Source organism: Streptopelia decaocto, assembly GCF_964273445.1.
Source record: "Streptopelia decaocto genome assembly, chromosome: 12".
NCBI classification, from domain to species: Eukaryota; Metazoa; Chordata; class Aves; order Columbiformes; family Columbidae; genus Streptopelia; species Streptopelia decaocto.
In genome coordinates this window covers 2,018,173-2,140,185 of record NC_138667.1, presented here as the reverse complement: position 1 = coordinate 2,140,185, position 122,013 = coordinate 2,018,173, and the positions used below count along the sequence as shown (strand labels likewise).

The 122,013-nt window shown below is 57.9% G+C and overlaps 5 protein-coding genes and 1 long non-coding RNA gene across 18 annotated transcripts; 4 read left to right on the top strand and 2 right to left on the bottom strand.

Annotated features, from left to right (window-relative positions):
- Positions 1-3,920: 3,920 nt before the first annotated feature.
- LOC309445135 lies at positions 3,921-5,392 on the bottom strand. Its single transcript, XR_014185238.1, has 2 exons — positions 5,215-5,392; positions 3,921-4,044 (listed from the first exon to the last, which is right to left on the bottom strand). It is a non-coding gene; the product is annotated as an uncharacterized lncRNA (long non-coding RNA).
- A 5,225-nt stretch (positions 5,393-10,617) lies between these two features.
- Positions 10,618-62,094, top strand: ABLIM3 (actin binding LIM protein family member 3). Of its 11 annotated transcripts, none has more exons than XR_014185193.1 (22): positions 10,618-11,007; positions 40,236-40,373; positions 42,770-42,953; positions 43,366-43,478; positions 45,950-46,076; positions 46,161-46,254; positions 50,210-50,297; positions 51,488-51,546; positions 51,957-52,028; positions 52,423-52,578; positions 53,726-53,755; positions 54,281-54,410; positions 55,284-55,382; positions 56,762-56,812; positions 58,112-58,246; positions 58,492-58,556; positions 58,819-58,966; positions 59,603-59,632; positions 60,059-60,117; positions 60,592-60,652; positions 60,846-61,485; positions 61,928-62,094. XR_014185193.1 is itself a non-coding variant. In XM_082063415.1 (22 exons), the coding sequence occupies exons 1-22, from the start codon at positions 10,995-10,997 to the stop codon at positions 62,039-62,041; spliced, it is 2,055 nt and encodes a 684-aa protein (XP_081919541.1). In that variant the 5' UTR covers positions 10,618-10,994; the 3' UTR covers positions 62,042-62,094. The 11 variants fall into 11 exon arrangements, 1 of the variants encoding a protein (XP_081919541.1); XR_014185201.1 differs by having other exon boundaries at positions 40,233-40,373; positions 58,127-58,246; XR_014185202.1 differs by having other exon boundaries at positions 40,233-40,373.
- Positions 62,095-64,711: 2,617 nt separating this feature from the next.
- AFAP1L1 (actin filament associated protein 1 like 1) lies at positions 64,712-86,594 on the top strand. Of its 2 annotated transcripts, none has more exons than XM_082063739.1 (19): positions 64,712-64,787; positions 77,134-77,262; positions 77,822-77,905; positions 78,253-78,350; positions 78,512-78,623; positions 78,999-79,097; positions 79,785-79,996; positions 80,332-80,511; positions 81,117-81,203; positions 81,488-81,581; positions 81,699-81,851; positions 82,316-82,527; positions 82,947-83,092; positions 83,466-83,544; positions 83,674-83,788; positions 84,000-84,164; positions 84,422-84,600; positions 84,838-84,966; positions 85,363-86,594. In XM_082063739.1, the coding sequence occupies exons 1-19, from the start codon at positions 64,772-64,774 to the stop codon at positions 85,384-85,386; spliced, it is 2,313 nt and encodes a 770-aa protein (XP_081919865.1). In that variant the 5' UTR covers positions 64,712-64,771; the 3' UTR covers positions 85,387-86,594. The 2 variants fall into 2 exon arrangements, with proteins under 2 accessions (XP_081919865.1, XP_081919866.1); XM_082063740.1 differs by lacking the exon at positions 64,712-64,787 and adding an exon at positions 76,639-76,653.
- Positions 86,595-87,223: 629 nt separating this feature from the next.
- On the top strand, positions 87,224-99,165 carry GRPEL2 (GrpE like 2, mitochondrial). Its single transcript, XM_082063741.1, has 4 exons — positions 87,224-87,390; positions 92,359-92,527; positions 93,213-93,294; positions 94,934-99,165. The coding sequence occupies exons 1-4, from the start codon at positions 87,332-87,334 to the stop codon at positions 95,287-95,289; spliced, it is 666 nt and encodes a 221-aa protein (XP_081919867.1). The 5' UTR covers positions 87,224-87,331; the 3' UTR covers positions 95,290-99,165.
- A 1,756-nt stretch (positions 99,166-100,921) lies between these two features.
- PCYOX1L (prenylcysteine oxidase 1 like) lies at positions 100,922-104,107 on the top strand. Of its 2 annotated transcripts, none has more exons than XM_082063535.1 (6): positions 100,922-101,054; positions 101,480-101,618; positions 102,025-102,199; positions 102,287-102,498; positions 102,597-102,737; positions 103,297-104,107. In XM_082063535.1, the coding sequence occupies exons 2-6, from the start codon at positions 101,594-101,596 to the stop codon at positions 103,953-103,955; spliced, it is 1,212 nt and encodes a 403-aa protein (XP_081919661.1). In that variant the 5' UTR covers positions 100,922-101,054; positions 101,480-101,593; the 3' UTR covers positions 103,956-104,107. The 2 variants fall into 2 exon arrangements, with proteins under 2 accessions (XP_081919661.1, XP_081919660.1); XM_082063534.1 differs by having other exon boundaries at positions 100,925-101,054; positions 101,412-101,618.
- Positions 104,108-104,711: 604 nt separating this feature from the next.
- IL17B (interleukin 17B) lies at positions 104,712-105,904 on the bottom strand. Its single transcript, XM_082063671.1, has 2 exons — positions 105,663-105,904; positions 104,712-105,444 (listed from the first exon to the last, which is right to left on the bottom strand). Exons 1-2 carry the CDS (start codon positions 105,797-105,799, stop codon positions 105,186-105,188), a joined length of 396 nt encoding a protein of 131 aa, XP_081919797.1. The 5' UTR covers positions 105,800-105,904; the 3' UTR covers positions 104,712-105,185.
- Between the last annotated feature and the right edge of the window lie 16,109 nt (positions 105,905-122,013).

Sequence of the window (122,013 nt, the reverse complement as noted above, 5' to 3'; positions counted from 1 at the left end):
CTGACATGGGTGGGGGGGCCTGTTTTGGGGTCAGGTGGAGCAGTGCTGTCCTGCCCTCCTCTGAAAGCCCACCCAGCCCAAGCAGCGACTGCAGCCAGGGGAGCCGTGGCGACTTTGCCAAGAGTGGGGACTTTGGCAGCAGTGAGTGGGGCCAGCAGGGACATTTCCTCATTCCTGCACTCTTTGCTTTTGCTTTCGCCCTCTGCAAACGGGCTCAGAGCAGTGATAAGCACCTGCCCCTGCCATGCCCCCCCGTGATCCTCGGCCCTTCAGGCTGCCCTCCAGCGCCTGCCTGCTGGGGTGGGGGGACAGGGACCTGTCCCCACGTATCTCCACTCATACGTTGCATGCCCAAGGCTGGGTGGCGTTGGGACAGAGTCTTTCCTGGTGTGCCAGCAGCTGGGGGCAGCTCGGGAAGGAGGGGGTTGGTGAATGGCTGCGGGACATGGTTTTACAGCAAAACCAGCGTGGCAAGTCCCTGAAATCCGGACAGACAGACCTGCCTCTAAGACATTTCTTTTCACTAATGGACCTCACTCAAGGCTTTTCTTCCACCTCCAAGACCCTTCTTACTTTTCTCCGTCCTATGCAGGACACGGCAATCCAAAGCTGCTGCCTGCACTGGGAAATTTGCTCCATTCCGCAACTTTAGGGTTAAGCGGGCTCCGCGCCTGAACTAAGCTGAACTCAGCGCTTAATTTTCAGAAATGCTGAGGCCTGCTCCTCTCACATTGTTTTTAGCCAGAGGCAGAGGAAGTCAGTGCTCTTGGAAAACAGACCGTGTGTGTGTCGCTGTGCCCGGGTGGGTCAGGGGGCTGGGACCACCCTTCGGCACATCCAGCCCTGCGCTGGGGAGCTGAGCGGGAGCAGCTGGGGCAGCCCCTGGGGTGTCCTCCCCGGCACAGGGGTGTGAACCCCGAGCATCCTCCCTGTAGCTCTCCGAACGTGACCATCGCTTCAAAGGCAGCAGCGCGGCGTCACCACCCCGGGGAGCCTCCAGACTGCGCGGAGACAGAGCCAGGGAAGTGGAGGCCACAGATAAGGCATGGGAAGGAAGAAGGAAGGACGAGAGCCAGCAGCTGAGCTCCAGAGTTTGAAGATCACTTCAGCTTGTGCCCGGCACTGTGTTGCTGAAAGGAGCCTTCTACTTCACCCCCGTGCAAACGTTGTGGGTTTTTTTCCAGTTCAGCCTGCAAGAAGGTTTAGAGGCATCAGGGAAAGCCCACTGTAATACTCCACATGCAGGTGCCTCAGAGGCACCAGTTTTGCAATATAGAGCTTAATGACAAGGTGTAGGAGAGCAGCAAGGAATAGCAGTTGCAAACTTGCAGCCCCACGCATGGTGCTGCCTCTCAAAGCCTTTTTGAGCCCTTTTGATCATTGCATCCCACCCTCGGCCATCCTGCCCGCAGCAGCCGCTGCTCCAGCACGCTGCTTTGCTCGGGCACCCTCGCCCAGGCGCAGGCAGAGCTGCAGCACGTTCCAGCACCGCCACTGCTCTGGCAATGGTTGCAGGGGGGACAGCCACAACATCACACCTCACAGCAGCTTTTACACGAGGGACTGTCAGGGAAAATCTCCTTCTGCCTCTGGAACAGCTTCTTCCAAGGTCGCAGAGGTAGCCCAGACCTCGCAGCCTGTGCGAGATCTGAGCTAACAGCTCACGAAATCGCCGCGCGCCCTCAGGATGCTCCTCCCTGCTCCATGTGAGTCCTGTCAGGTCTCTCCTGCCTGCACCATGACAAGGTTGCAGGGATGAGGGGCCAGGTTCTGCCCCATGGCGACTCCATCCTGCACAAGAACACCTGCGCCCCAGCGGAGGGCACAAGGGGACACGAGGAGATGTGTCATGAGCTTCTGTCCTTCTCAGCTTGTCCCACATCCCCAGGCAGCCCAGTGCCAGACTGTGACTCTCCTTCCCACTGCCCCTCTAACCAATGCCTCCCCGGAGCTGCTGTGCCCCCTCTCATCCCCAGCACCACTTTCTCAGCTCTCCCACCACCAAGAAGCCTGGCCATGCCCTGTACACAGCCAAGGTGGCCACCCACCCCAGGAATCAGCCCCACAAGAACAGACTCACAGCTGGTGGCCAGATCCATCTGGTTTTAACAGCAGAATAGGATTTCCAGGTGATGAAAAGTGCCTCTTGGCCACCTGATCTCTTTCAGCTGATGGAAGAGCTGCTGCAAAGAGGTCTCTCAACTCCACCCTTCCTGCTGCCCCATCCAGTCACAGCTTTTCTCCTTGGCCTCTTGTTCCTGCTCTTCTCCCAGGCTGGAAGTACTGGCCAGCACATCAAATGGCCTTAACCCAATACATAATGCAGGAGAATTGATGGCAGGCATCTTGTAGACGGCTGTGAGCCTCAGTGGAACACTGAGACCTCCCTGGGCATGGCCGGGCAGGACCTGGGGTGCAGATGGGCATCAACAGTCCGCATTGGGGTGGTGAGCTCAGGCAGGAGCCCCCCTGCCTTGCCCACCTCTCTGGACCTGGAGCAACCTGAAGGGGACCCAGTCTGCTGGTTGCTCACCAGCCAGAGGGACACAGGGAAAGCACTGGTTGGACACAGCTACATGCAAGCGGCCAATTCAGCCTTTGCACTGTGGCCCTTATGTGCTGGACAGGTTTTCCCACGGCCCAGGTAGTGCACAGCCACCGGGCAGTGCTGGGGACAGCAGAGAAAGGTGTCTCTGACATGTGCCCTGTGTATTCAGGAGCTGTTGCTACACACAGTGGTGGTGTTATTCCTGTCTAGTAAACCGCAAAAAGGTGGCACTGTGGCTTTCCTTGTGGAGGTGCTCAGCAAGCCATTGCATCAGGGCTACCTGCCCAAGAGAGGCGAACCTGAGCTGGTTTCCTGCAAGCTGCAGACTGGTCTGGCGGCTGCTGGCTGCGAGACACACGCTGTGCATGGCCCGTGCCAGGGCACTGCAGCCGGCACCGAGCCGCCCGTGTTGGCAGAGCGTGGACGTGTGAGTGCAGGGGGGTTCTGCCAGCTGGGGGTCCCTGGCTGGGGATCTGCCATCCAGGGACATGCAGTGCTGGGTACAGCTGGTGCTGGGGACACAGCGCTGCCTGGGACTCGCTGCACTGCCCAGCTCCCCGCGGCAAAAGGGCCAATTGGCTGAGGGGTGCTCTTGGCTGCTGGGAGACTCACATCACATCTCCCGAGGTGAGTTTGGGACACAGACCTTCAGCATGCAAATCCTGCTGCTTCCGTGAGTTTGGGGGTGGCAGGGTGTGACGGTGCGTTCGATTTCCCTCAGGAAGGGCAGAGCTGCAGGGACCAGCAAGCATCACCTCTAAGGACCTCGTCCTAGGCTTTGAAATAGGAATGCCCGACCCCTGCCTTCCCCTCTGTGCCCAGTGTCACCTTACGGGCCATTGCACTGCTTTTCAGGCTTGGCATCCCCCAAGCAGCCCTTCAGCCCCATAGCAGAGCTCATGAGCCGGGAGCTCCCCAGCTATGGAGGCGTATGGTGCGGCCGCATTCTCCCTGTCCTGCATATTAATTGTCAGAGCCATTAGATGGCAGCAATTACCGCACCACCAGCGCCCCGCTCACCGCTCAGTCCCAGCCTTGCAAGATCGGGTGTGGAGCCAGGTCCCAGTAACCAGCACCTGGTCCTCGGGATGGGGGGTGGTGGGGCGGGAAATAACCCCAGGATGAGGCAAATGCCATGGAAAACGAGGGAAGGCTCCAACACAGGGGACTGGCATCCCGAGCAGCAATGTTGAGCTGAGCAGGGACATGAGGGTGACCAGCTGGGCCCAGGGGACACCCCTCTCCGGAGAAGATGACTCTCTGGAGTTCATCTGCAAGGCACTGCTGTAAGCACACGGCTGGGAGCTTCTGGTTGCTGACTTGCAAAAGCCAGACTGTGCACCGTGCTAACGAGCCCGCAGGGAAGCCACAATCATTTCCAGCAGTGGTTTTATTGTCTCTGTGTTAAAGATGCCACGGGTCAGGTAACACGCTGGGCAAACCCCACCTGGGATGCACAGCCAAGTCTGTTCAGGTGCTGCATTGGACAGAGCCGACTGAAAATCAGAAGGAAAAATCAGTCAAAATGTTGAAGTTGTTCTCTTTGGAGAAGTTTCCAGAGGAAATGTATCTTATTTGGAAATATCTCTAGAAAATAAAACTCTCACAATATGTCACTTTAACTTCTCAGTTTCCCTGTATTTCTCCCATTTAGTCTCTCTTTTCTTCTATTATTATTCTGCCTCTGCCTTTACCCTGTTCCTATTTTGCCACTGAAACAGAAATGAGCCGGACCAGGAAGAACGAAAAATGACAAACTGAGCACAACCCCCTGGATCTCTCCAATTTTTCATTTTTCAATTTCACCCACAGTAGGAAAATGGTCACAAAAACCCATTTTGTTCATCTTTAGACTACGAAGATGTATAAAATCCCAACTTCCGTTGTATAACTTTTGCTCCAAACATCCACCATATGAGTTGCAAGGGGCTGAATAGCGTTTCCCGCACATACAGCACCAAAAAGCAAACCCAGTGCTGCCTTCCCTGCCACCAGCCCAGCAAGGATTGACACGGCCAGTGCCCACCAGAGAGCCTGAGCAAAGACGTGACTGGTATGAACCACCCCATCTAATGCAAACAGCTCAAGCTCAACCATACATACTTAAAGAAATCTTCATACAATTTGGAAAAAAAAAAAATAAATCAATATTTCTAGATTTTCCTCTGGAAGAAAAAAAGAAAAACTGATTAAGATATTAATTGCTTATGCTGATTTAGGATTTTTTTTGAAGCTCTTTATGATCCAAGCTGCTGGTAAAGGTGTTGGTCTTGATGCCATTTCCTTTTAGAAAGCAACAAAGCAGCTCAGCGAGGCTAAGCGTCTCGTTTTGATATTTTCAGGCTGGAACATTTCGATTTTTCAACTTACAAAGTGTTGCTGCTTTAATTTTTTTTTTTTTTTTTACATAAAGCCAAGGCTGAAATCAGAATGAAAGCTTTCAGTTTAAGCTAATTAATCCAAACACTTTGATTCCAACCCCGTTGTGTTTTCTCAGTTTTGTTCTCTGGGAATTTATTTTGAGTGTCTGCATTCCATTTTTAGACTGGGGAAAAAAATAAAAGGCAAGATTTCCTAGAAAAGAGATAACCCAATGCTTACCCAGGGCTAGCCACTCTGCAGTGTTTCATGTGCTTAGAAGTGTAAAAAGAATTGATCTTAATTACATTACTCAGTTTCCTTCTGAGCTGCATGGGCAGCGTGGTCTGGAGAGCCGGTCTGAGCTTTGCTGGCAGCCCCTGAGCAAGGGATGTCCTGCCTGAAGGTGCCCCAAATTCACCCTGATTCTCAGTTTCCTCATGAAGCAACATGAGGAACAAAAGGAAAAACAAGCTCTCATGATAACGCCGCAGCGTTTGCCAAGGCTAAATTGCTCTTTCTGAGAAGCTGTTGCTCCCCGAGGAGCGCGGGAAGGCGGGAGGTGGATTGGGCTGGATGATCTTTCGAGGTGCCTTCCAATCCCTAACATGCTGTGACTCTGTGAGGTGAGCCAGGCTGTGTCCACCCACCGGGAGGTCCGAGGGCTGGGCTGCTCACAGGCGGCTCGTGATGGGCAAGACCATCCATTAACAACACCTCGGGATCCTGACCTAGCAGCTGATGGGAGGGAAGACGTTTCTTCCTTCCACCAGTCCCTGCCGCTTCAGGGCAACTTAAAAGGGAAAACTAAAAATAAACCCAACTTCCTCTGACCTTTACTGGGTTGAACCATGGTTGGCAAAGGGAAAGCAGGTCAGGTACCTCAGGGGCCAGAGCTGCAGCTGGTATAAATCTCCCTTTGCATGGCTTTGCTGATGCTGCTCGGCAGGAGCTGCTGGCCAGGCTGTGTGGGGCGGCTGTCCCCGCTGGGTCCCTGCGGGTCCCCGCTCGCCCTGCTGCGGGGCCACGAGCAGGGGCTGCCCCAGCGTGGTGTCCTGAGCTCAGCTCCACGTGCAGAGGGGGGTACAACACGGTCCCGAGATGCCCAGCCTCAGGCAATAAGCCCCAATATTGCCTGGGAGCCCCAGACTTGGTGCCTGCCACAACCACGTGCTCCTTGGCTGTCGCGGCACGCTGCTGCGGCAGAGGTCTGCACAGGGACATCAGCTCTCCTGGAGGGACAGGGAGGGAAAGACTCTTGCAGGCTGTAGGACTAACACTGGTTTTCAATGCCCGAAAGCCTTTGCCATCACCCTTTCCTTTGGCAGATCACGCAGCACCTCTCCTGGTGTCCTGATCGTTCAGGAGGGGACATGAAGGTTACAGGTTACAGATGGGCTAAGGTGCACAGCAGCATGGCCTGGAGCAGATCCAGCTCAAACTGTTCTCCACTCTCTGGGTATTTTTTTTCCACTGAAACTATTTGCACGGCACTAAAATTAATGACTGAAAATGCAAGTTTGCTTTGAAATAATCTATCATTTGATTATCGCTTTAATGCAGGCAGCCTGGGGAACATCTGCCTCTGCCTGTCTCCTCCTGTCGACACGGGGAATTGCTGGGAAGGGCTGTTGTGCTGCCGTGTAAACTGGCAGAAAGCCAAACCACTGGCCAAAGACTTGGTGGCTGCTGTGACTGAGGAAGAGGAGTTGGGTCCTGTGCTGGATGAGGCACCAACGGTGCTGTCAGGTCCCACCATCGTCTCCCAGGGCCCCCTCTTAAAACACCCGCTGCCCAGTTCACTGCCTCTGGTCCCAGTTGCTCTGTTTTCCAGGGACTCCCAAAGTAAAATGCTGATCTCCATCATCTGGAAAATAATTTTGTCATCACGAGAAGAGTGAGTCTGGCTTTTCAATGGGGCAGTGGGCAGCAGCATCTGACCACTCCTGCCACCTCACAAGGGAAGCAGAAAAATGGGTGGGGAACTGCCCAGCGAGGCAGAATTTCCTCCATCCCATGACACAGACCATGTGCTGTGGTATAACGGGGTCTCCAGACCCCTTAGGCTTCTCTGCTGCCTCCTGGGAACACTACAGCCCTGGACTTACAGGCTTTTTTTGGAAAATGTCACCAGCTTCCGATGAGTCAGAGTCCTGCTCCTCTGCAGCCTGCCCAGCGCTTCGAACGAGGCGTCGGGCTGCGCTGTGCTGGGGTCCCCACAGGCATCTCGCTGCTGTTGTTTGGACTGAAGTCTTCTTGCTGAGGAAGGAGAGCCTTTCGCTGCCAGCGCACGGGCAGGCAGGTCTGCGGGAGCTGGGGCTGGCAGGGATGCGTTTGGGCAGCTGGTGGCCCTGGGACAGACAGACACGTTTGTGCTCCAGCCCCCTGCAGCCAGGGCTGCAGCTGGGATCTGTGGCCAAGGCGTTTCCACTCCTCCCGCAACTGTGATTCACAGGGCCCAGCAGTGAAGGTTGTTCACCAAGATGACTACCAGTTGAAGGAGAAAGAACATGAGTGGAAAGCTCCTACAGAGACCTCTGAAAGCTGTTCCGTGTGACTGCATGTGTGTTTGCAAACACATATGTATGCCTGTGTCTGTACCTAGGTGTGCTGAAAGGGATGCTATGGCTCCAAATTAACCAGAAATGCCAGAGCTGAGGCTGTTGCTGAGCCATCTCCCCATGCACTTTGAGGACTGAGATGCTTATGTGATCTTTTAACTCTGACCTCTCCTGACCGTCTCCCCTGGCCTTGGGATCTGCTATCTGATATTTCCCTTGTAGCCTCTCCATTCCGCACCTGGTCCCCAAGTCTCGCAGAAGTGAGGAGGGATCCCCTTCCCTGGGGCTTTCCCCAGGCATCCCGCTCTGGGGGACCCGAACAGGGGCTGCCCCTCCAGCCCTGGGGACCAACATCCCCTCCCAGGGCCAGCGGCTGAGCGCAGCCTCACGTGGAAACACGCGGTGGTGGCTCCCCAAGCCACCAGCAGCAGAGGCAGGGAGCCTGATTTCTCCAAGTTCCTGGTGTACAGCACAAGGCACATTTCAAGCCCAGCTCCCGGTAATTCCACATGCAGTTAGCAACTTCCAGCTCTCCCAGTAATCAACCAGCCAGTGCTCAAGTCAGGCATCAGGGAAAGAAGAAACACAGTTGTCGACTAAGTAGGCAAAGTCTGGTTCAGCATCTCACAAGGGTGCAGAGGTAGGGATTACAAACTCAGACTCCAGGGAAGCTGTCAGTAAAATTAAATGAAATTAGCACCTTTTTTACTTCATTTCTCTTACCGCCATCACTACTGTGTCCCTTTTCACTGAATGATGCACGGTCCTGCAGGCAGCAGCTTCCTCTGCACGGCCTGAGCTATGTGGTACATGCTGGGTACTGAACGAGGCAGGCGCCTTATGGGAAAAATACGCATCTAATAATTGCCGTGAAAGACTGTTGCAATGCACAGACACAAAGGGATGAAAGCAGGCGGCGTTAACATCCTGACATTTCCTCATTTCTGACTTCTTGTCTTAGGCATCCCTCACATCCTTTTACAGCAGCTTTTGCAGCCAGTTTCCTCAGTCAAAGAAAAGGAAATGGGATTTCCAAAACACGCTGGGCCGGCGCTGACGGTGAGGGGCTCCAGCCAGCGTCCTGCACCACGGGCCCCGCTGCAGCCCGGCTGGGGGCCAGGACCCCAGGTGACAAGGGTCAGAGCTCCCTGCTACCAGCTCAGCAGTGCCAAAACCCCAAAATCCCAGGGTGGGAGGCACCTGACATTCTGCCCGCCTGCCCCACTGGTGACACCTGCTCCCCTTCCCCACCGTGCAGCTGTGCAGTGCTGGGGCCACCCAGCTGGGAGGGGATGGGGCATAGGGCTGTGCTGGTGCCCCCCGAGCTCCACCGAAGCACCTCGTCCTCCTCCACAGCCCCCTGCAACCCCAGCCTGCCTGTGCTGGAAATTTCAAGTTGTTCTGAAGGCAGCAAGTTAACAAGATTTGGAAACCAGGTCAGCGGAAGAAGCTTAATTAGCTTGCTGAACCGTGGGGACCAGCTCATATCGTGTCTGCTTTATTGACTCCCGGAACGGACGTTATCGATACGATAAACATAAGCCTCACTGCAACAGGATCCTGTGCTCTTCCCTCGATGAGGGGACACGCTGGCGCTTGTCAAGCACAGGGAAACTTCACAAAGGGCCCCAGATCAGAGCGATGGGACAGCCCTAGCGATCCTGCATCAGCAGCGCTGCTTTCCCCTTGCCTGTTCCCCTCAGCCCTGCGGGGACTCCCAGATCCACCCCTGGTCCTGCTCTTCTCACCCACCCGATGCCTCTCAGGAGGGACGGAGCCGATGGGGACAGGCAGCAGGGCTTGCACAGAGCTGGCTGCGTCACCCGCAGCACAGGCGGAGCTCACACGACCTGCTACCTGTCTTGTCATGTCACCGCAAACATCTGCTGCCGTAAATAAAACAGAGAAAGAAAGGGAATGCAAAAGGCCCTCTCTGGGCTGCACTCCAGCCCCAGGAGCGGGAGAGGCGCAGCGCCTGTCACGCTGCACAAAAACCCCCTTTCATTAGCGGCAAGATCGTAGCTCGCAGCTTCTTGGGGGCTCCGCAGGCAGCGCGGGCACAGCCCTGTCTCTGCTCGCACCCTGGGAGCAGCTCTGCCGGGTAAGGTTTTATTCTGATAGATAGTGTCTCACAAACAAACAAGGAGCTAATGGCTTTGAAGCCCTTCCAGGAATCCTGATACGCTGCTGCCAGAGAAGGCTCCTTGCTGTTTGCAGGGGAAGAGCCCCGTCTCCATCCTGCAGCCAGGTGCTGTGCAGACACCCACAGCCCCGTCCCCGCTCCCACCATGGGACAGACACCCGGGCAGCCTTGCGTGGGGCTGCCAGGACAGCCGGGGGTGTCCAGCCAGGACAGCTGCCAGAGAGGAACTTTGGCACTTGAGGAAATGAAATTTTTCTGCCTAAATTGTACCCCCTCCCTGCACCTCTGTCCTGGGACAGCGTTGCTTTGCACACCCAGCCACCACAGGGCCAAGCCAGGGCTGGATGGGAGCAGTGCCAGGCTGGGTGGGAGCCCCGTGGTGTTTGTGTGTGGGGAGCCCTGTGGCAAGAGGGGCCCAGCCTGGGGACCCCTGGAGCTGCTTGCAGGTCACCAGGAGGGCAGGTTGCAGGACTGAAGACAGGGCAGCAGGAAGGGCAGGGTAGCGCAGCAGGAAAGGCCAGACTGCAGGGAGGACTGCAGGCAGGGCAGAACAGCAGGCAGGACTGCGGGCAGGACTGCGGGCAGGGCAGAGCAGCAGGCAGGGTTGCAGGCAGGGCAGAGCAGCAGGCAGGGTTGCAGGCAGGGCAGAGCAGCAGGCAGGGCTGCGGGCAGAGCAACCGGCAGGACTGCAGGCAGGGCAGAGCAACAGGCAGGACTGCGGGCAGGGCAGCAAGCAGGACAGAGCAGCAGGCAGGGCTGCGGGCAGGGCACGGCAGCAGGCAGGACCGCGGGCAGGCCGTGCCCAGCAGATGGCGGCGGTGCCGAAGCGGCGCGTTCCGCAGCCGCCCCCCGGGCCCGCGCCGCCGCCCCCCGCGCCCCCCGGCGCCACTTCGCGCCACTCGCTCCGCTCCCTCCGCTCCACTCCGCGCTGCCCCGCCCGGCGCGGTGTCCGCGGGCCGAGCCGCGGGGCCGGGGCGGGGCGGGCGGGGGGAGGCGCTGCGCGGCGCCCGCCGCGGCTCCACACCCCGCTATAAGAGGAGCGGCCGCGCTCCGCAGTGCATGGCAGCGCCTCGGACAGGGGCGCTGCCGCCGCCGGGACCCTCCTCCGGGCCGGTCCCGGGCGTCCCCCTTCCCGCCTCGCCCCTTCCCAGCAGCCGACACCCTTGACCTTGCCATCCGGCAGCGACAGCAGCGGCAGGCGGAGGATCGCTGTGCAGGGTTGCGGAGCTGCCTTGGGATGCGTTAGCCGGCAGATCGCACGTAAAAATTTCTACTAGAAAGGCGAGAGGCAACATCTTCCAATTGACGGGAGGCGGAAGAAAAAAGGATTTAAAGAGCATCTTTGCCCTCTTTGTTGAATGAGAAGGACGGGAGGACCAGCAAGATGAGCACTAGCAGTAAGTACGGCTTTCCCTTGCTTTTGCTGTGGGAGTGGGGCTGATACTGCACTGATGTAGCTGGAAGGAATTGGAAAGAAAATGTCACAAGAGGGTGGGCAAGCCTAATAGAATGGCTTTTTTATTATTATTTTCCTGCCTGCCTTTTGCTTTCTGACAGGGTCTGGTTTTGCTGGCCCTTCCTTCATATGGGCTAAGCTGTTGTGCTTATCTCCACTGAGTACTTGGGTTGTATTTCAGGGGTTTGGAGGGCGAATTGTGGACTAAAATGTCAATATGCAACATGGTGAGAGGGATCTGGGAGCACTCTGACAGGCAACAGTCTCACTTGCTGGTGCCACTGCCTACGTATAAATGGATATGGGGGAACAGGCAATGGGGAGGAGGAGCCGGGTAAGAAGAGACCCAGAAACCAGGGACCTGAGCAGAGCACAAGTGCAATACTGAAAAGCCTTCTGCAGCAGGGACGTGGGTGTTTCTATTGTGCGTATGTGAGATGGGGACAGAGGCACTCATGCACTATGTATGAATTTCTAAAGAAGCAGAGCTTAGAAATGTGCTGCATAAGATGAGAACTGGCACCTGGTTACTTCTGGTTCTCTGTCCTTGTTGTAAAGTCTGGAGAGACTGATCAGTGTTTGATCAAGTCACAATCAATTTCTTTTTCCTCACTGATGTGATGTGTGACAGCTGTACCCACCTCAAAAGCACAGCTTTGATCCATTCCTTTAAAAGCAGTGAGCCCCCAGCCAAAGATGTTGATGCTGATGGCCACCTGAGGGTCTTCCTCCTGGGATAACCAGCCCAAGAAAAGTGCTCTCCCTTCTGTGGGTCTTAGAGGCTTTGTGAAACAAGGAGGACTCCCCCAGGCAGAAACTGGCAGAGTAGTGACGTCTCCATCGCGTTGGCATGTTGAGGTTTCTCAATCCAAGGGCTTGGGGTGGTTCCCAAGCAAAACACCGTGAAAAATGCCTTGGCATGCTGCAAGGCAACAGAACAGGTGATTCCAGCTCTCTTGGGCTGTGTCAGAGGTGAGAAAACTTGCCAGGTGTACTCGGCACGAGCCACACCAGGGACAGGAGCTACTGTCCTTCCTGGGGGAGTGGGGCTGGTGGTGCGTGGGTAGGAAACAACATGGGCTGATTCTGGGCCTGCTGGATGGCTGATAACAAAGGGTCCTCCCTCTGCCTCTGGGGTGATGAGCTCAGGTCTGGTACAGCGGGCTGGGGTGGCACACAGTGTGTGCTGGGGTCAGTGGCTGCCGTGGTCAGGTGAGGCTGTCAAGCTTTCTCTAAGCCAATTTTGACAAATGTGCATTAGTTCTTTTTGGGATTCCTTTCCAGTTCTTAATAGCTAGCTTGGCTACCAATAGTGATAAGGGCTGCTTATGATGCTGCAGTGTTATAACTATCTAATTGTGTCGCAAAACTCCTTTACTGGGTCCTCCCCCACACAGAGAAAGGTGCCAGCAAACCCAAACTGTTGTGTTCCTGTTGCTCTGACATGATGTGTGGGAAGAGGCCACTGAGCAGGCAGCGAGCACAGGGCTGGGTGTCCCTTGGGAGGTGCTCCTCGTTCTGCCCCTGCCTTGCTCTTCGGCCTTGGGCACATCACTTGGCTGTGGCCCAGCCTCTGGTTTTGCCAGCAGCAGGTTCCCGCCATGGCTCCTGCCCAACCCTTTGGATGGCTTTGCAGTCTTTGCCTAAGTATTGTCATTACCTTTCTGAGCAGCCATATGTTTTAGTGAAGGTTTTGGAACTTTGTAATATCTGCTGGTCATTTCCTGTGCTGTGTGTTGATTACTTCTGGTCCCTTTGGAACCACACCTGGTACAAGGGCTGCGCAAGCCCTGCAAGGCAGAGGACTGCCCTGTCAGGCTTCCAGGCTTTTTTTCCCAGTAACCAAGGGGCTTGAAGCAGGGTTTGCCATGCCTAATTGCTGGCTTGTGTCCCTTCTTAGCAAAGGCACGATCCTCTCCTGTGAGCAAGGCATTAGGTGCAGGGCCACCACATCTGTCAGCTGTGTCTCCCCTCTCGCTGCTGTTTCACCCAGCTCTGGGCATCCCTGCCCAGCCTGCATCCCTCAGGGTGATGTACCTGCAAGGCAAAAAAGGAGCCCAGGAGCCTTGTGTCAGTGCACTCTGTGCCATCTCTGTTTCACCCCAATGATGTTAGCTGACAGTGACCTGCGATGACTTTTGCAGCCCTTTGCTAGTGGCCACTGGCTCAGGGGAGCTGAGTGCCACTTGTTGGTCAGAGGCTTCCCAGCCATGCTCTTGCAGCTCTGCCTCTCAGGCATGGCCAGCTCTGCTGCTCTCTGTGTTGTCTGGTTGGTTGGTTGGTTGTTTTTCCCGCAGCACCTGCAGTGAGTGAGGACTCAGCTGCAGTGGGGTCCAGCCAGCAGGCTCAGCTCTACTCCAGCCTCCCAAGTCTTGTCTCTCTCCTGCTGCATGGGACCCCACCTGTGCAGATGTGAGGAGAGATGGAGACACAGGTAGAGGTGATGAAGCCAGATTGTGCATGGGGTGATGACCTACAGGTGTACCTGTGGCTGCAGGACCAGAGTTTTGGAGCTGACAAATCAATGAGATGGTGACATTTTATCCTCATTTGTGCATCTGATCTGCGAATTCCCACACCGCTTTCCATTTTAACTGGTGCACTCCGATTATGCTTCTATCCTGCCTGAAGCTGACGTGAGGCAGGAAACCTGGGGCTGTGGGCCATGGCCTCCAGCCATGCTGTTGTGCAGAACTATGAGCGAGGCCTCCGGGGAGCTCTGTGCAGGATTCGCTGGGCTGAGCAGGTGCATCTCTGACCACACTTCATGCACAGAATGCAGGAGTCTCACCTGCCCTTGCCAAGGGGTCAGGGGTTTACTCTTTGCCCCAGTGTGGGTCTTGTGGTTGGAAGCCCAATGTCACCTCTACTCTGATGCAGGGAAGGCAAAGCCATATGGAAATGTTGCTTTTAAGGGGAAGAAGAAAAGGCCTTTGATCATCTTGTGTGTAAATTTGTATCCTGAGGCTGCAGAGCACATCAGGTAGCCCTGGGGGTGCAGGGGTTATGCTGGTTGGGGATGCAGCCTCTCCTCCAGGGCTCACCAGGTGTGCAGTGAGCTTTTGGAGGGCACAGTGTTGATATTTACATTAGCTATGCTATTTATACCTCCTACTCCAGTTAGCACTGCTAATTAGTTGCAAATAGATTCATACATTCATAAACAGGTCTATCAGTGCTGTGCTGTGTTTCCATTGAAGAAATGTCCTGTAGTACAAACCCTTGCCTGAGAGAACATCCCTTAAAACCACCCCCTTAAGTCCTCTAGGTTTTGAGTTCAACCTCTCACCAAGTGTCCTGGTGCAGGGAGGCTACTGTGGCCAGTGCTGGATTTGCACTCACTGGAAGGCAAAGGGCTGAAGCTCTCAGCTGCCCCAGGGTTTTAAGACACTGTGGTATGTGTGGATAATCCCATCTGCTGCTTTGAAGGCAGCCACAGGTGTGGGTGCTGCAGGTCCATGTAGCAAGTACAGCCTGTGAGTGGGGGTCACCCATGTGAGGTGGCATTTGCATGTTGTCTTTTCTGGTCCAGCTGTGTTGGGGTGGGAGGGGGGCTGCTGGAACTCTTGGCACTGGTCTTGTCAGCAGTGAGGTGCTGCTTGTTATGGGCCACCCTGGTCAAAGACACACGCAGCTCCTGGGAGAGCTTAAACCCTGGTGAACTCCTAGAGCAGATCTGGTTTGGCAGGATCTGGGTTGCAATGGGTGATTGAAACTGGTTCACAGAGATCCTCTAGATACCTTTCTGTCTCCAGCAAGCGTCCTGAAGATGGAAGCCAGGATCTGTCCCCATGCCAAGTTAATTCAGGGTGGGGGAACCAGTGCCATCTGTTGCCCATCCTTTTTCCTTTGTGCAGCTGGCAGCCTGTTGGAGCATGGCGGGGTCTTGCAGAGGGTTTGGTACTCAAGGTGGAAAGTTTCCCCAGACCATCCCGCTCCCTGGAACCTCTCAAATTCCTGCTTGGAGGCTCCACTAGGCTGAGAAAGCTGGGGAAGGAGCCGTGATGGAAGGCTGCCCAGCTAAGCATTTGAGCAGGAAGGCTTAACAGATACTGATGAATGCAGCATGTTTGCTTGGTTATTTTTGTCTGTCTTAAATCATGCTCCCTGTTACACCGTGCTCCACTAAGTACGATTACCCAGTAATCTCTAGGCACACATGGTTACAAGGTGTTTACCAGCAAACTCTAAGTCCCTGTGTAATTAAAGAGGAATCAGATGGTGCTGTATGTCTCCAGGAGCTCCAGCTCTGCCCTGTGCAGCTCATCTGGCAGGGTGGTTCACTGGGTCTCCCCACCCAGTGTGGTAGGACCTGCTGAGGAGAACGTGGTGTTGCTCCTGTGTTCAGAAGTGCAGTGAACCCAGAGGGATCAGCCCATCAGTATGATGAGCAGGGTTAGTCTTCCTCATAATGAAGCTCCAGTTTTTGTAGGGGTGACATGGGGAGTTTTGGTACAGATAGAACTTTTCTGTGGTTCCTGGTTGACACTGTTTCATCTTTGCAATATTGGAGGCTGCCACAGGCATGCAGCAAACTGGGGATGAAGCATAGCTCCAGTGAGGGAGGGTGCAGCAGGGTCAGATGTTGCCCCCATCAGTGGTGTTGCTGCCTAACCCCCAGGTGCTTGGTGAGCTGGCAGGAGATCAAGGCATGGGGACAGGTGGGACAGAGAAGAAAGGAAGGTCACAGATGCAAGACAGAGCCTTGCAAGAGGTGAAGAGCTGTCTTCCCAGTATGTTGTCTCCAAACTCAGTGACGAACGTTACCTAGTGTCTGTGCTCAAGTAGCCTGACTCTGATGCCACAAACAACCTGATTACAAGTTGTCCTCTGTGTTCTCCTGGGCAGCCTAGCAAAGGCACAGTCATGCATTGCATTTGCTTTAGTGCCAGAAAATTCAGAGCCCAGGCAGCTTCTCTCTGTCCTCAGGCTGGTGGATGGACTCTGTCCTCTCACTGAGCTCTGCTCAGGCTCTCCTGCAAACCATCTTCCTTGGCAGCTTGCCCTTTGGAGAGCAGAAGCCATGGAAAGTGGCCCTGCAGGCCAATGAAGTGCAGACTGTAAAGCCAATTGGATTATTTCAAGGGCCTGCCATGCTCTTATAAAATAAATAGCAAGTTTTCTAATGACGAAGTGACGATCACTTTAGCCAGATAATTGTATTTGATGTTAGCAGGCTGGACTAATGACAGACTGTCCTGTTATCAGCAAGGAGTCGCCATGGTGCTGCCTTTGCTCTCTGCAAAGGAGTGAGGGCAAACCCACCAAGTTCCTGCCAGGCCCTGCAGTCCTATCGTGATGGCGCCATAATGAAGTGGCTGGAACATCTAATTAGATATTTTTAGACTAAATATATCAGCGCCTCTCAGTTGTGAGTGCTGCAGCACCTCTGAAAAGCATCCTGGGGGTGGACTGGTGATGGCAAGGGCTCAGAGTGGTGGGGGAAGGAGTGGGGTTTGCAAGATGAAAAGGCATGAGGAGTGATCACAGTGGCCATAGGGCAGGCAGAGCCCAAGCCCAGATGTTTCAGGCTCAGAATTTGCTTGTGAGCAGCTCAGGGCAAGCATGGCAGGGTGACTGGCAACCTGCAGCAGAGAAGGTGTTTCTTGCTTGTAGAACAGACACTGTCCCATGTCCTCCTGTGCCCAGCCTTGCTGCCTTTTGAGGCTATAGGCTCAGTAAATCACTGGGGAGGTAGAAGAGCTTGAGTGTGCTGATGTGTGATGGTGGCTCATGTTTTTGGTACATGTAGTTTATACACACATTGCTCAGTTTGAGGATAGTTTGCTGGATGTTTTATCAATATCAGCTGTGAGTCCTGAGCTGGGAACTGATGTGCCTTCCTTGCTGCCTGGGGCAGAGATCTGAAAGAAAAAGGAATTGGTTTCCTTATGCAGCCTGTCTGACCTTCCTTCTCACCCTTTATTACCCTGGTGAAGTCCTTCCCTGAGCCCCAAGCATCACTTGTGTGTCTTGTTGGGGTTTTTTTGTGTGTTGTTTTTGTTTGTTTTTTCCTATTAATGGACATTTTATTCCCCTTTTGAATTCTCTTGTCTCTGAGACCTGGACAACTGGGAAAGTTAATCAGGGGAAGGTCTTTCTAAGGAACAGGACAGTGTAAGATGGGAGCATGTACTTGAGGTTTTGAAGCCATCCTGTTGGCTTCTGTGTTCCTTCTTGGCAACAAGTGGCCCATTTTGGAGAGCACCACACTGATGTGGGGCAAGAAAGGCTTTGGTGGTGCAATGCCAGCCCTGGAGCCCTTCCTCAGCCCAACTTGAGTCCATTGCCATCTGAATTTAAGTTTTAGGGTTTGACCTGTTTTCACAGTAGTGGATTGTGTGACTCTTTCTCAGATATGTGCAGCCAGGCTGCAGTTTGCTGCTGGAAGAGACAAGCATGACCTAGACCAGACTCGAAGCGTGAGCTCCCAAAGGGCACATGCCAGGCTCTGCAGTACAGCGCCCTTTACAAACGTGCTTGTGGCACATTGCAAAGCCCTGCCTGTCCTTCTCAGCACCTGAGTTTTGTAGTAGCTGACCCTAAAGTTCTTGCTGCTTTTCCCCTGTCAGCCCTGGGAACCCCTTTGCCTGGAGGTGTCTTGGGGAGGGCTGCCCAGCCCAGGGGCACTTGCTTGCAAAGGGGAGCTATTTTTAAAGCAGCTGGGAGACCAGGCAGGTTGGTCCCTGGCTCAGCAGGACTGCTGGGACATGTTGGATGCCGTGATGGGAACTCCCCATCGCAGCTGCTCCCCATCCCGGATTCTCCGTGGAGGTGGGGAGGGTCCCATTAGGATGGTCAGCCAAGGGCAGCTGTTTCTCACTCCCCAGCCAAGGGCTTTTTCCTGCTAAAAGCTTTAGAGGAGGAGGGAAGGAACCTGCATGTGAAACCCGTTTCTGTTGTGTGTCAGGAGTTGCAGCCCATCCAAGCCCCAGAGCTGTGGGAGGGGGCAGCTGCCTCCCCCAGCAGCCCCTTTCCAAACCAAGGGGCTTCCTTTCCTTGGCCATGAAGCAGGCTGGGTCGGGTCTGTCTCCTGCACTGAGGGCTCTTCCCAGGTGAAATAACCCCAGCTAGCTGGGCCACAGCCATGTCCGGCTGGGGCGGTGGGTGGTTTTCTCAGCAGGCTGGTGTGGCTGCGGGGTCTGCATTAGCTGGGTGCCTGTGTGTGATTACACAAGCAAACAGGTCTCTGTCCGGCCAGGAGGGACCTGTGGCATGTCCCTACAGCTCGTGCTTGCCCTGTAAACTGGGGATCAACAGTGAGGTGCAGAGTACAGCAAAAGCGTGGAAAGGCTCTTGTTGGCTGGCTGGGCAGGCAGAGGTCCCAGAGCCCCTCCGGAGGGGGTGCAGACCCCACTGGCTCTCAGCACCCAGGTTAAACGCAGCCCACGTAGGGCAGCTGCCCACACGGGGTACGGGAGCCAGGTGCAGACAGGGTGCTGTGCTCGGCACCGGCTTCTCCTGCCAGCCCAGCAGGCAGCTCTGCTCCGGATTTTCCCTCTCTCTGCCTGTATCGCGGCAGTCCTCAGAGTGCGAGCGCACAGGCTTCCCCCGGCTCTCTGTCTGCGCCGAGATCGCAGACCGCGCCGGTCCTGCAAACACCCCCCTCCCGCCGCATCGGCTGCCCCGGGGGTGTCCTCGCCCCGCTTCCCAATCACCTTGGCACCTTCTGCACCAGCTCCCGGTCCTCAGAGCATGAAGAAGGTGGAGCAAGGTAAGATGAGCTCCCTCCAACCTCCTGCGTGCTATAAATAGCCGCGTCACCCAAGCATTGTCTGAGAGTGATGTGACCGAGTTGGGGCTCCTGGAGACCTGCTGCCTCTGTCACAGACACACCCAACACTTGGTCGTCGGAGCCGATGGAAAAGGGCTCCCGCGGGTCCCGCTGGTGACACGGAGCGTGTCATCGCATTAGCGCACAGCGGGACACCTCTCAGGTTATGCACAGCCTAATCCCATCTGGCAGGCGGCGCGGCTGGGTCAGCCTGCCCGCCCCTCGCTGGCAGCAGCTGCCAGCCAGCAGAGATTTAGCGACCTGCCTTTGGCTCTTGCCGGGCTGTGCTGGGGTGCAGGTGGCACGGACGGGCCATGACAAGGGGATGTCTTTGATAAGCGTGTCAGGTCTCTGGCCAGACCTTTGGGAGGGAAGGGGAAGGCAGCTCTTCCACAGGGAATAACCAGATCAGGGGGAGAAAAAAGTGGGTTTTGTGATGCTGGTGCAGTGTCTGGGTGGTCCCTGAATGTTTCTTCATCCAGGCTGGGGTTGATCAGGAAAACCTTGGTCCTCCCTATCCAGGCTGTTGCCAAAGATTCAATTATTGGGGCAGGCTGTGCATTTGGAGGGAGTTTTGCTGGCATCACTTGCATATCCCTCACCTCTTGACCATCAACCAGCACGGGAACCAAGCGGTACAGCAGCTTACGTGTGCATGGGCATACAGGGAGAAACAACAGCCATCTTCTTAGCAAGGAAGCCCTCCTTCATCTGGCAGCAGATGCAGAGCATGAAGCTGGATGATCTGCAGCTCAGAGCCTTTTATTCAGTGAGCAAAACTATCCCTTCATACACCCACAGGTGCTACTTGAGAGGACTTGCACTGTTGCCCACCATCTGCCCCCATGGGAGAGGAGTGGGTTGGACCGGGTCCTTCCCATCCAGGGCAGGAGGTGCCTGGCGGTGCTGCCCTGGCTGAGCTGCCCAGGGGAAGCTCAGGGACCGAGCATGGGTGTTCTCCCCTCCCCTGCTTTTGACAAAAGTCAGTGCCTGCGTGGTGAGTTATGTGGTGATGATGGCTCATGATGGGTTACATATAAAATCCCTCGCATCCCTGAGGATGCCACCGGTTGAAAGCTTTTATGGCATTTTAAAAATAGCCACAGAGGGGGAGAGGATGAGAAAATGGATAGGTAGGTGGATCCCTAATAAGGAGAGAAGAGGAAACAGCTAGAGAGGGAATGGAAAGACTTTAGTGAACGGCATGTGAGTGATGACTGAGGGAGGGGGTGGTGTGGTCATACCAAGCCATGGAGCTGCGTGCCCAGCAGGAATGGGAAACCCTATAAAAAGCCTGGCTGTGAGATGTGTTCCTTGCACGTGCTGGGGAGAGGGATGGGGTGAGCATCAGCTCGGGCTGTCTCTCCTGTGGGCGCTCACGGTGTTCTACAAGTAGCTGTTAAAAATAATTTGTGACTTTTGGATGGCTGGGCTGGCTGCTGCTGCTCTTGTGTGATTCCCCAAACAGCTCCAGCCTCATTTGTGTTCCTTTCTCTGCCTCGAGGCTCAGGCTGACGGCCTCACCTGGGAGCTAATGGATGAAGTTGATCCTGATTCTGGCTTTCCCCAGGGTGGCCTTTCCCACCTGGGCTGTGCTCCAAGAAAGATGCTGGGAGCTGCCTCTCTGCTCTGTCTTCTGGCTTTCTGCTGCCTGACAGCTTGCAGCACCGGGGGGCCAGCTCTGGTGGTGGTGGGACTGGGTGAAGGTGCGGTTCCCCAGCGCCTGGGGGGAGCAGCAGTCGCAGAGCTGCCGGCAGGAGGTCCCTTCAGTGGGACAGACCCCTCTGCCTTGAGTCACTGTCAGCGCAGCATCTCCCTGGTCCTGGGAAGCAGCTCCAGGCCCTTCCCTGTGCTTGTGGCAGTGTTCCCCATCACTCAGGGAAGATTACACAGAGCGTCTCCAAGAAATGCTAATTGCTTTGGCTTGCGCTTGGTACAGCAGAGCCACTGGGCACTCAGAGCTCTTAGTCAGCTTAGAGATCTGCCAGATCCTTCTTCTCCTTCCCCTGGAGAGCTGGTGGAGGTCTGCTGTGGTCACTGCTGATCCCTACATCCCTGGGCCTCAGCTGAGCTGCAGGTTTGCTCCCAAGCTGCTCCAAATCTGCAGTTCCAAATACCCAGCAGAACAAGGCACAATGTGCTCTGAGTGTTGCAACCTTGGGGTGAAACACCACAAGCTCAGCCCCTGGCAGGCACAGCGTGGGGTCAGATGCACCCCTTGTGCTGGGGAGACAACAGGAGTTTCCCATCCTAGGGGATGAGGATGGAGCTTGTGCTGCTGCAGAAGCCGTCAGCGCTGCTCTGCCATCCGTCCTGCCGGACCCCTCGGCTGCTGCCCACCCCAGCGCTGCCACTGGCAATTAAAGCTCTGTGCAGCCGGGCTCTCTGGTGCAGGCTGCTGGGAAGCGTTCCTTGGCTTTGCCCCTGCTCAAGCTGCAGGGAAAGAAAACGCTGCTAACAAGACGCCTCTGTCGAAGTTGCCAGCCTGTCACATCCAGGCCATCTCCCTCTTGTGTGTGTTTTTCTCCTTCCTTATCAGCTAGGCAATACCCAGGGAAGCAGAGGCTGGTGATGGGCTAGCCCGGCCTGGTTTGGGGCTGGGGAATGGCTACCCAGTCCTCGCACTGGCCTGTTGAAAGGGTCACCACTCCTCTGTGTGCCAATGTTGCTGTATGTCTCAAGCCCAAAGCTTTTTTTCATGCTGTAGCACGGGAGCTGGAGTCCAACCCCAGCCTGAGTGGTGCTGAGGTCTCTATGCTGCCTCCTTCACCAAACCCCAGGGCAGCCCCCAGCCTGGGGAGGGTCAGGAGGTGCCTCCTGCCCTGGCTGGCTTGAGGAGCTTCTCATCTGGTCTGAAACACCTTCTGGAGGAGCAGTGGGTGGTTCTGAGCCAGCAGCGTGGTCCTTGCTGGAGAGTGCCTGTTACCCTCCCTGAGGCGGGGGTACCCCGGTCCCTGCTCCCCCCTTTGCAGGGCTGCGGTGAGAGCATCCCCTGGGCACATGGCAGAGCCGGGGCTGCCAGGAGAGGTCACCTGCGGCCGCCCCGACCCCGCTCACCTCGTCAGATGGCATGAAGGGTCCTGTTTGGGAAATAATTCTATTCCTTGGCAGGCAGTTTTTGGCTCATTTAAACCAAAAGTGTGCACAACAAAGCATATGTTCATTTTTCCTGTTGAAAGGGGACTTGTTCCCTGGAAAATGCCGGCTCTGCTAGGCCTGTTGATTGCCTGTTAATTGTCACTAATGAGGAGCTGGGACATGTGGCTTCCAGAGGCTGTTGGGGACAGACCGTCACTTTGGTTTGAGAGGGACATCTCAGCAGGGAAGGGAGCTGTGGCCTCGGTGCGGGCGGGTTGAGCTGCATGAATGGGTTTGTTACCGGAGAATGTCCCAATTTCTATGCTGCAGTGTGTAGTCCCGGCTCTGGAGCAGAGAGCGTGGAGGGTTAAGAGGATCTCTGGTGCTTACTGTACACAGATGGATTTATTTACGTGTATATATAGCAGGGAGGTGGGATGGGGAGGGCTAAACCCTCCCTGTCTGGAAGGGAAGGTTAAATCTCTGAGCTGGCCCATACTGGGAGCGCAGGGCTGCTGGGCAGCATGACCTGATGCCAGGGCTTGGCTGTTCGCCTCCAGCCTGATGGCTGAAGGCTGTTTTTCCCCAGGCCCTGATGAAAGACTCCGAAGGCTTTTAGCAGGAGACAGCCGTGTCTGCCTGCCCGCTGCTTCCTGCGCTGACGCCCCCCCCGCCTTTTGAAGTTGGGTTTCTGGGCGTACGCAGGAGCAGAGGAGAGCGTGAATGCGGGGAGGAGGAGGGGAGAGCATTACGTCTGTGCCAAAACCCCTCGTACGCCAACGGGAGTTTATTGTTCTAGATGTCTCATCCTACAGTGTCCCCCACTGCCTGGTTTGTCCTTACCCAGCACCGAGCCCTGCTTGGCACCCTTGGCCCTATTGCTGGACCACCCCGTGTTCTGCTAGCGGAGGCTCAGGATGTGGCTGGGGGGGATATTAAGCCCCCTTAGAGAGTGTCATGCTGGTGCAGAGGTGTGATTTTTACCTGCTGAAACAGTCCTGTGCTCCAGTAGCATCAGCACTAATCACTTCAGTGGCTTCTCTCACCTTCTCTTTGCTAAAATGGTTGAGCTGTTTCACCCAGTGCTTCTCCCAGGAGTTTTTTCTCCCACTCCCACTGGGCTTTCTTGTACAGCCAGCCCTGCTGACCACGTCCCGCTCCCTGGGTACCTGGTCTTGTCCCTGTCACCGGTGGGCTGAGGCACCACCCAGCGCTCGCTGTCTGCCTGCAAGAGGCTGTGTCTGTGTTTACCGTTCAGCTATCACCAAGGCGGCTCAGCAGAGGGGGAGCTTCCCTTTGGGATTTGTGATTTCATTAGAATAAACAGCCAACTGGGATGTTATTTTCCATTCCAGCTGAGAGAGGTTGTAGTTGCTGCTTTGTGACCCAAACCCTGATGTCTGATTTTTAATTCTCTGCCTTTAATGAGGTGGGATGGAGAAGCGAGAGCGGTGCTTTGGCAGTGGGCACGGCTCGTGTTCCTCAGTACAGGGGCTCATGTCAATGCTCTTGTGGTTGCATCTGTGCCTCCTACTCTGACCTTGGTTTGGGGGTTCAGGTGACCCCCAAGCTGTGCCTCCTGGGTCTCTAGCAGCGTGTTGCCCCCAGCTCAGGATCTGACAGGGGGAGCACACCATGTCCTGGAGGGTCCCTTTGGGACAGTCACAGCAGGGCTGACAAGTGACATCTCGGTGGTGCACTCAGTGTATGCCCTGGGTCACCTTGCTGAAGGTTGTCCCAAGGTTGCCTGAAGGCAACTCTCCTTCTTGTCTTTTCCATGATGCTTTCCTACCCCATTGCTCCATCCTGCCCCAGTCTTCATTACTTGAGGCTGTTTCCTTTTCCTCCTTCTTTTTCTTGTTTTCCTCCTTCTCTTTTTTTCCCCTTTTTCTCTCTGTTTCTCTCCTGTCAGCTTTGTTCACCCTGGCTGTGTACCGGGGTTGCCATGGTGACTGCCAGAGCATCTTTGCATCCCAAAGCAGTGGTCCTGCCTTGGCCATGGGAATGGCCATGCACCCTCCTGCCCCTTGGAAGGACCAGCCGCCCCCTTCTTTCAGGGATGGGGGTCCCTGGGGACATCCCTGCAACACATCTGGTGTCCAGGGAGGGGACATGTCAGGGCACAGGGTGGCACTCGCCAGCTGAGGGTGGGGCCATGCAGCATCTTGTGCAGGGGCCTGGGGGGCAGTGGCTGGGCTGGCTGTGTGGCACAGCTTTATTTGCCTCTTGCTGCCAGAACTGTAAATCTTCAATAAATGTCTTTAATGAGTGTGTGCTACTTGAGGAAAACAGAGGAGCTGCTGCAGCTGAGCAGTCCCTTTAGGTTTAATGGGGCGCCGCCACCTGCCAGCAGAGAGGAACATAAAACTGTATAAATGCGGAGCTGAACCCCATTGCAGGACGTGCACTTTTGCTCTTGGGAATAAGCTTCTTTTTTCTATGCTGTTTCTTCTCTTGATATCGTCATCTGTTGCCATGCAGGTGACTGTGGTGACTTGGGACCCAGGGTGCAAATCTCCCAGTGTCTGTGGGCAAAGTGTCCTCTGGATCCTGGCTCTAGTCTTTGCCCATGACGTGTGGAGGACTGAGGCTGACCATGGGGACCTGGATGTGTCCCCTGGCCATGGGCTGCTGTTGGAGGACACCAGTGGACCTGTGATTTGGAAGCAGAGTGCAGCTTGTGGCTTTTGGGTGCTGCTTTGCAGACAACAGTATGTCTTTTCAGTATTCCTCAGAGCTTCTGTACCCCTTTCATGAGATAATTAGGATGACGTGTTATTAGCTGATTACTAGGGAAACATATATTTACTGAGGATTTATTCTAGAAGCAACATTAATCTCCTGTATAGTTGCTAAACCCCCATAAATAATCTGATTTTGATAATCAATTGCTATTGCAGCCCCTCTATAAATCTCAATTAAATGCACATTTAATTCACATAAAGTTGCCAAATTTGCTTGTACATTTCTATCCTGCTGTTTGCCTCAGGCAGATGTCTGTGTATGTGCAAGCTCAAGTCTGTTTATCAGACAGCCTGAAACCAGAATATGGTTTGCCAAGGCGGAGCAGTTACAATAACAGCAACGCTCCTCTCCTGTGGTCTGACATAGAGAACCAGTGCATCCTGGCTTCCTGCTACCAGAGCTGCTCACACACGAGCGCTTTGCAAACATCCCTGTGCATGGCCCTTCCCGGGCCGTTGTCTTTGTGCTGGGGTTTGCAGTGAGGGGAGCAGGAGCAACTGGAGGAGATGGTGCACCTGGAACAACCCCTGCTTGGCCATGGCGCAGGGGACACGGGTGCGCGTGGAGAGGTGCAGTTGCCAAAACCTGTGCACGGGCTTTCAACAGCACTGGTCTGGGTTGGAAGCTGAGGTCTTGTTGGACTTTGAGTCCTGACCACCCTTGGGCCAGCCAGGGTGACTTTTGAAGCCCTGGTGCCAGCGGGTAGGTTGAAGGGGAGGAAGTAGAGGTGTGATGCAGGGAGGAGGTGGCTGGTCCTGGACTAGCAGGATGCGGTGCTGCCAGCTTCCTTTGGAGCTGGACACACCTGGAAACTTCCAGGTATCAGCTGGGCTCTGTTTGTCAGGGCCACATTGATTTATTTTATCCTCTTGTTTTTGCAGATAGGAGGCAGCTGCCTGCATTGGTGCACACCCCAGAGAGAGCTGGGCTTGTGGCAGAGCTCTGGGGGTGCTGGTAACCTGGGTCCCTGTGGAGGGACCTGGCCGGAGCGTGACAAATGTCCTGCTGCCTTTGTGGTGTGGGGTTTCAGCCCTCACCTGCACTGCCTGGGCGCTGGTCCCTGCAGCTGCAGGGGCTGATGCTCTTTGGGGTGCACATCCCCATCCCGGCTGCCTCTCCTGGCAGTGACAGCGTGCGCTGTGACGTTCTTGGTGATGGGGACCGCGCTAGGGGAGCCATAAAAGAAACGAAGCTGTTCAAATTGCTGAGAAGACATCTACTAAGATCTCCTCCTGAGCCTGGCTGGAGCCCAGCCTTCTAATTATGGTGGTAGGGGAAATACACAAACATACAGATGGCAAGAAGAACAAAAACTGCTGTCTTTTAATACTGACAGCTCGGTTTCTGGCCAACTGAAACCGGCACATGGCAGAAGCTAAATGCTAACAGCTTTGGGTGAGACCGGAGCACCTCATCAGCCTGCACAGGAGATCCTCAAACCCTTGAGGAGCCCAGAAGGGGGATCTGCCTCTCCTGGGGCAGGGGATGGACCTGAGCCCATGGCAGCTGCCAGCAGAGGAGCGGGGAGGCTACCTGCATTGCAGAGAGGGAGCTCCCTCCTCTGAACCCACCTTAAAGCTCTGACAGGTGGGTTGGGGCAGTGGCTGGTGGAGAAGCAGCAGATGCTGCCATGGGGCACTTGTCACTGCAGTTAGCCAGCCCCTGGTCGCTGTGCTCAGGGTGGTGCTGGTGGGGGAATGTCCCCTCTGGGGTACCTGTTGGCCAAGGGGCTGTGCTCTTCATGGCTTGTGAAGACACTCTGTCCCACAGGGTTCTGCCCTATGTGGGGACACCAAGGATGAGGTGGGTGAGATGGGCATCAGGCAGCAAGGGGCTGGTGATGTGGTGTTTCCTAGTACCGTCCTGAGGATTCTGTGGGTCAGTGTGCTTGACTGATGCCTTGTCCTGTCCTGCAGTTCTTGTACCTGAAACCTGTTGGTGGCCATGGGACTCTCATGGCATGGTGCTGTCCCCCACCACCCACAGAGTCCTGGTATCTGCTGCATTCCCCTCTTGCCACCCATATGTTTGACCAGGTGTCTCAAATAAACTCCATGGGTGGGGGAGATACAGTCTTTTTATGACCACTTAAAGGCTCCATGTGCTACCTTTCACAGAATTAGAGTGGGGATCAGAGTAGATTAAGAAAAGCAGTAAACACCCTCTGTGCTGCCTGGCTCTGTGCTGCAGGGACCCTGCTGAGCCCTCTCTGAAAAAGGGTTTGCCCAGTTTTTGTAGGGTGTTCGGTATTAATCGACTGCAGGTGTATGTTTTGTCTCTTCTGACCCCATGGTTTGTGGGCAGTTTGGTTTAGCAGGGCTCTGAGGGGTTATGGCAGTGCCCTTGGTGCTGCAGCCTGGGCTGTGTTGCCCCCCTTCCAGAGCACAGCTGATGAGATCCCAGTTGTTTTAGAAAGCACCTTCCCAGGATATGAGTTGATACAGGAATTTGGAACCTGCTAGGGAAGCTCCTGATGGTGTTTTGCCACCCGCCCTGAGCTGTAATTCATCCCCTGGAATGGGAGGCTGGCTGGGGGGTGGCTGGTCTTGGACCTTCTGTCCTGAGCCTGGCTGATGGCATTGAGATTGCTGTGTAACATATACCCCTTCTGTGCATCCTAGTTATGGGGAGATTGTCCCCTCGGTGACGCCAGGGCTTGCTTTGCCAGCTGTCACCTCCAGTCCGAATTCCCATTTTGTTGCATTAATATCTATACAGTGCCTCTGGACGGAGATTTGATTTCAGTTCCCTCCCTGGAGTAGAAGTAGTTAAAAATAGCAGATCCAACACCCCTCATTCCCTGGCTATGACGCAGTCTCCCAGGTTGGAGTTACAATGCCAGTGTGAATATGGTTTAAAATAAAACAAGTGAGTGTACTGCACTGTGTAGAATAGCAGAGCAAGCTTAGCCTGGAGAAATGACATGGAGGAGTCTCTAGTCTTGTAACCTGTGCCTGCAGACAGCAAGAATTTCTCTTCCTTGCAGTGCTTGTATTGGCCAGATAAATGGTGCTACACACAGAGTGATTAGTGGAGTAATACAGGAGGTATTCAGCCCATCAGGGAATCAACTGATTGCAGAAGAAACCAGGAAGAAATTAGCTCAGTGCATGATGGTTTGGGGCTGTCTGTCTGGAGCATCATGTGCCAACCCCCTTGCCAAGTGCTGGCCGGATGCTGAACTGAGTGATGGGGCTGGAGAGGTGCTGGGCTCAGCAGTGCTGTGTCCTCTGTCAAACAGCAGAGTGCAGACCTGCGGGCTGACCAGGTCAATCCCAGAAGTGGGTACCAGACTATGTGAGCAACAGTCTGCTGCAAGGTGGCCGGTTGCCAACCTGGCTCTATCTCATCTAACAGGGCTGGTTCTCTGATCTGGTATAGAAAATCCTAAATCCCCACATTTTTCACTTTCAGGCACTGTCCTAGTTTTAAAAATACAGGCTCCTGGCTTGCTTTGTAATATTTTAAATATAGCATCCTTTATGTTTCTGATGTATGCACCATATGTTTTGAAAACTGCAACAAAATCCATTGGGCTTGTGGGTGGAGGTTAAAGGGAAAAAGCATTTCCATACGGGAAGCCACAAATACAAAACACAGCAGCAAACAGAAAATCCCTCCGTGCATCAGCCAGAAACAAGCTCCTTTCTGTCCTGTGTTCGTGCGAGGAACCAGCCTGAATGTTTCCATTGTGTCAGCTCCTGTCCCGGACACCCTGGCACTGACTCCACAGCCCCCTCCAAGGCTCAGCCGGAGCTGCCACCGTGTCGGAGACCATCTGACAGCTCCTTTGCCTTTTCCCTTCCTCAGAAAGCCCCTTTGACTTCTAGGTTGTTGGGGTTAATTTGTGGGTGTTGTGTGGTGGTGGTTTGTTTTTCTGGGTCAGGTCCATCCTCCTAAAGCTTGTCCAGGCTGCTGCATCCCTGGCTGGTGGCAGTGGGTGGGCTCTGGCAGTGCAGGGGACAGTCCCCCGGGCTCCTCGCACTCCCACGCAGCACAGGCTGCCTCCCAGCACTGAACGCAGCCTCTATTTAGCAGGACATTTGGCCTTGGCAAAATGACGAGCTAACCATTTTCATCTTTTGGCCAGGACCTCAAGTTTAGTCTTTTCTACCCACGCACATCTGGCACCTCTTGATTCTAGAACCCAAGGGCATCTTCTTGCATGGACCCCACAAAACTGTCTGGCCTGGTTAGAGCAGAAAATAGCATTGTGTGGGTTGGGGCTGGGTTCAGCCCCAGCTGAGGTGTCCTCCTGCTGCTGGGTGAGCTGTTCGGCTGGCTGGAGCTCACCCACTTGTCACGCATCATGAATAAAATCTGGGGGAGGAGATGGCTCCATCTGGTTCCTGGCTGATAAGTGGGCTGTGTCCCTCGAGAACACCCCACTGGGTCCCCTCCCCAGCCAATGTCACCCCGGGTGGGCAGGAGAGAGGCTGGAGTGGCCAAGGGCAGTGGTGGGGAGGAGGAGGCTGGTGGGACCCATGTAGCCATCAGGTGGCCTGGAGCTCCTGCCATCTCCCTGCTTAGGGCTGGCGGCTCTGGTTTGGACCTGGAGGATGGGTGGGATACAGCGGCCACGTGTACTGAGGGAGTGGGATGTCACGATATGGCCACGGTGGAGAAGAGGATGTGGGGGAGGCTTTCATATTTGTCCTTGTTCTGCAGCGTCTCATTACACTGGAGATTTATGGCTGGGATGGTGTGTCACCCCATGGGGGGTGTGTACTGTGTGGGCAGCAGGTCCAGCAGCAGGGTGGGGGGAGGCTGCTGCAAAGGATTTGGCTGCAGCATGGTGGCCTCGGGTGGTCCTTCTGCACCTGGGATCCACAGATGGCCACCAAGAGCAGCCGCGTGTCTCTGTGACCACTTGGCTGGGTTTATGCTGGCCCAGCTGCCTGTCCCAGGGTAGCCCCCATCCAAGCCCTGCTTTGGGACCCAGGCAGAGCTCAAGCCCTGGATGTGTGATGTGCTTGTGTGCAGGACGCACTCATCCGCCTCACGCCTCCTCACTCATATACAATTTACTTGTATCTGTAGCAGCTTGGGCAAGATTTTTTTTTTTTTAAGCTGAACCAGATGTAAGGATGAAATCCCATCTTCAGCCTCTCAGCGGGGATCCCTCCTCGCCTGCCTCAAATAAACCTTTCTGCAGCCCAAAATGCTGATCTCAGAGAATGCTGCACATCTGCTGGGGAGCTGGTGGCCAGTGGGAGCGGTGGCGAATGCCGGCAGCAGGAGCGGCCCTGGTGCGGTGCCCGGGCGGTACGGGGCGGGCAGGGGGTGCGCCCGGCTGCGGGGTGGGGCTGGGATGCTGCGGAGAGATGCGCACGGGGGCGAGAGGGCAGGAGCGTGTTTTGTCACCTCTTGCCGTGTCCTTGGCCACGTTGTCATTGGTTTTGTGTGTGAAAGGGTGGGTTTTGTGCAGCACTGTAGGAGCCGGGTCTGGCCTCTCTGGATGGGTGCTGCGAGGGTGCTGGACCTGGAGAGCTGTGACTCCCCTGGTGCAGGGCTGGGATGCACAGCAGCTCTCCGTGTTGCCCTGGGCTTCACTCCTGCTGTTTATAGCTCCATCAGACCACATAAATTGTGGCAGACCCTCTGAATTGAGAGACAGTCCCTCAGGAGCGACCTGTTCAGGGTTTCTGGGCCCTGATCCAGCATCTTCGCAACCTCCCCAGCGAAGAGCTGGTGTGTGTGCGTGCAGGCGTCTGCTTGGAGCATCCGAGTGTGTGTGTCCCCTGTGGTGGTGGGGAGAGGCAAGAGCTCTGGGCAGTGCATGTGCTCTAGATTCTGCCACTGGGGACGCTTGTTTGCTGTCTGCATCCTCCATCTCTCCTTCAGCTCACACACGCACGCCTTTCACCCCTTCTCCCTCCTGGCTTCCCTGCTCCGTTTTTCTTGAAAGCGAAGCCAGTCGATATTTGCGTGCTCTCCCAGGCAGCTCCGCGCCGCTCCCAGCCCGCTCCGTGCTGCGTGGTGCCCAGCTGGCGGCTCCGCTCCGGCTCGGTGGCTGTTCCTGCACAGCTTGGCTGGCTCCCAGATCACAGGTAGCACTTGGGCTCCTGCCCCTGGGAACTGCAGGCTGCTTTGGGATCAAGCCCTTCACAGCCATGCATGTTCCATGAGGTGTGGCTCATGGAACTAAAGCCACCAGCCACCCACGCTTGGGGTGGAAGTGGCTTATGTGGGGACCTCAGTGTGGCTGTGGGGAACCTAGTGGAACTGGGATCTTGCCCAGCTGTGTTGCAGTGATGCCCTCAAGCCCTGGAGGCTTCTATGTCACCTCTTAGCTGTCAGGACATAGAGGCGTGTAACCCATGAGCTGGGGAAGGATCTCGCTTCCCGGCACTGCTAGTCCCAAATTGCTGGTGGGGGTTTCGTAGCACTGCAGTGGATCTGGATAGCAGTTGGATAACCAGCTGCTGGGGAGTTGTACCAACAAGGAGCACTCCTGCTAACCCCAAAGGCAGGCTTGGGACTGTGCTCCTTGCTGGTGCTCTGCTGAACACAGGCTCTGCCACCTGAGAGCGTTGGCCACCTCTGGGCATTGCAGCTGGGGCTGCTGTGCAGCCGGCTGCTGCTCCCCAGCTTCGCCATGGGGGTGGCTCCCCCTTGACGAGGCTGTTTTGGGACTCCTTTGTGAGTCTGACCTGTGGCAGAGCGGGATGTGAGCTGTGGGACTGTGAGCAGCTGATGTCCTCACAAAGGTGTTGGGAGGAAGAAGGAAAGTAGCTCTCTGGCTTGCAGAGGTGCAGGGCACCCTCGCTTCTGCAGGGGAAGGGGACAGAGGGGGCTGTTCCCAGCCATTCTGGGGCAGGACTCAGCACCAGGCCCCTGGCACCCAGGCTCTGCTGGGCCATCCCCTTCTGTTTGGCATAACACCATCCTGTGGGCTCACCACAGCTCCTGCCCTGGGCAGCCGTGCATTTCAGCCATTATTAATTAAAATGCAATCTATCCTTTCTCTTCCTCTCCCCAAGTCACCAAGAACTGCTAAAATATTCTCAGGGATAATAGGCAGGGGAATTAAATAGTTACTGTGAAATTTGAGCTGTGTCTTTTGGAGATTTATTGCCATTCCTGGAGCCTGCAATTCCCCACTGGGCACTACATCTCCAGCCCCACGCTCGGTGGAAATACCACGCCTGCCTGGGAGACGGGGCACGCTGTGTAAGACACACAGGCAGCTGCGGCGCTGCGCCTGCATGCAGACACGGTGCACCAGATGCTGCGGGATATCTTTTCTGCGAGCTGCCGGAGGGGCTGAGCTCCTCATCTCTGAGCTCTGTGGCTATTTGCAGCATTTGGTGTCAATTCTGGGATGCAGCTGGGGGCCCTGATGGGACGGTCACTCTGGGTGTGATAATGCGTGCTGGGATGAGAAGAGCGATGTTGCTTGTGGAGAGCAGCTCCCGCAGCGAGCGCGGTGCTGGGAGCCGAGACGGGCAGCAGCTGGGAGGGTTCTGCCTGCAGCCCGAGCGCTGTGCCCAGGTGGGGGGACTGACGGGGGCAGCCGCAGGCCCTGCCCTGCCTGTGGGGTGGCAGCTTTTGGATGCATAGCATCCCACATCCCACACATCCCACATCACCCAGCTCCTCGGTTCCTCCTGCAAATCACTGCGGACCTGGGGGGTGCGTGTGTGAGGTGGGGAGCAGCTGGCCCAGCATGGGGGGGCTGAGCGTCCTGCAGGCTCTTCTTGGAGGGAGTGAAACGGGAGGAACTGCCTGGTGCTCTGTTAGTCGTGGCAAAAATCCCTCCAAATGCAGTTTTGAAGGCAGCTTGGGCCCAGCACAGGGAGGCAGGCTGCTGCCCTGCCTTGGGGGGTCCCGCTTGCACCTAGTTTGGGGGTCTGTGGAGCCCGGGGCTCTGCTGGAAGAGGCTGCCGTGTCTGCAGACAGGCAAACATGCCAGCACCAGGCGTCCTGGCTGCAGTTGCAGTTCAAGGAGATCTTGTTGCCATGACAAGCTGTACAAGTATTATCTGGGAAAAAAAATACCCCAGCAGCGCTTGTTGGAGACGGGAGAAAAGCAGCCAGTGTGCAGGGCACATACACAGCACACCAGCCGTGCACTAATGTGGCTGCAAGCATGCGTGTTCAACTGCACACCTCAAATGCCTTCTAACACGTGTTATCCTTCAGTGTTACACCCTCAAGACCTCCTGCCTTGCTCCAGCCCCCTCCCAAGCTCCGCACTCCCTGATTTCCCATGCACGGGGATGCACAGCCCTTGTCCCCATGCAGCCGTCCCGGCAGAGCCCTTGCAGGAAAGGGAAGGTGTTGGTGAAGCTCTTGAGAGAAACCAGCCTCATGGCTGTGGGGTCTCTGGGTTTTCCCAGCGTGTTACAGCCCTGCCTGCGCTGGGGCGGTAAACATCCTGCAGGCAGCACAGGCAGCTGCCGACAGCCAGGTCAGCGCAGGGAGACAATCGCTGGCTTCCTCAGCACTCACGTTTGGAGAATAATTTCCATTAGTGCAGCCAGAAACAAACTGTGCTATGCAGGCAGGGCCCTCGCTATTTGCTGCTCCATCTTTTATTTTTTTTCTTTTTCCTTCTGTCCTTCCCTCTTTCTCTTTACCCTTCTCCTTTGTCTCCTCTGTGGTTTTGACCTCCCTCCTCTCTCTTTTCAGAGCCATAGCAGTGTGTGTCCCCCGCCGCAGACCAGGTCCCCCCAGCACATGGTCCTGCCATGCTCTTGCTGCTAGCATAAGGCTTTGCCACCCGTTTGGGCACCTTCCCCCATCACTGGCCAGCCACAGCAGCTGCCACCACTCACGCCTGTGTGACAGTGACAGTTTGCTGCCTCCTCGTAGTTCCAGCTTGATGCGAGCTCTGGGGAACCCCCCCAGCACTGGCTGCTTTGCTTCCCAGCATGGTGCTCGGAGCTTGGGGAGCAGAACAAGAGGAGAGGCTGGTTCTGCCAGCTCCGTGCGGGCAGCGTGTGGTGCTGCCAGCTCTCTGGGCTGTGCAGACCCCCCTAACCCCTTCCTTCCCCCTCCCATCCTGACAAGGCAAGGTACGACCCTCCGAGCATCACGAGGTTCAAATCCACAGTGAGCCCCAGGTTGGGGGGCTGGAGCGGGGCCTGAGCATGTGTGTGGCACAGGGGGAGCAGCGAGGGTGCTGCGGGGTGGGAGCGTGGGGCTGGCACCTCTGCCCGGCATCTGTGACAGACCTCTGCAAAGAAAGGAGTTTAGCTGCCGTTATCCTCTGTGACAGCCAGCAATGCTCACTCAGGTCCTCCCCACCATACCCGGTTAAAGGGGACTCTGTCCCCCACGCAATGCCGGTGCTGGCCCAATGTCCCCAGCCCAGTCCCCTGCCCACAGCCGTGTGTCCTCGCCCGCGCTGGCATCTGCCACCCCAGCTCCGCTGGCTGCCACCCTCACAGCACCCACGTCTTGTTTGTGTCCTGTGTCACGCCGAGGAGCATGATGTGGTGTGGGAGGGACAGCGGTGGGGGACAAGGGGCAGCGTGAGGCAGGTGGGAGCAATAATTGGTCATGATCTAATTAGGGGAGCCTATGGCTAGATTAGGAGTTGTGACACAGTGGAGGGTTTTTAGCCATAAGCTGCAGATGGCTCTGCCCGCGAGCTGGGAGAGGAGAGGAGAAGAGGAGCTGGCGTGGACTTGCTGGGGATTCATAATCCTGCCTGCACGGTGCTCCGTGCTAACAGGACTGTGTTCTCATGGCTTGGAAATACCTGAGTGCCTGGTCCCTGTGAGGCAGGTGGTCCCCACTGCTCCCAGCCCGCTCCAGCACTGCATGCTTGGGCACAGCAAGGGCTGCAATGCAAACACGGAGAGAAGCAGCTGCTCTGCCTATCCCACAGCAGATCCGTGGTACCTTCTCTCAGCCTGTGCCGTTATTGGGAGCACCCAGCCCGCCCTGGCTTCAAAATGTAAATATTAATTAAGGAATCGTCACACTTCTGGATTTTACTTGAGGAAAAGATCACAAGAGAAGATTTCTTGACCAAATATAAATATATGATTTTCTCCTTGATCAAAGTTACTTCTGTCTGTGGAAGCTCAACGGAAAGCAGTGGCCAGCTGCCTGAGCACCGAGATGGCCACACAGATGTCACAGCAGGTGTCAGATTTGCCACCGGAGCTGAGCATCCTGACCGCTGGCCCCTTCCTTTATTTCAGGTGTAATTTGGCTGATCTTTCAACTGGGCTGCTGACATGGCAGGGTGCACGTGCCCACATGATGCCCCTTACCCAGCTATCGACTGCTGAGAGCCCCCAGTGTCTTTCTCCACTGTTGCCTTCTCAGCAGGGAGCTGGGGTGAGCAAAGCAGCCATGGCACCGGAGCAGGCTCGTTCCTGCGTGTCGGGGTGAGGGGCAGCCCCACAGGACACAGGCCCATGGTACCAGCATCATGTGGCTCCAGGTCCATCCTTCCCTTCCTCCCCAAGGTGTTTTTATGGCTGTGGCCGAGCTCTTTGGCCGCTGCAGGACAGCAGGCAGTTGCCCTCAGCCTTGCTGCTGATGAGAAACCCATATCCCGCAGCTGCTGGAGCTCCCACCCTTCCTCTCCAGCCGCCCCTGGGACACAGCACAGCTCCTGCCTGGAGGGGAAATCCTCCCCCTCGCCCTCAGCTCCCATGGGGCTTGGAGCCAGCCAGGTCACCCTGCATTCCTGCTGCAGCAAGAGGATTTGGGGTGCAGGCTCCCGGAGCACCACCTCTTTCTCCCCACATCCCGGCAGGGGATTTCTTTCGCACCTCTTTGCTCTCCACCCCGAGCCCAGCACACTGTGTCCTATCACCAGTGCTTCACCCCAGCCTCTCCCTCAGCTTCCAGTGCTTCCAGCAGAATTCCTTTCTGGCCAGTCATTGCCGCCCATCGCCTCGACGCCTCCGGGGCTGGCACACTGGCAGGGCTGGGCTTCCTCTTCCTGAGCCACCCCAGCCTGCGCCACGCTCCCAGCGCCCTCCTCACGCTCTCCCAGTGCCACAGCATCAGCCCTTCCCAGGGACGCGAGGGCATGGGGTCTGCCAGCCGAGCCCACCTCAGGGTTGGGTGCCCAGCTCCCCTCACCCTCCCCGGGGGAGCCACATCCTTCACACCCCATGCTGCACTGGTCCCACCACCCAGTGGGGTTTTGCAAGAGGATGATTTACAGCCGGTTTTAGCGCAGGGAGCGTGCAGGGGATGGTGGCTGCAGGGAATCCGGGGCAGCAGGGAGGGGTGGGAGGCAGCAGTGCTGGGAGGGGGATCAGCCCATGGAGGGGTGAGGGCTCCTGACAGCATCCTCTGCCCTGACACGCTGCTGCTGCTCCCCCTCGCCTCCCGGCATCCAGCCCCGCTCAGGTCTCACCCAGGGACACATCCCGCACCCCCTGGAGCTGGACCCCATCCTGACATCCACAGCACCCAGTGGGGATGTCTCCCCTACGCACAGTCAGTACCCACCTGCTCGCACCTTGCTCCACATGCCAGCGCTCAGCCCCAGCAGCACCCCCGACACCCACCACGGCTTCTCACAGTGGCACCACCTCTCATTATTAATTAAAGGATAAATGCTTTGCTTTTCCACAATCCCCTTCACCTGTGGCTCTCCAAGCATTGTGCAAATATTAATTACTGGTAATTAATTAGATCAGGCCTCCCCATACCCCTGTGGAGATGCTGTCTCGTCAACATGCTGATAACAAACACGGCATCAGGGCAGGCTCTCCGAGCTGGGTGGGAGCCTCCAATTACCTGGTGCTAATGATGCAAACCCCACCTGCAGCAGTTTCCACCTAATTGACCCTCCTGGAGGGCTGATGGACTGGGAGAGGGAGACAGGAAACCAGCAGGACCTGGTCTGGTCCCAGTAAGGGATGATGGATGGATGGATGGATATTTATAAATGGCCCAGGTGTCCTGCTCCCTGTAGTTTGTATTCCTGGAAACTTGGCTCTGGTTTGGTGCTTGTGTGAAATGGGGTTGTGGTACATGGGGATGCCCGGCTAGAGGTGGGGGGCTCAAGCAGCTGGTGGGGCTTGTTTTGTGTCACCCTTTTAGCCCTGCACCACTGTTTGGGGACATACCCTGCTATTTGCATTGGTGTTGAGCTGCCATCCAAGGTAGATGGGGATCATTTTCCAGCATCCTGCACCCTCCCGAAGGGCTCAGAGTGTTTGGGAGGCAGTGTAAGGGTTCAGCATTCCCCACCCTGCTGCTCCTTGGCGGAGGGCTGGGGTGCTGTGCAGGAAGAGGACAGGAAGGCAAACAAGGTTGTTGACCCTCCCGAGGCGGAAGGTGGGTGTTCTGGGAATGAAGGAGGGGGATTGCCCAGGGTGCACAGCAGGAGCCTGCAGATTGCTCACTGCAGCATGGCTTGGAGGGTCTCCTGGGCAAGGCTCCTCTGCCCTCCTGGGGAACGAAGATCCTCTACGCACCCTTGGTGTTGTTTTTGCAGGCACCATCTCTACCCCAACCCGGGACACACGCTCGCTTGCGTATGGCGGCTGCTGTATGTCCCTGAGACTGTGCAGGGCACCGATCCCTGACCGGAGGTGCCACCTTAATCCGGATCAGTGGGAAATCTGCTGGGTGCCCGTGCAGCCCCGCAGCGGCTCCTGGCTGCGGCCGCAGCGGCTCCGCGGGCTCTGCACATCAAACACCAGCCGGGACACGGGGACAGCCCTGCAGGAGCCTGGCCCTGGGCAGCCCTGTGTGCTGCATTGTGGAGCACAAATGCATTAATTTCTGAACAAAGCCAGCTTAATTTCCCACTCTGTGAGCAACAGCAGAAGCAAACTGGGGTGAGATTAAGGCATTCCTTGGGCAGCTCCCACCCCCTCGCCCCTACTGCTGTATCTCAGCCTGCGAGGCCACTAATGCTACTTATATTATTACTGGATTATTTTGGTGTAATGAGCTTTGCCCTGCTCAGCTGTCCCTCTGCTCAGGGGTGTTGTGATGTGTAATACTTCCTGCGTGAGGCCACGAGGCGGGCAGCTGCCTGCTCAAAAACAAGCAGAGCCCCAGCAAAACAATGCGTTAATGTTCCCAGAGCAAAATTCCAGCATGGACCGGAGGTTAATCACAAATCAGGGAGCTTTTGGCTTAGTGCTGGACAAAGCCGACAGGCAGGAGGGTGATGGTGCCCTAAGCTGGGTCCTGACCCATCTCCATGGTACAAATAGGAGCAACCATATCGGTTTCATCTCTGCCGGTGGTGTAACGCTGCTGTGAGCATCTTCCATCCTCGACTCCCTTTTCCTCTGCCTCCCCACCCATCAGACCTGCCAGTGCAGGGGCTTGGCGATGTGTTGCTATGGACACCAAGAAGTTTCCCCTAGAGACCAGAAGCCCGGAACAAGTGATGCCTGCATTTTCTGACATTGATTTTTTTTTTTTTTTCTTTTTTTCTGTTATTAATGTTTGTTTAAGTGTTGATTAATTCCCAGCTTTTCGCCCCGCCTCCCTCCTGCTTTTCTCTCCGAGCTTTGTGGATTGCCGTGGCGGTGTCCCAGGGCTTGGCTTCTGCTTTGTTCTCGGCAAGGGTGCAGGCGTGGGGTGCGTGGGAGGAATTTCAGTGCTGTAACTCTTGCTCTGCTGGAGACCCCTACAGAAGAGATCCCCCATTTGTTCCAGATCCTGTTGGGGTCACGCCTGGGTCCCCCAGGCTGCCGCAGGGTTCATGGGCACCCACCAGCAGCAGCAGCTGCCGCAGGAGGTCCCGGACCCCTCGTCCCTGGGCTTGTGCCCCGCTGCAAAACACGCCTGCAGAAGCATGTGTGAGGGCACCCTTCTCCCTTCACAGGTGTCCATCGTATTTGGGACCTCCAAGTGGTTTGGATCTAGACTAGTTAGTGTCCCTTCTGGTCTGAGCTCCAGGCCTGACTCCAGTTTTGTAGCTCCTCTGCTGGCCTCCCAGAGCTCTTGGCCTGCAAGAGCGTGACCAGTTGGGAAGTCCCACCAGCTCTTGGAAGTTCACGCCAAGGCTGGAGCATGAGCTTTGCAGGGCTCTGGGGTGGGACGCTCACAGGAGAGCACCTCGGCTTCCCTTGCAGGCCCCAGGCTGGGCTTAGCAAGGCGGCTGGTCCCCAGCAGCTCCCCAGCCGTGGGGGACGGAGCCGCGGTCAGGGAGGATCAGCCCATTTTCCCAGTGCTGCACGTCCGCAGAGCGCGTCTCTGGGCACTTGGCGTACGGGATGGGCTTTTACTGTGAGACAGTCTCAGTGTCATTTTGACTTCTCTTTCTTTGCTTTTGAAGCTAATAATGGGTTGTTTCTGTTCCCGCTCACATGATCCGCCCTGCGGTGAAGGAGAAGCCTCTCTGATGAGTGATCTCCTCTGTCCTGTGCCCCTTCCTCCCTGCTTTGGAGGGAGTTCACATACCAGGTTTCAATCAGCTGCTTCTCTTGTTCCTGGGAATTCAGTTCAGTGCTGGGTTGGAAAGTCTCTGGTCCATTGAAATTCTGCCCTTCGCTGCTCGGGTTGCCCAAATTGCAACTCCCTCTCCGAAATCTTGCGGCAAAACAAACCCTTTGCTGCTTGGCCCCTGCCTGCAGCGGTCAGCACGGTGTCAGCCAGCACGGAGCTCTGGCGAGCAGCCCACGCGCCTGCAGGTGGGGCAGGGGAAGCAGGAGCTGCCCTTTAAAAATGCTTTCTGTGTGCGTTTGGGGATTGCGCTGAGACAGCGGACAGACCCCCTACTCCGGCCGGCCCCTTCCCTGGAGCGTGGGGCACGGCTGCAGAGCAGAAGCCCTTCGTGGTGGTCGGCAGAGCTGCGGGAGGGGGATGAGGAGTGGAGGTGAGTCCCAGGACTGTCTGCAAGCAGGAGAAGGTCGGCTCTTGCCCCTGGCTCCGGGGGCCCCGTGTTGCCGTCCTCGGCAGCCCTGGCTCAGCACAGAGCCTGCACGCGCGCGGCGCCGCTCCGGAAGGAGCAGCGGGGCTGGGATGCTGCTCCTGGCCACGGAGGTGAGAGTCCCACCAGGGCCAAGCGCTCAATTGCTGCGATGTTTGAAAGCTCCTTGAAAAATGGCTTCTTCATCCAGTTCCTAACCAAACAAGTGGAAGCTCCAAAAAAACAACAGTTCCTTCCTGTGCTGCTGCCAAATCAGTGCTGGCCAGTGTGTTTCTGAGCAGGTCAGCAGCAAGTCAGGACTGCCTGAGGGCTGAGTGGAGCAGAGATGGTGGGTAGCTGGTCCGTGAATTGTCCTTCTGTAACTGCTTAGGGACGGGAGAGCATCTGGGGAGCTCTCTGTGGCTTTGGGATGATGGTGACTTGGTTGTCCATGCAGGGACAGGGAGCAGTGCTTGGGCACAGCACTTAGGACAGCAAACCTGTGAACCAAATGTGGGTAGCGGCTCTTTTGTGGGCACAGGGAAATCCCGAATCCAGGCAGGGATGTGCACCCAGCTCAGAGTCGCTGGTGCCATGGTCTCGGATGTCCTTTGCCCTTAGCGACGGCCTGATGTCTGGCTGCTGTGTCACGGTCACTGGAGGGCTGTCCTGCAGCTGCCCAGCTGAGGTCAGTGCCATGGCAGCAGGCTGGTGTCCTGAATGCTAACAGACCCTTCCCCTCTCTCGCTCTTCTCTCCCTCCTTTCTGTCAGCAGTTCCCTATCAACAAAACCCCTACACCCCTGGGAGCAGCTCCACCGTCATCCAGTGCTACCGCTGCGGGGACACCTGCAAGGGCGAGGTGGTGCGTGTCCAGAGCAACCACTTCCACATCCGCTGCTTCACCTGCCAAGGTAGGACGGTGCTGCCCGAACGGCTTTTGGCCACGTTGCCCAGCGACCCTCGGTGCAGTCTGGAAAGCGAAAGGCTGGGGACACATCTGCCTGGGACACAGAGATACGGTCACAGGCTGAGGGGTGGCAGCTTTGCACAGAGGTGGATGTGGTGTGGGTGGGGAGGTGATGGCACATGGTGCAGACAGTGCCCCTGGCACGCTCTGAACAGGGGTGCTGAAACCTGGGCACGGTCACTGCCCTCAACCCGCCTGCATGCCAGCAGCCCATGCTGTCGGTCCCAAGCATACCCACAACCCATTCGTGACCTGGAGGGGCCACCATGTCCTTCAGCCACCTGCCAGCCCCCACATGGAGAGAAGAAGGAGGCATTGCCAGCCTTGCAGAGAGGTGGCGAGGTGGGGGAGACACCCCAAGTGGCTCCTGGGGGCGGGTGACAGATCACTGCTACCCGCACACGGGATGTGACTGAGGGGCTGCGGGATGTCACTGAGGCTCAGCAGAAATAGAGAGGGGTTGCTGAAATCCTCCCTGAGCACAGGAGGAAAGCTGCGGAGCTCGAAGAGCTAACGGCCCACAGCTGATGCTGAAGGGCTCCTTGGCATGTTTATTAAAGCAGCCGTTCTCAACCTGGCTGGTGGCTGCTTCTGTAGGTTCTAAAGCATCCCATTACCAGGGATTTTTAAAGGTCTCTGTTTTTTCAAGCTTCCAGCACCTTGTGCTAAGCAGGGCATGAATCCCCATCCCCTTGGCCGTGCTTTGCTGCTTGTCCCTTGGGAAAAGAGGGTTTGGCTGCTGTGGACTCTTCCCCTGGGCTGTCACCAGCCCTGCTGCAGCCCTGTCCACCATGGCATGGGCAGCCCTCGGTCCCTGGGAGGGGGCGTGGGCCCCAGTTTGCCCTCAGGGCTGACCCACACGTGTGGGGCGCTGTGCCCAGCTGGGACCTGCAGGATGGAGCGAGAGCTGCGAGTCCAGACAAAGAGCTCAGGCAGCCGCCAGCTTCAAAGGGGCCAGGAACCAACAGGGAAAGCTTGGCAGTGCTGGCTGCCTGATTTCCAAGTGAAAGGGAATAAATAATGAGAGGAAATCCTCCTGTCTCACCTTCCAGCACAGCTCTTATCCCCTGCCACCTCAGGCTGGCTGCTCCCATGCCAGCCCTGCAGCTTGTCCCCTGATGTGTCCCCAGGAGCCTGACATGGCTCCTGCAGCCCCTGGGGATGTGCCCCAGGTCCCACAGCACACAGGGTCCAGACCTGCCTTGTTTTTTTCTCTTGCTTCTGCTTCCCGACGCTGCCCCAGACCTGATGGCTTGTCCCTTGTCACTGACAAGGAAGCACTGGGAGGCTGGTTTGGAACAGTGGCTGCTGGCCCTGTACCCTCTGGCTGTCTGCCCACAGCTCCAGCAGCTTTGCCGGGGGTTGCCCAGTGGGAGAGGAGCCCGGCTGGGAGGGTGCAGGTGAGGTGTGCAAGGACAGGACAGAGCGGTACTTGGTGGGGGTGAAGGGTAAAGCAGGAACCCAGGTGGGCTGTGCCAGCAGGTCCTCGGTTGCTCTGTAGTTCCCCATTCCACCCTGTCACCTGGCAGGACAGGTGATGGGCATTGTGCAAGGGCCACAGGACCTGATCCCTCTGCCACTCCTGAGGTGCATTCCAAGATCTGATGCTCTCGAGGTCTCTCTGTGGATGGAAAAGACGTAGGAGGGAAATGAAACTAAGGGCCAGGGCTTGCCACGTCTCCTTGGATTACTCTGATGGGCTGTGTACCACCCACGGTTCCCACAGCAGGGCAGGAAGCGAGGTTGGGCTGGACACCTATGGGAAAACAAGCACTGAGAGCACCAACCCCAGTGTGTACCAGGACCTGTTTCCATTAGGGCACAGCTTCGTGTCTCGCCAGGGACTGGAGGTGGCTCATCATGGAGAAAGCCAGGTCCCAGGGCATGGAGACCTCTCCCCCGCTGTCCCTAGGGCATGCCTGACTCTTTGCTAGTCCTGCTCTTGGCTTCCTGACACCGTGAGAGTGTCAAATAGAGGGACTGAGCCCCATCCAGGTGCTGTGGGTCCAGGAAGGGATGTCTTGGGCCCTCTGGGATGTTTGTGCATGGTGAGTGGGGTCTGCAGGGGTTCCCTTTGCGGTGCTGGGGTTTGCTGTGGGAACGCCCAGCCCTGGCTGGGCAGCACCATCCTGCACCCTGCCACAGCCCAACACTGACATCTTGTGGTGCTGGGGAAAGGCCCCAGCCCATCTGGTGGGAAGGGAAACCCTCAGAGATACCTGCAGAAAGCTGTGTCTCCAGGGGTGCCCTGGGACTGAGGAAGAGGCTCAGAGATCCCGGCTGAGCCCCGGGGCTGGACCTGCCCGCTGCCCCCTTGACGGGTGCGTGTCCCCCCTGCAGTGTGCGGCTGCGACCTGGCCCAGTCGGGCTTCTTCTTCAAGAACCAGGAGTACATCTGCACCCACGACTACCAGCAGCTCTATGGGACCCGCTGTGACAGTTGTGGGGACTTCATCACTGGAGAGGTCATCTCCGCCCTGGGGAGGACCTACCACCCCAAGTGCTTCGTCTGCAGCACCTGCAGGTGAGCTGAAGCCATGTCCAAGGGTGCACGCCCCCCCTGCAGAATCCCTGTGCAGCCCTTGGCCATGCACCAGGGAGGGGGCTGTTTGTCAGCCTGCAGCCCCTCATTACCCGCTCAGCACCACAGCAGGCGCTTTTTCTGTGTTTTCTTAGTGGAAACCCTTGGGAGGCAATGAATTTGCTCCAAGCCTTCCCTTTGCAGCCTGGAGACCTGCCTTAATGCCTGGCTCGGTCCTCCTGCCCCAGCACACGTGCACACTCGCTGCTTCCCCTTTTGGCCCTTGCCCAGAGCCCTTCTGCTCCCCAGTGCTGTGGGTCCCGCTGGCCCCGGGGATGGAGCTCACAGGCAGCCCCAGGCACTGCGTGGAGTTGGAGCGAGCGCTTCACACCTCCCCACCTCTCCTTGGCCACAGGAAGCCGTTCCCCATCGGAGACAAGGTCACGTTCAGCGGGAAGGACTGTGTCTGCCAAAACTGCTCCCACTCTCTCATCAGCACCAAACCCATCAAGATCCACGGGCCAAGCCGTAAGTTGACTGCCCTCATGTTACGTGGTGGCTGCAAGGAGAGGGATGATGTGCCCTTGGATGGGGCGATGGGACGGGCTTTGGGGAAGGAGTGCAGCGCTGCATGGCGCCGTGGGCGGTCATGGAGGTTTCGGGGGAGGAACAGGGTAGTCCTGTGGCCCGTCCCAGGACTGCAGGTCACTGCTGGTTTCGGAAACTCCCTTGGCCTGTTTGTGACCTGTGCAGGTGCCACCGCCCCAGTGAGTGCTGTCTGGGGCAGCAGGGAGGTTTTGAAGCTCAGTTTGCTCTGAGGCACTGCCCAGGTGTTGTGTCCAGCTAAACCAAGGTCTGTGTCTGAGTGCCAGCCTCAGGACCACTCGTCTGGCTTTCCCGATGATGTTACTCACTGCCTCTACCAGCACTGAAAAGGCTTTTTACATTCATTTCCTTATGCTGATGAACTTAAAACTCGGCAAGAGCAATGAACAGTTTCTTTTGAGTGGATTTGGCCTTGTTTTTGATGCCAGGTTGTTCCTTGGGATATGCTCTTCATGCCATTTTCCTCTCCTCGGGCTTTGCCCCGACAGTCTTGCTGCTGGCCCTCCACCCTGGGCCAGTGCGGAGCATCCGATGGGTGCTGCGCTTGCGGGGCTGGCAGAGCATCCCTGCAGCACAGAGCTGCTGCGTGCAGGGCTCGTTTCAGGAACGAGGGGACTGCAGCGTTAGCGTCCATGCTTCACTGTCTGCCATATGCCCTGTGCTTGCTGCTCTCAGGTCCCGGGGGAGCTGTCTCAGCGCGGTGCGTGGGCAGGTGGCAGAAGGCACGGGGAGCCGGGAGCTGTGCCACACGGCGGTGCCCAACCCTGCCATGTCAGCAGGCTGAGCTGGGGGGGCTGGGCGGGGGCCCTTGGTGCTGCAGCTCAGCGAGCCGTGGAGCATCAGTGCCTGGACCTGAGCCCTGCAGCCAGGGCCAGCCCCAGGACCGTGGTGTCACTTGCGGTCCTTGTCAGCTGGTCAGCATGGTGGCACTGGTGCTGCCTATTTGGACCAAGTAATGTGTTGGTGCTGATGGGTCCCTGGGAGCCCCCCAGACTCCTTCCCCCCAGCTATCGCCATGAGCCCCAGCCAGAGGACAGGGCTTCCCCCACCTTCCTCCATGGGCACCCCAAGCTGCCCAAACAGCACCCGCTGTCTCCCACCGCAGGGCAGGGGAAGGGCAGCTGCACGCTCTGCCTCTCGCCTGCCTTCCTCTCCCTTCCCGTTCCCCCGCTGCCCGCGCTCCTCCCTGGCCTGCAGCGTGGGTTTGCCTGCGGGCACCGTGCTTTATTCACAGGCAGCCACAGGCAGTGGCCAGATGGAGCCTGCTGCCTGCATGTGCCCCTTGTGGCCCGGGTGGCTCTGGCAGTGCCACCCAGAAGGGGTGGCGAGGAAATTGTGCCTGCTGGAGCCCGCACTGGTGTAATCTGCAGGGAGGACATCCCTAGAAGAAGGATGATGAGCCTCTCTCTCCCTGCAGCCCCAGCCCTGTGAGCAACATAAAAACCAGCAAGGACCTGTGTGAGAGAGGGAACGGATCCTGGCTCAGTCGAGCTGGCCAGCCTGCTTTTTGTCAGGGGTCAAAAATCCTCCCCCTTTAGCATTGTCCAGGAGGCAGGGACTTGATGGAGACCTGCCTGGGGATGGGCTGAGCGGAAAAGCCTGCCTGTTCTGCCTGCCTGCACTGCCTGTGCAGTGCTGCTGCAGCTCCCTGGTGCTGCGAGCGGAGAGGGAGGCGGCAGGGAAGGGGTTAAGGAGAAACCCCATCTGGACAAACCTGCTGCCCAGGGGGAGAAGAGGACAAGGAAGAGTCAAGGTCAGGGCTCCGAGGCCCATGTGCTTCCTGCTCCCAGCCCTGATGGAGCCAGGGGATGTGGGGAAGGAAGGGAGTCTCGTAAATACCGCAGCGGGGCGGACGTGGCTGCCGGAGAGCACAGCCCTTCCTCTGCTGCGCTCGCTGCCGGCGCTTCCCACCGCTCCCGCCCCGGAGGGAGCCCCCTGGGACCTGCCGGGGCAGCGTGGCCCCCACAGCCGACACGCTTGCCCTGGATCAAGCTCACTGCCCGGGCAGGGAGACCTGGCGCTGTGGTGGGTGCTTGGCCAGAGTGGCTGCGTGCCAGTGGTGCCTCAGAGGTCCCAGCTCCAGCAGGAGGGTTTCCTCCTGCCTCCTTTGCTGGGAACAAGCAGAGGTGCATAATTCACTAAGGAATGATCCCTGAGAGGCTGCCCCTGGAGTGGTGTCAGGAGCAGGGTGTTCATAGTAGCAGCATCCCCTAGAAAAGGGGGTCAACTGGGGCAGGGCTTTCCTCTGGGTGTGAGGGGTGTGCCAGGTTAAGTGTCTGGGTGCCTCGGCACAGGCCAGCAGATGTGGGTGTTCCTGCCACACTGCCGAGCCCCTGCCCGGGAGCTCTGGTGGTCCCGCACTCCCCCCTCCCGCCACTCTTCTGTCCCCCCAGACTGCGCAGGCTGCAAGGAGGAGATCAAGCAAGGCCAGTCCCTCCTGGCCCTGGAGAAGCAGTGGCACGTCAGCTGCTTCAAGTGCCAAACGTGCGGGATCATCCTCACCGGCGAGTACATCAGCAAGTGAGTGTCACCATGCTGGGGCTGCAGGGAGGGATGCCCAGCCCGGCTCACCCGCTGCTCACGCCCCTTCTCCTTCTCCCAAAGGGATGGCATCCCATACTGTGAGTCCGACTACCATGCCCAGTTTGGCATCAAGTGCGAGACCTGTGACCGGTACATCAGTGGCAGGGTTCTGGAGGTGAGTCCTGGGGCTGTGGCCGTCCCTGTCTGCCACAGGGACGGTGTGTGTCATGCCCAGAGGTGCATGCCTTGGGGAGGTGGGGGAGTTTCATCATCCTGCACCCTTGTCGTGCTGCCCTCGGTCTTTTGCGGCCATGGCTCATCCTGCACAGGTGTGTGGACACAGTGTGACCACCTCCTCTGGAGGGTGGGAATGGGACAAGGAGCACCACCATGCAGACCTTTGGAGAGCTGGCTTGGGTACTGGAGCTCCAGAAGAAGCCAGAGCATGCAGGGGCCTGGGTGTGCTGGGACACGTTCCCAGCCCAAGATGTGGGGACAGTAGCCTTAACCAGATGCTGCAATGGCCAGCTCTGGAGTGTCCCCACCATGCTCACCCCAGCCTGCTTTCTGAGCGCATCCCTGTGCAGGCAGCCTGCCTGTTGCCTTGGAAACACCTCCAGCACGGCTGCCCGCTGCAGAGCCCAGCCGAGGGGCTGCAGCACCCTGCCCACGGGCAGCCATCCCCATGCTACACCCCTTTGCATGGCAGCAACCGGAGCAGGGAGTCACCTTCCCTGGGCCAAATCCAGAGAGGGTTTTGCTCATCGCGTTGCTGGCCAGCAGGAGCTGCTCTGGCAGAGCCGCTGAGGGATCCCACAGGGATCTCACAGCAAGGCATGGGTACGGAGTGTGTTTTGGGTGATGTTGGAGCTGCACAGCTGGTGAGGGGAGCGGGGTTGGTGCTGGGCAGGGACAGAGACCTGTCAGGATTGGTCCTTCGCATCAGCCAGGTGGTCACATCCTGCACCTGGTCTCTGTTCCTGGAGGTGAGGTGTCCTGTCATGCTTTCTGTTCCTAAGCCAATGTTGGCAGGGGAAAAAAAAACAAACGTCAGAAGATCCAGTCTGAGGGTAAGCTAAAGGCTCAGGAAGCATAGAGAAAGAGGTCAGAATGAAGCCTGTTGTGATTTTGAGGCTATGGAGCTGGGCTGTGGTGGCGCAGAGAGGCAGCAATGCTGAAAGCATTCCTAGTTACTCCTGAGACCTTCCCTTCTGAGCGGGAGGGAAGTTGTCCCAGGGTGGCATTGGCACCCACATCTCTGCATCCCCAGGCAGAAGGGATAAGAAGCTGTACCCCAAAATTGGAGGTGCCACAGCTCCACAACAAACCAGACCACAGTTGCTGTGGGCTGGAGTGGCAGGCTGTGTAGGTCTCCAGCCTGCTGCGAGCTGTTCCAGGACATCTCCAGCCTGTTTCACTCTCAGCCTACCCAGAAGCGGTCACCCCCTCTGGTCCTGCTGTCTGGGCTGGCCTGAGAGCACCAGCCTGGCCAGGGAGCCTCTCCTGAAGCTGGAGCTGGGTGCCAGGAGCCCTCCAGCATCTTCCCTCTCTTCAGGGAGCTGCTGTGCCTGGGAGGGCTGTCTGCTGACTCCAGGTTTCGGCAGCAGTCCCAGCGCTGACTGCTGTGAGCTCAGCACCGCAGTGGCTGCCCCGGGCCAGCTGCCCAGCGTGGGGCCGCTCGCTCAGCAAATGTCTGAATGGGGCAGGGTGAAGCCAGGGGCTCCTCTGACATTGAATCCCTGTTGCTGCTCCCCTGGGCAGTCTGGTCCTCGATAACCCTGTGCCAGGACAGAGCATCCTCAGCCTCCCCAGCAGGGCAAACAGGCTGGCTGTTACATGGGGTGGGAGTTCTGGAGGGGGGGCAGGGGGTGAAAGGAGCCCCAGGGGACCTGGGACCCTGCCCCGGAGTCTGTGCTGGCACCATGGGGCACTGCTGCCTCTGAGCCACTTGTTGCACTGCTCTCGGGGTTTTCCTCTCTTGGTGCAACCACAGCAGAGGCAGGACAAGCAGGGGATGCTGCTGCATGTCTGAGGGGATGGACAGAGAGCAGCTCTGCAAGGCATGACAAGCATGGGGCAGCCTGCTTGCAAGCTGGAGGTGGCCCTGGGGTGGTGACATGGGGACAGCCGTCCCTGCTCCCCCTCACCTCCATCTCCCTGGCTCTTCTCCTGGCAGTGTCTCTAGTTCTCTCTGCCTCTCCCGTGCCCTCCATCCCCAGCTCTGCTCTCATCGGCTCTTCCTGGCTGGAGGGGCCAGCCAGCTCTGCCCACCCATGCCGGGCTGTGGGGAGATGCTGGCTGAATCACAAGATGCTCTGGACAGCAGTCAGCTCACGTTAGCGCCTTACCTGCTGCGCCCGCGCCCGGGTGGGAGCCCTCCTTGAGCAGTGGGACTTGGTGGGCTGGAACTAACACGCTTTAGCACCGGCATCCCTGCGGGCAGAGCCGGGGTGTCACCTCCTCGCAGGCGCTGTCATGGAGCTGAGAGGAGCGTAGGGTTTGTGTGCTGGAGGGCTGTGCCAGGCGAGCATCATGTAATCTGCGGGTACCCCTCACCACCCCATGGCCAGGGCTGAGCTCATGTTCCCCACCCTCCCCGGATACGTGCCTGCTCACAGTATTGAATGATCTGTAAACCCACAGGCTTTAATTGTCTTATCTGGCAGAGCGTGAAATAGAAAGGGTGCCTTTAAATAATTTTAGGTCTTAAGGAGCCTTCTCATGCTATCCCAGACGCTTCCAGGCTGTGCAGCCAGGCTTGGATGATTAATGAGTCTTTAGGGGACCCCAAGTGATAACAAGCAGTCTCTTCCCTCCCAGTCTTTTATGAGCTGTAATATTAACCAATATAAAAGGAACAAGGTTTGTGTGTGGCTCGGAGAGTTGTTTCTTGAGGAGGAGTGGTGGTGTTGAGATGTTGGGTGGTTTTTGTTGGGTCTGTGTCGAAATGGCGGTTGGCGCTGTGCTGGTACAAACCCCTGTGGGAGCAGCCAGCCCCCCTCCCGTCCACACCTCAGTCTGCAGAGCATCGCAATGAGAGGAAGAGGGGTCCAAGCTCTCCCACTTATCCCTCCTGCCTACCCTAGAACTCCCCACACATTTTTGGCATAAACTGGAGGGGAAAAACCGCTGGCTGCCACCTGCACCCCAAGGACATTGAATTCCAGGTTGATTTTTATGGGCAATCAACTGGCAGATTGTCGGTGTTCTTCACAGCTGATTTTGCTGTTGAACCTCCCTGTTTCAAACTGGCTCCAGCCCCCTCTATCATAACCCCCCGCTTTGTCAGCCAGTCTTACTTCTGCTGCCTTAAATTATCAGTTCTCTCCTCTTGGGTTATTATGGGAGTAAAATGTCCTTTGGGGTTGAGCTCTAACAGTGCAGCCCAGATTCCTCCTGCCTCCCAGCCCAGAAAACGAGCCTGTAATTGAAATGCTAGCAGACACTTTGAGTGGAAACAAGCTACCAATTAAAGCTATTATCCCTGTCAAAGAGCAAAGGGAGCAAGCAGCCCATCTCCTGCTCAGCTGGGGAATAGTGTGTTGCTAGCGCTGAAGTTCGAGCCTGGCTTCACAGAAGGAGAAAAGTTGCTTGGGGCAAGGGGCTGGCAATGGTCACCCAGGGGATCTGACAGCAAGAGGAAGCCTGTGCTTTGTGAGGTTTGTCTTTGGGGACGTTCTTCTCCCTTTACTGCTTCCTTGCTGTGACACCTGGGCCAGATTTGCTGTTCCTCTTCACACCTGTAGAGGGAAGGAGCTGGTGCAAAACACGGCAGAGTGTTACTGCAGTGGATCACTGTTATTTCCAGAGTCCAAGGACAATTTATTAGGGGTGAGGTCTGTAGGAGTACCTTGTTTGGGACCTCCTAGCTCTGCTTTCCTGTGTGTTGGGCTATTCAAAGTGAGCAGAAGGTTCCCAGTCCAGCGCATAGTCCAGCAGGTCAGAAGCGTTAGTCTCCAGTTTTCTCCATGTGTTGTGGCAGTCGCCAAGGCCACCCTGGGCAGTTTGCTCCGCTCACCCGGTCATGGTCTGCAGCAGCCAGCGATGCCAGGGCCGCTCGCCCTCCGCTCTGAGCAGGTTGCCATGTCCTGTCTTGCTCAGGGGCCCCTTTTCTCTGCTCACCCTCGCAGGCAGGAGGGAAGCACTACCACCCGACCTGTGCCAGATGTGTCCGCTGCCACCAGATGTTCACAGAAGGAGAGGAGATGTACCTCACAGGTAGGGATCCTGCTGCAGTGAGGAGGGGCCAGCGCAGCTGTGTGGAGCTGTGCTGGCCGGGGGGCATTTGGGGCTCAACTGCTTATTGTGCTCAGTGCCAAAAGGGTCCTCCTGTGCAGCAATGCCAGAAATCCCTGGCCTCCGAAGCCTCTGTGCTCTTCCTGGGCCATGCAGCAATCATTTCTGTCCATGAAACCATCCCTGATGCTGAGCTGGAGGAGACTTTGTTCCTCATCGACAGCTTTTTGCTCCCTGCGAGTCTCCCTGCACAGCGAGAAGCGCTGCTGGGCATGCCTGGATGTGTCCCTGGTCTGCACCCAGCACACAGAGGCTGGGATGGGCACAGGGTGCCTGGCTTCCCGCTCACCCCAGCCCCAGGGGATGGTGGTCCAGGACCCTTTCCCCACTGCCCCTAATTCCCCCCGTCCAGGTTGCGCTGCCAGCAGCACCGGAGGGGTAAGGCTTTCGCTCAGTTTGGGTTTGGGTTCAGCGGAGCTCATCCTCGCCTGGAGCTGCCTTAGGGGCTATTTCCAGTGCAGAGGGAGGGTTTGTTTTCTCTCAGTAACCTGTGCTTGCTTGTCTTCCTGAGTCGTGAATGATTCCATGGGTGGCAAATGTGGAATTGTGAATGGAGAGAGCTGGAGTGGGGATCCTAGCAAAGGACATCCCACAGGATGCATGTGTTCAGCATCCATCCCAGGGCGTGACTGGGCAAAGCTCAATGGCTTTGCTGGTTCCAGCCCAGGGGGCGTCGAGGGGCTGTGGGTGCCCTGGGCTCGGTGGTACCGAGTTTAACCATCAGGAGCTGCCTGGCTGGGCACTGGTTGGGCTGCACCAAAACATGCCTGGGTTTTCTGTCACACTTAGTAGTGTTGGCCTCTACATCTCAGTGCTTGGAAGCCAATGCGACACAGCAAGTGACCCCCCTCTGCACCCTCGGGGCTCCCCACCTCCCTCCTGCTCTGCTTCCCGTGGAGAGATGCTGGTTCCTGCCCCTGCAAGGCCCCCCAGCATGCAGGGGTTGAGCTGCTGCAACACCAGTTGCTCAGTGCAGCTGCTGCTTGGAGGGCACTGACACGTCCACCCCAGGGGACCACAGGCTGGAGATGGCAGGGACAGGACAAGACCCCCACATGGCAGGGGGTGGGCTGTGCGTGTAGCTGGAACACTTTCCCTTTGCTGCGTTGCAGGCTCTGAAGTGTGGCACCCCATCTGCAAGCAGGCGGCCAGAGCAGAGAAGAAGCTAAAGGTAGGCAGCAGGGTGAGGGGCATCTCTGAGAGGTGGCACATCCCAGGTGAAGTTGCCCCCGAGTCCCTGCTGGAGGTGAACTGTTGTGGCAGTGTCCAAGCCCAGGGTGGCTTCCTGGGGCTGGCCCCAGCTCTGTCCCCGCTGCCCACAGGATGGCGGGTGGCCGTGACTGTTAGTGGGGACGTGGCACCAGCCCACGCCACGGCTGGGTGGGGGCACAGCAGTCCCTAATCAGCCCCCCACGCCCATCCAGCTGCTGCTCCCTCTCTGTGCCGGCTGGCAGAGGAACTGGACCTTGAGTGAAATTCAGCCCAAAACCAACAGTTTGCTTGCTACACCCAGCGTTGTGCCTACTCAGGGGTTCCTCCTTGCTGTGCTTTCATCTGTCCTCTGTTTTTCTGCCTTCACAGCACAGAAGGACGTCAGAAACCTCCATCTCACCCCCCGGGTCCAGTATCGGCTCCCCAAACCGTGTTATCTGCGTGAGTACAGCTCTGCCCCTTGTCCATGCAGGGTAGGAGAGATGCTCTGGCCCCGGGAGAGGGAGCAGCGGTTCCTGGTGCTGCTCTGCAGTGTGAGGCATCTCCCAGGGACAAGTCCTGTGTTTGGGGACAGCACGGACAAGCCGTGTCCCCTCACCATGCTGCCAGTGCTGTTGGCACAAACCAGGAGCTCCCAGAGGGGCACAGTCCCACCCTCCCAGCTCCTCTGCCCCTTCCTGCTGCTGCCGCTGCCTCTCAGGCGTCTCCTCTCACCTCTCCCTGGCGCTGGGGTGACGATGGGCTCTGTCTGCTCTGTGCTGGCTCCACACTGTGCGCTCCAGCCTCTCTTTCCTTCTCTCTTCCTTTCCATCTCTCTATCTCTCCCTCTCCTTAGGCTAAAGTGGATAATGAGATCCTTAATTACAAAGACCTGGCAGCTCTTCCCAAGATTAAATCCATCTATGAAGTGCAGCGTCCTGACCTCATTTCCTACGAGCCCTATCACAGATACACGTCGGATGAGACGCTGGAGAGATATAGCTATGGGGAGGTACCGAGTCTCGATATGCCCAATGCTGCGCTGTGCAGGGAGCTGGGCACCCATTCAGGGCAATGGGGAAAACCGCATGTGGTTCGTTCAGTCCAGTGGGATTACTGGAGGGAGGCAGGAGTGGGGATAAGACCTCTCCTGGAGGCTTCCCATTACTGGGGAGGGGGCCTGGGCTGGAAGGGAAATCTTGGTGCTCCTGCTGCAGAGGAAGAAAGAAACCAGTGACCTTATCCAGCTGGTGACAGTGCCCTGCCCACGCTGTGCCGCAGACCCGGCGTGCAGGGACAGACAGCACTGTGTGGGAGGAGACGTCACCCTGTGTGCTGTGAGGTGGCAGGGAGCTCACCCATCACAGCCCGCAGCAGGAGGGGTGGAGGGCACGCAGCCCACGTGCATCCCTCCTGGGTGGAGGGACAGACAGACAGCAGGCTCAGCGCGAAGCCTGGCCCCGGCAGGCAGTCCTGCTGGCCACCAGCCCCAGCGTGGCATCGCTGTAGCACGGCAGGGTGGCCTCTGGTGGGTGCTGGGGGCCCAGGGGCAGCCAGGGGAAGGGAGCTTGGTCAGTGTGTTTTTGCAAGCGTGTGACAAGATGATGCCCAAGCAGCACGTGGCATTGGACTGCCCTGCCCGCTACTCCAGGCGGGCTGGGGCTGCTGGACCGTTTCATTAAGTCTGTGGAAGCAGAGTCTGAGCTGCTTACACAGAGATGAGGGACCTGAGGTGGCCCTGGAAGAGGACTTTGTAGTGACCAGCAGCAGCACCGCGTACATGTCTGGTCCCAAGGCTTGTCACAAGTCTGGTTTCCTCCAGCCCCCCTGAGATGGTGCAGGTAGCGTGGCCATGGCCTGCTGTGGAGCACAGCAGCTGCCTTCCCCTCTTGCGGCTGCTCCACCGAGGTCTCTGAGAAGAGGTGCAGGCTGCTGGTTCAGGAGGTGCCATCCTCACACCAGCTCCCCTGCAGGCCAGGGGCTCCTTGCTCAGCATCCTGTCCGTTCAGCTCTGGCTGCGCCACCAGCCGTCCTCACCTGGCAGCTGCGATGGGGCTGCAATGTGGGGAGAACGAGCTGCTGTGGGACCCCAGTCTGTCACTGCTCCCCTTAACCATGTGCTGTCTCTCTCTCCCTGCTTTGCCTCCTGCTGCCTTCAGTCCCTGGGGACCCTCTCCCCGTACTCGCAGGTAATGCCCCCCGGGGGGTCTGTCAGCTGCTGCTGCCACAGGGTGTCCCTCTGCCCAGGGACCACTGGGGCTTTGCTGAACATCTCCCTGCCCAAGGTGGGGGGCCCTGTCCAGGAGGGTCCTTTGGGCCCTGGGGAGAGCAGCACGCAAGTGCTCCCAGGGAGCAGCTTCTGCCCCATGGTGGGGAGCACCAGTAATCAGGAACAAGCACAGGGGAAGGGGATGGTCTGCAGGCAAGGGGGCGAAAGTCTCTGGCCAGACACTGTTGCCGGGTCCCAAACCTTGGGTGTCACTGCTCTTTGTCAGCGGGAGGCAGAGCTTCTGGGGAGCCCCTCCAGCTGCGGGGGACACACATGCTGCCCGGCACGTCACACCACGGAGCATCCACCCTCCAGGGCTTCCGCAGGCTTGGGGCGCCCTGTCCATGGGACACCCCCGCACAGGGCTGCCGAGGCGCTGACCCACCTTGTCCTTCATCCCGCCAGCTCTAACCCCACCTCTCTCCACACCTTTCCCCATCTCCAGGACATCTACGAGAGCTTTGACACGCGGCAAAGGCGAGCCTCCAGCCCTGGCTACATCGACTCCCCCACCTACAGCCGCCAGGGCATGTCCCCCACCATCCCGAGGTCCCCCCACCATTTCTACCGCTCAGGTGAGGATTTCAGCTGCAACCCCAGGCTGGGCTAGCTCAGACCCACAAGTGGAACGGGGATCACCAGACTGTCCCCTGCTTCTCCCAGGGACCTCGGTGGTTCTGCCTCTGGCAAGCAAGCAGGAGGCCTGGGGGGTCCATGGGGGGCTGACAGCAACAGAAGCTGTGGGGCAGTGAGCAGCCCAGCTGTGTGCATCCTTTGGTTCCCCTGACTTCTTGTGTAGAGCAGCAAGGAGAGGCCAAGGTGGCTTTGTCCTGGCTCGGAGCTGAGCTGGGGCTCATGGAGGATGGGGCGGGAGGTGACCCCCAGGTCCAGTGAAGACCGCTCAGCTGGCTTGCAAGCTCTGGGAGGGGTGTACGCAAGAGCAAGTGTGCCCAACCAGTGCTGTAAGGGGGGTCCTTACACACACACAGATGTGTGTGCACACCCTGGAGCATGTTGGGGGGAAAAAGAGTGTGTCTGTGCTTTGTCTTCTGTCCTTTGGAGTTGGGGAGGAGCAACTGGGCAAACCCAAGGTCAGTAAGTCTGGAGGTCCCGCATTCCCAGAGCTGCTCCCGTGCTGCCCCGTCACCGTTCGCCTCTGCAGCACGCTCGGCTTTCCCCTCCGCGGCGCTGGGGCAGCTGCCGCTCTGCGACAGCACCCGCATGGGGGTTTCCTCTGCATCCCACCTTCCCATGGAGATGCAGGAAATCTCTCCCTGCTCCATCACGCCCCATCCTGGACACATCACGCCCAGCACACATCCCCATCACCCCCGCCACGTGGGTCACCCCCCTGCTCTTCTAACGCCACTGCATTTAACACCCATTTTCTTCTGCCTCTTCTTCTCTCTCTTGGTCACTTATGGCTGCTTCTGCTCGGCACCGCGTAGGCACCGAGAGTGGGCGCAGCTCCCCCTACTATAGCCAGTTAGATGTGAGGTCCTCCACTCCAACCTCATACCAAGCGCCCAAGCATTTCCACATCCCAGGTAGGCTCCGGAGCACTCCGGTCCCCGGGGAAGCGCCGTGTCTGTGGCATGCCCGCATGTGCCGTCCCCCTGTGTCGCATGCGTAGCTCCGCCGCCTGCCTAGAGCCAGCTGGCAGCAGGATCTACCCCTGGCAGAGGCCATCCATAAACAGGACCTGCAGCTTGAACCCTCCTCCCTCCCCGTCACCACCCGGGTGGCCCAGAGCTGCCCGGAGTCTGCTTGATCCTTGCAACATCCCTCTTCTCCCTCATCCCTGACCTTCCTTCACCCCCAACACGAAGACGAGTCCTCTGTGGAGAGCCTGCCCCCTCCCCTGCCTCCCCCCCAGGATCACAAGCCTAAGCGTGTCTGCCGGAGGCCTTTCCGCACCCATCCGCTACAGATGACTATTTTATACTCCCCCTAGGGCCCGCCGCTCCCTCCCCCCAGAGTCTTCTGGGCTTGCCAGATGCCTGCTCCCCTTCTGCAGGGGGCCACCAGGTAAGGGCCACCACCTGCTCCCGGCCTCGCAGAGCCCACGGGGATGGGGACAGAGCGGGCAAGAAGAGAGAGTGGGGAGGGACACAGGCAGAGCTGCCCACCCGGCCCTCCGCAGACACAGTGCGGGGCAGAGCCCCAGACCACCCTGTTCAGCTGTAGACACCTCCCGCTGCCCTTGTCCTCCTCCAGAGCGTGGAACCCCGTGCAATGTATAGCTGATGCCCTGGGACAGCAGCAGGAGGACATCCAGGGGCTCCTCACTATGGCCCCCTACTCCCATCCCATCCCGGTCACGGTTTGGCCCCGCTCCTGCCCTGCCCTCCCGCTGCCGGTCGGTGGTTTATGGATGGCCCCCTCCCTGCTCTGCCAGCTCCGCTGCCTGGCCCCTGCCTGGGGGCCATAGCTCTCAGCACCAGGCTCCAGTTTGCTTCCCCTCCCAGCTCGCTCTTTTCTCTGTCTGCTGCAGAAAGAGGCTTTGGCTGATGTTGTTTCACCCCAAGGTAGCTTGCAGGTGGTTTTTCCAGGTGCTGGCACCCCCGAGAAACCGCACCGGTGCGAGCCGTGGTGCATCGCTGCCGGCTGGCAGGGGCAGCCGGGGTTCCTGGCTGCGTCGCTGCCTCCCGGGGCCGGGAGCGGTGCCGTCCCGCGGTGCATGCTGACCTGGGCGCTCACTGCATGTCCCTGCACGCACCGCAGCCCCGGGACCGCGCTCCTGCCTCCTGGAGCCCACCTGGTGCTGTGCTCCCGTGGGACGCGTGGACCCAGACGTGGTTGTGTGATGGAAATGTGATGTGGGGGCAGCATCTCCTGCAGGACCGCTGTCCTGTCTGCTCTCAGCATGCCCACACTGACCTCCCCTTCCTCCCTTCTTTCCTCCTTCCCTTTCTTCTTCCACTAGCTGCTGGTGAGAGTAACATCTACCGGAAACCCCCCATCTATAAGCGACACGGTAGGGTTTGCTGGCTGCGTGTTGGGCTCTGTGCTGCGGGGAGCGGGGCAGGGACCAGCGTGGGGCTTGGTCTGGCCGAGTCACATTTAGGGGCAGGAGATGGGAGCAGGCGTCAAGGTGACTGGTGGGCTGCTGCGCTTTGGTGGGCTGATGCTCCTGCTTCCCTTCCGGGCAGCAGAGTGCGGGGATCTGTGCAAGAGAAACGCAGCTTTGAACTGCATCCCTGTTGCAAGGGATGCAGGTGAGGGCTGTTAGTGGCACTGGGGACAGGGAAAGCTGTGGGAGGGAAACCAGGGCCATGGGGCGGTGGCAGAGGGGACGAGGGTGGCTGTTGCTTGTTGATGCCAGGGGCCAGAGCAACCTCGGGAAAGGGGTGAAGAAGGTAATTTGCAGTCTCACATGAAGCCCTAGAGAAAAATCACAGCCGATCCTGGATGGATGCTCCAGGGTGAAACAGGCCTGGGGGGTGTGAGGGGTAAGGAGAAGGCACAGGGATGTTTGGTGTCTCTCAGCGGGGCTGCCTTGTATTGTCTCTGCTCACTTCTGCGCATAGAGGGACAGCAGCTCCCCCCCAGCAGTAACTGTGTCTCCTCTCTCTCCCTGGGCTCTCCCTTCCCACCACCCTGCTGCTGGCTGCACCCGCTGCTGTAAGTAGCTGCCGCTGGCCGGGACCCTGTGCATGCTTGGGGTGGCTCTGCCACACAGCCTGTCCTCGGTGCTCCTGTCCTCACACGTCTTCTGGCCTCGGGGGGGTGAAGGGAGTAGGGCTCACCCCCCGGTTTCTCACATGTGCCCCTGCCAGAGCCGCTGGGGTCACCCCTCTGCTGCCCCCTGCTGCACAGCCCACTGCTGTCCCCTGCAGTGACCCCCGGGAGCTCTTTCCCTGCCAGAATGGAGCTTCCCTCCATCCCCTCCCAGCCTCCCTCCGGGTGATGGGACAGCCTGGGGGCACAGGGACATGGCAGGTTGGTGGCGCTGGGGCTGGGTGAGCACTATGCGGGAGCCAGAGCTTGTCATGGTGCTGTGAGCTGTTCATGTCCCTTCCCACATCTGTGACAGCCCCTCTGCGTGTCACCATCCCCACAGTCTGCCTCTGCACCCTTGTCCCCAGGAGGTGTCAGCGGTTTGAAAATGGGTTATTCTCAGTTCTGCTCCATGCTGTCCCACACACAAACCACTGGTGGACACCAGGGAGTGTGGGGAGGGAACAGGATTTGCCTTCATCCCAGGGCGGATCTTTGCAAGTCCTGCCAGCAGAACTAGGGGTCCTTGTTACAGCTCTCCCCGCTCCTTTTGCAGACAACCCCCCGGCAGCCACGAAAAGCAAAACCAGTGAAGACATCGCACAGTCGTCCAAGTACAGCCCTGCCTACTCCCCGGACCCGTACTACCACTCCGAGTCGGAGTACTGGTCCTTCCAAGGCTCCCCAAAAGGTAACAGCCCCCAACGGTGCTGGAGGATGGGGAATCCCATTCCTCCCCCAAACCCAGCTATTCCCTGGGAGGGAGCACCCCCCTGAGCTGGGTCTGAACCCTAAGGAGGGGTTGGACCAAGGTACCTGCCAAAGCGACCCCAAAATCTTAGCAGCCCTTGGGACTTGCCTGTCCCCATGCAGTTGGGGACTGTCTCCTGCCTCCCCTTTCACCCCCGTCTGACCCCTCTCACGTGTCTTTTGCAGCCCCCCGGGCCCGGCGGTTCTCGTCAGGAGGCGAGGAGGATGGGTACGACCGGGGCATGCACAAGGTGGGTGATGTCCCTGCCCGCAGCCTGGCAGGGCAGAGCTGCCAGCAGGCTGTCCCCACAACAGCTGGCGCTGGGGAGGTGGCCCAGCCTGGCTCTGACACCCAAGAAGGGGCCACCACCGTCCCTGCTGCCCTGCGCCATCTCTCCCCCCTTGGCCACCCCTGGCATTGGGCCTGAAGGAGGGGGAGTGCGCCCCTTACCATGGAGATGGGAGATGCTGAGCCCATACTGGGGTGCAAAGCAGCTTTCCCTCCCTGTCCAGATCCAGAGCGGCATCGGCCGGCTGATCCTGAGGGAGGAGATGAAGGCTCGGTCCAACTCCTACGCGGACCCCTGGACACCCCCTCGCAGCTCGGCCAGCAGCAGAGAAGCCCTGCACACGGCTGGCTACGAGGGCTCCCTCAACGGCTGTAAGGACAGCCCTGTCTGTCTGTCTGTCCCACCCTGCGTGGCCTCAGTCCCTGTGGGAAGTTCCCTGGGGTGGAGAGGGAAGGACAGGGGAATGGGGTGGGTGGTGGGAGAAGGGCCGGATGCCAGCACTTGAGAGACACTTTCCCCCTCTGGAGGGCTCTGGGTTCCCTGTGCTGTTTGCAGTCTGTCTGGGCAGCACATCATCGGGGGGTCAAAGGGTCCCTCGGCAATCTCACAGCACAGCCACGCTGGCTTTGCTCGGACCTGTTTTGGGCTCACTGCCTGTGTGCCTCATCGTTAACATCTGTGACATTAGAATCTCATCTCCTCATTAACATCTGGCACATCTGGGACCTCCTGGCACCCCAGACCTGCTAAGTGGCCTCAAGGCTGACTTCCTTGCTCACGCTGCTTTCACTGCACAGCACCCAGGGCACCCAGCCCTGATTCTCTCGGGGCTGCAGGGGTTGCTGGGGGCATTGGGGACCCTGCCGCCACATGCCCCTGCCCACTCTCTTCTTCCTCATGGCACATCTGCCCTCACGGAGCTGGTGCTGCTCAGGGATGCTCAGGGCAGCTCTGCATGGCGTAGGGTGCTCAGTCCCCCCTGACACCCGGCTCTGCTCTCCTTGCAGCTCCCCGGACGCATTACCTGGCTGACAGCGGTGAGTGTGTGAGCCTGCAACCCTCACCAGCTGCTCCCTTGTGGCAATGGGGTCCAGAGCCTGAGCTGGAGGAGATACTGGGACCAGGGTGGGAAGAAAGAGCCCTTGAAAGGCTGGGCCAGGGTAGAGCTGGTGGCAGCGCCAGGAGGGGACAAGTCAGAGAAATTGAGAGAGGAGGCTGTGTTGCACTGAAGGGTGAGGCGGGAGACCTGCCGCTGTGGGAAAGGGATTTGGGGGAAAGGAATATCAGCACAGGAGGAAGCCAGGCTGGGAATGAGTTGGAGCTGGCAGGGGACAGAGCTGGGCGAATGTGGAGCTGGGTAGTGACGTGGGAGCGCAGGGGTGGGGTGGCCCAGCGGGTGCTCTCCCGGGGTGTGGGGCTCACCCCTGCATTTTCCCTTATGCACCTTGGTGATTTCTTTGCAGATCCCCTCATTTCTAAGTCAGCCTCCCTTCCTGCCTACAGGAGAAATGGGCTGCACAGGGTAAGTGCCTCCTGCCTGCATCCTGCTCCCGCCAGGCATCCCTGCACCCTTTGTCATTCTCTGCAGGCTCCTCAAAACCCCCGGTGCTCCCCTTTTAGGACTAAGGTGTCCTGCTTCCCCCTTTTCTGCACCCCTGCTGTCACTTCTGGCCTGTGCCGGTCCAAAATGACCCTTATTGGGGACCAAAGTGACCTGTCCAGGCACTGCAGGACCTCTGTGCCTGCCCTGAACGTCCTGTAAGGCACATTTCAGAGGGATGCTGGTGTTGCTTCCCAGCAGGAGGGATTTGGTGGTCCTGCCTCCATGTGACCGGGGCTTGTCCCTTCACCTCCTCGTGCCTCAGTTTCCCCACTGCCAGGTGTAGGGCGCAGATTCTGCTTTGGGGTTGGTGCCTTCCCACCTGGGGATATGGAGGTGCCGTGCTGAGTGTTTGTAGGGGACTCCCTCTTACTTCTCCCTCTATCCCTCCCGCAGCCTCCCAGTGCCGAGCTTTTCCACTACGACAGCACGAACGCCGTAAACTGGGGGATGCGAGGTGAGGTGCCATGGGGCTGGGGAGCAGCATGGGTGGGGGACCCTGTAGGCATGGGCAGCTCTGGAAAACGGGGTCCAGGCTGGAGGGAGCAGGGAGGAGACGGGGGGGGTTCTCACAGCTCTGCGGGAGGATCCTGGCAGTGGAGGGGTCAGTGTGCCTCATGTCTCTATTGTCTTTTTCTCTCTCCCCACAGAGTACAAGGTAAGATGCTCTGCCAGACAGAGATGTGAATACCACCCAGAGGAAATCCCAGAGACGTGCCGTGTGTCCCCAGCCCTTCAGGAGGAAGCCTTGCCCTCTGCCCACAGTGCCCTGCCTTCCCCCCTTTCCATCCCCCACCTCACAGCCCCGGCGTGGGACTGTGGGGCTCAGGCCAGTCTCAAGGGTCCCAAGCCCTTTGCCAAGCAGAATTGTCGCCTGGTGAGGAACAAGAGAATGGTGGTCGTGCTGGTGGTTCCCTGCTCGTGCTCATCTCTGAGTCACTCCTGGCTTTGCAGAGTGAGCAGGAGACCTTCAGCTTGCCATTCCAGAGCCACCAAGGTGATTAAAGGTGGATTAAGGTCACCCTGAGAGCAGGTCCCCCATCTGCTTTGTCCTGTCCAAGCCCCAGGGGCAGCTGTGACACCCAAACCCTGCTAAATGTAGTGGAGGAAGGCTTTGCCTTTGTGCCCCCCATGGCCCCATCCCAGATGTGCCCCATCTGTCCTATTCTGGCTCAGTAGCTACCCCGTGATCTTCGTGTGCTTGTGCAGATATACCCTTACGAGCTGCTCCTGGTGAAGACGAGGGGGAGGAACCAGCTGCCCAAAGATGTGGACAGGACTCGGTTAGAGGTGAGGGGAGCCTTTTCTGCTGGGGACGATCTCCTGGGGGACAGAGGGCTCCAGTCCGGTGGGGTATCCCCTTAGCTGGCAGGCAGCACGGGGCTGCGAGGGGCTTGTGGACGTGTAAGGAGCAGCCCTGCAGCTCCCCAGGAGCACACGGGTGCCAGCACGCTGTCACAGCAGCCCTGCTGCTCTGCTGGCCGGGCAGGGCTGTTCCTGTGCCCCTGCACGAGGGCGTTTGGCAGGAGCAGGAGGGAGCCGGGTGCTCCCACCCTCCTGGGTGAGCAACTGGGGGTTGCAGCACCCCCATGGCGCCCTGCCGGGCCGGGGGTGCCGCCAGACCCCCTCATGTGTCCTGCCCTGCTGCAGCCATATGGCCCACGTGGTGGCCGTTGGCCCTGGGTGGTGGCCGCGGTCCCCAGCCCTGGCCCAGCGTCCCTTCTCTCCTCAGCGCCACCTCTCCCAGGAGGAGTTCTACCAGATCTTCGGCATGACCATCGCCGAGTTTGACCGCCTGGCCCTCTGGAAGAGGAACGAGCTGAAGAAGCAGGCCCGGCTATTTTAAATACAGTGCACTATAAATATATACATACCTATAAATATATACATAGAAAGATCTCTATATTGCAGCTCTGTATGATTCTCGGTGCTGTATGTGGCAGAGGCGCCCTCTGCACCCCTGAGAGTGAACTGGAGTCTTGCAGATCATTTTATGCTCTGTGTTTCCTTTTCTTTTCCAACCCTGTTTCGGCATCAGTCCTTGGGTTCTCCCAGGGGCTGAAACCGCGTGGGCCCCAAAGCGCTTGGTGTCTGTCACTGCTGCCCCAAGGGGACATGGAGGGAGGATTTTCCTGCTGCAGCCACAGCACCCAGGGCTGTGTCCTTGGGCTGGTGCATGGGGAGTGTCCTGTCCCCCTCAGCTGCTCTGTGTATTTACTTACAGGTTGGAAAACGTCCTGGGCACATTTGCAGGAGAAGGGAGTCCCACCGTGGGCTCCTTAATGCTCCCCCAGCCTTTAACATGGCCATGCACTGGGGATACCTTCAGCCTCACCCTCTGGATCAGAAACGCAGAGCTTGGGGCAGGAGGAGCAGTGGTGGGGACCCCCAGGGAGTGGGGTGCAGCCCCACGGGTCAAGGTGCAAGGCCCAGTGCGTCCTGAGCTGCTTGCTTGCCCTGCAAACCCGGTATTGCCACAGAGCCAGTTTCTCCTCCCGAAGTGCCAGAACAATGGCTTTCCAGGCTGTCCCAAAACCAAGCCCTTCTTAAAACAGCCAAAGCCGCCTCCTCCCTCGTGCAGTTTCTCGCTGCTCTTCAGGTTTGTCCAGGGCCGGCACCTGCGAGATGTCACCCGACCTGGGGCCACCACCCTTGGGGCCCCAGCAGAGCTCCAGGGTCCCAGTGCCGGGGGAGCAGTGGGGGGAGCAGTGGGGGGAGCTGGGGGCAAGGCCAGAGCAGGGGGCGCCCGTCCCACTGGCTGCTGGGCCTTTTCACGGGGGTAATGAATTACTCTGGCACTGATGTCTGTGCCCCAGATAAACCCCTCTGCAACCTTCAGGAATTAAGACCATTACCAGAGCCATTCAGCGTTCACGTCACTGCAAACTATTGGCTTGTTTGGTTGAAGGGTGTTTTTGGTTGTTTTTGGGTGGTTGGTTGGTGTGGTTTTGTTTTGGTTTTTGTTTTTTTTTCATTTTTCTTAATTAATAGTGTTATTTCCACACAAACTTCTTTCCTGGTCTCACCTGTGGTGCTTTAGTTTCCTGTTTGTTTGTTTGTTTGGCACAATTTTCAGGCATACTGCAGGACTGGGCAGTCCCAAAAACACCAGTAAGCTGTGGGGAACAAGAGCTGGGTCGGCAGTGCAGCTCCGAGGGGACAGCGAGGGTCTCCTTCACCGTGCCACAGGCCAGCTCTGCTTCTGGCTGTTCTGGTCCCCTTTGAACCCTCCTGTGCTGGTATCTCCCAGCAGGTGGACTGAATGCCCTCCCTGCCATCAGCGCCATCAGCACCCAGGGTGTTGCCCAAAAATGCCATCACCAGGGTCCTGTGTGAGGCAGGGGAGACATGCGGGTCCCCTTGCAGGGGTTCGCCCAGCAGCAGCAGCCCCAGCTCTGGGAGCTTTATGGTGGTGTGGAAGGGGCTGGGGCCCGAGGCGGACATGGCAATATTGCACTGGTAATTGCTCCTGTCTATTTTAGTGCTGCAGTAAATGAACTGATTGTATTTATGGTGATCTCATCCATGTAAACTACAGCTTCTTGAATGAAGCTCAGCCGTTTGGAGCTCTAAGAAACTCCCATCTCCAGCAGCAGTTTCAGTGATAAAGCCTGGAGGATATTATTAGTAATAATAATACAACAGTGGGGAGCTTTTCATTTTCAAAGCATTTTATGGACAGTAACTAACTGTTCTTAGCAACTGCCTGCATGGCAAAGATGGGGAAACTGAGGCAGGGCTCATTGCTGCCTCTGAGAGCTAAGGAAGCCTCTCCAGCACACATTCTCCACCTGTAGGACACTCCCTCGTGCACCCCATGAGTCTCCCAAACCCAGGTCTCCCCCGAGGTCCTTGTTGGTGAAGGACAGTGATGATGGATGGCATGAGCACCATGGCCAGGCAGAGGCTGGGCATATGAGGGACACCGGGGGGAGCAGATATGAAGGGGGTTTTTGGGGTGGGAGGCGAGAAGGAGGCAGCACAGGTGAAGCAGAGAATGAGCAGGTATGGGAGCACTGTGCTTGCTCAGTGGATGTGCCTTTGGGTGTGGGGGCTTCGTTCTGGATCTTTGCCCAAACCAACAACCCCCACCGGCAGGGAGTGCGCAGGTGGAGGTGGCCGGTTCCAGACCCCCACCCTCCATGGAGGGCTCTGGGGTGCTGCCACTGCTGGGGGTGCTCGACGCCTGCTGTGGGGCCTCCCCTGGGTGGTATCACCTGCGGGAGATACGCACCTGGTGTAGGGCAGCATCGGGGGGGTGATACACGGAGTGTGGGGGGGAACCCCGGGACACCCTCAGCCGTGCAAGGGGGTTGGAGGGAGGTGCGCGCTGCCCCAGCAGCGATGGGGACAGACCCCCCGCCCGCCTGCCGGGTTGGACACACACCTCCAGCAGGGCTGCCGGTGCCGTGCCGGGCCGTGCCGGTGCTCGGCGCTGCCGTGCACCGAGGGAGGGGCGGACGAAGCGATTGGCCGCTCCGCAGCCGAGACCCGGCCCCGCCGGGCGGCTGCTACCGGTGCCACTCGCCCGCCCGCGCCTCCCGGGGCGGCCGGTGCTGCCCGCGCCTCCGGGACCATGGACCGTCTGAGCGGTAGGAGCGGCCGGGACGGGACCGGGCGGCGCGGCGGGGAGAGGGGGGGCCCGGGGCGAGGGGCTGCGGGTCGCGCATCCCTTCCCATCCCTTCCCAACCGGTCGGGTGCAGCTCACCGGATCGATGTGGGACCCTCCCTCCAGGGTGCCTTCGCCACCCACCAGCCCTGCGGAAGGGCCAGCTGGGACACAAACTGGTACCAGTTTCTTTTTGCTGGTCAGATGGGTGAAAAGCCGGCAGCTTGTAAGCAAGCCTGTGGGGTGTAAGCACTTGTTAGAGGAAATTATGGTCGTAGAAAGGGAGGTGACTGGTGTTTCCAGATGGAGCTGATCAGATCCAGAGAGTTTCCCTAGCTGAGGAAGATGCCGGTGGTCTCATAAACCCATAGAGGGCCTGATCCCCACCCTGCTGGGAAGCGGCTGCATTCCCACATGTGTGGTTCCCGCCTGCAGCTTGTGGCATCAGGCTCACGTAGCTGTTAGGCTTTGATCTGGGATATGAATAAACCTGCCAGGGCTTCGGGCCAACTTTGCAGAGAAGGTCCTGGCTTTCTGCTGGGGCTGGCAGGGCCCTGAGGGGAGCAGAGGGAGGCTTTTGGGGGGATTGTTGCTTGCTGGTGCTCAACAGTGGTCTGGGGCTGCAGAGGAGGAGCAGGTGGTGACATGGTGTAGCACCAGGGTCCTGGCCCTTGACCGGTCCTTGGAGGTGCTACAGAAGCACCAGCCAACAATAATAACAGGGGGGCCAGAGGCATCGCCCTGGCTCTGCGGGCTGGGACCATGCTGAAGTCCCAGGGGTTCAGGCAGTGCTGTGTCTGCAGCTCTGGGTCAGCACCCGAAAGACCCGTAGGTCAAGAGTTCCCTTTCCTGATGTAAAAGGATGGGGTTGTGTTTCCGCCATGGAAATGCGGTATGAGGAGTTCTACTCTTGAGCTGCAGCTCGTGGTGTCGGTGCTTGGAGAGCGGTGTCAGTGCCCAGCAGCCCAGGAGGGGAGCAGGATAGTGACAGGGACAGCCATTCCCCATGGCTGCAGCTCACCCTGCCAGCTGGACAGGGTGGCTTTTCTGTCTCTAAAGGAGGGTGCTGCTGTGGGTGCTGCTTGTTCGCACCCCAGCCCACCCCAAAAGTCAGACCCAAGACCTCACTTCAGGGAAGGGCAGGGAGTGCCTGCCATGCTGTGGAAACCATCCTGGAGCTTCATGGAGACGGGCCGAGGCACAATGCTACTGCTCCCTAGGTTGGCCTTGCCAGGGGGGAAGCAGCTCTGCTGTTTTATCCCCTCACTGGTGCCTTCTATGGTAGCGGCAGCAGTGCCTGCCTGCTTTGCTTCGAGTGCTTGTAATGAATTGCCTTTGGCACCTGGATGGCTCTTTGCTAATGTAAACCTCCTCCAGACCCTCCTGCTCATCACCCCGAGCTGTCGGATCCCTCTGGGGGCTGTGGCTCAGGGAGGGGAGGTGCGGGGGTGTCGCTGGGCTCCTTTCCCTTGTGCAGGGGGTGCTGGGTCCAGTGGTCGGCAGGAGCTCTGTGCCCTGTCCCCAGCCCCTGCCTGCTCTCTGGCAGCCCCCGTTTCACCTGGAGCTCCCCTCAGCCCCTGACTTGCACTTGCATTATTATACACCAGCTTCTTCATTGCTTTCCATGCTCCAGCCAAGTGTGCTGCCTTTCTCAGCAGGCTGGGCAGCAGCCAGTGCGGGGCTCAACTCTACACCAGCAGCTAACTGGGAGAATTGGTGCTGTGGGCTGTTTGCAGAGTTGTTTCAGGTTGTGCAGATGGAAAAGTGCATGTGTGTGTGATTCGGGAGGTGATCTGTGCCATGAGCCTTTGCTCCGGCAGGGCTGTGCTTGCACATGGCTTCTCCTCATTAGTGACTCTTCCCTGACCTTTTGTGCCACCAGAATTTAGGTCCTGCCCCAAACTTATCTGGGGTCTAAATCCAGCAAAGCCGACAGAGATGTGTCAGGGATAAACTTGGCTCCAGCTTGCCCACAGGAATGGGATTGGTGGGAGGGAGCCCGGATCATTCCTGACCTGCCGCCTGCAAGCGGGCAGCAAGAATCCCGCCCGGTGGAAGGGGGCGCGGGATGGGTGACAGACACAGATCGGGCCAGCTGCTAGCGCGCCGGGCAAGTGCCGAGCTCTCCCCCGCATTGCAGCCATTCCTTCCGCTGAAACTCAGCTGCCCCGGGGCCACCGCCTGTTTATGGCCAGGGCCCGTGTGGGGAAGGGGCTGAGCCCACCCCGTGCGGTGCAACACAGGGTGGGAGGGCGGCTCCGGGGATGCTGATGCAGAGCAAGGTAGGAGGCACTGGAGTTATTTTTCCCTTGTATTTTCCAATACCCTTCCATGTGCAACACTGCCCTTAACTGCGGGAAACGGGTCTCGCTGTAGGTACTGGATGTGTGTTGAACCCAGCCTGGCTGCTCCGGGGGGACACAGACCTGCCCTGCACACCACAGGTGCCTGATGCAGCAGGCGCTGCTGGAGAGGGGAGGGAGCAGGCTGGTGCCCTCGCCGGCTGCTGCGGGATAGTGTCCTCCAGCCGGGGACTCTGGGGACTGTCCTATCTGCCTGGGCTGTCTGGAAAATCTGCCTCTTTCCCGCCTTTGCTCTTGACCTGGAAACGCTGTTTTCCGGTGCAAACGTGCCGAGCGGTGAGGCTGACGCACTCTGCTCTGGAGCAGCGCTGAGCGCTGACCGGCCTGAAATCCTCTCGCCCAAAGCCAGCGGGTGGTTCTTATTCCAGCCCAGGAAAACTTTGTTTAAAGATTTTGAAGAAGCTGTCTCATCCCAAACAGTGGGAAAGCTTTTCAGAGGAGGACAGGGAGTGAAAACTGGGCTTGACCCAAGATTTGCCTGTTGTTCAATAGCCAAATAACTTGCTGGGGACAGGAGATAACGATTTAGCAGAGTGAAGGCTTGAAGTGGTTTCTGGCATCCCAGACTAATGTCCTAACCCTTAACCCTTCCCTACACTAGCTACTGCCCAGTCTGGCACAGCTAAAGCTCTGTCCTGAGAAACACATCTCTCTTCCTGCATATAAGGAACCTTAAAATTAATGGCACAACTGTCAGTCCTGCAGAATACCCATTAAATGTCACTCTTCCAGGGCAGCAGCAGGACAGTTTGGTTGGAAACCTCCCAAGGAGCTCTGCATTGTCTCCCCCAGGCCCGACTCTGTGCAAACACACCTGGCCTGGCACCTCCTGCCAAGGCACCCATGGGATGAATGGAGCGGGTCCTGCCACCCACAGGGACAGCACCTGTGCAGCCACCGACAGCCTTTTGTCACCCTGCGGGGCACTCGGGGAGCTCAGGTCCTTCTGCAGACGCTGCATTGACGATCTGTAGCCTCTGCAGTGGGGAAGGATGAAAATAACTGCGTTTGCCCTCCCTCCCCAGGCTCCCTCCACAGCATGGCTGCTGCAGCCCCTTCCCTCTTTGCTCCTGATATGCCTCCCATCACATCAAAGGCATGCTCTTTGGCAGGCCGGGGAAAACACTGACATTTCGTAACAGTTTGGAACGAAAACAGATCTTTGCTGCAAGGGATTTCCATGCTCAAAATACTTCTTTTTTTTTTTTTTAAGTGGGTTTCATGTGTATGTGATCCTGGAAGTGATAGGAGGGAGCTCTGGGAGATGCTGGTGTGTTCTGATCACTGGCAATTAGCAGGAGATGTGTAAGGAGCTGTTTGAAGAATGGCTTTGGCTCTCCTCTGGGGTTTTTTTTGAACATAAAGCCCACCCAGCTTGATGAGGCAACAGCCCCCTTTTGGCTCCTTGTCCCGTGGGTTCAGCCTCCCATTTTCATGTGGTCCCAGTGTCACCTTATGCTTTGGGAAACCGAGGTTGCAAAGGACAGAGCCAGGAATAGAAGTTACACAGGAACAGGTTTGATAGCTGGCTTTTGTATCCTGGAGTTAAAAGCAGATATGGTGAACCCCTCCCAGCACCAGCAGAGCCATCAGCAATAACCAGAGCAGCCTCACCTTCCCCTGTGCTCAAGTTTGTCAGCTTTCCCATTGGGATAAACCGGCTTTCCTGGCTCTCCAGCCCTGCCCCGCAGGGGTTAAGCGGGTAGGAAATGCTCTGGGCCGGTGGCCTTGCCGCTGCACCTGATGCTCCCGGCAGAGCTGGGCAAGGGAAGGAAACGGAAGGGCTGTTCTCAGCTGAGAAAATACGCTTATCCTGCCCTCTGAGAGTCCTCCGGGGCAGCACAGCCCCGGCCCCCAAACACAGAGACCCTCTGCCGTGCCCTGCCTGCGCCAGCCCGGGAACATCGCTTTCCTGCAGGGACAGGGCTGGGGTGGCCACTGAGAGGGTCCTGATCCCCACGCCGGGCAGAGGGAAATCGTGCCTGGCACAGCTGCCGAGCTCCAGGGCATCGCTGGAGGGCAGGGATGCTAACACAGAGGGTTGGGTGCTGGGTGCTTGTCTCCCTCCGCCTGACTCCACGGGGATATTTCCCCCACAGGGGGTCTGTGGTTTCTCCTCTGAAAAGAGGGATCTGCATTGTGCAATGAGGCTGAAGGTGTTTGGGAAAGCAGAGCTGGCTGCCGGCTAATCTGCCAGCTCCTTCCTGCAAAACCTGCGCCCTCCCACCCGCCCCCGGCCAGCCGAGGGTCCCGCACCCTCCTCTGCCTCTGAGGGTCCAGGCAAAACCGCCTCGGGTGAGCCTTCCTCCCAGAAACACGTGTCAGCCCTGCCAGCCTCCCCCATCTCACTCCTGTAGGTCAGGTTTTGCACCCGAGAAGTTTTGGACCTTGGCTTCAGGGCAGGGGGACACCTGGGACATGGAGAGCAGCCCTTTAGGATGCAGAGAGCTTCCCACCCCCATCAGTGGGGCTGGGGTGCCTGGAGATTTGGGGGGTGGAGCACCCACGCAGCCCTGGGTGGTGATAAGGCTGTGCCTGCCTGGGTGCAGGGCGGTCGAGCGGACATGTCCATGGGACAACCACCCTCAGCACCAGGGTGCTTGAGTCAGCGGGTTTCCAACCACAGTTCCTGCAGTTAGCTGTGATTGCTGCTGTCCTGGAGGCTGAGGTTTGGTGGAGATGGAGAGCTACAGAGTGGGGAGAGCTGCAGGTCCCCCCAGCTCCGAGCCAGCTCCAGCTGCAGGCAAGAAGGTGAGACCCAGGGGGGCTTCCCCATTGCAGGGGTGAGCAAGCAGCTGTGGCGCTGGCCCTGGGGCCTCCGCCAGTGTCAGAGGGGAAACCAAGGCCAACCTGCTGCTCCCTGCACTGCGGAGTTTGTTTGGAAAAGGCCAACACCAAGATTTTGGTTGGAGAAAACACAGTTTATTCTGGGTTCTAACTAATCCTAACATCCCCCCTCTGCCTGAAGCTTGGTTTTTATACATTACTCAGCAGGTCTCGTCCCTGCCTGACTATTCCTTTAAAGGGCATCTCAAACCTCTCTTTTTCATTCATCAACTAAACGTGTTCTCCAGCCAGCAGCCTCCAAGCCCTGCTCCCAGGCTGGCCCGGCAGAGCATCCTGCCGTGCACCCGCTGGGACTGGCACCGAGTTCTGAAATGGAGCCTGGAAGCGCTGAATCTGGTCCATGCGTATTTGCAGAGTTAATTGTATTGACTGGGCTGAGCTGTGGCTGGAAACAACTTCTACTTGGGGTTGGGACCCTCCCAGGGTTCAGGACCCCCCCAGGGTTCAGGACTCCGGGGCAGAGGGAGGAGGCTGGGGACATGACCAGGGTCACTGAGCGATATCTCACCTGCCTGCTTTTATTTGCTCAACTTCTTGCTCTACTCAGCAGTGAGGGAGGGTGATCCTGAAACCTCTGCGTCCTTCTCAGGGGTGGGGGCAGCTGCAGCCTCTTTGGGTTAGAGGGATAAAGTTTGCTTTTGGTGAGCTAAAGCGAATGACCGCAGTCCTCTCCTGGAGGCGGATAAAGAGCTGCTAAATCCATCCGCGGAGGACACGACAGCCCCAGCAGCCCCTGGAGAAGGACTGGGGCTGCAGCACGGGGCACCGGAGGGTCCTTATCTGCCTGGGTCACCGGAGATGTTTGTGGGTGATTCAATCAGCCTGTTAATTATTACCTGCACCACTTCTGAAGCTGCTGTGTTTCCATACAAGCTACCGGGAGGAAGGACATGCTCTGCAGCCCAACAAGGGCTGCCCTGTGTGTTTCTTCCAGCAGCCGTGCCAGCTCAGAGACTCTTGGCCCCTCTGATGCCCCGTGGCTCTGTGGGGGGGGCCCTGGGGAGGCGACACCCCTCCATGAGCCCAAGGGGGCTGTGGTGCCCAGAGGCGCGGGCAGGGTGAGGGGCTGCAGCTCTGGATGGGCGGTCGCTGCCACTGAGGGGCAAATGTCCCACCCGCAGCTGTGCCCTGAGCATGGGCATTGCCAGGAGAGCCTCGACCCAGCTGGGGCCGAACCCCGACTCTGGTTCATGCTGCGAGGGGGGTGCTGCCAGCACTGGGCTGGGTGTGAAGGGAACCACTATGACCCCCTGGTTCTCCAGTTTCTCCTTTATCCCGTTTATAGAGAGAAGAGGCTTGAGTGGCCCCACAGCAGCGAGTGCTGGTTTCTGCAGTGCGTGAGCTGGCAGGGGTGTGAATACAGGTGATAATCTTTGCCCTGCGTGAGCTCTGTCGGCCTGTAATTACACTTCTCTCTATTCAGGACTCCTGTTTTCATGTGTAAGACTGTGGTGAGGATGTGAAGCTGTCACTCCTCCAGAAAACAGTGCATTGAGACTGGGGCATTTGGGGTCTTGCTCCTGCAGCCGATTCCCTCGTGCTCGCACTCTTGGTGCTGGCTGGGTGCACCGGGCAGAGCACCATCCCCTGGGTTTGTGCTGCTGCTCCCCTTGCTCTTCTCTGTATTTTGGGGTTGCCAAGGGTCCTGAGAAACTCTTTTAGTGCAGAGGGCTGGGGTGAAGCAGAAGGGATTGGGGACAGTGGGGCTGAGAGTGGCTCTGCCACGGTGCCCCGGGTTGGACTCTCTGCTTAGCCGGTCTCTGCTGGGTGGGAGGGCAGCTGGCAGCCAGGCCATGCGATAAGGCTTTCTGCAGAGCTATTTATACCGGAGAGATGAGCTGCTGCTGGCAGAGACACCGGGCCAGACGCGGGGCCCGTCACGCCAGTGCTGCTGAAAGCAGCGGAGCTGGCTGTGCCGCTGGGGTCGTGCTGGGAAACGATCCCCCAGCTGCTGTCAGCGCTGGGCTGTGCGTAAGGAGCAGAGAGGCCAAAGATGAGGGAGGCTCAGCCAGGGCAGGCTTCTTACTCCGTAACCTCTCTGATTGCACATCTCCCCCTCTCCCAGGGCTGGAATGGGATGGGGGGACCCTGTGAACCCTGCAGGCCCCTTCATGTAAGGAGAGAAGCCCGTGGGTGACTGCACCGGGAGGGAGAGCTGGTGGGGGGACCTTCTGCCCCCTTGAGCATGCAGGTTTCATGTTCTTCTCCTGGGACTGATTTTCCAAGCTTATCGGCTATGGATATTAGTTACTGTAAGGTCATGATGATGACATGCCCGGGAGATACGTGTCCCTGCCTGGGTGCAGGGTGTGCCATGGGGAGGTGGCAGGGAGGTGCCAAGAGTCTGGGGGATGGATCAAAAGGTTTGAGCTCATCCTGTGCTCCACAATGCCCAGGGTTGCTGCGGTGCCCAAGCTGGGAGCTGCTGGGGGAGCAGGGATGGCTGCTGGGGTCCTGGGGCTAGTGGCAAGGGGGTTAACAACAGTGAGGGGGGGAAGAGGCACCAGTGGGGGCGGTTGGAGAGCTGGGGAGGGTGGGGGCTCCTGGCCACACCGGAGCCAGCCCCAAGCACTTGGGCTTCTGCTGACATTGTTGGATGCTGAGTCCAAGACGCTCCCCTCATCTGCCCCACTCAAGGGGCCCTTGTTTCCAGGGAGGAGATGATTCATGTACATCAAGTGGCCCCTGAGCAAATCTTCCACTGTTATGGGATGTTGCCAGAGCTCAAGTGTGGTCATTAATGGCTGGCTTTTCTCTAAAACCCCCCGGGCTGGAGCACTCCGATTTAGTTGCTCCATACTGGGAGGAGGAGGTACTTTCCAGGCTGGTGTTCCTGGCCCCACCAGCCCATCCCAGTCATCCCAGTTTGCCCCACACCCAGCTGGGGGATGGCTGGCTGGGAAGCCCTGCTCGCCCAGGGCTGAGCGCTGCCCTTCTCCTGCCTGCACCGGAGGAGCGCTGGCCGCAGGCAGGGTGCAGGCAGCACTTTGTCCTCCTGTCTGTTGCACAAAGGAACAATTCTGGGAGCGCTGTGCCTCCCCCGCCAAGGCACTTCCTCGCCGGCTGTGCAGCTGCCTCCTCCTGATCGGAAAGAAACCTCCATGGGAATGGGAACGGGAACAGGAACTGCCCCAGGAGCTCAGCAAAGAGCTTGGGAGGCCGTGGTCTTCCTCAAGGAGGGGGAAAAGGAGTGGGGGAAAGCTGTCCCTGCTGGGGGGAGAAGCAGCGCGCTGGGGCTGGAGGGGGCTGTCAGCACACTGCCCCTGCGGTGATGCCCATAGCCCGCGCTGGGGCAGGAGGAGCTGGGGACAGGCAGTGAGGGATGGTGACACGTGCCTGTGCAGTGAGGGATGGGGACACGTGCCGGTGCCCGGGTGTCTCGTGCTCCCATCAGGCTGTGGAGAGGGCAAAGCAGTTTATCTCCTGCAAGTGACTCCTCCAGCAGTGCTGGTGCTGTTTGTCCCACAGGGTGGGTGACTTCCCTGCAGGGCTCCTCCTGGAGATGGGACATCACTGTCACTAGGTGCTGGAGTGGCCCCTGGCTGTGCCTTCTTCTCTGGCCCACACCCCACCTATTTAAGGCATCTCAGGAGCTATAAACGTTTGTTTACTGCCAATGGCAGCTCTAAGCAGCCCTGTGCAGGCAGGCAGGGTGTCCCAGGGCCCTGCCCCTGCCAACAGGAAAGGTTTATTTTTGCTTGGTTTTTATTTTAGCTACAAACAATGGCCGTCACTCCCAGCATCCGATTTCCCCCCGTCCCCTCGCCCCCATCCTTCACCTGGCGCGGGAGGAAGCATGGCCAGGGCAGGCAGAGGACGGGAGACCCACGGCTGCAGGACAGGGTCCCTGTGCACCTCCCACTGCAGCATTGCTGTGCTGTGAAACAGCATCTCCCCTCCCTGGGACTCTGCTGCAGACCAGCTTTGCTTGGGGTGACAACTCCACAGGCATTGTTTTATCTCTCCCCCTGCAAAAGCTGGGTCTGTACACCGGACAACTCCTGCTTTGGCTTGGCCAGAGCCTCTTCCTCATCCTCCTCTTCCTCATCTCTGCAGGTTGCTGGAACAAGATCTGATTTTTTGCTCTTGTGCTGGAGCAGAGGCCAAGGAGGGGGAGATGGGCTCTGCAGCTGCGGACTGTGCCTAGACCCTTATCTCCACACTGTGGAAGCTGGTCCCTGAGTGGGGGAGTGCTCGTGGGGTCTAAAAATGGAGCTGACCTGGGTGCAGAGTGCAGAGAGGTGCTGGGGTGCTCCCCTGCCCGCATTGTGCTTGGCGCTGCTTCTAGGGCAGGCTTTAGCAGCAGATGAAATACTGCCCCGCCGTCCTGGCCAGCAACAGTGTCCTGGTGCTGGTCCCCTGGCTCACCGTGTCCTGGCAGATCTGCCCTGGGTCCCCACAGCCCATCCAGCCCGAATTAGCTAATGCCAAAGCCATCTGCTGCCATGGCTCTGGGCTTTTGCAGGCTCAGAGACCTCACTGACATCTCCCCGTCCTGCCACAGCAGTGGGACAGGCTGCGAACATGGAGAGGAGTAAGTTTCTGGGAGGGGAGGCTGGTGTTGCTCCCTGTCCTGGGATGTCTGTGTCCAAAGCCTGAGCCCAGCAAGGCAGTGCCATCCCACAGGACTTCGGTTGCAAGAGAAGCTCCTGAAGAAAGCAGCAGGCGGGAGACATTTGTCAGCATCAGAGGCAGGTGCGATGCCAAAGCTGTCCTATGAGCAAGTGGGTGGGGGACACAGTGTCCCTTTTCATCTGCGTCACCTGCTCGGCGCCTGTGGCTGCTCTGATGTTGTGTTGCCTTCCCCCCAGGAGCCCTTTGATGTCCTGCTGCCGCCGCGTTTCACACTGTTGGCCAGAGCCCCAGGGGCAGGGGTGCGCTCGCTGGTGGGGGGTCTGCGCTCGCTGGTGCGGGGTCTGTGCTCGCTCCCGCTGGCTATTGCAGAGGTAACGCACTGGTCCTTGCTCACCTGGTGACCTTGGGTCGGTCACTTTGGCACTGCGCAGCAACCCTGGAGCAATCTCCCCTTGCTTCCTGCAGCCACCCCATTAACCTGGTTTAGGCTGGCAGCCTAACGAGTGTAGGAAATTAATTCCTTCTCTTCCTCCGTTCCCCTGGGCAGAGGCTCCACTCAGCGGGCCATGTGCCCTCCTGGCATCACAGGCCTCTTTGACCACCCCCCCTTGTATTTCGGAGAATGTTTAACAAGGGAGATGAAGGGGACAGCTCAGCTGGGGGGAAACAAAGGCGCCTTCAGTGCTGGCCCCACGCCGTGCTCCGTGCACCCCGGCTCAGAGCTGGCGCTCGGGGTGTTGCTGATGAGCTCACTCGCCTGCCAAGCCGAGCAACAACCCTCGCTTATCGGCCGCTATCGCTTCTCCTGTGCAGGGGGGTCTCCTCGTCCCCCTCGCCATGCACGCTGCCTGCTTTGCCACTATTAATAGAAACCCGCTTGCGCTTTCACCCTCAGCTGGTCTGACGCCTTGACACGGGAGCTGGTGGCTGTGATGGAGATGTCCTACGCAGGGCAAGGGGATGGGGATCCTGGTGAGCACCATGGCCTGGGTTTCAGTGCCTGTGGGAAGCTGATGTAGGTGTGTTTGTGGTCCCATCTCCTCCATGGGAGCTCATGGCCAGCTGAGAGCCTGCTGAGCTGGGGCAGCTGGGAGATGGGTGTCTCCCCCAACGCTTGCAGGTTCTGGGTGGACAGGGAGACATTTTGCTTTTGTTCCAGCTGCTTCCTTGCTGGTCCCCTGCCCCACGAAGCCCTGCAGGGGAGCACGTCTCACCTGGGGACCACCATGGCATTGCTGAGCAGGAGCCTGCTCCCATCCTGCCCATGCAGCTCTCTGCAAACACCCCATGGAGGTTCTGTCCCCCTTCCGTCCCTTCCTGCCTCTGCAGAGGGCCAAGGAGCGGGCTGTGGGAGCTGAGTGCTCACCCTTGCTCACCACGTGCCTGAGGCTCTTGCATGGAGGGAGCTCTCATTGCCCATGCGCTGGGGGATGCTGCCAGCTCCCCAGGCTCGCTTGCTTCTCCTGGAGCTGCGCTGAGGCTCCTCTCCCTGCCTGGAGGGTACCTGTCCTGGTTTGGCCTGTCCACAGGAGATGGGTGCTGGCAAAGCCACCCTTGCCGAAAGGGCTGAGGCTGCTGTTTAGCTTGGCGCTGGGGAGGGAGGAGGAAGCAGAAGGTCTGCAGAGATAGAAGCCCATCACCCGGGGGGGCAGGAAGAGGCTTGTGAGCTGCATCCTGCTCTGTGTCCTGGGGAGGCGGCGATGTGGGGCCGGGCACGATGTGGGGCTGGGCACGCTGTCTCCTTGCCCAAGGGCTTGTCTTGGCTGGGTACTGATCTGCATCAACCTGCTCATGCTGGGTTCCCCGCTAGCCAAAAAGCTTTGAACGAGCAGTTGGTTTTACTGCACTGTCCCTGCTTTGGGCAGCACCAGTCCTGGGGAACCCGCTCTGTGCTCTGGGCCACAGCTTGTGGGGGTGGAAGGACTGTTCCCTGGGGCAGTGGCTGCGTGCCTGGAGGGAAGAGCCAAGTGGCCTCGGAGCGGTGTGGGTGAGCTGGGGTGACACAGGGGAAGAGTGACAGCAGGGCAGAGAAGAGTGAAGAGGTGTATGGTGACCCTGTGGAGGTGACACTGGCCTGGGAGGTCATGGGTGGTCTGAGCAGGTGAGGGGTGGGAGGACATCTCCCTGGGTGGCATTGCCAGGTGGCAATGGTGGTTTCCTTTCCTTCCCTCCGTTAACACCCGGTGTCTGTGACACTGAGGGGGCACCAGCAGCAATACGCTGTCAGGTGGACAGAGATGTAGTTTTAGCTACGTGGAAAAATCTGTGTGCTGAACCCTTTGATAGCTGTCCAGTAGCCTGCAGAGCTGGTGTTTCCATTCATGGGCTCAGCAGGCTGCATCCTGGTGTCTGCGTGCAGGTGGAAAAGCTTGTGCATGGAAGGAGCACGTGTGCACTTAGCAAACACCGCCGGAGCCGTGCCAGGCTGGCTGGGGAAGATGCCCATCCTGGGGTCTTCCACACTTTTCAGCCCCTTCTGCCTCGTCCCAAGCCCAGCACGCTGACACCAGCCTGGCTGATGGGCTTTTTCCTGCTCCCCACAGTGCTGGACCAGCTCCTGCCAGAGCTCAGCGTCTTGCTCAGGCTGCTGGACCATGAGTACCTGAGCGCCACCACGCAGGAGAAGAAGCTGGCCGTCTCCACCATCCTGCAGAAGCTGCAGCCACCTGCAGGTCTGTGTCCTGCTCCCATGGTGGCTGTCCCCAGGGCTGGTGAATGTCCCCAGGGGCAGAGTCTGTCCCCAGCACTGCCCCAGGCCAAAACCCCAACACGCTGGGGAAAACCATCTGCAGGGCAGGGATGAGCTGCCCCTGTGCCCAGCGCCCAGCACCTGCTCAGCCCCCTCGGGGCACTTTGCTCCTGCTCTTGCTTCCCAGCTTTTCCTTGCCCCAGGCACGGGCTGGCGTCGGGGCTGCGGGGGGGCTGCTCCCTGCGGAAAGGCCACTTCACTTCATCTTCCTGCCGCCCGTTTTGCTGAGCGCAGGGGTTTCCGCGGGAAGGCCGGGAGGGACGTGCACCTGGGGCTTCACAGCATTCCCACTTCCCTGCCCTCCTCGGGGGGCGGCAGCATCCCTGGGGACTCCTCCATTCCTGCTCTGGGGGAGCACCCCATGGCATGGTGGGGTGCACTGGCCTGTGTCCTTGGGTTGGTGTTTGTGGGGAGCAGGGGTGCTGGTGCTCGCCCTGGCCACCCTGCCCAGCCCCGGGTTAAGAGCATCCCCTCGCTCCCAGGGAAGGACGTGGACTATATGTATGTCAACACAGCGTCCCTCAGCAATGGCACCAGCTTCGTGGAGTCTCTCTTCGAGGAGTTTGGTATGTGTGGGTGACCTGGAGTGATGTTCCGGGGGTCAGGCTGGGTGGGTGCAGTGCTGGCCCTGAGGTCCCCGCTGACAAGGAGGGCAAGGAGGGTGAAAGCTGTGTCCTTGTGTCCAGGGTGGGCAGCATCACCCCAGGCGTTTGCTCCCGCTCCCCTGTAGCTGTCTGGGGACTGGCCACGGGGGGTCCACACATCAGCTGCATTTACCAGCACTGTCCATCTCCCAGCACCCTCCCAGTGAAGGACGATGGGTGCTTTCCTTGAGGGTCCCTGGGGGACATGGCAGGGAGGCCAGCTCTGAGGTTCCCTGTTCCTTTCACCCTCTCCACTTACCCCTGGGCAGACTGTGACCTGCGGGATCTCCAGGACATGCAGGAGGAGGAGGGGGACACCAGTGACGGTGTTGGCTTGGAGGTGGCGAGGAGCCAGACGGCAAAAACTGTAAGTCTCTGAATGCCCACGTGTGAGGTGTGCCCTGCACCTCCCCAGGGAAGCGGCTGGGGCTGGGACCTGTTCCTGTCCCTTGCCACTGCGGCAGCTGCTGGCACTCATGGCCCTCTCCTCTGCCTGAAGGTTTAATGCTGGTGACGTTTCTACTGCAGGTTCCTGTGGACCCTGCTCCACCGCTGCCCACCACTCCCCCGCCTGAGGATTACTATGAGGAAGCCTTGCCCCTGGGACCTGGCAAGTCCCCAGAATACATCACCTCCCGTAGTGAGTTCTGCTCTGTGCCGGGGTGTCAGGAGGGTGGGGGAGCCCCACAAGCTTCCTGCTGCATCCCCCGCCTGGCAAAGCAGGCAGTGCTTGGTGGGCAGGACGGCTCGTCCTGGGGAAGGAAACATCGCTGCTCCCACCGGCATCGCTCCTGTCCTGCTTCCTTCCCATCCCGTTGCACTGTTATTGCGTGGAGTTGTTTGCTCCAGCATGACTGGGAATGGGGTGATGGGGAGAGGTTGGAGCTGGGGGAAACCAATGCTGAGATGTTCTGGGAGGCATCTGCTCTGCCCCAGCTCACAGGCTTGTTGCTTCGAGCATCCTTGGGGGGAAACCAGGTATAACAGCCCCAGCTGCCCTCTGCTTCTTCCGCAGACAGCTCCAGCCCCCCCAACTCCATCGAGGATGGTTATTATGAGGATGCAGACAGCAACTACCCCGTCACCAGGATGAATGGGGAGCAAAAAAACTCCTGTAGGTATCCGGGTGCCCTTGCTGGGGAGGGGAGAGCTTTGGCAAAGTCCAGCCCTGAGATGGGGGCTTGAGGGCTGGGCTGTGGGCTTGAGGGTGGGTTTGGGGCTGGAGGACCTCTCGTGTGTCAGAGGCTGCTGGGCAAAAAGCAGAGAGCATGGAGTGCTGTTTGTCACGCGAGCCAGAGCCCTCATGCTGTGGAAGGGATATAATCGGTGCTGTCTGTCACCAGCATGGGGAAGGGATGTCCCTGCCTACACAGCTCTCGCGCTCTGCTTGAGCTGCCTTTGCCACCACTGGGACACTGTGGGGCCCTGCTTCTCTGTGCCCCACATGGCAGGTGTGGGGCAGAGCGCCAGCACGTGATCCTCTGTTGTGGGTAGAAGGTTTAATCCTGGGTTTCAGCGTTGGAAGCTTGCAAAGAAATTAGCCAGCTCAGAGGTTTGGATAGATGCACCTGGGACTGGCATTTGGCCCACGAGCATCCTGTCTGCTTTGGAAGGGAAATGGAGACAGCTGGGGTTGAAACGCTGCTGTTCGCAGGGGATGACACGGAGCCCATCCATCACAGCACCCAGCCCCGGCTCTGTGCTGGAGCCCACGGGCACGGGGAGCCCTGGCAGGGTGCAAGCACTGCTGGCAGGAGGGCCCCCGCGTGCCATTCGGGGTGACTCGCCTGCTTCCTTCCAGACAATGACTCCGATGCGATGAGCAGCTCTTACGAGTCGTATGACGAGGAGGAGGAGGAGGGGAAGGGCCAGCAGCTGACACACCAGTGGCCCTCAGAGGAAGCCTCCATGAACCTGGTGAAGGATTGCAGGATTTGCGCTTTCCTGTTGCGCAAGAAGCGCTTTGGACAGTGGGCCAAGCAGCTCACCATCATACGGGACAGCAAACTGCTGGTGAGCCCAGAGGTGGCAGGGGCCAGAAACCCACTGCTGGGTTATGAGGGTGGTTGGGTCCAAGCTGAAGAAAAATAGCACTATCCAAGCCAAGACTCTGCCCCAAGGCGGCCACTGCCCCGCAGCACATACAGATCCTGCCCTCACTTCCCTTGCAAGTCAATGGAAGGCTCCTCTTTTTGGGACCCCATGGAATGAGAGCTGTTGCAGAGATTGAGCCACCTCCATCTGTGCCACCTGTAAGGGACCCTGAGAGGGACCCAGCTCTGCCCGGCACAGCAGTGGGACAGGCAGGTGTTGGCCAAGCCCTGAGCTGTTCCTTTTGCTTCCTCTAGTGCTACAAAAGCTCCAAAGACCGGCAGCCACACGTGGAGGTGCCCCTGGCAACCTGCAATGTCATCTACGTCCCAAAGGACGGGCGGCGCAAGAAGCACGAGCTGCGGTTCTCGCTGCCGGGAGCCGAAGCGCTGGTGCTGGCCGTGCAGAGCAAGGAGCAGGCTGAGGAGTGGCTGAAGGTACCGTGGCTGCCCTCGCACCACCCAGGGGCCACAGAGCCCCGTTGGCATCCTCCCGAGCTGGGGTGGAGAGGAGGCTGCCCTGGGAAAGGTCTTGCCCCCCTGGAAAGGGAAGGGGGCTTTGCTCCCATTTCTTATCAGTCAGGGGGGTGACCAGCTGCTTCCCAGGGCCTGGGCGTCTCCGGCGCTGATAGCCCCTGCGGGCTGGGGATGTTTGCTCTCCCCCTCCTCTTCCCCGTGGCCCTTTCCTGCCTTTGTTCAGGGGCAGGAGGAGGGGGCCGTGGGTGGGAAAGGAGCTTCTGTGCACACCACAAACCCAGCTGTTACCCCAAACGTGGGAGGACAGGGTCATTTTACATGACCTGGGCAAGCCACGCTGTGCCTGCCTGGAAAATGGGGGGTCGTGAGGTGTCTCTGACAAAACCTGCAAGACTAGTTTGTGTCCTGAGCAGGGCATGGCATGCTGTCCCGTCCTGCAGCAGCCAGGACCTCTCTCCCCGTGGTTCAGCCCAGCCCTGGTGGCGAGGTGGGAGTGTGCTGAGCCAGGGAAAGCAGCCTTGGTGCTCAGATCCATTTTGAGTGGCTACTGGGGCTTGTCTCCGCAGGTGATAAAGGAAGCCAGCAGTCCGGCAACGGGTGGGATGGAAGCCCCCACCTCCCCAGCGATGCCGTGCAAGATGGACCTGGATAAGGTGATGGTTTCTAACCGCCCCGCCGAGGGGCTGTGTGGGGCTGCTGGGGCTGAGCACAGGGAACACGGGGCCGAGGGAACCCCGAGCTCCTGGTGCCACGTGAGGAATCCTTCCCATCCTCACAGCAGCTCTGTGGGGCTTATGGTGCTCCCCGCTGCTGGGGAAGGCGAACGGGGCTCCCCTGGCACCGGGGGACATCCCAGCCCTGTGCAGGAGGGACAAAGGGCTGATCGTGGCTGTTGCTGGGGGCTGCTGACAGGGTGCCTGCTCTGCTCCGCCTGCAGCGGCTGTCACAGGAGAAACACACCTCGGACTCGGACAGCGTGGCGACGGGGGAGACCGGCTCCTCGGCGGCCCGCAGAGAGCCCGGCGAGCACGGTACGTCCCTCTGGCTGGGGGTCCAGCAGCGTGCACCACAGCTGGGGAGCATCCTCTCCCGATGAAGCAGGATGCTGTCACACGCGCCAGGGGCACAAAGCTACCCTGTCCTTCCAGGGAAAGGTAAAAAGAGCGGCTTGGCTGACCTGAAGGGCTCGATGAGCCGGGCGGCAGGGAAGAAGATCACCAGGATCATCAGCTTCTCCAAGAAGAAGCCTTCCCCCGAGGACACGCAGACCTCCTCCACCGAGGAGGACATCCCGTGCTGCGGTTCGTGCTCACCGGGGCAGACGGGGCTCAGCTTGCACGGGGCCGGGAGCGGTGGGGAGCTGGGATCCTTCCCCCACCCGAGCTGTATGGGGGGCAGATGCGGGGTTAGGGGGCAGTGGGATGGAGGCAAGCTCCCCAAGCTGCGGCAGGGCTGTGACACTGCCTTGGGCTACAAAACAATGCCCAATCCCAGCTCTGCATGTTCCTGTGGTGTGTGGGGAGGAGGCGAGGGGTCACCCATGTCTCCCCAGAAAACAGGCTCAGGTGACTGTGTGGCACTGAGCTGGCACCTCACCTGGGTCCAGGGGTCCCAGCTGGCTCTCTGCAGAGAAACTGAGCCACAGAAGGAGCAAACAAGTAGGGAGCCACACTGTAATCTCTGGCCAGCCCTGTCTCATCAAAGCCTGCCCAAGGTCTGGCTGAGCAGGTGCTGAGACCTTTCCCTTGGCCCTGCCACCCCCCAGGCCACCTCAGCGTCCTGGTCAACCAGTGCTGGAAGGAGCGCTGGTGTCGCCTGAAGGGCAACACCCTCTACTTCCACAAGGACCGCACTGACCTGCGCACCCACGTGAATGCCATCGTCCTCCGGGGCTGCGAGGTGGTCCCGGGGCTGGGCCCCAAACACCCCTTCGCTTTCCGCATCCTTCGCAATGGGCAGGAGGTGGCAGCGCTGGAGGTGAGCGGGCAGTGGGGGTGCAGGGGGTGTTGGTCCGTGAGAAGGGGGTTGCCAAGCTGGGAGAGCATCTCCTGTGATGATCACGGCTTGCATGCAAGCAGTGCCTTGTTTTCCCCTGCCCTGCATGCTAAGGAAGCCCAGGGCATCACTTGGCTGAGACGAGGCAGCCGTGCAGGTGTGTGAGGCTGGACGCAGGGAGGAGACTGGCAGGGCTGAAGCAGGCGGGTTGCGGGGGGAGCTGGGGATTTGGGATGGGAAACTCCTGCATGTGCCTGTGTTCCTTCTCTTGGAAGCTCCTATGTCTTGCACACATGCTTTGTGTCAGAGGGCCCTTCTTCACAGCAGTGCTTTGCATTGGGAGGCAGGAGTGAGAGGCCAGGAGCTGGGCATGCACCCCAACCTTTCTCTCTCCTTTGCAGGCAAGCTGCTCTGAAGACCTGGGCCGCTGGCTGGGTCTCCTCTTGGTGGAGACGGGCTCTCAGACAGCACCAGAGGCCTTGCACTACGACTATGTGGACGTGGAGACGATCGCCAACATAGTGACGGCTGTCAGGCACTCCTACCTGTAAGGCTGTCCTGCTGTGCAGCGCTGGGAAGGGGCTGTGCTGGGGGCAGAGCGTTGGGCTGGGGATGGTGACCCTCAGCCCATGTGTTCCCTAGAAAAGGTGGGGGCTGGGGCACGGTTTGTGCTGTGATCTCAGGGAGATCTGGTGTCCCAGGGGGTTGGTGGTTCCCAAAACTGGGCAGTTTTCCTTGGGCAGGATGGAAAATGGAAGGTGTTTCATCAACGCTGGTGAAGGACTTAAGGCATATGCACAGTAGGGTAGGGTTCTGAGCGAAGCTGTGAGAGCGATGCAGGAGCCCTCTGAGATGCAGGGGCTCACTGCGGGGCTGGCAGGGATGCCCTGGAAAGTAAGACCCCATCCCTCCTCTCACAGGTGGGCCAGCTCCTCCCAGGACCACCGGCCCGACTCTTCCCGCGTGGTGTACGATGACGTTCCCTACGAGAAGGTCCCGGTGAGTGTGGCTCAGGGGCTCATCCTCTCCCATCACCGTGGCTGGGCTACAGAAGATGCTCCAGGGAGCCTTGGCCAGGCTGTGAAGGCCCCATGGGTGTTTCAGCCCTCCCTCCCGTCCCCACCACAGGCCGAGGAGGAGCCGGGGCGGCCGGCAGGGGCCCAGGTGAAGCGCCATGCCTCCTCCTGCAGCGAGAAGTCGTGGCGAGTGGACCCGCAAGTCAAAGTGAAGAGGCATGCGTCGAGTGAGTGGGGACCCTCAGCCGCACGCCTCCCTGAGGAACCCTGGCCGGTGTGGGAGGATGCTGGATCCCCACGGGGGGCTGTGGCCACGGGGAGTCTGGCCGGCTCCAGCACACGGTGACAGGGTGTGCTGCACCAGCTCAGCTGGGCTGTAGGTGGCATTGGTGCAGCTGGGGCCAGAGCCTTCATGCTGGGCTCTCCGTGTGCGTGCAGATGCCAACCAGTACAGGTATGGGAAGAACCGGGCCGAGGAGGACGCCAGGCGATTCCTGACAGAGAAGGAGAAGCTGGAGAAGGAGAAAGCATCGATCCGCAGCGAGCTCTTGTTGTTGCGGAAAGAGAAGCGAGAGCTGCGGGAAGCCATGAAGGGCAGCGCAGGTTTGTTGGTGCCGTCCGAGCTCTGCAGCAGGGGATGCTGGAAGGTGCTCGGGCACAGAGGGAAGGCTGGGGAGCTGGGGTGGGATGGGGATGCTGAGCTGGCGGTGACATTGTGGCTGTGAGCTGGGCTGGCTGCTGCAGACTGCTGGGCTGGCAGCCCCATCTAGCGTCCCCATCCAGGAGGATGAGTGGCTTCTCCATCCCCGTGGCCTCATCCCCCGGCAGAGACGCTGAGCTGGGTGTGCTTGTGCAAGCAGGGACGAAGCTGCAGGACCTGGAGCAGCGGGTGGCGGTGCTGGAGGAGCAGTGCCGGGAGAAGGAGGAGCGTCGCGTGGACCTGGAGCTCAAGCTGACCGAAGTGAAGGAGCGGCTGAAGCAGTCGCTGGCGGGAGGGCCGGCCCTGGGGCTGGCTGTGACCAGCAAGACCGAGAATGGGGTGTGTATCCCTTCTTCCTTGCTCTCACGGCTCTGGCTTCCCCCAGCAGTGGGGTGGCTGGGGGAGCAGCACATGAGGAAGAGGGGACATTCCTGCTGCTTTGTCCCATTGTGGACAGAAGTGGGAAGCAAAGCGTCAGGTTCAGCCACATCAGTTTTGACCTCATTAAAGTTTGTGCCTTTTTCTGGCCGTCCTTGCTCCTACATCATCCTCCTCCTTTCTCACCCTTTTCCACAGGAAGCTACAAACAAGCCAAACGGGAGCCCCCCTGAGCACTTGGTCCCCGTTAACTGTGCAGCTGAACTGAGGAAAAGAAGTCCCTCCATCCTCCCTGCCAACACGGGAAACGTGCTGCGGAAGGCCAAGGTCCTGCTTCAGTTCTCCTCTCCTCCCCAGCCCCATGGGAAATCTTATCCTTTATCCTGTCCCCCTTCCTTGACCATAAAATCTGGGGACTGGGGATGCTCCCTGCCCCAAAAGCAGGGGGTACTGCCAGCATCTCCTGCGGCCAGGCTGCTCCAGCTTAGCAGCACTCACTGCTGGCATGAGCCCGGCTTGCAGGGACGTTTGGAAGGTGCGGGGCTGGGTGGGCAGGGGCGAGAGAGCATCACCTCCATGATGATGGGGGCAGCAGTGACCCCAGGCTTTGAGGATGCTGGGGTGGTCCAAAGCCCTGAGTAGGGAGGGACACCCTTGAAGGGCTCAGCACTCACTCCCCCAGTGATGTCTCCTCATCCCCCACTTCTTTTGCTTTCTGTGCAGGAATGGGAAAAGAAGCAGACTTAAGCCAGGCTGCAGGAATGCCTGCTGAGCCCCGCTGGACACTGGGGCTCATGCTGGAGCTACAAGACCCCTTTCTCCACAGCATCGAGAGGGTGCTGGGAAGGCATGTGAGGAGAGATGCCCTCCCATGCCCCAGCACTGCGGCACCATCTGCATCATGGGCAACACTATAAACCATGGGGAAGGGGGCAGGAGGGGAATTTGGGAGGTGGGGGGGAAGGGGACTCCTTCGTGGATCAGTGTCACATACTACTGGGAAGCTCATTTCTGGGGGGAGCCTCGCACGGGGCTGGGAGTTCAACACAAGGCGCGTGTGCCTGGGTGGTGGGTAAGGAAGGAGGGCAGAGCCCGGGTCTGGCGGTCAGTGCTGGCCGGCAGGTGTTCTGATTTACCATACCAGGATCACTGTGTGCCACCCTGGGGACTCTGGACACCAGGATAACAGTTTCCAAAGCGACCACCAACTTATTGGGGCTTTTGCCCTCCTTGGTGCTGGAGTTCATGAGCTGCTCAGGACCGGACACTTTGGAGATACTGATCATTCACCATGCTCGCTGCTCCCAGCTCCGCAGGGTCTCATCTCAGGTTTCATCACGTCTCGAGCTGGCTGTGCCTCAACCAAGTGCCCTTGTCCCTTCTTGTCCTCCAGGCAGTAAATGTGAGGGCACGCTGGCTTCCCTTGGGATTGAACAAAGCTCGAGCGTCAGCACCTGAATGCAAGTTAACCCGGGGATACATTTCAACCTTGCTAAACAGTTTGTAAGCGCTGCTGCGAAGGGCTGCAGCCAGAGGCAGTTCCGTGGTCCTGCCCCAGCCCCCTGCCAGCTTTTGGGGGAGCAGGGAAAGGGACAGGCTTGACTCCTGGCCAAAAGTGCGCTCACACTATTGCTGCTGCAGTCAGACATGATTTGCCGAGGCACGTGGACAAATGGGAGTGGAGGGAAGTGTAAAAAAAAATATTTTACAAAAAGGTGCTTTCAAATGAGGGGACTGAAACAGAAGAGAAGTAAAGGAAGGTCATTTAGCACAGGCAGAAACAAGAGACAGGAATAAAAAGGAAAGGCCTAGGCTTTTGTTCCAGGAACAAGGCAGCAGGCCTGTCGCCAGCCCATGCTAATGACTGCCACAATTAACCTCTGGAGCTCGCTCTTTCAAAGCCCTCTTGTTAGTAACTAGGTAAGCAGCTTTTAATAAAAACGCTGGCACTGGCACAGTCCTTCCCCTGGCTGTGGGGAGCACGGGGTGGGGGTGAACGGCCCCGCTCAGACTGAAGTGGGGCAGGACGGCTCTGGGGTAGGCTGGGCATCCCGGACAGGCGGCTGCGTGAGTCTGGTACGGCGGGTTAGTGACTGCGGTGAGCTCAGAACCGGCCTTAGAGATCACCTAGTCCAAACCTTAGAGATCATCCAGTCCCACCCCCTGCCATGGGCAGGGGCACCTTCCACCAGACCAGGCTGCTCGGAGCCCTGTCCAACCTGACCTTGAACCCTCCCAAGGAGGGGACATCCACAGCTTCTGCGCCACGGCCTCACCGCCCTCATGGGGAAGAACGTCTTCCCACCACCTAATTAAATCTACGCTCCTTCTGTTCAAAACCATTACCGCTCATCCTATCCCTGCACTCCCCGTTGAAGGGTCCCTCCCCACCTTTCCTGTAGACCCCCCAGGGCAGTCCCCAGTTAAAAGGCCTCACGTTAACCTTCAGGCTCAAGCCTCTCTCAGTCTTTAATACAGTTTTTAATGAACAAGACGTGAAACTTGTAACGTTATTACGACCCTAAAACTGCGCAGCCGCGGGGTCCCCGCAAGCCGCACCGGGCCACGCCCCCTCGCACCGGGCCACGCCCCCGCAGCCGCGCTGCCCGCCGGGACTCGTAGTCCGCGCAGGGGCTTCTGGGAGCTGTAGTTGGCGGGCGCGCCGGCGCGTCGCTGCCGCAGTCACTCCGCGATGGCCGCCGGGTCCCTGCGGCGCTTCGGGACCGTCCTCGGCGCTCCGCGGCGCGGCAGGTACGTGAGGCGGTGTGAGGGAAGCTGTGTCGTCCCTCTCCCTCAGCCGGCAGCGGTCGCGGCGGTGACCGCTCCTCTCCGGTGGCGGGCTCGGTGTGAGACGTGGCAGCGCCCCGGCCCGGGCCCGCCGCGGAGCCTCGCAGCCGCCACCGCCCTGCGGCGGGCCCGGCCTGGGCCGCCCGCGGGGGGTGGGAGGGAACCGCCGCATCTGGAATATTGTGTCCAGTTGTGGCCCCTCAGTTCCAGCAGGACAGGGAACTGCTGGAGAGAGTCCAGCGCAGCCACCAAGATGCTGGAGGGAGTGGAGCATCTCCCGTGTGAGGAAAGGCTGAGGGAGCTGGGGCTCTGGAGCTGGACAAGAGGACACTGAGGGGGGACTTGTTCATGGGGATCAATATGGAGAGTGTCAGGAGGATGGAGCCAGGCTCTTCTGGTGACAACCAGTGACAGGACAAGGGGCAATGGGTGCCAACGGGAACACAGGAGGTTCCATTTAAATTTGAGAAAAAACTTTTTCATGATGAGGCTGACAACGCTGGCCCAGGCTGCCCAGGGGGTTGTGGAGTCTCCTTCTGTGCAGACATTCCAACCCGCCTGGACACCTTCCTGTGTAACCTCAGCTGGGTGTTCCTGCTCCATGGGGGGATTGCACTGGATGAGCTTTCCAGGGCCCTCCAACCCCTGACATTCTGGGATTCTGTCCCCCCAGAGATACCCGCTTTACCCCCCATGAGGGGTGCACTGCCCACCCTTAGCTCCGCAGAAGGCCTGGGACAAAACCAGGCTCTCAGTAAGTGTGTTCTTTCCAGGAAAAGTGACATTTTGAGGAAAGAAAAAAAAAAATTGAATTTTTAAGAAAAGCATTTCTGTGGTCAGTAAGTCACGCTGTGGTGCGGTTCCTGCCGCACATATCTACGTGTGATTTCTGCATCTCTTCATGCCCATCAGAACCGTTTATTTACAAGTTACAAGTTCAATGTGCTCCTCAGGTTTTATTTTTTGTAAGGATGCTGCACCTGTACTTTCAGCATGTTTTGGATGGTCAAGGGAAAGGGGTCAGTGTAATTGTGTCACTATTTAGACATAAAAAGTGTTCAGTCATATTTTTGGAGGTTGCAAAATATGGCTTGTACAAGTGAAATCCATCACAGGTGCTTCGGTTATTCAAGTGAAATGTGGGCAGGATAAAAGAAAATAAAGTCCAGGTGCTTGCTGGTTTATCCTAGAGTTTTCTCTCTGCAAATAAAAAACAAAAGACCATTTAAAGACAGTAAAACAATTCTGCAGCACATAAAAGAAGCATTTGAGTTTGGGACTAAATGCGAAGATGCATGTCTGAAAGTCCTTCTGCTTTTATACGTGTGAACACTGCTTTGCCTCTCTGAAAATGTACACCAAGTTTGGAAGGGGTATACAGCACATTTGGAAGAGGTGACTTGGTCTGATGGGAGCTGAGCCACCTTCTTCCTTTTGTGGAGAGTCACCTGCACCTGCTGTTGGTGTGAAACTCCTCTTTGTACCCAGGTTCTCTGTGGCCGTGCCTGTGTCACAGCCAACAGCAGCAAAGCAGCAGGTGCTGGGGCCCAGACACCCACACTGGGAGCCTGCTGCCCATTTACAGCCCTCTCATGTTAGAGTGAGCTGTACAAGCTTGTTCTCCAGTTTCATCAAAGAGGAATCCACATAGTATTAATCTCTGGTGTCACTCTCTGATGAAATGGAGTCACTGGGGGTAATTAGATTTCCTTCCAAAGCACGCTTATCAGAGCTAAAACACTAATGCGGATGTTTCTGTGTGTGTTGGCACTTGTGTGGTTTGTCATGCTCTTTTGGGAGGAGGAGGAAGAGAAGGAGAAGGGAGCATTAAAGGAGAGATGGGATGGGACCCTGTGTTTGGAGGGAACGTGACAGAGTCCGTTAGGGATGGTCAGGTATTGTGCCTGTGCTCCAGAGAGGTGATACTGTTCTTCTGACGGGAGGGATCTGTTCTCAACATCTGAGTTCTAATCTTTAAGGACAAGTGGCTTAAACCATATGGATACTACCAGCTTCTCTGCTATATCTATTTGGCTTTCTGTGACATCAGTTTGTAAATCTTTTCATATAACCAGCTTAGTTGTGTAATCCCTTCGCACATTTTGGCATTTCCACATGTCTGTCACTTGAGGATGTTTCAACTTCCTCCAGTGGGATTTCTGCCTGTTTTTGGGGCAACTGTGGTCACGACTGTGTTTAGAAGACGGATCACACTGCAGTGATCAGACTGTAAATAGCATTTACCTTTTTAGTGGAGTATTCCTTTCATCCCAGAGCAAGAAGTAAATTGAGCGGCATTTTCAATTCCCCATAATAGTCCTTCTTAAGAATTCCCTTTGGAGTCAGTCTGCGGTTCTTGTTTCTTGTCTGCAACTTATAAGGCAGGTTTGTCTGAACAGCATATGATAGCCGGGGCGTTTCGCTGCACGAGGGAGTGTTCTGTGCCTTGGTTTCGGGAGCTGCAGAGAGGAGTCCATGCAGGCAGCTCTCTGCTTCACGTAGGCAGGTCCCTGGAGCTGAGGCGCCAGCTCATTCCTACCCCTCTCCTCCTACACACACAACACACCCATTCGTGTAGTGTAAACCACTTCACTGACTTTTGCTTCTTGGATGCAAAAGAGTTAATTCGTTTTTATAGCTTTTTCAGGACCAACCTGTGAGCTGCCTTGCAAGGCTGCTTTCTCAGCTGCATTTCAGGTTCTTTGATTCCTCTGTAGCATAGCTAATTTCCACCCCTGCAGCTCTTTAAATTAAATATGAGATGATAAAGGACAAAGCTTGTAGTTGGTACTTAACACAGATACACCTTTTATTTACAAAGAAAGCTTTACAGTTGTTTGAATCTTCACGGATTGATTGTGACGGCTTGGTGAAGGGGATCCTCTCTCACAGGAGGCTTCCTCACTTCCCCTGTAGTCTACTTTCTATAACTTTGAAAAAAGTGCTATGTTAATCAGTCAGCAACACGAATGTAACAAGCATCTCAAAAATCATTCAAGATGGGGTCTCATGCCATAAGCAGCCAGGTTAAAATGTGGGGGTTTCTTTCATATTGGCATTCCTGGAACCCAGAGCCGCAGTGACTGGGCAGCTCTTTGAAAAGAGCCTCCTGACAGCCCCTCGTCCGGTTCCTTAAAGATCAGTGCAAGGAACATCCTACTCCAGAGCAAGTGTGCGTAGCAAAAGCACTTTCAGACTCGTATTTGGTGTGTAATGTATTGAAAATTAGCATTTTGATATACAGATTCTGCTTTACGTACCCACTTAATCAAAAATGCTATATGCAAATGTCTTCAGGTGGGAAAAGGAAGTTTGTCATTAGTGTTATGGAACATGTAGCAACCTTGTATTAAAGATGAAATGAGGGAACGTGGGCTGCTAAGCAGGGAGTGGTAGGAGATGCTTAGTGGTCTTTGGGCAGACATGAATCTCTTAAACTGTGCTTTGGTCATAGAGCTGAGCCGGTCTAAGCCCTGGCTGCCACCCCAAGGGGGACACCTCTTCCCTTCCCCGTGTTCTCCTTCCCACGTCTCGCCAGGCTTCATGAGTTTGTCTTGTCCTTTGTACTGGCACTTGAGCTCATCTGTGAACAAACCTGTTCAGGGACACAGACAGCAAAGTCTTTTGTAGGGCTAGTTTTTGGCTGGTTTAACTTGCTGAACCTTTGTTCTGCACAGTTCCAGTACTGGAATAAAGGGAGCAAACCTGTCCCTTCCAGTTTCCACTGTAAACTCAGCTTAGCTGGGTTGCTGAACAATGCTTAAGTGTTATGACAGATTTGATAGCCCCAAAAACAAAAGCTGTGCACTTCTGTGACATTGTACCCGAGCAACATAGCCTTGCTGAAAAGTAAGAAAGCTTAATGGTGTGGGCTGGTAACATGAACTTGGTTATATTGATTGTGGGGCCTCAGTAACTCCAGGCAGTGTCAAATTATACTGTACAAACACAGAAGTTCGAGTCAGTGCCAGTGCAGTGGTTTCTGTGTTTCACATGGTAGATGTGCACTTAGCATATGCAAAACCTCACTGTTAAAGGGGATGTTGAAAGCCCTGCTTAGAGGAAGATCCCCGGTGTTCCCACAAAAGGAGAGGGAAAACTCTTCATTTGGCTCCCAAAGGGACAGCATTGTTACTGCAGGTAAAGGGCTTTCTGGAAAAGAACAGAATGAAGTGAAAAATTGTTTCTTTATTTTCCAAAGTTTTTGGTGTAGTGGTTTTCATCATCTTTGACCAAACTGTTTTCAGCCAGACTTCTGTTATCTAGTTTCTGGGAAACGTGGGAAGTTGTTACGCTGTAGAATAGGCTGCTAAGCACATAGGCAGTGTTTATAGAGCTCAATCCAATTATCTGACTCTTTGGTTGTTTCATCATTTCATCTGCAAGTTGTGGAGTCAGCCTCCTGGGTGAGCTCCACCTGCTGTCCCAACGTGAGCCACTGGCAAGGGTGGTTTTCAGTTGAAAAGAGTACTTAAGATGAAAAAGTCTTTGGAAATAAGGTGAGTTTCAGTACTTGAAGCTCGGGCTTGTTTGGGGATTTTTTTGCCTTTGGGACTTTTTCATTGCCAGTAGAGATAAAAACAGTTGAAGAATATTAGGGACATTTTTCAGTTGACACATTCAGTCCCTTTTCCAAACACAGTTAACAGTGCTGTGAAGGCCATGGAGGAAGGCCCCAGAATATTTGGGCTGCACACAACCTGGTCACATCTCTGACAGTTTTCTTTGACCCCATGTGGGTCTAAAATAAAAGAATTTTTCAAAACATCTGTTTCTTTGTGTTTCTGTGGTAATTGTCCACATTTTCCAAAAAGAGCTAAAGTTTTATCTAGCATCCGATGTACCTTTTTTAAGAGAGCCTGCTTTACTAATGACATTAACTAGAATTCTTTTTGACTCTGTTGTTACTTAACTTTCCTTCTTTGTCACTAGTTTGTATTTCAGGGGCTCTCCATGTGTTTTCAGCACTGCAGCTCAGCAGAGAAGTACAGGAGACGAGTGTGGCCCAGAAGATCCCCGTGATGAGCCTAAGCATCCCCTTTCTGACTGTGCCTTAGAGCACAAAGCCATCAAACTGGAAGAGCAAGTCCGGGATTTAACTGTGAGTGCTCTGGGTGGTTGCACTGTGAAAGTACAGTCTGCATTCCCTAGAAATACCATCTGTCAGTAGTACCTAGAAACAAGACACGGGTAGTATGATCCTGCTAGGCAAAACTGTATTTTGGAGGTGGTCTGGTCAATTCTTTCACAGCGTTACACAGAGGGAATGGCAGTAGCTTCATCTTTATTAGCGTCACATATTGTGTCACACCAGGTCCAGATTGTCCAAGAAGGAAAGTTGTCTTTAGTGACAGTGGTGTGGTAGAAATGGTAGGGATCATGTTCTAGGGACTTTGAAGAACAGATATGAGTAAGGGGAGGATTAAATACTGCAGCACTGGGCAATTCCAGAGATGATTGCCCTGAGGGTACTACTGCACTGAGCAATAGATCAGTGGGTTGCAGATATTTTGCTGAGGCCTCCAACTTGCCTGCTGGAGAAAGGAGCGTCTGCGGAGCTGCAGTGAGTCACACAAACCAGCGCTGCGCCCCGAGTGCTGCTTTTGAGGGAGTTGTGCTGATTAATCAGAAGGATTACGTTTGCACATAATGAAAACGCAGGAGCCCAGCACAACCTTCTGACATGAAGTGTGCGCTTTTGTAATAGTTTCTAAGGGATTGCCAGCTTGTCGGGAAATGTTTTGTAACTCCTTGCTTGATGTCTCCCCTTGCTGTTGTGGTCACAGGAGCGATACCGGAAAGCTTTGGCAGATTCTGAGAATGTCCGGAGGAGAACGCAGAAGTTTGTGGAAGATGCCAAGCTCTTTGGTAAGCCAAGCGAAGCAAAGCTGTGCTTACTGCCGTGCCTGCCTGAACAGAAAATGCTGACCAACAACTTTTCTCTCCCCTCGTCCTGTCCCCGTTCATTGTAAAGCCTGGCACAGTGCTGGGCCTGGACTGTTGGTGCCTGGGCTTACTCGCTATTTTTTCTATATATCCAGTTGTGTCCTATCAGGTTTATCTCAGTGATGGTTTTGTGATTTTTTTCTTAATAAAACAAGGCTGGTGCGACTGAGTGTAATTCTACTGACTCGAATGAAATTACAGGTTCTTCTGTAGCCTGAGAATTTGCTCTGACAGGGTGTGTTCCATACTCTGATCTGTGTCATCAGGTTGTGATCTCCTTTAACAGCCTCTTCTGCTCTGGCTTTCAGGAGGTAGATCTTGCCTAGGACAAAGCTTGTCAGTTCCTGTATTAGATGTTATTTAAAATTTCTATAATAAATACTGTAGCATCAGTGAAGTGAGCTGGATTTGTAGCTTTGGCAATGGAGGCAGGTGAAGGGGGAAGAAACTGCTATTTAAATGTTGCACTCTGCCAGCACTGTCTCTGAGAATGAGAAACTGTTATTCTCCATAATGCAGGAATCTTGGGAGGTTTTTTTGTTAGTTAATTCCTGTAGCTTTGAAATTAGAGCTCCTCTGTTTTTCTAACTGGTCTACCCATCGTGTTATAAAACGGCTGTTGAGTTTTGGGATAATCAGCACCTTTTATTTTTGAGGTTGGTGTGTTTGGGTTTTTTGTTTGGGTTTTGTTTTGCTGTTGGTTTGTTTTTTGTAGCTCTTTGAATTTTAGATGCATTATGCTTCAGATTTGGAGAAAAATTAGGTTCTTTATTAAAGTTGCTCGTGGAGTGAGGCACGGGGGTCTGTAGAGCATGAAAACAGACTCTGGTACAAGAGGAAGTTGTTGCTCATCAGTCTGCTTCTGTCTGCTCCTTTGTTGCTTCTCCTTCGTGCTGCTTTGTGCTGTGGATGTTTAAACATGTATGTACAAGTAGAGACAGCACCAAAGTATTGTTTCTCTTTCTTTGTTTTCCTAATGTCTCTTTCCAGTAACTTAGTTATGGCATCTATATATAGACCGGGAGAGCCTGATTTTCCTGAATTTCTGCACAGTGTAATACACCACTTCTGGAAATGTCTATAATCTAAGCCCATTTTTTTCTAATGAAAAAGACTGCATGACTTTTTCATGCCTGACCCAAAGACCAATTTATTCGGTCCTTTCACAGCAGTTTTAACTTATGAATAAAACTGTGGATGTACTTTTGAATGGCCATGTACTATTTTTACTTCCCCGCATTGTGTTTGTTCCCCATGTGCATGTGCATTAATGCTCTGCTTTGTCAGGTATACTATATATATGTGTTGGTGTGTGTAGATGTACCTTTCCTGCATATACCTTGATTTGAGGAGTCTTTAGATTGCTACCTGTCTGATGATAAAGCTTTGGCTACACAATACAGAAGACACTGTCTGCTCTCACTAAAGTAATGGTTCAAATCAATTAGCAGCTGCAAAGGTGCCTTCCAACTGCTGTGACTTTGTGCCTGTCATTGGTACTGTAACTCTGTATGTTCTGTAAACTGCCCTTCATTTACTTCTTGCTTCTTTGTGCCTGCAGGGATCCAGAGTTTCTGCAGGGACCTTGTGGAGGTAGCAGATATCTTGGAGAAGACCACCGAGAGTGCCGCAGAAGAAGCGGAGCCCAGTAACCTGAGTCCGACCCTGAAGAAAATCTATGAAGGCCTCTCTCTCATAGAGGCCAAATTGCAAAGTGTGTTTGCCAAACACGGCCTTCAGAAGATGAACCCTGTTGGTGGCAGATACGATCCGTATGACCACGAAATAGTCTGCCACGTGCCAGCCGAGGGCTTGCAGCCAGGCACGATAGCGCTGGTGACGCAGGATGGCTACAAACTCCACGGTCGCACTATCAGACACGCGCTCGTCGGCGTGGCGGTGGAGTCACAGGAATGACCTGGGCTTATCCATGGGGACCTTACTCAGCACGCAGTCACAACTGCAGCTGCATGTCTTTACTTATTTATTAAGTTAGGTTTGTATTGTACGTTGGATTCTTTATAATGTGTGCAGTCATTTTGCCAATAATTCTAAGGTACTTGTATATTTAATAATCCTTTTTGGAGTGTGCAGAGTAGTACTAGGAGTCCTGCTATTTGTCAGAAACGTGGCACTGTATCCCCTTTCTCTGTTGCTCGTTTCTCCATTAAGACTTGTATGGGGGACATACGGGAGAGAAAGGGAAATTCTCTGAGAGCTAAGGGATCTTGTCTCCCTGTTCCATCTCTGAGACAGACTCCTGCAGTTGCCGCCAGGAAAGTAACTTCTCTGCCTCAGTTTCCATATCTGTATTAAGGGAATATAATAATACTTATTGACCTACCTCACAGGGATGTGGTGAGGCTGTTTCTTTGCAAAGTCCTCAGAAGAGGAAAAGCCCAAAGGGCTGAGTATTATTATCAGGCTGGTTTTGGTGTCCTCCCTTGTCCCCACATCCCTCAGGTGGGGATGAAGACGATCCCTTGAAATGACATTTAGGGGCAGCTTTTTCTCATGTCACTTCAGGAAATCAATCCTGAATTAATGAAATCTCTGTCATACTGTAGTCAAATAGGGATGAGGTTTTAAAGAGAATTCAACTGTTAGGTCAGACTTGAACGTGTTAATATTTCTTCTCCAGGTAAACCATCAGCTTGCCTCCTTGTTCCTAACGGTAAAACAGGGAATAGTGGTTCTTGGTGGAGCCAGAAAACTGTTCTCAAATCTCTCTTTCTCCAACCAAAAAGTATATTTTAGAGGAGAGTAATCTCTCTTGCCTGAGGGGTATTTGTGCAGCTTTCAAGCATGATAAACTACGTGTTCTTTGTTGCAGTTGCTGGCAAAGTGGAGAGGTGCCCTTTAGCAGGAAATCTGGACTGTTTTGCTTTTTCAGCTCTCCAGTAATGGTACTCGGGTAGCACTAACTTCCAGTTCACGTTCAGATTCTACTTTTGCGTGGTCATAGTAAATATTAAACCTTTTGGGTTTTGACACAAGGAGAAAAATCTTTTCTACTAAAAGTCTCAAGTGGCCTTGAACCGATTTTGGCAGCAGTGATGAGAAAGCAGGAGAAGCAGAAGGCTGAGGAGGCGAAAGCTGACCTCGAGCCGTCCTCTTGGTTGGAGGCGTGTTGTTGTCACAGCACGGCATATGTATTTCCCAGTGGTCCTTTTGCCTGGGAGTCCATTTATCTCAGCTGAAAGGATCCAGTTGGTGAGTGAGATCAGAATTTAACCCTTTACAGAGCAGCAAGCAGTGTAGTGACAGAAGAGTTACGTGAACCAGCCTATGGTCTGCACTACACAAACCCAAGGCAGGAATGGTTGTTTTCAGGTTGTTTCTTACTGATTTGTTAATTCCTGCCTTTTTACTTTCTGGAATTGGATCCGTGGCCAGACGGTTATTTCAGATCCACTTCCAAAAAATTCTTTACTTACGGTGGATGCCATCACTGGTTTGGAAGAAAGCTTATTCTTCTCCCATTCCTTTGCAGGCTTCAGTTGTATAATCCTTTTGTGGTGGACTTGAAGATTACTGCAGCCTTCAATTAGCAGCTATCAACAGTCTCTCATCTGGGGAGACTATGTGCAGCTGTTATAGTTGATTGACATTCCAGAAATTTAAGGAAGATGCGCATTTCTAATATGCTCCATGCAAGCTGCTTTAGTGACAGCTGTATGCAGGTGATTCAGTAGTGGATACTTTTTGAATTGCCATTTTCTGCCTCTGTGGGGTTAGGTTTTCAGAGAGGCACTTCAGATTTCAACCCCGAAACAGTGCTTCGTTGCAGTATAAGTCACTTTGGACAAAGCTCTTGTTCAGTGCTCTTGTTTGTTGGAAATTTCAGAGAAATACAGGAATTCCTGTTTGTTGTTTCGCTGGTCTACGTGCTAAACTGGGTCACCAGGGTATGCAGTTACTCAAGACAAAGAACAGGTAAAATACGAAATGTGGCAATGCAGGTCTTGCTGTTCTGCACCAAGACTGTGTGCAGCCTGTTCAGAGGAAACCGTGTCTTCAGCAGGAAGGAGCAGGTGGGTTCTCTGCTGCCTCTTCAGCCCCTGCTACATCAGCTGAGTCTTTTTGCAATAGAAGGGCAGAGCTGGCTATGGAAACTAACTTTGAATGTGAAACTTTATGTATAAGGAGCTAAACAAAAGTAAAGGCTTTTTACCCAACAGGTAGCTTGCTGTCACAGGAAGGCTGCAGCTTACATGAGCCAGATTTAAACGTAGTGTGTGAGCAGAAGTGATGGGATCCAAGTGTTCTAGACTGACCCCCAGAGCCTCTTGCCTGTGGAAGTGCGTAGAGCTGCTCAGTCCGCCTTCGGAGTGCTGGCCGGGCCTGCCTGTCCCCTCAGCCAGCACTCACCCGTGTTTGCCTTAAAATACCCGAAAATGCACTCCAGACCTTCTGTCTGTACTGAGAGGTTATTGATCAGCTTGTGTGGATCCGCTTTCACCGAGGCACCGTTGCAGGGCTGGCGCAGGAATTGAAGGGGTCCAGTTCCTGTGCAGCCTTTCTTGCCCCTCCATGGGGCCGGTTTAATTTTGGGCAAGCTATTTTCCCAGTTCATGGCCCAGTTTATGAAACTTCTGTAGGATCTTATTGGGCTTTATGATGATTACTGTAAGATGTTCCCATTGCTTAGAGACTTTTACAGAAGTTACCAAAGAGAGAAATGCTGTAGCTGTTTTTGTCCTAGTTTCTGCTTCCTTTGAATGGTGAAGTGAAAATGAAATAGCCAAACCTGGATTCCATTGCAGAATCCAGATTTCCTAGGCAAAATTTGATTCTCCTGCCTTTCAAGCACACTTAATGGTCCCTTTTATTGTGGATGAGGTTGCGTAAGGGTGAATCGAATTTCTGCTTTGTAGGTTCTTGCTCCCTTATCTGCGCTGTTTGTGTAAAGCTTGCACACTCAGCACGGTGGGGCAGAGTCCCCGCTCGTGCGGTTCCGTTGCACTCTGCAGAGTTACACCAGGGAGGAGCTTTTTCTCTCTGATCACTTTATTCAATGACTATTTAATAAAACGCAGGAGTGCGTTAGCAGGGACAGAATGGCAGAGGAGAGGAAGTGTCACGTACCTCTTAGTCATTTCCAGTTTGCCCAGCCATGAACTGAAGAGCTCGAGCTGGGGACGCAGACAGCTATAGGTGAGGTGTGCGTGATGCTGCATTTCTGCTGTGGGGACGTGGGCAGCCCCACAGTCCGTGGGCATTGGCCTTGTCCTGTCCCCATACCGTCCCCCACCAGTGGCACCGGTTGGAGCTGAACTGGAGGAGCCCACAGTGGCACTGGTGCCGAGCTGGGCTCTGGGCTCTGACCACGGGCAGTGCAGAATGTCAGTGTCGCTTTGTGAACCTTACATCCTCAGTGCTTCATCAGCGGAGCTGCTGTTGAGACAGCTGTGATAAATCAGTAGCTATTAGCAATCCTTTAATTTAAAAAAAAAAAAAAGTGTATTTAAGTTTTATATTGTGAATATTGTAGTATTTTTTTATTTTAAAACTTGAGATGTTTTGATATTACTTGCAAAGTCAAATGAACAAAACATTGCTAATGTCCAAAAATCTAAATCCATTTAGTTGGTGGAAAACCTGTATATACTGTATTTTTTTGTGTGTTTGTGTGCTCTTTGTTTACCCAAAGGTTCCGGCTGATTGAAAAACAAAGACTGAAGTGTGGGAGTGGTGCAAGTAATTGACAACGACATTTGAGTTAATATTGGAAAGGGCTGATTTCCTTCAGATGTCCAGATACTGTCCATTTGCTAATAATAATAATAATAATAATAATAATAATAATAATAATAAAGAACTGCAGTTGTTTCTTTTTCCTTTTTTCCCTGCCCCAAAATGCTGCCCATTCTGACTGCCACTCTCATCGGGTAGGACTGAGGGTTGAAAGCTTTCTCACTGTTCCTGATCCCATCGTGCATGGCAGTACTTTGGTGAACATTTTACTCACAACGCTTTAGGTGCACTCCCAGAAGTGCACACGTGTGTGCATCATCTTCCCTCGGCAGGTGAGTTGTTGGGGATTTAGTGGAAATCTTGATATCTGGTTTTGGTTTTGCCGTTCTGTTCTCTCACAGCTGCGCTTTGCTGCAGTTTTGCCCTTTTGCGTTGGTGAGTTGTAGCAGGCGAACCGTATGGCAGCTCCATTGAGGTTGGCTTAACATACAGTGTGTTTAGCGCTTGTGGTGTCTGCGGGCGGGTTAGGGATTTGTTGGAGAAAAGAACAGGCTTGCTTTGTAGGGCTGTGATTGTAACATCGCATTCTCCCTCCCCGCGTCCTCTGCAAAAATAGCTGGGCCTCCATTCCTGGTTTTGCCTTAGTCTTGCAGCAGTTGGTGCTGTGCTTGCCTGTTCTCCTAAAGCTCTGACTAGAAAAAACCCTTTGCAAAAGATGTGGTGAAATCAGGCCGGTTAAGTAAGAGCTCATTAAAACCTGGGGCGTGCTGCAGGAGTATTTGTGTGCTGTTTCAGGCTGTTTTGGGAACATCACCTCCCCGCCCTGGTGGGTTGATAATGCCCATTGTAAGGACTGGTAGTTTTTGTGTGTGCCCCCCCAAAATGTTCATGCCTGAGTTTCTGGGTTGTGCGTGTTCCCCCATGTGGGAACTCAAGCGTCTCCTGGCTGGGGGATAAGAGAGGGTCTGTGCTTGTGCTGTGTTTCTCCTGAGACAAAGTTGAGTGGACAGATTCTCCAACTAAATGTTGTCATTTGGTGCAGAGCCAGCACGGCGCTACAGCAGGCTCTGGGGCTGCAATTACATGTCCTACCAGTTCCAGAGATTTTGCTCAGCCTGAGCCATCCTTTGTAATCTGATGGGATCCCCATGGCAGGAGCCACGTGCTGTCGGGCACCTTGTTTTGCCCAGGGCAGAAGCTGCAAGTGAAAGCTTGAAATGCCCTTGTTGGTGCATGATCCAGCCTGCTCCCGTCCGCCAGGTGCTGAGCACCGGGTGCTGGTGCCCATGTGCAGACTGAGCGCGTGGAAAACGTGCACGGGTGGCAGCTTGGCCCGAGTACTGCCCTGCAGTGCAGACCCCAGTGCAGCGGGCGAGAGGCAGTGCTGAGGGCAGGCTCCTGGATTTGGCCCCTTGGACCAGCGCGGGGTTGATTGTGAGGGTGGTGCAGGAACAGAGGGCACTGAGGATCCTCACTGTGGCTGTGCCTGGGGTTGTTCGCTTAGCACGCCCAGCACTTTTGGATGTTGAGGTTCTCCCCTGACCCTCTGTATCATCCTCTGAGGATGAGTGCTGGGGACAAGCAGCCACGAGGCCTGCTTCTGTCCTGCTGCTGAGCCGGTGCTGCCCCTGCCCCGCACCCCGTGCAGGCTGTGTGCGCGCCGGCTCTGCGGGGATGGAGCCCGCTCACCTCTCCCTGCCCGCCCGCCTCCTGCCCGCCCCGCCGCCGCCAGACGCGCCGCCCGGGGCTCCCCGCGCCGGCGCAGCCCTGCCCCTGGAGCGGGTCCATGCCCGGGCGGGGCGGCCGCGGGGGGCGCGGGGGCCGGGCCTGCGGGAAGGGGCGGGCCGGGCCGGGCCGGGCGCTGCCGGGACCCGCTCTCCGCGCCGCCGCCCGCGCCATGGCCGCGCCGCCCGCCGCGCTGCTCCTGCCGGCCCTCGCCCTGCTGGCCGCCCCTGCGGCCGCCCGCGCCCCGCCGCGCAGCATCGGTAGGAGCGGGGGGAGGCGTGCGGGGTGGGGAGGGGGCACCCAGCCGGGGGACCGGCAGCACCCGGCCTCCTGCCTGCCTCCGGGGGTGGGAGAGGGGAGCTCCGGCACCGCTCCGCGGCGGGAGCAGGGCGCGCTGCTGTGCATCCCCGCGGCATCCCCGCGGCATCCCCCGGCATCCCCCGGCATCCCCCGGCACCGTCCCCGCTGCATCCCCCGGCATCCGCGCCCTGGCACGCGGTGCTGGCGCCTTCTGACCCGCGGCCGGGGAACGCGGGAGTCCGGGCGGGGGGCAGCACCCCCCTGCTCTTTCGGGGCGCGCTGCTGACCCGGCCGCCCTTGCCCCTCTCCCCCGGCAGCTGTGGTGGGCGCGGGGCTGGGCGGCTCGGCCGTCGCCTACTTCTTGCAGCAGCACTTCGGGCCGCAGGTGCAGCTGGACGTGTACGAGGCGGCAGGCGTGGGGGGCCGGCTGGCCACCGTCACCGTCAACAAGCAGCAGTACGAGAGCAGGGGAGCCTCCATCCATGCCCTCAGCCTCCACATGCAGGACTTCGTCAAGATTCTGGGTGAGCACAGGCACCTCAGTGCTTGCATGGCCTCCATCCCCGAGCTAGGGGATGCAGTGTCCCCGGGCTGTGCATTTGGGGTGGCGGGGAGAGCACCCCAGGCATGTGGGGACCCCCTTGTTTCTCTGCACCCCAGCCCTGTTGTGCTCTGGAAGGGATGTGGTGGCTCAGCAGAGCGTCAGGGCAAGGCATTCTGGTGGATTTACTGTAGGGGAGGGGTGTACACAAAATCCCACCAGTTTGTCCCAGTAGGGAGCCACAACTCCATAGGATGCCCCAGCATCGAAGTTCCTGTGCTCTGGGGTCTTACACTTCCTGATGCTCCTCCAAGAGCATCTTTGCCTGCATTCCCACTGCGATGCTGTTTGGCACCAGCCTTTCCCAGCAGCCCCCCTGCTCCTTACAGGCCTCAAGCACCGGCGCGAGGTGCCGGGGAAGAGTGCCATCTTCAGCGGGGAGCACTTCGTCCTGGAGGAGACCGACTGGTACCTGCTCAACCTCTTCCGGCTCTGGTGGCATTATGGCATCAGCTTTCTGCGCCTGCAGATGTGGGTGGAGGAGGTGATGGAGAAGTTCATGAGGTAGGAGAGCCCATGGGGCTGGGGGGACATGAGGGCTTCCCCAGCACCAGGGCATCACCAAGTGCCCCGTGCTCCTGTTCCCTCCAGGATCTACAAGTACCAGGCGCATGGCTATGCTTTCTCCAGCCTGGAGGAGCTGCTACGCTCGCTGGGGGGTGACGCCTTCGTCAACATGACGCAGCGCTCGGTGGCCGAGTCCTTGCTGGAGGTGGGGGTCACACAGCGCTTCGTGGACGATGTCATCGCGGCCGTCCTGCGCTCCAGCTACGGGCAGTCGGTGCTGGTGCCTGCCTTCGCAGGTGAGACTGGGGACCCCTTCTCCTCCCCGCCTGACTCTCCTTCCCAGCAGCCCCTCCGTGGACAGGCTGTTGAACCACCATCCTCTTTCTCTCCCCAGGAGCCATGTCACTGGTGGGGGCCCAAGGCAGCACCTGGGCGGTGGATGGAGGCAACAAGCTGGTGTGTTCGGGTCTGCTGAAGCTGACCAAAGCCAACATCATCCCGGCCAGGGTGACGGGTGTCTCTCTGCACAGCTCGGGTGAGCCTGGGCACGGGGTCTGCTCTGGGTGCTACTGGCCCATGTGTGGGTGAGAGGTTGATGGTGGCAGCACGGGGATGCTGGGGCAGAGAGGGGGTGCTGGGAGGCTGGAGAGCATCCTGGTCCTGGTAAAGCATTTGGGCGGGGGCCTGGGGGCTCTGTCCACCTCCTCCCCTTGCTGGGGCCCTGCAGCACAGAGCTTGGCCCTGAGCTTCCCCACGCTCCCTCCAGAGGTCCCTCAGGTCTCTTCTGTGGCACCATCCTTGTTGCGGTTTTGCTCCCCTATCCGGCACAGCAGAAGGGCTGGAGGGCTGTGCTGCCTCAGTCCTCCTTGCCCCTCTAGGCTGGGCTTCTCTGGAAACTTTCTCCCACAGGCTTGATAAAATCTCACTGTTACTGTAAAGCATCAGTAACTCATCCATAACCATCAGATACTATAGTCCAGCACTGGTGTGTACTGGAAAGCCAGGGGATGGAAGCCATACTGGAAGAAAAGGGGGCCAGGGCAATGCCACTTGGGGGTCAGGGCTGCTCCTAACTGTCCACCATCTTTTTTCAGAGGGGAGACCCCTGTACCAGGTGCACTACGAGGGCAGTGAGGGCCAGGGCTCGGCGTTCTACGACATGGTGGTGGTGACAACTCCTCTGCACCCCAGCAGGAGCAACTTCACCTTTGAGAACTTCGAGCCACCCATCGCCGACTTCCCCGGAGCCTTCCAGCCCGCTGTCACCTCCGTGGTGCACGGCTACCTCAACTCCTCCTACTTCGGCTTCCCCGACCCCAAGCTCTTCCCCTTCGCCAGCATCCTCACCACCGACACCCCCGACCTCTTCTTCAATGCCATGGACAACATCTGTCCTGTCAACATCTCGGCAGCTTTCCGTCGCAAGCAGCCTCAGGAGGCCGCGGTGTGGCGGGTCCTCTCCCAGCAGCCGCTGGACAAGCAGCAGCTGAAAACCCTCTTCAGGTCCTACTACTCGGTGCAGGTGACGGAGTGGCAGACGTATCCCCGCTATGATGCCGCCAAGTCCCTCCCGCCCATCGTACTCCACGAAAACCTCTTCTACCTCAGTGGTGTGGAGTGGGTGGCCAGCTCCATGGAGATGATAGCGGTGGCAGCCAAAAATGTGGCCCTGCTGGCTTATAACCGCTGGCATCAGGACCTGGAGAAAATCGACCAGAAAGACTTGATGCACAAGGTGAAGACTGAGCTGTGACACCTGGGGGAGGTGGAGGGCCAGAGCGTCTGTGTGTAGTAGCCTGGGGAGTATTTATTGCCTTGGGGACACCAGTGGGTTTGGGGCTGGGGGAGAAGGGACAGGCTGTGTCGCGGATGACTTGAAGTGTGCATCGCCTTCAGGAATACAGTCCCTGCCCAGTGTTGCTGTGTGTCTGTGCAATGTGCCTCAGTTTCCCTGTTACCCCTCCCCAGGCTCTACTGGAAAGCAGCCTGTGCCTTTTCCTGTGAAAAAGGGTCACTGTGCACCTGGTTTGGGGAGGGAACCTCAGGGGGCTTTCAAGGACGAGGCCGGGTGGCATTGGCAGCAGATGGGTCCACCCTGGTGAGCCTCTGCAGCCTCTCCTGGCTTTGGCGCTGGGAAACTTGGTGGCAGGGCTGGCCCTGGCTGGGCAGGAGGTCCCGTGGCCTCTCCCATGCTCTGTGTGTGTGTGTGTGTGGAGCTGAGCCCCTCTCGCTGGCCTGGCGCCCCGGGGATGGGCGCGCAGAGTGGGCTGTCGCAGGTCCTGACGCGCCTGCTGCTGGGTGCTCCCTGTTCCCAGGGTGTCCATGGCTTCCTGGGGCTCAGCTGGGTTTTGGGGGGCAGAAGAGCCTTGCTGGGAGAGGGCTGGGCAGCGCGAGGGGCCGAGGCAGAGGGCGGCTCAGACGGGGGCCAGCGATGAGCTTTATTGAAGACCTCAAAGGCCACCCAAACCACTGCACACTTGCCCCACTCCCTGGGTTGCCTGGCCCAGTGCAGAGGAACCTGTAGGTGGACTGGGGAGGGCTGGGGAGCACTGAGCACTTCTGGAGCTGTTGCACCGATGGAGCAAACGGGCACTTTGGGGCAGGAGGAGGCCTGATCCTGCCCAGCCCAAGGGACTGTGCAGCTGCCTCGCTCTGTCCCCAGCCCGCCCTGCTGAGCTCCCCCTGGAGGTGTTGGGGCTCGGGCTGGTGTCCCACTGTGAGGCCACTCATGGGACGGCATAGCTGGGTGACTTGCAGGGGCTGCCCCAGTGCTGGGTGTCCCCGAAGTGGCTGCTTGGGCTGAGGCTGATGGAATCTGCAGGGGAGTTTTGGGAAGCTCTTAGAGCTGCCATCTGCTTGTGCAGGGGTTCTTCTCACCCTGATGCTCAGCGGGGTGACTCTCCCAGAGGGCTGCGCAAGCTCGGAAAGCAAGAGCAAGCTGGTTAGATGCCCACAGGTAGCTGCAGGGATTAGCTTTGCAACCTCAGAAGATGCAGGTGCAGCCCACAGCGATGGTCTCCATGACCATCTGGTACTTCTTCTGACACTTCTTCTTCCCAGAGGGCTTGTGCCCCACCTCTCCAGGCAGCTGGCAGAGCAGCCGGCGGACAGGCAGCCGGCTGTAGATGGGAATGCTGGCCATGGTGCGGTCCTCCTGCATCGTGAAGGGGTTGATGCAGCCGGTGCAGAGACATCGAGCCTCAGGAATGTCAGCCGGGATCCGCGTTGCATCGTGGTTTATGCTGGAGGAGAGGGAAAGCAAGACAAGGCTGGTGAGATGGGGGCAGTGGGCAGCTGGGGACAGGCAGGGCAATGCCACCATGGGGTGAAATGGGGTGCTGTGTTGCATCACACCCCTCAGCAGCTACCACAGCCCCGTGATACTGGAGCCATGGCCACCATGGCACTTGCTGGCACGGAGCCACCGTGCGTGTCCCCAAGGTCCCCAGCCCAAGCTCACCTGTAGGCCCAAGGGGACAGGCTCCTCCGGTTGGACCTCCAGAGCCTCAAGTTGACCTGGCACTTGGTGTCACCCGGCTCAGAGCCGTTCCTCAGCTGGTGCACCATGTCCTGGATGCTGCGCTCGTAGTCCGCCATGGTGGTGAAAGGGTCGTCCGGGGCCCAGCTGAGGGCAGGGGCAGCCGTGGGGGGCCGTGCCAGACCCCTTCTCCTGCCCTTCGCTGCTTTGCTTTGGTCCTTTGCTTCAGGGACCAGCACCATGGCAAAGGTGAAGATGCAGAGGAGCAGCTGAGGAGGAAGGAGGATGGTGTGTGGCTGCCCGGACCGCAGGGCTGGTGTGGAAGGGGAACTCTCCCACCTCCCGTGGGTCACCAGGTGATGGCAGGACCACATTGACTTTGGGGTGGCACATACAACCCCCCAGGGGCACAGCTGGCCTGTGGCGAGACCCGTGGAAATACAGGGGGGCGGTTTGCGGGGGTGATGGGTGCAGGGTCGCGGTGACCCCCTGGCCCAAGCCCCAGCTGATGTGTGCGGCTGCAAAGCCCCTCGCCCTGGGTGCAGCTGGCACTTTGTGTTGCCCAAAATGCCCCCGCCCCTTCCCTGCCCACCCCAAGGTGGCTTCGTGCTGGGAGGGATGGGGACACCCTCAGCTTGGGCTGTACCTGGGCAGCCTCTGGTTTAAAAGGAGCTTTAGAGATGAGACTGTCAAGAATGGGATCTTTATCCAAACCCTCCTCTCCCTCCCTCTGTGCTCCGAGGACGGTGAGAGAGAAAAGAAAGATGCTTTTTCCTTCTCCCTCCGGTCTCGCAGGGCCAGGCTCCCGTGTGCTGACACCCGGCAGGCTGCCCAGCAGCGAACAAAGTTGCTTTCTGTAGTGCTGCTCCCTGCTATTCATGTCCCTGCAGCCGGCCGCAGGCAGCCCCGCACCCTGCCCGCTGTCCCGCACCCTGCCCGCTGTCCCGCAGCCCTGCCCGCTGTCCCGCACCCTGCCCGCTGTCCCGCAGCCCTGCCCGCTGTCCCGCAGCCCTGCCCGCTGTCCCGCACCCTTCCCACGGGTGTGCAGTGCCCTGGGGCAGGGACTGCTTGGCTGGGGCCGTTTTCCCTCTCCGTACTGGACAGTCCGCTCGGACTGTCGTGGCTCTGCTCTCTGAGGCTGTTGCATCCTTGCTGTGCCAGGCGTGGGAGCGATGGGTCTGGCAGACCACAGCACGCATCTCCAAAGCAAACAAAGCCAGGTAGCCACCCATAAACAAGCGTGCAAATAGTTACGTTAAAGAAGGAAAACGAGGAGAAGCCTGAGCCGCCGTGTAGTCTCCTACCAAGTTTGGAGCCCGGTCCATCGCCGCAGAGGGGCTGCCGGCCGCTGTCCTGCAGTGTGGCTGGCACCAGCAAGCTGGGGAGCTAAAAAGGGAAAGCCCCAGCCCCCGGCTGCGCTCTGCCGGAGGTGTGTCTGGTCCCCGAGGTGCCTGGGAGCCTCGGTGCCGGCCGGGCAGGGGGCCAGCGTGGTCTGGGACTCAGCCACCCGCCACCTCCCCGGGCGCTGGCTCCACCTGCGGCGGTGGCTGCGGACGGTGGCGGGTTCCCTCGGGACCAGCCAGCCCAGAGGGGCTCGCTGGGTAATAACCTGCCCTGGGGTGGGGGTTTGGGCTCCCGTGGTGCCACCAGCATGGTCACAGCCCTGCTGGGGCCAGGAGGGACACGGCTGCTGAGCTGGGGGAGCAGTGGCTTGCGGGAGGACGGCGGGTGGTCTCCTGCGCTGTCACCAAGGCGTGCAGGTAGCCTGGCACTGTCCTGCTGTTCCTGTGGGGACAGCTGAAGGCCCATCACCATCCATGTGCCACCACCAGCTCTGCTGTCACCAGGAGCCAGCAGACCCTTCTTCCCAAAGGTAAGGCAATGATGTCCTTGACTTTCTGCACCTCTGTTGTCAAATCTGTCCCCAGCCCCTGGCAACGGGGACACACCAGGTCTGCTCATAGCTGTCCTTGGGTCTGGTCCCCAGAGCTGCAGGGTGGTGGGTGCTGCCCCTGCGGGGCTGCTCTGGCCTCCCGGGGCGCGGTGTGGGTGCAGGGTGCTGCGGTGGGGGAAACTGAGGCACGGGGGTGGCGGCGGTGGTGCCCCGTCTCAGGGCCGGGGGAGAAGGGGAGGGGAGGGGGCTGTCCTAGGGCATGGGCGGGGGGCTGCAGCAGCCCGGCCTTGCAGCCCCTCCGCTGTCCCTGTCCCTGCGGCCAGGCAGCCGTTGTGCCACACGATGGTGCTGTTATCCACCCAACAGCACCGCCAGGCCCTCCCCGCTTACCCTCTTCCATGGCTACCCTCCCTTCATCCCTCCTCCTCTCCATCCCTGCTCTGCCTCCTCCCTCCATCCCTCCCTGCATCCTTCCTCCCTCTATCCCTCCTCCTCTCCATCCCTCCTCCCTCCATCCCACCCTCCGTCCCTCCTCCCTGCCAGTCCCAGCCGCCCGCAGGGAGTGCTCGATGCTGCCCCCCATGCTCACAGACACCAGGGTCTGTCCTACTCCTTTGGAGGGGCCCTTTACATTGTCAGGACTACTGACCCTGCAGGTTGGGTGGCCCTGGGGGGCTGGCCCATCTCTTTCTGGTGCGTTCTGCCTCCCCTTTCACCCCGCTCCCTCCCCAGCACCACCAGCTTTTGCAGCAGCACTAGATGCTGAGTTTCCCTCTGCCTCTTAACTCCCTACCTCCCCAGGGACTTGAAGGCCCTTGTGCTTTGTAGCATGGTGAGAAATTCCCACCTCTTTTTCCCAATCTGGGAACTGGGCCTCTAGAAAAATCTCATAAATGGGGAAAAAAAACCCTCACTACACCCCCCCAACTCACACTGTTCCTCTCCTCCTCCCAGTCTCGCATCCTTAGGATGCAACAGAGAACACAGGGGAGCCCCTGCTCCCATTAACGTCCCCAAGGACAGCCCAGCACAGCTTCGAGGTCCTTGCCATCCCCTTCGGTGTGGTCTGATGCTGTGCACTTAGCACAGTGTGTCCCTTCTGTCACCTCTGGGACCTGACAGAGGGGACCTGCCTGCAGCAGCCACCTGCCTTTGCTGCACAGGGCAGTACAGCAGCACCCGGCCTTCCGCCACCCACTCCTGCCTGCACCCCAGTGATTTCACCCCCTATTCCACGAACCCCCCAAAAAGTGCCAGCGAGCAGCCCCGGGCCCGGGGCGCCCAGCGGGTGCCGGCCGCCTGCATGTGCCGCGGCTGCCTGTGTTGTGTCAGCGCTCGGAAATGCTGTTTACACATGAGAGAGGCTCAGAGGCATCCGTGCCGGCAGCCAATTACCCAGTTTTCATCTTTTTTGGTGAAAAGGAAACCAGGGCTTTTCAGACATGGCCAAATTTGATAAGCTGGGGGAGGCGGGGGTGGGCAGCTTTTCCCTACCAGCCTTTCATGAGGGAAGGGGCTGGGGTGCGCAGGCGCTGGGCCATGGCCAGTTCCTGCCTCCCGTCCAGGATGGCACGACAAACGGGCTCCGTGTGCCTGTGCTGGCCATGGTGCCAGCCCTGGGGGAGTGGGGTGCAATGGGGTCAGCCCCGTGCGGGGAGGCAGGAGAACACTTGGCCAGGAGGGGCTGGAAACCCCTGCCCGGTTCCCCAGGAGTGGGTTACCCAGAGGGGCAAGAGGTTATGCTCTCAGGTTTTATTGTAGATGCTCGTTCCTTCTACTTCCCCACCACATTGTCCCACAGGAACCTTGGGTGGAAAGCAGCGTCTGAGCATGGGAACAGGTCCTCAAACAAGGCAGGAAGGATTGTGAAGATGGGCTGTACCTGTCCCAAGTAAATCCAGGCTCATATTTCCCCGCTGCTGTGCCCCCAGTTGAGCCCAAGCTCCTGGGACAGAGGGATGTGGGGTGGCTGTGCTGTGCTCGATGGGATGGATGTGCTTGGCTAGGGAGCATGTGGGGGAATGGGGGCCATCAAACCACAGTTCTCACACTGGCAGAAAATAGCTTTTTGCCTTTTTTTCATAAGCAGAAGTGTCCCTGCCAGGAGGGGAGCTGCTGACATGGGGTCTGTGGTCCCCTCCACCCACGGCAGGTAATGGGCAGCATCACGGTGCATGGTATGGCTGCTTCTCCGGGCACCAGGCTGCTTGTGAGCCAGGATCCTCCGTGGGGGCGGTGAGGCCCCAGCGCACCTGAGCACACACCCACCCGTGGCTCCGGCATGGCCACAGCACCTCGTGTCTCTGTGTGAGTGACACTTTCCACTCATCCAATGCAAGTGTGCTTCGACGAACCGATCTCTCCAAAGCCAGCGCTGTGTCACGGTGGGGAGCAGAGCTGGGACTGGGACTGCCGGCATGGGGGGCCAGTACGGGGCCCTCCCACATCCCCCCAGCAGGTAGTGCCCGGCCGAGCCGGCAGCACGGTGCTCACATCCATATTTGCACAAAGGTCCCACTCAGCGCGTGAGCGGCTCCAGAGGCACCCGGGCCAAAAAGGCTTATTTTAAGCTTGCTGGAAAAAGAACATTGTTTGGTGGGAATTAAAACTCCCCGTTCTCAAAAAAGGGAAAAACAAAAAAGTGCTTAATTCTGCCGACTCCTGCCGCTGCACAAACACAGAGCCACAGCCTGGCTGGTGAGGCTGGCCAGGAATTTATTGCTGGAATCAAGCATGGTGGGTGCTTTCACCCAGGCAGCTGTCGTGGGACGTGGACCCAACCCATCCCGTGCCACCGTCACGCTGGTGCTGTCCCCAGGGTCCCCACCCTGGCAGGAAGGGTTTTTCCACGGAAGAGGCATTTCCCGATGCGCCCGCGGAGCCGCCCTGCGGTGCTGGGGCGCCGCGGGCACGAGGGGGGACCCTGCTGGCCACACAAGGGGCTGGACGAGCTGTCGGCAGCCCAGGCTCTCGCTGTGCTGGGTTCTGCGTAAAGGACAGTATTATTTATATAGCCCTAATACGGCTGTCTCGGTGGCCCTTCTGCTGGGTGATGCTCCAGGCTGTCTGTAAATCACGCCATTTGGATCACACGCGTGAGATAACAGCCAGGCTTGGCGTGGGGAGGCAGAGCTGTGCAGGGCTGTCCTTCGGGGCCGAGGCGGCAGCACGCCAGCCTGCCCGCTCCCGGGGCCAGAGCTGTTGGGAAAGAGGCTGCCGGCAGCACCGGGACGGCGGGAGGGGAGGGACGCCGAGCATCCGGCACATCCTGCTGCGGCCTCACCGGGACATCCATCACCGCCCGGCGTTTACAGCATGTTGCTGGTTACACGATCCAGATGCGCAGGTTCCTCCTGCCTCGCTCCACTCCCGCCTTTTGTTTCCTTTTGCTTTCTGCGCCCGGAGACAGAGCACCTGATGGAAAAAGCCTGCTCTCCCGCCCTGTGCGGAGACACCCGCTTCCTTCCGCCCCGGCCCGGCACAGCGCCCGCTGCGGTGCCGGCTGCGGCCCCGCTGGCATCTGGCTGGCCCTGTGCAGCAACGGGGGACAGGAGGGGCTGGTGCGAGGCCATGGCGGGGACAGACCCTGGTCCCAGCAGGACCCGTCTGGGTGCTGTGCACAGGGCAGAGCCGTGGTGTCCTCCAGACAGGGATCTGCAGGGACCATCGAGGCACCACCTGGGCACAGGTCCCCTCAGCCTGTCCAGCCCGATGGGTATCTGGCTGCACACCCTGCTCCCTCCATGTCCCCCATGCTTGTCCTGTCCCCAGCCCGTACTGGCTATGCCCCACTGTGCGCCAGCTCAGAGCACAGGCAGGCACCACTGTGTTTCCAAATAACTCGGTTTTGCTTCCCTCCACATCCTAACCCAGAGAACACGGTAGTCAGACACCAACCCCTAAGCACCATGGAGGGGTGGTTGCATTTTGTGCTGTATTGCAAAGGTGATACATGGTCTCACCAGGATGCTTCTCTGCATCCCCGCTCCTGGCCACGGGAAGGGCTGGTCCTCCAGTCCCATGCAGGGCACACAGAACAGCCTGGAGCCATCCCCGCTGCCCTCCCTGCAAGGCCACGGGGCCAGAGGGAGCTCGCAGGGATGTGCTTCCAGGCCAGAAATGCATTCCGGGTCTGCAAAGAGAAAGCCTCTTATTTTTAGAGCTTTAGTGGCTTTTGCTTGCAGGTAGGTGTCCAAGTTCGCAGTTTCGCAGGGAAAGGCAGAAGGTGGAGGTAAATGGAAAGCCTGACGGTGGCACTGACGTCTGCTCAGATGGGTTGTACTCGAGTCGAACCTCTGCTCCCTACACAGGCACATGCAAGGAGCCTCAGGCTCCTGAGGAGTTGTCACCAGGGGGGAACTGATGGTTTAAAGTCAGGGCAGAAAGTCTCCTGCCCTGGTCTCCATCCCCTGTTCCCACGTGCTGCTGCGTTAGCCATCCATGGAGGGAAGGGATTTACAGAGCAGCACAGGCCAGTCCTGAAGGTCACCTTCAGAGCTGCTTCAGCCCAGCTCACCCATTAATCACACGCACTAATCGCACCCATTAATCACACTGTCCTGCCCCTGCAATGGAGCCCGCGCATGCATGGGGGCGAGGGAGGCAGGGGCTGCCTTCTCTCTGGTGTGAGGGTCATAGGTGGAGAAATGCTCACCTGCCCCACTGCAGCCCCCTCTGATGCTGGCTGCAAATTCAGTGCGTTCGGATGCTCGTGGGAGAGGGGGTTCTCTTATTCCCCGGGCTCTCGGGAACGCGGGAGCAGCGCTGCAGAGCCTGCCCAGCGCTCCCGCTCCATCGCTGCCCTGTGGCGTCACCCTGTCCGTGGTCGGCAGCCGGTGGTCCCCTCACCCGTGCCCGCGATGGGTCCACCTGAGGCCCTCACACCCAGCCAAGGGTGCTGGAGGCTGATGTGGGGGGGAATCTCTCTTTTGCGGAGATACTGAAAGTGAATTTGCCATGAGGAGGGCTTGCTGGGCAGCATCTTAGCAAATGCGTAACAAAAACAAACCCGCGCCAAGGAATCCTGCTTTGCCCCAAATGTTTTACTTATGGAGTTGTAATAAGACAAGAGTTGTAAAGATAGTAACCTCCTAAACATTACCTTATTAAGGCTTCTCAGAAACCGCAGGGCATGACCCCTCTGGGTCATGGAATAAGAGAGCAGCATCCAGCGAACAAACAGAGGCTAACGTTACATTTTTCACTTCATTTAGGAAACCTGGTTTCTAATTATAGGATTTGTTTAATGGCAGCAGTTAGTTGTGCTGCACTCCCAGCCAGCCCACCAAGAGCAGTGGCTGTGCAGCCCCGCGGAGGGGACAGGGATGGAGGGGATGGAAGACACTGGTTCCCGGGAGCCTCTGGGCTCCCTGCGCATGGATGGGGGTGAGCTCAGTACCCAAAACCACAGGGTGCCTGACACGTGGAGGGGTACAGGGGTCGGATGCAGCGTGAGACAGCTCTGTGCCCAGGGAGGAGCTGCAGCGTGTCCTGGGAACGTGCCGCACGTGTTGTCCTAGCTGTGTGCTACGCACCCAGGAGCGTCTGCAGCGTGGGGGGGATGCTCCTGCTGCGGGGAGGCACAAGGCAGGGCCACTCTGTGCCGTTCCCTTCACACGCCCAGCCCAGGCTCGGCCCTGCGCCCCGGTGACCACAGACAGACCTGCTGGGAGCTGCTGCTCCTGGGAAGCGGCGAGGTCAAGGTTTGTCCTGCACTGGAGCTGCGTGTGTGCAGGGGTGGAAACAGACAGGGATTTCTTTTTCCCCAGCCTGCTGCCAGCAGCCCCAGGGAAGTCCTTCGTCTTCCTGGCCAGGTATCTCGATGGTGGCTCTGGCTCCTTGGAGGGCACCAGCTGCCTCTCCCCCTGGGCTGGGAAATGCTGCTGTCAGGCTTAGGCACTGCCACCCCCAGCGGATGCTGAGCATCCCCTGGGACGGTGCTGGCAACCGCTTTCCCGTGCCTTGTCCTCAGCCCTGCTGGGTCGCACTGCCCTGCCAGCCCTGTGTTTCTCATGCCCGAGCAGGGCTGAGCACACGGTGCTTCCTACATTTGCCAGTTTCGTGCTGTCCTGGCTGCGGCGTTCATTGCTGCAGGGTGCCTGGGGCACAGGGAGATCGAGTGTATGCATGTGAGAGCGTGTGTGTAGCGGTGCAAAAAGCAAGAAGAGCAGTTCCATGCTTACCCTTTACAGCAGCTGGCAGGGCAGCCAGCTCACGGGTGACTCGCCCCCTCCCTCAACTGAACCCTGTTGCTGGAACAACCACTTTGCACTGGTTTTTCTCCCCGCTGTCCCCACTCACAGCTGGCACGGTGGGTGCCCCACAGCAGCCTGCCCAGCCTCTGCCTCTCCTCCTCACCTCTTTAACTCCTGAAGCAACTTGCCCACGGTCCCTCCTTCTGGCAGTGGGTGTTTCTCCAGGCCAGCCGGTTCAGAGCTAGCTCGGCCAGTTTGCTTTCTTTCACCTCCCCCAGGTGAGCTGGATGACTCTGAGCACCCATCTCCCTGCCAGCTGTGGGCAATCAGGCTTCGTTTTCAGCCCTGACCCTCTGTGGATGCCTGCACCCACCCAGAACAGTGCTAGGCTGGTGGCCACCTGGTTCTCAAGCATGTAGGGCTAGTGCGGAGAGGGGGCTGGCAGCCAGCTATGGCCCCGGTGTGGGATGGGTGTCCTGGAGGCGACGTGGAGGTGCTGCAGGGATGTTTGGCTCCTGTCGCGGGGCCTTCAGTGCTGAGATTGTGCATAAGTCAGAGGGAAGCAGGAGGGACACCGAGCACTCCACACTGTCCCTACACAAAGCCTGGTACCATGGCTGCTAAACTCTTACTCCACATTTGTCCCCGTCAAAGGCTGGGGCAGCGTATCCATGTCCCCAGCCACCAGAGTGCTCAGCACCCACTGCTGCTGTGCCTGTGCATGGTTCAGGATCGAGCTCCTTCTCATGAGCCAGGGCACATCTCAGGGCATGAGACCCTACAAACCAGCCCTTTGCCTCCCGCCTCGGAAAACCCACAGGAGAAGCTGTTGGTGTCCCCCGCCTTGCTCCCTTAGTTATTCTTGCTGCAGAGGACCCTGCAGCAGCAGTTTCCTCCTCCTTTAGAGCCACGCTTGCTCCCAGCTCCATTGCCGGGGGGGCCAGCACAGCCCTGCAAACAGCCACATCGCCCGCAGGGGCCCAGGGCAGAGTGGCAGCGTCTGGAGCAGCAGTGACAGCCGGTGCAGGAGGATGGAGGCGCTCAGATGCCGGGTGTTTCCCTCCTGAGCTGCCAACTGGCTGCTCGTTACCGGGGCCCCAGTGCCGGCTGGATGCCGTACATGGACTCACGGTCCACGCGGGGCCGGGAGGGGCCGGGGTGACGCAGCGCGGTGGTGATGGAGCTCCCACACTGGCTCCTCGTGCTTCTGAAACGCTGGGAAAGGTGCCACATGCGCCCAGCCCTACAGCCCTGGCCTCAGCACCACCGTGGGGGTCCCAGCCCCACTGGCACTCAGGGATCTCACCCTGCACACACGGGCAGCCCGGAGAGAGCTCTGTGTCCGCCAAAATGCCTTTTTATTCCCAGCCCAGATGGAGCTTTTCAAAGTAATGGGAATCACGAGCCGCCTCCAGCCAGGCCAGGGAGCATCTTCGCTTCCTTCCCATGGCCGGTGGGACAGACGCTCCCCGGCCCCACAGCCAGCCTGCCCCCCCCGACCCCCGCCCCACCAGCGGTGGGATGTGCGTCCCCCCTGTTCGCGGTCCGGGGGCCGGGAGGAAGTCAGTTATTGCAAACAACTTTCTCCGGGCGGGATGGCCTGGGTTCCCAGGCGCGTCGCTGGCAGCCGCGCAGCCCTGGCCGCTCTCCTCCCCCCGCTCTCCCCAGCCCTCCTTCCCTCGCTCCCCCTCTCCGACTTAATGACTTCCACATGGGCCTCTGGCATCCCGAGCCAAGCCTCCCAGCATTGTCTGAAATCTCCAAATTTAGAAGAAATATGAAAATTGTCAAGCAGCCCTTCCTTAGGGGGTAAAAGCAACACTCGGCTGCGCGGCGGCGGGTCGCGGCGGCGGGGCCACGTGACGGCACCCCAGCCAATGGATCCCCTCGGCGCCCCTGACAGCGGTGCCCGTCGGCAGCCTGGCCTCCTCCTGCAGCTCATATAAGGTAAAAAGAAAAAGGTTTTCCAGCTTCTGAGCAGCCTGGAAGGAGTTTTCGCCGAGGGGTCCCATGCCAGCTGCTTAAAAAACCCCATCTGGCAGCGTCGGGGTCCCAGTGGCTGGTTTTAATGTGCCAGGAGGAGGTGGCGGGTGCATACCCATGTCCCCACGGTGCCCCACCGCAGGTGTGGGGCGGCAGGTAGGTGCCCGTGGATGGAGAGAGCGGGCGGGCGCGCGGGCGGGAGCGCTCGGTGCGTGGGGTAGCAGGGATGGGGGGTGCTTGATGCTGAGATTCCCCAGGAGCGTGAGTGCTCCCACGCTGCCCAGTGCCTGCCGTGGGCAGGGACAGGCAGGCAGGAGGCAGGCGAAGGTGCAGCTCCACCAGCATCCCCTTCTGCCTGATGTGGGATTCTCAGCCCAGCTGGTGGTGGAGAGGTTGGCAGGGGTGTCCCAAGTGCCAGGGGTGTCCAGAGTGCGTGGCCACTCTGCCCCAAGAGGGAAGGAGGCGAGCGGGCCATGGCCATGGAGTGCTGGCAGGGAAACCCCCTGGGCACGGAGTTGGCAAGGAGTGGCCAGAGTCGCGTCGAGGCCATGGGGTCCCGAGCAAAGAGGTTCCCCAGAATCTGTCCCTACAGCTCCGTTCTGGTTCTGGGACAGGGGCTTGATGGGGCTCGCCCAAATTTTTGGAAGGCAGGGAAGGGCCCTCCTGGGGCTGGGGAAGGAACTGCTTTCTGTTCTGTGTGCATGTAGGATGGAAAGAACGGGAAGCCAGGGGCAAGCTTGGGCGGGCAGGCTCGCAGCTCAGCAGGGGCCGTGGGCTGTTCGATCAGCTCCTCTGGCCAGATGTGCTGCTGCCACTTTTTGGGGGAAACAGGCTGGGGAGGGGATGGGGCTCAATCCTGGAGACCCGCAGGGTGTTGAAGCCACCCTACCCAGTGCTCTCACGCTGACTGAGAGCATCCTGCAGCCCTTGGGACCTTGGTCAGCCCAGCCTGTGCCCCTGTCTCACTCTGTCCCTCTGGCCATGGCACACAGCTGGCACCGCTGTCACGCTCCCAGCCGCCGGCTTCTCCCCGGCTCCGTCGCTCGCTGGGTGAATGGTTGCCCCGTCCGCATCCCCTGGGGCTGCAGCAGCAGCTGCCGAGCGTGGTCACCCTGTGGGAGCTGAGCTGAGCCTTGGCCCAGCCACGGGGCCGGTGGGGAGGGCACAGGGCGTGCAGCAGGCGAGGGCAGGGCTGCCAGCCCATGTGGCATGAGGGGACAGACAACCTTGAGCTTAGGCCCTGCAAGGGCTCCCCGAGGCTCTCCGGGTCCTGCCTCCTCCCTGCCCATCCCTTGTAGGACGCGGTGCTGCCATTGCTGGGGTTATGGCTGGCTCTGCAGAGTCCCTCTGCTGCCAGAGGGCAGTGGCTGTCCCCTCCCAGCAGGTCACCTGGGGACACGGTGTTCAGCAGGCATATGGCAGTAAGCTGCCATGTCCCTTCACCTCCTTCTTCTGCAGGGCAGCTCCCACCACCGCAGGGACAACCACCAGCCGTCACTCAGGTCCAGCATAAGGACAGGGGCTCCAGCCAGGGCACAACAGCATCCCTGGGGGTGCAGGCTTCTGTGTGGGCCGTGTGGCTCTCTGCGAAGGGGCAGTGACATGAACCAGGGCACTGAAACCGCTCAGGGCAGCTGTGGCCACCGTGGTCCTGGTCTGTCCCTATCCTGCTGTGCCTCAAGGGCTTCCCGCTGTCTCTGGCTGGTCCCAGGGAAGTTGCAGCATCTCAGCATTGGGATGCTGTACATGGGGACAGCAAGACACCGGTGTGACACGGCCTGTGTCCCCATCCCAGCAGCAGTGTCCCTGGCACAGGACTACCCTGCCTGCACCTGCCCCAGCCCCCTGGCCCCCGTGCACTGGCCGGGGTGCCCTGCCAAAGGACAACGCCGTCACCTCCCTGCCGCCGGCCCACAGGAGAGGAGTTAATTTCCAAAAAACACAGGCAGACGCCTCCGCCAAAGATTTCCCAAGCAGTTATCAGCAGGAATTCGGGGAAGGCTGTGTCTAGACAGGCTGCAGCTCTGGGTGGCTGCTGGGTAGAGTGGCATTTCCCTCCACGCTTGTCAAGAGGTAGTCTGGAGATGATTAGGGGCTTTTTTTTTTTTGCCTTTGCTTTTCTCAGTCTCCTTCTCCATCCGAGAGCCAGCATTGCTCTCCAGCAGGCTTTTCTGAGGCTTGTTCCTCTGGATCCCCAGTGAAACCTGTCATTGCTTATCCCCAATATCCCACTGCTCCTCCTCTCCCAGGGCTGAGCTGGGACAGCCAGTGCCCAGTGGTGCTGCCTGCGCGGCCGCTGGTGACCGGGGCTGCCATGCGCCATCGCATCAGCCTGCGGCACCGAGGGCTCCCGCCAGCAGCGGGCAGGCGTGCGGGCAGCGCGCGGCACAGGCAGCCTGCAGGCAGGAGCACGGGCAGCGCGGGGGGCTGAGCGCTGAGCTGGGGACCCCAGCGGGCTCCCCGGGGCAGCCCCAGCACTGTAACCTGTGTGGGGCAGAAATAGTGAGAGCTCATCTTCACGAGCAGTGAACGATGAGGCAAGAGGCTGGAAATTTGAGCTCTGGAGCTATTTCACCATCCTTTGACCTTGACCAGGAGCACACAGAGGAGGCAAGATCCTGCACAGGGGAGGCTCCAGCTGCAGGGGGGATGAAGCCCAACACATTTCCTCTGGCTACAGGCCGGTGGGTGCTGGTGGAGCACTTACTGCTCCTGAACCCCTAACGCCTTGGCCTGCCCAGGACCAGGTACATTCACAGGGCTCACCTCAGGCCTGCCTCCTCACCTGGCTCTGGCCGCCCCGGGGCAGTGGGGACATGCTGCTCTGGGGATGTCCCGGCCAGCTGGGCTGTGTCTGCCCAGCAGCAGCACCCACCAGCTGGGCTCAGGGGGGGTGCAGGGGAGCGTGCCCCCCCTCCTCTTCCCCTGCCAGCCACCGAGGGGGCCCCTGGCCAGGGACACCCTCGAGGTACCCTGTCCCTTTGGCTCAGGGCAGGGAAAGCAGATGTAGGGCCAGGCTCACCTCCCATGGGCATGGAGGCACAGGGCAGGGGCTGGAGTCAGACCTCACACAGAGCCAGGGACACAGCTGCCTGAGGGGACCGGGCTTTTCTGTTCCACACCCCAGTGGCACCAGCCTGGGCAGAGACAGGGGCCAGTGTGTGCCCTGGGCTGCCCCAGGGATGGACAGGGACCCTTCCCAGCAGCGGCAGCCAGGTCCCCGCTGCACACTCAGCCCATGAGGGGCGCAGAGCTGAGCGCGGACCAGACGTGGCTGTGGAGAGCCACGCAAGCAACATCCTAGGGCTGGGACCAGCGGTGGCATCGGGGCAGAGCTGGTCTCTGCAGAGCAGCGTGGCAGGAGCCCATCGCAGGGCTGGGCTCCAGCACCTGGGCTGCAGCGGCTGCAAGCGAGCACCCTCCCACTGCTGGGTGGAGGTGAGGGACAAAGCTGCTTTGTGCTGGTGGACAAGCTGGTGACAGTCACGCTGCCTCTGGGCATGAGGAGGGGGTTTCTGAAGGGCTAGCAAGCCCCCTGTGCCTGCAGGAGGTGCACACTGTGCGGCTGCCAGCTGGGCAGGGGAGCAGACGTGTATGAGAGGGCTAAGCGAGAGGCGGTCAGCCTGCCCAGGCTCTGTTTGATGTGGGACACTGAAGCAGGAGCTCTGAGCATCAATGTCTCCCTTGTCCCGCTGTTGCTGGAGCAGGGAAACATGGAACCGTGCAGTGGTGGAGCACTGGAGATGGTCAGCGTGCCGGTGGGGCTGCCCGGGGCACGGCCAGCTCTGCAGGGCACCATCCTGCTCCGGGCAGTGCAGGATGTCTGTCCCAGCAACCTGCCCCTGCGAATCAGCCCCGAGGCTGTGCTGGGATGGGGCGTGACAGGTCTCTCAAGCCCCTTCCCCAGTAGCTACAGGGAGGTGGGATGTGCCGGCAGGTCTGCGGGTGCCAGCTGGCAGCCGCGGGTTCATCCTGAGACCGCTGGTAAACAGCACATCTCTCCGGCTCTGCAAGGACTTCCCTGTCCTGGTGGGCAGCAGAGGACCAGGAGGTGAAGAACGGCACCACCTGTCCTTGGGCTGAGCTCTGCTGGGAGCTGGATGAGCAGCTTCCCTTGCCAAGGGACGGCAGCGGACAGGGGATGGGGATGTGGGGTCTGCCATGCTGTGCATGGGGCAGACGCTCTGTGGTGGTCAACACGTCAAAGTGGTGCCCACTGCGGGACCGACTCGCTGGTTGCTGGTACAAAGGGCAACGTCTCCTTCTTCCAGCCTGCCCTTCTTACCTGGGCTCCTTCACCACAGGTTTGCCCTTCTCTCTTTTACCTCTCCCTTTCCACCATTACTTTCTAAATTTCATTTTTATCATTCCCTGCCTGCAGCCCCCATGATCCTCACTGCACCTGAGCAGAGGAGCTGCACCGCTCACCCCTGGGGGTGCTACAGGGAAACCACCCAACTATCAGCCATGGTGTAACTTTTGTGCTTGATTTTCTTCCACATCTCATCTCCTGCTTGCTGGGAGCTCAACCTGTTTAGGGCATTTTCTTTTAGCGTCTTTCCCTGCTCGGCTGGGTGGGCAGCAGGCAGGGCTGGGAAAGCTGGGGCCTGTGTGGGAGGTGATTTACAAACTGGGCTCCTCTCATGTCCAGACGATGCTGCACATGCAGCCCCATCCCCCTCCCCATTGCTGGAGCAGAGATAAGGTGATAAAGCCTGGATAAGCGGTTGAGAGTGCTGGCAGCTTCACGAGCTCCAGCCACCCCATGGCTGCTCCCTGCCCACTCCGGCTCTTTGCTGGCCTCGTGTGAGCTCCTGTCCACCACGATACGAGTGTCCCCTCCGCCAGCTCCTCCAGCCAGCTCTGGTTGGGAACCGTGCACAGCAGGGCGAGGAGCGGAGCCCAGAGAGCAAGGAGGATGCTGGAGCAGCTGCCCGGCATTGCTTGGGAACAGTGTTGGTGGAAAGTTCTCCCCGCGGTGCTCTGGGTTCCCACCAGCCCTCCCCAGCGAGGGCTGGAAGCTGGTGACGTGATGGCTTGTCCCCGCTGGGACTTCGCCCCTGCACCGCCTCCTCCAGACCGGGAATGTGGCGTGTAAACAGAGCAGGAGGGCTGGTGCCGGCACCCGCTCCCACGCTCCGTATGCCCCGGGGCCAGCAGTGGGGCCGGTGGCCATTAGTCCTTGCTGATGGGGTCCCCGCACCCCCAAAATCCCTGGGGAGGGGGCCTGGGGCTGCACTGCCCTGGAGAGGGGGAGGCAGCTCTGGGAAGGGGAAACCAGCCGAGGATGGGGAGATGGTGGTTGACAGGCTTGGGGCAGCGCGGAAGAGCCGCGGCCGTGAGAAAGGCAGTGACCGGGCTGCCGTGCGCCTCGGCTCTTCCCCAGCCATCCTTCTTCCAGCCCTGAACCCTTTCCCGCCACTCCTGCCCCTCCAGAGGCTCTTTATCAGCCCCCAGCCAGGCTTTGGCATCGCTGGAGGGTTTCAGCCCCTCGCCATAGCAGCCAGTACCGGTGGCTTTGCAGGAACGCATGGGTCCTGCATGGTGACACAGGACTGGGCATGGTGGTGGCCAAGCAGGAGCAGCAGAGTTTGTCCCCTGCCCCAGGGTGACAAATGGGGAGATGTCAGCTTATGCTTGCAGGGCAGAGGTGGCAGAGGCTTCACATGTCCCTGGGGTCCCTCCTGCCATCTCCTCCATGTCACCAACCTGCAATACAAGTGGGGTGTGGAGGAGCCCGGCTCTACACAGAGACACCAAATTAGGCGATTTCTCCTTCCCTCTGGCACCGGGAGAGGAGGCGCCTGCCTGGGAGGAAGGAGCACAAACCAGATGCGCTCTCCCCTCTGCACCCGTCCCCTGCTCTCAGCCCCCCAAACCTGCTCCTTTGTTCTTGGCATTATAATTTATCCCAGCAAAACCCAGAGAGAAAAAGCAGCATCCCCCTGGGCCCCCTTGGCTCGCCCCCAGCATGGGAGATGGGGGCCGCTCGGTCTCCAAATCTGCCTTTTTGACCATAAAAGGGCAGGCACGCCGCAGCCCCGGCAGGAGGATGGGAAAGGGAAGGCAGAGCTATTTATAGCTGAGCATCAGGACCTCAGCCTGAACTCGGGGTTAATCAGCCTGTGACCAGATTAGGATCTCCCTTGGCCCCACCATTTTCTCATAAACCTTTGATTTAATACCAGTGTCGGCGAGGGAGGGAGGGAGGAAGGGAGAGAGGAGGCACCTCTCCTCTGCAGAGGCCACTGTGGTCCATGCG

Coding starts and splice junctions, on each gene's coding strand:
- PCYOX1L (XM_082063534.1), top strand. CDS start 100,967: ATGGCCGCGCCGCCCGCCGCGCTGCTCCTGCCGGCCCTCGCCCTGCTG. Junction 101,055..101,411: donor CGCCCCGCCGCGCAGCATCG/GTAGGAGCGGGG, acceptor CTCCCCCGGCAG/CTGTGGTGGGCGCGGGGCTG. Junction 102,738..103,296: donor TGTCTCTCTGCACAGCTCGG/GTGAGCCTGGGC, acceptor ATCTTTTTTCAG/AGGGGAGACCCCTGTACCAG.
- IL17B (XM_082063671.1), bottom strand. CDS start 105,799: ATGGCGGACTACGAGCGCAGCATCCAGGACATGGTGCACCAGCTGAGG. Junction 105,445..105,662: donor CTGTCCCCTTGGGCCTACAG/GTGAGCTTGGGC, acceptor CCTCTCCTCCAG/CATAAACCACGATGCAACGC.
- GRPEL2 (XM_082063741.1), top strand. CDS start 87,332: ATGGCCGCCGGGTCCCTGCGGCGCTTCGGGACCGTCCTCGGCGCTCCG. Junction 87,391..92,358: donor GGCGCTCCGCGGCGCGGCAG/GTACGTGAGGCG, acceptor CTTTGTCACTAG/TTTGTATTTCAGGGGCTCTC. Junction 93,295..94,933: donor GGAAGATGCCAAGCTCTTTG/GTAAGCCAAGCG, acceptor TTGTGCCTGCAG/GGATCCAGAGTTTCTGCAGG.
- AFAP1L1 (XM_082063739.1), top strand. Junction 77,906..78,252: donor GTCTCTCTTCGAGGAGTTTG/GTATGTGTGGGT, acceptor ACCCCTGGGCAG/ACTGTGACCTGCGGGATCTC. Junction 83,093..83,465: donor GCTGTCAGGCACTCCTACCT/GTAAGGCTGTCC, acceptor CTCCTCTCACAG/GTGGGCCAGCTCCTCCCAGG.
- ABLIM3 (XM_082063415.1), top strand. Junction 46,077..46,160: donor ACCGGCGAGTACATCAGCAA/GTGAGTGTCACC, acceptor CTTCTCCCAAAG/GGATGGCATCCCATACTGTG. Junction 52,579..53,725: donor AGAGATATAGCTATGGGGAG/GTACCGAGTCTC, acceptor TGCTGCCTTCAG/TCCCTGGGGACCCTCTCCCC.